The 144179-nt window shown below is 47.0% G+C and overlaps 1 protein-coding gene across 1 annotated transcript; it reads right to left on the bottom strand.

Moving 5' to 3' along the window:
* Positions 1 to 50069: 50069 nt before the first annotated feature.
* LOC139266680 (equilibrative nucleobase transporter 1-like) lies at positions 50070 to 111342 on the bottom strand. The gene is made up of 12 exons (XM_070884270.1): positions 111153 to 111342; positions 102483 to 102615; positions 96774 to 96820; positions 91031 to 91107; positions 84928 to 85020; positions 84176 to 84315; positions 73431 to 73654; positions 71835 to 71996; positions 69404 to 69553; positions 56069 to 56261; positions 50958 to 51081; positions 50070 to 50240 (listed from the first exon to the last, which is right to left on the bottom strand). The coding sequence occupies exons 1-12, from the start codon at positions 111340 to 111342 to the stop codon at positions 50070 to 50072; spliced, it is 1704 nt and encodes a 567-aa protein (XP_070740371.1).
* Positions 111343 to 144179: the final 32837 nt, after the last annotated feature.

Here is a 144179-nt window from a genome sequence, read left to right as displayed (position 1 = left end):
TAAGGGATGTGTGCAATAAAGGTACAGCTGTAATCATAGGTGACTTTAATCTACATATTGATTGGGCTAACCTAACTGGGAGCAATACGGTGGAGGAGGATTTCCTGGAGTGTATTCGGGATGGTTTTCTAGACCAATATGTCGAGGAATCAACCAGAGAGCTGGCCATCCTAGACTGGGTGATGTGTAATGAGAAGCGACTAATTAGCAATATTGTTGTACGAGGCCCCTTGGGGAAGAGTGACCATAATATGGTAGAATTCTTTATTAAGATGGAGAGTGACAAGTTATTTCAGAAACCAGGGTCCTGAACTTAAGGAAAGATAACTTTGATGGTATGAGATGCGAATTGGCTAGATTAGACTGGCTAATGATACTTAAAGGGTTGACGGTAGATAGGCAATGGCAAACCTTTAAAGATCGTCGACAATTGTACATCCCTGTCTGGAGTAAAAATAAAATGGGGAAGGTGGCTCAACCGTGGCTAACCAGGCAAATTAAGGATCGTGTTAAATCCAAGAAAGAGGCATACAAATTAGCCAGAAAAAGTAGCAAGCCGGAGGACTGGGAGAAATTTAGAATACAGCAGAGGAGGACAAAGGGTTTAATGAAGAGGGGGAAAATAGAGTACAAGAGGAAGCTTGCTGGAAACATAAAAAATGACTGCAAAAGCTTCTATACATATGAGAAGAGAAAAAGATTAGTGAAGACAAACATTGGTCCCTTGCAGTCGGATTCGGGTGAATTTATAATGGGGAACAAAGAAATGTCAGACCAATTGAACAAATACTTTGGTTCTGTCTTCACAAAGGAAGTACAAATAACCTTCCCGATTTACTAGGGGACCGAGGGTCTAGTGAGAAGGAGGAACTGAAGGATATCCTTATTAGGCGGGAAATTGTGTTAGGGAAATTGACGGGATTAAAGGCCGATAAATCCCCAGGGCCTGAGAGTCTACATCCCAGAGTACTTAAGGAAGTGGCCCGAGAAATAGTGGATGCATTGGTGATAATTTACCAACTGTCTATCGACTCTGGATCAGTTCCTATGGACTGGAGGATTGCTAATGTAACACCACTTTTTAAAAAAGGAGGGAGAGAAAAAACAGGTAATTATAGACCAGTTAGCCTGACATCACTAGTGGGGAAAATGTTGGAATCAATCATTAAGGATGAAATAGCAACACATTTGGAAATCAGTGATAGGATTGGTCCAAGTCAGCATGGATTTAAGAAGGGGAAATCATACTTGACAAATCTTCTGGAATTTTTTGAGGATGTAACTAGTATAGTGGACAGGGGAGAACCTGTGGATGTGGTGTATTTGGATTTCAAAAGGCTTTTGACAAGGTCCACACAAGACATTGGTATGCAAAATCAAAGTACATGGTATTGGGGGTAATGTACTGACGTGGATAGAGAACTGGTTGGCAGACAGGAAGCAGAGAGTCGGGATTAACGGGTCCTTTTCAGAATGGCAGGCAGTGACCAGTGGAGTGCCACAGGGCTCAGTGCTGGGACCCCAGCTCTTTACAATATATATTAATGAATTGGATGAAGGAATTGAGTGCAATATCTCCAAGTTTGCAGATGACGCTAAACTGGGTGGCGGTATGAGCGGAGAGGAGGACACTAAGAGGGTGACTTGGACAGGTTAGGCGAGTGGGCCAATACATGGCAGATGCAGAATAATGTGGATAAATTGAGGTTATTCACTTTTGGTGGCAAAAACACAAAGGCAGAATATTATCTGAATGCTGGCAGATTAGGAAAAGGGGAGGTGCAACGAGACCTGGGTGTCATGGTACATCAGTCATTGAAGATTGGCATGCAGGTACAGGAGGCGGTGAAGAAGGCAAATGGTATGTTGGTCTTCATAGCAAGGGGCTTTGAGTATAGGAGCAGGGAGGTCTTACTGCAGTTGTACAGGGTCTTAGTGAGGCCTCACCTGGAATATTGTGTTCAGCTAACCCTAACCCTAACCCTAACCCTAACCCTATAATAAGCCAAGCCAAAGATTGATGGCTCTCTGCTTCTCTTTTCCTAAGCACGCGGCAAAAGCAGGACCTTCCTCCACAGACCAAGAAGCAGGCCGTGTGGTTGGCCACAGGGAAGTGACATATACCTTTTTATAAATCATTATTGTTACATTGTATCTGTTGTAACTAAGTCGATCGGTCGGAGAGCTGACACTGCTGATAAGACGTCCATGTGTGTGTTTAAGAAACTATTCCGAATTGTTTTCAAAGAATCAGTCTTGCTGTCAATTTAATGCCAGAGATTTAGAAATCTTACATCCCTCCCGTCCATCAGTTTTCCCCTCCTTCCCACTCAGACCCTTGCCTCACGATCATTGTCCCCTCTATTACCCACTCCCCTCCTCACGATCATTGTCCCCACTCCTGCCCAACCCCTCCCTCACGATTATTGTCCCCTCTCCTGCCCAACCCCTCCCTCACGATAATTGTCCCCTCTCCTACCCACTCCCTCCCTCACGATCATTGCCCCCTCTCCTACCCACTCCCTCCCTCACGATCATTGTCCCCTCTCCTGCCCACTCCCTCCCTCACGATCATTGTCCCCACTCCTGCCCAACCCCTCCCTCACGATTATTGTCCCCTCTCCTACCCACTCCCTCCCTCATGATCATTGTCCCCACTCACTGGAGATTGGGCCGTGTAGGACTCATTTTTTAAATGGAGGCATCTGTGAAAAGAAGGGCAATAAGTTTACAGACCTCAAACCGTCCCACACACCCCCACCCCCACTATACCCTCCCACACACCCCCCGCCCCCACTATACCCTCCCACACACCCCCCACCCCCACCATACCCTCCCACACACTCCCCACCCCCACTATACCCTCCCACACACCCCCCACCCCCACTATACCCTCCCACACACCCCCCACCCCCCACTATACCCTCCCACACACCCCCCACCCCCACTATACCCTCCCACACACCCCCCACACCCACTATACCCTCCCACACACCCCCCACACCCACTATACCCTCCCACACACTCCCCACCCCCACTATACCCTCCCACACACCCCCACCCCCACTATTCCCTCCCACACACCCCCCACTCCCACTATACCCTCCCACACACCCCCCACTCCCACTATACCCTCGCACACACCCCCCACCCCCACTATACACTCCCACACACACCCCACCCCCACTATACCCTCCCACACACACACCACCCCCACTATACCGTCCCAGCAATGTCAGCAATGCCATGTATGTAATCTTTATGGAACAACACTGCAATACTGTATATACGTAAGAAATGCACACCTTGACCACAGGGAGTGAACTTGTGGGAGACACTCCTCACCTAGTCATCCAGGTATATAAAGGGAGGTCCCACGCACGGTCATCACTTCTTGGTCCTGTGAATAAAGGTTCAGGTCATGGAGTGACCTTTTCCATAGAATGTGCCTCGTGTGGATTTGTGGTATTGTGTAAGGACTTTACAAGCAACACATCATTGGTGAAGACATCGGATAGGATGGGTGAGAACCTTGATTCATTTCTGAGAGATAAGTTCAGGGAGTCTCCCATTTTACAGGGATTGAGGAGTTGCAGTTCATTCCCAAGATTTAATCTGCACTCCCATAGTTTCCAAGGCAACGGCTCCCTCTAGTGTTGAACTGTTGAATATAAAAATCAATCCAACAACCAGCTATTAACCACAGCTTGTATTAATTATACTCAGAAACCAGAAACCCCAATATACAGCAAGTCTATTCGTTTGTTAACCATGAATCAGCTAAGAGCACATGCCTGAGAAGTTTGATGGTGCGGTTCACCCAACCAATAACAACAGTAATAATAATAATCAAATATTGTTAAAAATTGCATGTTGTCATTGGGGCCTGCAAGCCCTGGCGATATAACATCCTCAAACATTTCCACATGACAGGATTGATGCTAAATGTCATTGTCAACGGATCATCTCACACATATAGAATGCTGAATTATTTGGCCAAAACAACACAGTAAATCGGAGGATGTGTCGCTACACTGTTTCCGTGCTGGGGCCACACCATACCTTGAGCACTGGGCCCTGTTCTGGTCACCAAGACAACAAGGGAGATTTTCAGTACCATGATGCACTGCACGAGACTGATCCCTGGGTAAAGGGACTGAATTATGAGCAAAGACGGCAGAAACATGGGCTTTCTAGCTGGAAAAGGAAGCGTTTTGAGATCCTTAAGATAGTAAATGGTATAGAAAAGATAAATCTGGGTCGGGTCGGGTAAGTGGGAGAAATGGGGTCTCTGGGTCAAAGTGGCAAAGGGAAAATTAACTTTGATTTCAGGAAATTTGTCACCGAGTGCTCAACACTTGGAGTAGATTCCAGATAGTGTGGTTGGGGTAAAAATCATAAGGAGTGGTGAGGGAGGGCATTTGTATCTCAGTTTGAAAAATAAACAAGGAGGCATGTCTGAAAATGCAGTGTCAGTTTCCACATGTACGCTGATGACACCCAGCTCTACCTCACTACCACTTCTGTCGACCCCTCCACGGTCTCTAAATTGTCAGACTGCTTCTCCGACATCCAGTTCTGGATGAGCAGACAATTTCTCCAATTGATTATTAGGAAGACCGAAGTCATTATTTTCAGTCCCTGCCACAAACTCCGTTCCCGAGCCACTGACTCCATCCCTCTCCCCAACTTCTGTCTGAGGCTGAAGCAGACTGTTCACCGAGGTGTCATGTTTGACCCTGAAATGAGCTCTTGACCACGTATCTGCAACATAACTAAGAGCGCCCATTTCCATCTCTGTAACATCGCCCGTCTCAGCCCTTTCCTCAGTTCATCTGCTGCTGAATCTCTCTTCCATGCCTTTGTTATCTCTAGTCTTGACTATTGCAATGCACTCCTGGCTGGCCTCCCACATTCTACCCTATGTAAACTTGAGGTCATCCACAACTCGGCAGCCTGTGTCCTAACTCGCACCAAGTCCCGCTCACCCATCACCCCTGTGCTCGCTGACCTACATTGGTTCCTGTTTAAGAACACCTCAATTTCAAAATTCTCATCCTTGTTTACAATTCCCTCCATGGCCTCGCCTCTCCCTATCTCTGTAATCTCCTTCAGCCTCACAACTCCCGAAGACATCTGCGCACCTCAAATTCTGCCCCCTTGAGCATCCCTGGTTATAACTGCTCACTGTCGGTGGCCGTGCCTTCAGCTGTTTGGGCCCTAAGCTCTGGAACTCCCTCCCTAAACCTCTCCACCTCTCGCCGTCTCTTTCCTCCTTCAAGCTCCTTAAAACCTACCTGTTTGACCAAACATGGTTATCTGCCGTAATTTCTTCTTATCTGGCTCGGTGTCAATTTTGTTGTGTTTTATAACACCCATGTGAAGCGCCTTGTGATGTTTTACTGCGTGATATGTTGCCTGGATAGAAATACAAGTTGTTGTTGTTGTTGTTGCACTGAATGACTCTCAGCACCTTCAGGTGGGTCTACAGTTTGAGCAGCGAGTTCAGATCTATTGATACGGCTTTCTGAAGATATTTTCAAATCCTTTAGGCAGGAACATTAAACGCTGAAGAAAAACAGCAGCTAATTGATCCTGGAATTGTTTCTTCCTTCCAATATTGTGATGGATTTAGAAACCATGAACTCTCTGAGTGTTGGCTCCAGGGAGGTCTGAACACCCGGGGCAGCCATTGTTTAATGATTCCAGCTCTCACACTGTAAGGCTGATAAATTCCCCAGTAATACAGTAATAACATTGGGGAAGTGTCAGGAGTGGCTTGTTCTGTATGTTACAATTCAGCCTCACTCCCAAAACTCTTTCCTTGTTCTCAGTGTAAAAGGCAGCCTCCATTAGCAGGCCCACACCTCGGGATCATTTTGACTTGGGCGAGATTATAAAATGGGCGATACCAGATCAGCCGCCCGTTATAGATCTCTCCAATAGAAATGAAAATCCGCTATCGCCCGTTTTATACTATCCGGCAAAGTCAAAATTACTCTCCTCATTTAAATATGGGTCTTTGTAAATTGAGCTTCCGCCCAGGACAGGTTTCACCCCGTGGTGTAATCTGCAGTCTGTGCTGAGTTATCGGATCTCAGACAGGTCAAACGGACGGCCGATTCACCATCGCACGTTTTGTGCTACTGCCCAAGATGGATTTACACCCCTGGTGTAACCTGCAGTCTGTGCTGAGTTCTCCAATCTCAGCCAGGTGGCAGTAGGGGCACAACAGGTAGTCTCACCTCCCTTGTCTGGGAAGGGATAAAAATCAGCATTGTTCCTGCTGATAAATGTATGTATGTGGGTGTTGGGGGAGGACAGGAGTGGTTCAGCTGTGATACTCTCTGTGGTCAAAACACATGGTGAATTTCATGGGGTCATTACCATATTAGGGGTGGGTAACCCCCCCCGGCCAGTGGTGGTGTTACAGGGGCACCCACCCTGATGACCAGGTGGAATATGAGAACAGCTCCATGCTGGTCTATGAGGCATGTAACAGCCTGGTGTGGCTGAAGACCTTGGTCCGTCCATACCTTTCTGAATGTTGGTCGCTCAATGGTGGGCTCAGAATCAAATGACTTAATCAGTGGAGCCCAAAGGATGCCTAGAAAATCAACAATCCAGCTTTCCGCAGTATAAGTAAATACAACTATCTGATGGGGATTTCGGGCTGCCTGGTAAAAACTAAACTCATTTTTGAGGCGGAGGTGGAGGACGCACCCGAGCCCCCTCCACTGGAATTTGCGTTCCCGCATCCAATATCCTAGGGGGAGTGTTTGCTAGTGCTGTTGGGGAGGAGTTAAACTAATATGGCAGGGGGTTGGGAACATATGCAGGGAGACAGAGGGAAATAAAAAGGAGGCAGAAGCAAAATATAGAAAGGAGAACAGTAAAAGTGGAGCGCAGAGAAACCCAAGGCAAAAAACAAAAAGGGCCACATTACAGCAAAATTCTAAAGGGGCAAAGTGTGTTAAAGGCTCTGTGCCACAATGCAAGGAGTATTCGAAATAAGGTGGATGAATTAACTGCGCAGATAGCAGATAACGGAAACGATGTGATTGGCATCATGGAGACATGGCTCCAGGGTGACCAAGGCTGGAAACTCAACATCCAGGGGTATTCAGCATTTAGGAAGGATAGACAGAAAGAAAAAGGAGGCGGAGTGGCATTGCTGGTTAAAGGTGAAATCAATACAATTGTAAGGAAGGTCATTAGCCTGGATGTTGTGGAATCAGTATGGGTGGAGCTGCAGAATTCCAAAGGCAGAAAACGCTAGCGGGTGTTGTGTATAGACCACCAAATAGTAGTAGTGAGGTTGGGGACAGCATCAAACAAGAAATAAGGGATGTGTGCAATAAAGGTGCAGCAGTAATCATGGACGACTTTAATCTACACATTGATTGGGCTAACCTAACTGGTAGCAATGTGGTGGAGAAGGATTTCCTGGAGTGTATTAGGGATGGTTTTCTAGACCAATATGTCGAGGAACCAACCAGGGAGCTGGCCATCCTAGACTGGGTATTGTGTAATGAGAAGTGACGAATTAGCAATCTTGTTGTGCGAGACCCTTTGGGGAAAAGTGACCATAATATGGTAGAATTCCTTATTAAGATGGAGAATGACAAAGTTAATTCGGAAACTAGGGTCCTGAACTTAAGGAAAGGTAACTTTGACGGTATGAGGCGTGAATAGGCTAGAATAGTCTGGCAAACAATACTAAAAGGATTGACGGTGGATAAGCATTGGCAAACATTTAAAGATCACACGGATGAACTTCAGCAAATGTACATCCCTGTCTGGAGTAAAAATAAAACGGGAAAAGTGGCTCAACCATGGCTAACAAAGGAAATTAAGGATAGTGTTAAAGCCAAGGAAGAGGCATATAAATTGGCTAGAAAAAGCAACAAACCTGAGGACTGGGAGAAATTTAGAATTCAACAGAGGAGGACTAAGGGTTTAATTAAGAGGGGGAAAATAGAGTACGAGAGGAAGCTTGCAGGGAATATAAAAACTTCTCTAAATATGTGAAGAGAAAAAGATTAGTAAAGACAAATGTAGGTTCCTTGCAGTTGGATTCAGGTGAAATTATAATGGGGAACAAAGAAATGGCAGACCAATTTAACCAATACTTCGGTTCTGTCTTCACGAAGGAAGATACAAATAACCTTCCAAAGCTACTAGGGGACGGTGGGTCAAGTGAGAAGGAGGAACTGAAGGATATCCTTATTAGGCGGGAAATTGTGTTCGGGAAATTGATGAGATTGAAGGCCGATAAATCCCCGGGGCCTGATAGTCTGCTTCCCAGAGTGTTCAAGGAAGTGGCCCGAGAAATAATGGATGCTTTGGTGATCATTTTCCAAGTATCTATCGATTCTGGATCAGTTCCCATGGACTGGAGGGTAGCTAATGTAACACCACTTTTTAAAAAAGGAGGGAGAGAGAAAACGGGTAATTATAGACCGGTTAGCTTGACATCAGTAGTGGGGTAAATGTTGGAATCGATCATGAAGGACGAAATAGCAGCGCATTTGGAAAGCGGTGACAGGAACGGATCAAGTCAGCGTTGATTTATGAAAGGGAAATCATGCTTGACGAATCTTCTGGAATTTTTTGAGGATGTAACGAGCAGAGTGGACAAGGGAGAACCAGTGGATGTGGTATATTTTGACTTTCAGAAGGCTTTTGACAAGGTCCCGCACAAGAGATTGTTGTGCAAAATCAAAGCACATGGTATTGGGGGTAATATACTGACGTGGATAGGGAGCTGATTGGCAGCCAGGAAGCAGAGTGTCGGGATAAACGGGTCCTTTTCAGAATGGCAGGCGGTGACTAGTGGAGTGCCGCAGGGCTCAGTGCTGGGACCCCAGCTCTTTACAATATACATTAACGATTTGGATGAAGGAATAGAGTGTAGTATCTCCAAGTTTGCAGATGACACTAAACTGGGTGGCGGTGTGAGCTGTGAAGGGGACGCTAAGAGGCTGCAAGGTGACTTGGACAGGTTAGGTGAGTGGGCAAATGCAGTATAATGTGGATAAATGTGAGGTTATCCATTTTGGGGACAAAAACATGAAGGCAGAATATTATCTGAATGGCGGCAGACTAGGAAAAGGGGAGGTGCAACGAGACCTGGGTGTCATGGTCCATCAGTCACTGAAAGTGGGCACGCAGGTCCACAGGCGGTAAAGAAGGCAAATGGTATGTTGGCCTTCATAGCTAGGGGATTTGAATATAGAAGCAGGGAGGTCTTACTGCAGTTGTACAGGGCCTTAGTGAGGCCTCACCTGGAATATTGTGTTCAGTTTTGGTCTCCTTGTCTGAGGAAGGACATTCTTGCTATTGAGGGAGTGCAGCGAAGGTTCACCAGACTGATTCCAGGGATGGCTGGGCTGTCATATGATGAGAGACTGGATCAACTGGGCCTTTATTCACTGGAGATTAGAAGGATGAGAGGGGATCTCATCGAAACATATAAGATTCTGATGGGACTGGACAGGTTAAATGTGGGAAGAATGTTCCTGATGTTGGGGAAGTCCAGAACCAGGGAACATAGTCTTAGGATAAGGGGTAGCCATTTAGGACTGAGATGAGGAGAAACTTCTTCACTCAGAGAGTTGGTAACCTGTGGAATTACCTACTGCAGAGAGTTGTTGATGCCAGTTCACTGGATATATTCAAGAGGGAGTTAGATATGGCTCTTACGGTTAGGGGGATCAAGGGGTGTGGAATCAAGGGGTGTGGAGAGAAAGCAGGAAAGGAGTACTGATGGAATGATCTTTTTGAATGGTGGTGCAGGCTCGAAGGGCCGAATGGCCTACTCCTGCACCTATTTTTCTCTGTTTCTATGTTTCTATGCTTCCATGGGGCAGAGACAGGTTTTGCCCCAACTTATTGATCTCTTCGTCTAATGTCATGTCCACCAGAGCCTGGTCATGTGACCCTGTAATGCCTAGAGTGGGAGGGGCTTGGGCTGCTTTGGAACATGGGTCCTGGCTCCTTTGTGATGTCACCTGGAGACAGGTTTACGCCCCTTGCTACACCGCATCAGTGGGAGTCACTGCGGGAGGAGCTGGACTTGGCAGCTGACACTGCGAGTGAGTTGAGTCCATATAAATAGGGGAAAGGAAAGAACAATTTAATATTAAGGTAAACTGAACCAAATGTCAATAATTACCAATATATTCATGTTAAATATCATTATCGCCATAAAAATAGGCCCACTGTATTCCAATTACAGATTCTAGAATTAATATTAATGTTTATTAATGTTTTAGTGTTAATGTTTCTTCTGCATGAAAACTGGGCATCTAGCGAAGGCATGCCGACTGAAGAGTAAACCAACTTTCAAAGCTTTAAGTTGAAATCCCCAGAGAGTACATAGCATGGAAGAAAAGCAACAGGATGAAGAGATACACATCATCAGGAGCACAAGGGTATCTAACAGCGATTCCAAAATTATCATCATCCAAGTAGATGTTGCAGGAACCAGGATACCCATGGAAATCGACACTGGTGCATCCATGAGCGTAGTACTGGAATTGCAATATCTCAACAAATTGCTTGATTTCCCATTGGAGAAATCCAAGATAGAGCTACTCTGGAGAGAACATTCCTGTGGTAGGTTGTATCTCCGTACCGGTGAAGTACAAGAATCAATTTCAGGGTTTGCCTCTCTTAGTACTGGCAGGAGACAAGCCTGCCTTAGTAGAAAGAAATTGGTTGGGATCACTGAAGCTGAATTGGAGTGAGATTTCTCGTGTTTAAGGGAGATTTGCGTCGAAGGATGGTGTCATCAAGAAGTATCCGAAGGTGTTCTGCGAAACAGGCAGCCCGATCCAAGGCTTCAAGGCGAGTGTCTTCAGGGTACAGAAGGACACATGTACTCTCAGAGCCAGTGAGCGTAATTTTGTGCAAATCGAAAGGGACATTTTGGCACTAATTTTTGAGGTCAAAATGTTCCATAAATAATTGTATGGTCATAAATTTACCATTGTTATGGATCATAAGCCAATGACAGCAATCCTCCATCCAAAGTCCCCAGTTCCAACATTAGCAGCAACCTGAATGCAGAGATTGGCTTTGATCTTGTCAGCATATACATATGATATTGAGTACAGACGATCAGCTGATCACAGTAATGCTGATGCTATGTCTAGATTGCCTTCCCAATCACAAGTTACACCTGATACATTGATGAACTGACAGTCACAGCAGAAGAGATTGGTAGAACAACCAAACGTGACCCAGTTATGTCAAAGGTGTATGATTACATCACAAATGGCTGGCCAAACCAGGTATCAGATAAAGATATTAACCCATACTTCCTTTGCAGGAATGAATTGTCTGTGGATAAAGATTGTATCATGTGGGGTGCAAGAGTGGTTATACCAAAAAACTTTAGGTCCAGATTATTAGGAGATCTTCATGACCAGCACCTGGGAATGTGCTTAGAAACATAGAAACATAGAAAATAGATGCAGGAGCAGGCCATTCAGCCCTTCGAGCCTGCACCGCCATTCAATGAGTTCATGGCTGAACATGAAACTTCAGTACCCCCTTCCTGCTTTCTCGCCATACCCCTTGATCCCCCGAGTAGTAAGGACTTCATCTAACTCCCTTTTGAATATATTTAGTGAATTGGCCCCAACCACTTTTTGTGGCAGAGAATTCCACAGGTTCACCACTCTCTGGGTGAAGAAGTCTCTCCTCATCTCGGTCCTAAATGGCTTACCCCTTATCCTTAGACTGTGACCTCTGGTTCTGGACTTCCCCAATATTGGGAACATTCTTCCTGCATCTAACCTGTCTAAACCCATCAGAATTTTAAACGTTTCTATGAGGTCCCCTCTCATTCTTCTGAACTCCAGTGAATACAAGCCCAGTTGATCCATTCTTTCTTGATAGGTCAGTCCCACCATCCCGGGAATCAGTCTGGTGAATCTTCGCTGCACTCCCTCAATAGCATGAATGTCCTTCCTCAAGTTAGGAGACCAAAATTGTACACAATACTCCAGGTGTGGCCTCACCAAGGCCCTGTACAACTGTAGCAACATCTCCCTGCCCCTGTACTCAAATCCCCTCGCTATGAAGGCCAACATGCCATTTGCTTTCTTAACCGCCTGCTGTACCTGCATGCGAACCTTCAATGACTGATGTACCATGACACCCAGGTCTCGTTGCACCTTCCCTTTTCCTAATCTGTCACCATTCAGATAATAGTCTGTCTCTCTGTTTTTACCACCAAAGTGGATAACCACACATTTATCCACATTATACTTCATCTGCCATTCATTTGCCCACTCACCTAACCTATCCAAGTCACTCTGCAGCCTCACAGCATCCTCCTCGCAGCTCACACTGCCACCAAACTTAGTGTCATCCGCAAATTTGGAGATACTACATTTAATCCCCTCGTCTAAATCATTAATGTACAATGTAAACAGCTGGGGCCCCAGCACAGAACCTTGCGGTACCCCACTAGTCACTGCCTGCCATTCTGAAAAGTACCCATTTACTCCTACTCTTTGCTTCCTGTCTGACAACCAGTTCTCAATCCACGTCCGCACACTACCCCCAATCCCATGTACTTTAACTTTGCACATTAATCTCTTGTGTGGGACCTTGTCGAAAGCCTTCTGAAAGTCCAAATATACCACATCAACTGGTTCTCCCTTGTCCACTTTACTGGAAACATCCTCAAAAAATTCCAGAAGATTTGTCAAGCATGATTTCCCCTTCACAAATCCATGCTGACTTGGACCTATCATGTCACCATTTTCCAAATGCGCTGCTATGACATCCTTAATAATTGATTCCATCATTTTACCCACTACTGAGGCCAGGCTGACCGGTCTATAGTTCCCTGTTTTCTCTCTCCCTCCTATTTTAAAAAGTGGGGTTACATTGGCTACCCTCCACTCAATAGGAACTGATCCAGAGTCAATGGAATGTTGGAAAATGACTGTCAATGCATCCGCTATTTCCAAGGCCACCTCCTTAAGTACTCTGGGATGCAGTCCATCAGGCCCTGGGGATTTCTCGGCCTTCAATCCCATCAATTTCCCCAACACAATTTCCCGACTAATAAAGATTTCCCTCAGTTCCTCCTCCCTACTAGACCCTCTGACCCCTTTTATATCCGGAAGGTTGTTTGTGTCCTCCTTAGTGAATACTGAACCAAAGTACTTGTTCAATTGGTCTGCCATTTCTTTGTTCCCCGTTATGACTTCACCTGATTCTGACTGCAGGGGACCTACGTTTGTCTTTACTAACCTTTTTCTCTTTACATACCTATAGAAACTTTTGCAATCCGCCTTAATGTTCCCTGCAAGCTTCTTCTCGTACTCCATTTTCCCTGCCCTAATCAAACCCTTTGTCCTCCTCTGCTGAGTTCTAAATTTCTCCCAGTCCCCGGTTTCGCTGCTATTTCTGGCCAATTTGTATGCCACTTCCTTGGCTTTAATACTATCCCTGATTTCCCTAGATAGCCACGGTTGAGCCACCTTCCCTTTTTTATTTTTACGCCAGACAGGAATGTACAATTGTTGTAATTCATCCATGCGGTCTCTAAATGTCTGCCATTGCCCATCCACAGTCACCCCCTTAAGTATCATTCGCCAATCTATCCTAGCCAATTCACACCTCATACCTTCAAAGTTACCCTTCTTTAAATACTGGACCATGGTCTCTGAATTAACTGTATCATTCTCCATCCTAATGCAGAATTCCACCATATTATGGTCACTCTTCCCCAAGGGGCCTCGCACAATGAGATTGCTAATTAGTCCTCACTCATTACACAACACCCAGTCTAAGATGGCCTCCCCCCTAGTTGGTTCCTCGACATATTGGTCTAGAAAACCATCTCTTATGTACTCCAGGAAATCCTCCTCCACCGTATTGCTTCCAGTTTGGCTAGCCCAATCTATGTTAAAGTCACCCATTATAACTGCTGCACCTTTATTGCATGCACCCCTAATTTCCTGTTTGATGCCCTCCCCAACATCACTACTACTGTTTGGAGGTCTGTACATAACTCCCACTAACGTTTTTTGCCCTTTGGTGTTCTGCAGCTCTACCCATATAGATTCCACATCATCCAAGCTAATGTCTTTCCTAACTATTGCATTAATCTCCTCTTTAACCAGCAATGCTACCCCACCTCCTTTTCCTTTTATTCTATCCTTCCTGAATGCTTGACCAAGAGTTTTGCATGCAGTAACTTATGGTGGCCAGGACTAGATAATGATATAGAGTAAATCGTTAGTCAGTGTACAATATGTCAATCGGTAAGCAAGCAATCACCATCAACACCATTACAGCATTGGAAATGGCCTCCAAGGTGTGGCAAAGGTGACATATCAATTTTGCTGAGCTAGAAGGACAGCAATTGTTCATTGTGATTGATAGCCATTCGAAGTGGGTTAAGGCGTTTCCAATATGGAAAATATCAACAAGTAAAACAATAGACATTTTCCGAAGATTGTTTTCTTCATTTGGCCTCCCAGAAGATTTTGGCTCTGACAATTGTTAAGAAGAATTTAACAGTTCACAAGCAAAAATGCTGCGAAACATAGCAAATCGAGGGCTGCAAAGAGATTTAGAGAGGCTGCAAAGAGATTTAGATAGGTTAAGCGAATGGGCTAAGGTTTGGCAGATGGAATACAATGTCGGAAAATGTGAGGTCATCCACCTTGGGAAAAAAACCAGTAAAAGGGAATATTATTTGAATGGAGAGAAATTACAACATGTTACAGTGCAGAGAGACCTGGGGGTCCTTGTGCATAAATCCCAAAAAGTTAGTTTGCAGGTGCAGCAGGTAATCAGGAAGGCGAATGGAATGTTGGCCTTCATTGCGAGAGGGATGGAGTACAAAAGCAGGGAGGTCCTGCTGCAACTGTACAGGGTATTGGTGAGGCCGCACCTGGAGTACTGCGTGCAGTTTTGATCACCTTACTTAAGGAAGGATATACTAGCTTTGGAGGGGGTACAGAGACGATTTACTCAGCTGATTCCGGAGATGAGGGGGTTATCTGATGATGATAGATTGAGTGGACTGGGTCTTTACTCGTTGGAGTTCAGAAGGATGAGGGGTGATCTTATAGAAACATTTAAAATAATGAAAGGGATAGACAAGATAGAGGCAGAGAGGTTGTTTCCACTGTTCGGGAGACTAGAACTAGGGGGCACAGCCTCAAAATACGGGGGAGCCAATTTAAAACCGAGTTGAGAAGGAATTTCTTCTCCCAGAGGGTTGTGAATCTGCGGAATTCTCTGCCCAAGGAAGCAGTTGAGGCTACCTCATTAAATGTATTCAAATCACAGATAGATAGATTTTTAACCAATAAGGGAATTAAGGGTTATGGGGAGCGGGCGGGTAAATGGAGCTGAGTCCACGGCCAGATCAGCCATGATCTTGTTGAATGGCGGAGCAGACCTGAGGGGCTAGATGGCCTACTCCTGTTCCTAATTCTTATGTTCTTATGTTCTTATGTTCCACACGAAAAGTGAGTTCTTAGGTGACTGAACAGTCCACTGCAGGAATTACAATCTCTGTCAAAGGTGGGACTGACAGTCGTTGAAGGAAAAGGTGGGTGGGGATTATGGTTTGCGCAAACTCCTTCCGCTGTCTGCACTTGCTTTCTGCATGCTCTTGACGACAAGACTCGAGGTGCTCAGCGCCCTCTCAGATGCTCTTCCTCCACTTCAGGCGGTCTTTGGCAGGGACTCGCAGGTGTCGGTGAGGATGTTGCATTTTATCAAGGAGGCTTTGAGGGTGTCCTTGAAATGTTTCCTCTGCCCACTCGGGGCTCATTTGTCATGTAGGAATTCTGAGTAGAGCGCTTGCTTTGGGAGTCTTGTGTCAGGCATGTTCGAAGTATATAACAGAGATGTCAGAGTGTTTGAAGATCAGGCCCTCAAATCTGGAACCAAGCTCATGGTCTACAGGGCTGTAGTGATACCCGCCTTCCTGTATGGCTCAGAGACGTGGACCATATATAGTAGAGGTCATGTTTAGAATAACTCCACGAGGCTGGGTTGTAAACTTAAACCATTGTGACCTTGGTCTGGTTACTATAACTCCAAATTGAAGCAGCAACATGGTGACCTGCCTTTTATACCTGCTTGCACCAGGGTACACACAGGTGACCCATAGGTCTCCCATGGGTATGTCTTCTGGTGGCAAATCTTAAACACAGGTGAGGTGCACATACATAACATCACTTCCCCCCAAAGACTTGAGTGCAAGCTATTTATAGGTTGAGTTGATCTGGCGGCCTGCATTCCCTGGTCAATCGTCTGAGTTGACATCCTGGCATGGGTGAGTTGGTCGGGTCATCGCTGCACGGCAGCTGGGCTGGTCTGGTTGGACTGTCGGGCAAGGTGGGTTCATTCTTGTGGTTGACAGTGAGGTCACTTGCTGGTTGGGTGTGTGTTGGTGGATCAGAGATGGTGGGGTCTTCCTCAACCTGTTCTTGGTAGTCTGTGAATCGCAGTTTGGTCTGATCCAGGTGCTTTCTGCACGTTTGCCCATTCAACAATTTCACAACAAACACTCGATTCCCCTCCTTGGCTAAGACAGTGCCAGCAATCCACTTGGGACCATGACCGTAATTTAGAACAAACACCGGGTCATTGACACCAATGTCACACGAGGCCGCCGCGCGATCATTGCACACGTTATGCCAGTGCTGCCGGGTTTCTACGTGATCATTGAGGTCCAGGTGGACTAAGAAGAGCCTGGTTTTGAGTGCTCTCTTCATTAACAATTCTGCAGGGGGAACCCCGATGAGCGACTGGGGCGTGTCCGGTAGCTAAGCAGGAACCTGGATAACCGGGTCTGCAAGGAACCATCCGTTACGCATCTCAAGCATTGATCACTCACCGGGGTTCCGCTTGAAGCTTCTTCCCTAGAAAAGGGCCAGCGAAGTCTACGTGGACCCCGGACCATGGTTTGGAGGGCCATGACCACAGACTCAGTGGGGCCTCCCTGGGTGTGTTGCTCAGCTGTGAGTAAGTATCACATTGGTGTACAGATGACTCTAATTCGGAGTCGATGCCAGGCCACCAGACGTGCGTCCTGGCAATAGCCTTCATCATGACTATGCCTGGGTGGGTACTGTGTAGATCGCCTATAAATGTTTCCTTGCACTTTTTGGGCAAAATCATGCAATTCCCCCATAGGAGGCAATCTGACTGGACTGACAGTTCATCTTTGCGTCGGTGAAAAAGCTTAATTTGCTCTTGCATTTTCCCGGGAACGCCCAACCAGCTCCCATTGAGGATGCATCTTTTTACTAGTGATTTCAGGGGGTCTTGGCTGGTCCAGGACCTGATCTGGCGAGCCGTGATAGTCGACCCCTCACTCTCAAAGGCATCCATTACTAGAAGCAAGTCTGTGGGTTGTGCCATTTCCATCCCGGTGGTGGGCAATGGCAACCGACTGAGGGCATCAGCGCAGTTCTCTGTGCCTTGTCTGTGGCGGATTACATCATCATATGCAGACAACGTTAGCACTCATCTTTGGATGTGGGATGAAGCATTGGTGTTGACACCTTTGCTTTCTCAGACCAGTGATGTGAGCGGTTTGTGGTCGGTTTCTAGCTCGAACCGGAGACCAAATAGATATTGATGCATTTTCTTAACCCCATACGTACAAGCCAGCCCTTCTTTCTCAACCATACTATAGGCTCTTTCAGCCTTGGACAAACTTCTGGACACGTATGCAACTGCTTGCAGTTTTCCTGACACATTTGCTTTCTGTAACACACACCCGACCCCGTACGACGACGCATCACATGCTCGTACCAAACCGTTACATGGGTCATACAGAGCAAGTAATTTGTTGGAGCATAGCAAGTTTCTGGTCTTGTTTAAGGCTGTTTCTTGAGATTTACCCTAAACCTAATCATCACCCTCAATAAATCTCACAAGAATACCAACGGCAGCCATTTCCATGTGAAAGTATGTGATTTGTAACTCGTCGCCAGTTGCTATGTTTAGAATAACTCCACAAGGATGTGTTATAAACTTAAACCATTGTGACCTTGGTCTGTTTACTATAATTCCAAAGTGAGGCAGCAACATGGTGGCCTACCTTTTAAACCTGCTTGCACCAAGGTGCACACAGGTGACCCATAGGTCTCCCACGGGTTTGCCCTCTGGTGGGAAGTCTTACACACAGGTGAGGTTCACATACATAACAGTAGACACCTCAAATCACTGGAGAATTACCACCATTGATGTCTCCACAAGATCCTGCAAATCCCCTGGGAGAACAGATGCAACAACGTTAGTGTCCTCAATCAGGCCCACATCCCCAGCATTGAAGCACTGACCACACTCGACCAGCTCCGTTGGGTGGGCCACTTTGTTCCTCATACAACTACTGGTAGAGCACCAGCAGAGTTGTTTCTCAAACGACAGCCATGAACCAGGTTCTCATTGTTAAAACCAAACTTAGCACAGTCAGTTGTGGGATACGTTCCTCCCCCCCACAACAGTAAAAATTGGACTACTATAAAAACTCAGAAATGCATTCCGGCCTGCAAAAAGAGCTGGGCAGGAAAGGGACACAAGCTGCTATTCAAACATTGCAGCCAAACCATCAGACATCATGAGAGACAATGATACAGGATATCTGCCATCAATCTTAACCCACACAGACAATGACATCAAAAGAGACATCCACACCTTCAATGGTTTTCTGTCTGAAAAGATACAGGGACAGTCGCACATTCCTCAACTGTGGAGACCAAGGAAGGTTACGCAGCAGGAGAGCTGACCATGCCCCTGTCTGGGCCAGGGAGAGACAATCAACACAGACAATGCCATTCAAACATTCGATGGTCCTGGCCATTGCAGTGAAACTATGATTCATCGAGAGATTGGACATCATCAAAGCACCAGAAGAGGGATATACAACCTTCAATGGTTTTCTGTCTGAAAAGATACTGGGACATTCAAACATTCCTCAACCATCAATACCAAGGAAGGCTTTGCATTGTGTTGCACAGCAGGAGAGCTAATATCACAGGAGGGAACAGGAAATCTGTTTGGAGATCACAAGCTTGTTTTTGGAATAAAGAAGACCCATTTTCGAAGGCAAGAGAGCATTACAGGAACAGCATCGAAACAGCAACAGAAGCCAGCGCTGTGTCTTTGGGACATAAGCTGTAATGAAGAAAATGGCCCACAGTCAACCTCAGAAGATAGCCGAGGAATTGTTGATTGTATGTTTGTTCCAGCCAAATCATAGAAGGGTTTTGTGATTGGGTCTGGGTAACTTTATGTGCAACAGTCAAATCGCGGACGGGTTTAACTGTCATATTGTGCCGAGGCAAATGAGTCTTTCGTAGGGGTTTGTATTCTGGGGTTTATTAATCCAATATAAATTGTATGATTTATACAGGGGAGGTAATTGCGTGTATGGTCAACAAAACAAACAAATCTTGGTTGAGCCAAAACCCTGTGCCATGTGTATTTTGTTCTTTTCGATCCTGACCTCAAAGAACTGTGTGTAACGGGGGTTAGGTATTTAGAAACCTTTACCAATAGAAGAGAAACAATTAAGACAGAAGGAGAATCATGATAGAGGTAGAGTAAGCGAGAGAAGTGTGAAATTAAATCAGAAGGTGAGAGTGAAGAACCATCACCATAAATGCTTAAAGTGGTTACCAGGAAGAGTGGTGAAGATATGTGGTCCTTGGACAATTTTGGTCAAGATGTTTGATCATGGACAGTGTTAGGTTTGTTCACATTGATCATATTTCACCTACAGATGTGGAAGGAGTTGAAATTTGGAATGATTCAGAATCACGTCCAAGAGAAAGTGAGAATTTAAGTGTGAGTCCGAGTCAGGCAGACAAATAGTCTGAAGTTGTAGAGAATTCAAATGTAAATCAAGGTCATCCCTTGGAGGAAAACTTTCCTCAGGCTCAGCCTAGAATGAGTCTAAGTTCCACACCATGTTTGGAAAGTTCTGTTCGAAAACGAAGGTATCCTCTTCGAAACAGAAAACCAGTCGTTACGTTTGATTTGTAAAAATGGCAAAATAAGTCCATGGGCTAGACTTTCCTCTTCATTTTCGACAGTTTTCTCGGTGGTACATCTCTTTTTCAGCGGAAAATCACACGGTGAAAGTTTCCTCTTCATTTTTGAACCCGTTCCGCCGACATTTTCTAAATACCGCTGGGGAGCAGACGGCCCACGTGTATCTGTGTGCACCGCCGAGAAAACTGCCACGGTCCAAGTTTTACCTCAACGGTGTCCCACATCAACTCGAAAAAACCACCCACAAAAAGCTGCCGGAAACAGGACGGTCAGTAACTACCCTGAAAAGAAAGGTAAGTTAAAGATTTTTTGATAATTATTTTAAAATTCTTTCACGATGATTACGTTAAAAAGGGCCTTGAGAATGTTTTCTAATTTTTTATTTTTTGTTTCATTGAGAAACTATTTTTTGAGCTTTCCCTCCCCTCCCTAGGGCCAACCGTAGTTTGAATACTTACCGTCTATTCTGGTAAGAACTGCCCATTTTGCCAAGTTTCAATTTAACCACCGAGAAACCCTCGAGAATCTACGTGTAAGATCCATTTTCTCGCCGGCCGGTATTTTTTCCCTTTTTTATGGAATTTTTCGCCAGCGGTATTTGAAGAATCTTTTTGGACGGCAATCCGGCGGTGGGGGGCTTTAGGGAAAGTCTAGCCCCATATCTTTTGTTATGTATAACCATGCAAGTGATGTATGATGATTGTTTGTTATAATTACTTCTTCATTGAGGAGTGAGAAGTGTAATATAGTTCCATATAGTGGACTACTGCTCCACCCAGTGGACAAATGTGGTAATGCAGCTATTGTTGTTATTGCAATAAAGATGCAGGTCACCTGACAAGTTCCTGAGTTAACAGCCATCTTGTGAAGTCTTGTGTGTTTGCGAGGTCCTAAAGAATATATCACATATGCTGCATTTAGCACGTGCTGGATGTGAGTTGGCTGTGCTTGGTGAACCAATTTAGAGAGAGCTTCACTCTGTACCTAACTCGTGCTTAACCATTTCGGCCCATCGTATCTGTGCCGGTTGACAAAGAGCTATCCAGCCTAATCCCACTTTCCAGCTCTTGGCCCGTAGTCCTGTAGGTTACGGCACTTCAAGTGCACATCCAAGCAGTTTTTAAATGTGGTGAGGGTTTCTGCCTCTATCACCCTTTCAGGCAGTGAGTTCCAGACCCTCACCATCCTTTGTGTGAAGAAATGTTCCCTCAAATCCCCTCTAAACCTGCTACCAATTACTTTAAATCTATGCCCCCTGGTTGTTGACCTCTCTGCTAAGGGAAATAGGTCCTTCCTATCCATTCTCTCTAGGCCCCTCATAATTTTATACACCTCAATTTAAATCTCCCCTCAGCCTCCTCTGTTCCAAAGAAAATAAACTCAGCTGATCCAATCTTTCCTCATAGATAAAATTCTCCAGTCCAGGCAATATCGTAAATCTCCTCTGTACCCTCTCTGGTGCAATCACATCTTTCCTGTAATGTGGTGACCAGAACTGCACGCAGTACTCTAGCTGTGCCCTAACTATTGTTTTATACTGTTCAAGCATAACCTCCCTGCTCTTATATTCTATGCCTCGACTAATAAAGGCAAGTATTCCGTATGCCTTTTTAACCACCTTATCTACCTAGCCTTCTACCATTAGGGATCTGTGAACTGTACCCCAAGGACCCTCTGTTCCTCTACACTTTTTAGTGTCCTACCATTTAATGTGTACTCTCTTGGCTTGTTAGCCCTCACCAAATGCATTACCTCATACTTCTCCAGATTGAATTCCATTTGCCACTGTTCTACCCACCTGACCAGTTCGTTGATAACTTCCTGCAGTCTACAGCTTTCTTCTTCATTATCAACCACAAAGCCAAATTTATCTCCATCTGCAAACTTCTTAATCATACCCACTACATTCAAGTACAGAGGGAGCTGTACACCATTATTGCCCACGATGCACCTTCCAATTCATCATCATCATAGGCAGTCCCTCGGAATCGAGGAAGACTAGCTTCCACTCATACCATGAGTTCTTTGGTGGCTGTACAGTCCAATACGAGAACCCCAGTCTCTGTCACAGGTGGGACAAATAGTCATTGAGGGAAAGGGTGGACAGGGAGCCTGGTTTGCCGCACGCTCCTTCCGCTGCTTGCGCTTGATTTCTGCGACGATACTCGAGGAGCTCAGTGCCCTCCCGAATGCACTTCCTCCACTTAGGGCGGTCTATGGCCAGGGACTCCCAGGTGTCAGTGGGGATGTTGCACTTCATCAGGGAGGCTTTGAGGATGTCCTTGTAAAGTTTCCTCAGCCCACCTTTGGCTTGTTTGCTTTGGACGAGTTCCGAGTAGCGCGGTTGCTTTGGGAGTCTCGTGTCTGGCATGCAAACTTCGTGGCCTGCCCAGCGGAGCTGATCAAGTGTGGTCAGTGCTTCAATGTTGGGGATGTTGGACTGGAAGAGGAGCTCGGATGATGTGGAATCTATATGGGTGGAGCTACAGAATACCAAGGGGCAGATTGGCCAGAAATAGCAGCGAACCCGGGGACTGGGAGAAATTTAGAACTCAGCAGAGGAGGACGACGGGTTTGATTAGGGCAGGGAAAATAGAGTACGAGAGGAAGCTTGCAGGGAACATTAAAATGGACTGCGAAAGCTTCTATAGATATGTAAAGAGAAAAAGGTTAGTAAAGACAAACGTAGGTCCCCTGCAGTCAGAATCAGGGGAAGTCATAACTGGGAACAAAGAAATGGCAGACCAATTGAACAAGTACTTTGGTTCGGTATTCACTAAAGAGGACACAAACAACCTTCTGGATATAAAAGGGGTCAGAGGGTCCAATAAGAAGGAGGAACTGAAGGAAATCCTTATTAGTCGGGAAATTGTGTTGGGAAATTGATGGGACTGAAGGCCGATGAATCCCCAGGGCCTGATGGATCCCAGAGTATTAAGGAGGTGACCTTAGAAATAGCGGATGCATTGTCAGTCATTTTACAACATTCCATAGACTCTGGATCAGTTCCTATCAAGTGGAGGGTAGCCAATGTAACCCCACTGTTTAAAAAAGGAGGGAGAGAGAAACCAGGGAACTATAGACCGGTCAGCCTGACATCGGTAGTGGGTAAAATGATGGAATCAATTATTAAGGATGTCATAGCAGCACATTTGGAAAGAGGTGACATGATAGGTCCAAGTCAGCATGGATTTGTGAAAGGAAAATCATACTTGATAAATCTTCTGGAATTTTTTGAGGATGTTTCCAGTAGAGTGGACAAGGGAGAACCCGTTGATGTGGTGTATTTGGACTTCCAGAAGGCTTTTGACAAGGTCCCACACAAGAGATTAATGTGCAAAGTTAAAGCACATGGGATGGGGGGGTAGTGTGCTGACATGGATTGAGAACTGGTTGGCAGACAGGAAGCAAAGAATAGGAGTAAATGTGTACTTTTCAGAATGGCAGGCAGTGACTAGTGGGGTACTGCAAGGTTCTGTGCTGGGGCCCCAGCTGTTTACATTGTACATTAATGATTTAGACGAGGGGATTAAATGTAGTATCTCCAAATTTGCGGATGACACTAAGTTGGGTGGCAGTGTGAGCTGCGAGAAGGATGCTATGAGGCTGCAGAGTGACTTGGATCGGTTAGGTGAGTGGGCAAATGCATGGCAGATGAAGTATAATGTGGATAAATGTGAGGTTATCCACTTTGGTGGTAAAAACAAAGAGACAGTCTATTATCTGAATGGTGACAGATTAGGAAAAGGGGAGATGCAACGAGACCTGGGTGTCATGGTACATCAGTCATTGAAGGTTGGCATGCAGGTACAGCAGGCGGTTAAGAAAGCAAATGGCATGTTGGCCTTCATAGTGAGGAGATTTGAGTACAGGGGCAGGGAAGTGTTACTACAGTTACACAGGGCCTTGGTGAGGCCACAACTGGAGTATTGTGTACAGTTCTCGTCACCTAACTTGAGAAAGGACATTCTTGCTGTTGAGGGAGTGCATCAAAGGTTCACCAGACTGATTCCCGGGATGACGGGACTGACATATCAAGAAAGGCTAAATCAACTGGGCTTGTATTCACTGGAGTTCAGATGAATGGGAGGGGATCTCATAGAAATGTTTAAAATTCTGACGGGTTTAGACAGGGTAGATGCAGGAAGAATGTTCCCAATGTTGGGGAAGTCCAGAACCAGGGGTCACAGCCTAAGAATAAGGGGTAAGACAGTTAGGACTGAGATGAGGAGAAACTTCTTCACCCAGAGAGTGGGGGTGAACCTGTGGAATTCTCTACCACAGAAAGTTGTTGAGGCCAATTCACTAAATATATTCAAGAAGGAATTAAATGTAGTCGTTACTACTAGGGGGATCAAGGGGTATGGCGAGAAAGCAGGAATGGGGTACTGAAGTTGCATGTTCAGCCATGAACTCATTGAATGGCGGTGCAGGCTCGAAGGGCCGCAAGGCCTACTCCTGCACCCATTTTCTATGTTTCTAACGTTTGTGCATCTGTCCTCCCAGACCTTCCAATTAATGTTGTGATGTTCCAACTCTTTGATATCCCTGAAGATCCTTTCATTTATTGCCTCTGGCACCTTTCATTTTCAGAAAATAAAGTTGTTTCAGAGCACATAGGATGTTGTAATATCCTTGCCTTATCGCATATCCCATTCCCACGAACTGCCTCTCTGTCAGAGCAGGAGGAAGACACACTGGCTGATATAACGAGAGCAGAGACTTTCTGGTGAATAAAGCAAGAGGTAGACATGGGAACCATAGAAACATAGAAACATAGAAAATAGGTGCAGGAGCAGGCCATTCAGCCCTTCTAGCCTGCACCGCCATTCAATGAGTTCATGGCTGAACATGAAACTTCAGTACCCCCTTCCTGCTTTCTCGCCATAACCCTTGATCCCCCGAGTAGTAAGGACTTCATCTAACTCCCTTTTGAATATATTTAGTGAATTGGCCTCAACTACTTTCTGTGGTAGAGAATTCCACAGGTTCACCCCCACTCTCTGGGTGAAGAAGTTTCTCCTCATCTCAGTCTTAAATGGCTTATCCCTTATCCTTAGACTGTGACCCCTGGTTCTGGACTTCCCCAACATTGGGAACATTCTTCCTGCATCTAACCTGTCTCAACCCGTCAGAATTTTAAACGTTTCCATGAGGTCCCCTCTCATTCTTCTGAACTCCAGTGAATACAAGCCCAGTTGATCCAGTCTTTCTTGATAGGTCAGTCCCGCCATCCCGGGAATCAGTCTGGTGAATCTTCGCTGCACTCCCTCAATAGCAAGAATGTCCTTCCTCAAGTTAGGAGACCAAAACTGTACACAATACTCCAGGTGTGGCCTCACCAAGGCCCTGTACAACTGTAGCAACACCTCCCTGCCCCTGTATTCAAATCCCCTCGCTATGAAGGCCAACATGCCATTTGATTTCTTAACCGCCTGCTGTACCTGCATGCTAACTTTCAATGACTGGTGTACCATGACACCCAGGTCTCGTTGCACCTTCCCTTTTCCTAATCTGTCACCATTCAGATAATAGTCTGTCTCTCTGTTTTTACCACCAAAGTGGATAACCTCACATTTATCCACATTATACTTCATCTGCCATGCATTTGCTCACTCACCTAACCTGTCCAAGTCACTCTGCCGCCTAATAGCATCCTCCTCGCTGCTCACACTGCCACCCAACTTAGTGTCATCCGCAAATTTGGAGATACTGCATTTAATCCCCTCGTCTAAATCATTAATGTACAATGTAAACAGCTGGGGCCCCAGCACAGAACCTTGCGGCACCCCACTAGTCACTGCCTGCCATTCTGAAAAGTACCCGTTTACTCCTACTCTTTGCTTCCTGTCTGACAACCAGTTCTCAATCCACAGCAGCACACTACCCCCAATCCCATGTGCTTTAACTTTGCACATTAATCTCTTGTGTGGGACCTTGTCAAAAGCCTTCTGAAAGTCCAAATATACCACATCAACTGGTTCTCCTTTGTCCACTTTACTGGAAACATCCTCAAAAAATTCCAGAAGATTTGTCAAGCATGATTTCCCTTTCACAAATCCATGCTGACTTGGACCTATCATGTCACCATTTTCCAGATGCACTGCTATGACATCCTTAATAATTGATTCCATCATTTTACCCACTACTGAGGTCAGGCTGACCGGTCTATAGTTCCCTGTTTTCTCTCTCCCTCCTTTTTTAAAAAGTGGGGTTACATTGGCTACCCTCCACTCCATAGGAACTGATCCAGAGTCAATGGAATGTTGGAAAATGACTGTCAATGCATCTGCTATTTCCAAGGCCACCTCCTTAAGTACTCTGGGATGCAGTCCAGCAGGCCCTGGGGATTTATCGGCCTTCAATCCCATCAATTTCCCCAACACAATTTCCCGACTAATAAAGATTTCCCTCAGTTCCCCCTCCTTACTAGACTCTCTGACCCCTTTTATATCCGGAAGGTTGTTTGTATCCTCCTTAGTGAATAACGAACCAAAGTACTTGTTCAATTTGTCTGCCATTTCTTTGTTCCCCGTTATGACTTCCCCTGATTCTGACTGCAGGGGACCTACGTTTGTCTTCACCAACCTTTTTCTCTTTACATACCTATAGAAACTTTTGCAATCCGCCTTAATGTTCCCTGCAAGCTTCTTCTCGTACTCCATTTTCCCTGCCCTAATCAAACCCTTTGTCCTCCTCTGCTGAGTTCTAAATTTCTCCCAGTCCCCAGGTTTGCTGCTATTTCTGGCCAATTTGTATGCCACTTCCTTGGCTTTAATACTATCCCTGATTTCCCTAGATAGCCACGGTTGAGCCACCTTCCCTTTTTTATTTTTACGCCAGACAGGAATGTACAATTGTTGTAATTCAACCATGCGGTCTCTAAATGTCTGCCATTGCCCATCCACAGTCAACCCCCTAAGTATCATTCGCCAATCTACCCTAGTCAATTCACGCCTCATACCTTCAAAGTTACCCTTCTTTAAGTTCTGGACCATGGTCTCTGAATTTACTGTTTCATTCTCCATCCTAATGCAGAATTCCAACATATTATGGTCACTCTTCCCCAAGGGGCCTCGCACAATGAGATTGCTAATTAATCCTCTCTCATTACACAACACCCAGTCTAAGATGGCCTCCCCCCTAGTTGGTTCCTCAACATATTGGTCTAGAAAACCATCCCTTATGCACTCCAGGAAATCCTCCTCCACCGTATTGCTTCCAGTTTGGCTAGCCCAATCTATGTGCATATTAAAGTCACCCATTATAACTGCTACACCTTTATTGCATGCACCCCTAATTTCCTGTTTGATGCCCTCCCCAACATCCCTATTACTGTTTGGAGGTCTGTACACAAATCCTACTAACGATTTTTGCTCTTTGGTGTTCTGCAGCTCTACCCATATAGATTCCACATCATCCAAGCTAATGTCTTTCCTAACTGTTGCATTAATCTCCTCTTTAACCAGCAATGCTACCCCACCTCCTTTTCCTTTTATTCTATCCTTCCTGAATGTTGAATACCCCTGAATGTTGAGTTCCCAGCCCTGATCATCCTGGAGCCACGTCTCCGTAATCCCAATCACATCATATTTGTTAACATCTATTTGCACAATTAATTCATCCACCTTATTGCGGATACTCCTTGCATTAAGACACAAAGCCTTCAGGCTTGTTTTTTTTAACACCCTTTGTTCTTTTAGAATTTTGCTGTACAGTGGCCCTTTTTGTTCTTTGCCTTGGGTTTCTCTGCCCTCCACTTTTCCTCATCTCCTTTCTTTCTTTTGCTTTTGCCTCCTTTTTGTTTCCCTCTGTCTCCCTGCATTGGTTCCCATCCCCCTGCCATATTAGTTGAAATCCTCCCCAACAGCACTAGCAAACACTCCCCCTAGGACATTGGTTCCAGTCCTGCCCAGGTGCAGACCGTCCGGTTTGTACTGGTCCCACCTCCCCCAGAACCGGTCCCAATGCCCCAGGAATTTGAATCCCTCCCTGCTGCACCACTGCTCAAGCCACGTATTCATCTGAGCTATCCTGTGATTCCTACTCTGACTATCACGTGGCACTGGTAGCAATCCTGAGATTACTACTTTTGAGGTCCTACTTTTTAATTTAGCTCCTAGCTCCTTAAATTCATTTCGTAGGACCTCATCCCTTTTTTTACCAATGTTGTTGGTACCAATATGCACCACGACAACTGGATTTTCTCCCTCCCATTTCAGAATGTCCTGCACCATTGAATAGTGGGATGTCACATTTGTAGCATGGGAGTAATAATTTATAAGTGATAATTTTGGGAGTCAGTGCTCTCTGCCTGGAGTCTCACTATGTGGGAGCAGGTTTGGAGATGGGACTGAATGTCCAACCTGCATTCATGCCCAGTGAGACTACACACCAGGAGCAGAGCCTGGTCATGTGACCCTGTAGTACCTAGAGTGGGAGGGCTTGGGTTCCTTTGTGATATCACCTGGAGACAGGTTTCCGCCCCTGGTTACACAGCATCAGTGGGAGTCACTGTAGGAGGAGCTTTACTTGGCAGCTGACACTGCGAGTGAGTTTCGTCCATACAAATAGGGGAAAGGAAACAACAATTTAGTATTAAGGTAAGGTCAATTAAATGTTATTCATTAGCAATATATTCACGTTAAATATAATCATAGTCACTAAAATAGTCTGACTGTATTCCAATTACAGATTCTATAATTAATATTAATTTTTATATTAAAATGTTCATGGAGTGAGCAGTTCTCAGGAAGGTGAAGAGAGAGGATTCAAATCATCATCACACTAACTGGGACTGGAGAAATGTCGCTGGATTCACAGAGCAGATCTGGTGGGACCAAGACCCTCAATGTCAAAGATGGGATGAAACAAGAAGCCTCAACAATGATTGTAAAGGTGAGGAACTTTACTGAGGATCCCATCAGTCCAGGATATTGCTGAGGTGAAAGTCTAACCATCTACTGGGAGCTTCTTCGATAGATGCCATAAAGCTCGGCCTTTGATGTGACAACTTGACCCGAGCTTAACCTGTGTGTGAAGCCAGCCAATACCTCACCTGGGAATACTTGTCACTTGTATGTAGAGGGTGTTTTATTTTGTATTCTTACAATGCAGTACCTGAGCTGGTGGGCCCGAAATTCACCGTCCCCAAAGGGGAGTTTGGGCAGTCGATCGAGAAAATCGATGGGCCGCTGCAGTCGGGTAATTTTCCCTCCCCGAGCCATATTCAGCTCGGGGAGGATTTCAGCGGTGTTCACCTCCGCCGGGAAGGGCACGGTGAAGCCGCTGTAAAGGGAAGTTTCCAGCGGAGAGGGAAGCAGCGTGCAGGCTGCTGAAAAGCCACCAGGACAGCGAACTTCACCGAGGAAACGGTCGGACTTTTCCCGGCAGTGCCCCCGCGAGGTTTTCGATGCGGTGCTCGAACGCGACATCGCTGGGGCCCTTTGGAAGGTAAATAGTTTTATTACTTACTATTGATTTTATTTCATTTTTCAGCATGCATCCGCAGTATTTATCTTTTGAAAACGTTTTTATTATTATTATTGTTTTTATTTCATTTTCCATGGTCTGCAGTATTTGTCTCTTGATATAGTTTTATTAATTGTTTTGGTTCCATTAAACCTGCTGAGTGCTGCTCAGAGGTTTTCACATAGCTCTGTACTTTTGTATAACTTTCAGGTCTGACTCTTTAGTGGGCTGCAGAGAGCTGCTTGGCAGGGTTCACCCTGAGGATGGGAGGAGTGTTGGGAGGGCGACACCTGGTACACCTGCTCAGAAGTAGGGTGGCACGCAGGAGAAGGCATCGCCGTCAGCACCATGCAGACAGGCAGCGGGCAAGGGAGGGAGCAGCCATTGATTCGTTCATTCTGTGCCACACCAGTGTGCCCGCTGTCTTCACCGGCCTGAATCAGGATTGTGGTTGGCTGCTTGGTGACAAGAGATATCCCCTGTGGCTGCTTACTCCTCTGCGGAACCCCAGGACAGTGCCAGAGCCTGCTTACAATGACGCTCATTGTGCCACCAGGTGTATCGTCGAGCAGTGCAGAGGCATCCTTAAGCAGAGATTCCGGATCCTCTGGTGGCACCGTGCAGTACTCTCAACGAGTCTCCATAATCGTCATGGTCTGCCGCATGCTGCACAAAATGGCCATCATGAGGGGACAGTCGCTGAAGGTCGAGCCAGCAGTACCACCTGAGGAGGAGGAGGATCCCATCACCCCAGAGCTAGGAGGTGTCGACCCATCGCCACCCTGGAAGGGCCGGGTGCAGACTGGCCAGCACCCTCCTAGGAGGGTGCGTCCTCACATATATGGAGGTGCCTGACACCTCCCCTGCAATCTCCCTCCATGCATTATGTACTGGTGGTCTGCCAGGTCTCCCCACATCAGGAAACAGTATTCTTCTTCTGTCCTCCACACCATCCATCAGTGTCTCCAGCTTCATATTAGTGAACCTGTTGGCTCTGTTACAACTCTTGCACCTCTTCCAACCTCCTTCCAACCTCCTTCCCCCCTCAGGGGCTTTGCTGCAAACCCCAGCCTTTAAAAAGACCAGGGAGCAGCTGGCATTAGAAACCCTTACCTGCATGCTGAATTTCTCAGTGGTGATAACACTCAGATTAAGACAGCCACACCGCTGAAAAATCCACTTTGGAAGGGTTCATTGGCATTGGAACCATTTGTTCACTTTTGGTGCTGAATATGGGGTGGCCCAGCCACGGAAAAATGTTGGTGCTCATGGCCACAAAAAGGTGGGGGGAGCACCAGCTTTCCAGTGGTACTGAATTTCAGGCCTGGTGTGCTTTAATACACAGTATCAGAGGAGCTGTATGCTGCATTTAATACAGGCTTGATCTGAGTTGGTATATTGTGTGAACCAATTTGGACAGAGATTCATTCAGCATCTAACCCGTGTTGTACATGCCCTGGGTGTGTTTGATGGGACACTGTAGAGGGAGCGTTACTCTATCGAACCCGTGCTGTACCTGCCCTGGGAGTGTTTGATGGGGCAGTGTACAGGGAGCGTTACTCTATCAAACCCGTGCTGTACCTGCCCTGGGCGTGTTTGATGGGACAGGGGAAATGGAGCTTTACAATGTATCTAACCCGTGCTGTAAATGCGCTGGGACGATTTGATTGGACAGGGTAGATGTAACTTTATCCTGTGTCTAACCCATGCTGTATCTGGCCTGGGAGTGTTTGATGGGATAGTACAGAGGGAGCTTTACTCCATTATTGCCCAGGATGCACCTTCCAATTAATGCTCCGATGATTCCACTCCTTGACACCCCTGAAGATTCCTCCACATATTGCCTCTAATGCCTTTCCTGTTTCAGTGATAGACTTCTTTCAGAGCATAAAGGATGTTGTAATAACCTTGCCTCATCCCAAACACAATTTCCACAAATTGTCTCTCTCTGCCATTGCAGGAGAGAGACAAAATTTAAAGAAAGTGGAGACATTGGTGCATAAGCAAGAGGTAGACATGGCGGACATTGAATAATAGGATGTCACATTTGGAGGATGCAAGGCATAATTTAGAAGTGGTAATTTGGGGAATCTCAGTATATGGCAGCAGGTTTGGAGATGGGACTGAATGTACAACCTGCGTTCATGCTCAGTGAGACTGCACACCAGGAGCAGAGCCTGGTCATGTGACCCTGGAGTACCTTGAGTGGGAGGGGGTTGGGCTCCTTTGTGATGTCACCTGGAGACAGGTTTCCGCCCCTGGTTACACAGCATCAGTGGGAGTCACTGTGGGAGGAGCTGCACTTGGCAGCTGACACTGTGAGTGAGTTTAGTCCATATAAATAGGGGAAAGGAAAGAACAATTTAATATTAAGGTAAGTTCAACCAAATGTCATTAATTACCAATATATTCACGTTAAAAATAATCATAGTCACTAAAATAGTCCGACTGTATTCCAATTACAGATTCTAGAATGAATATTAATTTTATATTAAAATGTTCTTGGAGTGAATAGTATCTGAGGAATGTGGAGAGAGAGGATTCGAATCATCATCACACGAACTGGGACTGGAGAAATGTCACTGGATTCACAGAGCAGATCTGCTGGGACCAAGACCCTCAATGTCAATGATGGGATAAAACATGAAGCCTCAACAATGATTGTAAAGGTGAGGAACTTTACTGAGGATCCCATCAGTCCAGGATATTGCCAAGGTGAGAGTCTAACCATCTACTGGGAGCTTCTTCGATCGATGCCATAAGGGTCCGCCTTTGATGCAGCAAATCCAACAGAGCTTAACTCATATGTAAAGCTGGCCCATACCTGGGACTGCATGACATTTACATGTAGCTGGATTTTTATTCTCTATTGATCCCATGCTGTACCTGAGCTGGTGTGCTTCATTGGATAGTGTCAAGGGAGCTGTACGCTGAATTTAATAATTGCTGTGTATCTCAGTTGGCTGTGTTTGATGAACCAATTTAGGGAGAGCTTAACTCGTGCTGTACCTGGCCTGGGATTGTTAGATGGTCATGTGCAGTGGAAGGCTATACTCTGTATCTAACACACGCTATACCAGGTCTGGGAGTGTTTGATTGGACAGTGTAGAGGGAGCTTTACTCTGTTTCTAACCCATGCTCTACTTGGCCTGGGAGTGTTTGATAGGACAGTGTACAGGGAGCTTTACTCTGTACTTAACCTGGGCTCTCTCTGTCCTGGGAGTGTTTGATAGGACAGTTAGAGGGAGCTTTACTCTGTATCTAACCTGTGCTGTACCTGTCCTGTGAGTGTTTGATGGGACAGTTTAGAGGGAGTTTTACTCTGCATTTAACTGAGACTGGCTGATACCTTCATTGACTATTTCTGTCATATACCCAGTACTGGCCTGAACTCAGATACATTCCGTATACACACAGAGATCAGCATGAGAGCAGTAAAGATCCCAGTCACAGGAGCTGACCCTGGGATGGTGCGACACTACCTCTGCAGGTAAATCAGCAACCTCTAGAGAGGAACCCCTGTCCGCGCCCAGCCTAATTTATAATTTTCTTGTGGGTACAGTTGGAATATTGCAGGTGTGTGACATCAAGCCGAAGGAAATTACCATCTTTGACCTCTTCAATTATTTTATTTCAGCTCTTCTTTGAAGACCAGGACTGTCCTTCAGATGTCACACATTACCTGACAGTACATTCCCAGTACTGGACAAGTGACAGGAGAGTGACACCAAAGAGGTAGGACTTGTACAGTGACACTCAGCAACATCCACCTTACCCAGACCTGGTGCTGGGCTGTAGCAGATCGAGAAATGCTGGAGATCCCCTGTGGAGGGAGGCAATGGCAGTTCTGGTGCAAAAGACTTTCAGTCACTCGACGCAAGAGATGGTGACGGAAAGAATCAGGAAATGTAAAGCTTTGAGCAACTGGATTCTGAGTAAATGAGGTTCACCAGAACATGGTGGAATATTCATTCCAGATACATGTGTCAGAAATATTTGTTGTCCACAATTCATCCTGAATGCTGCAGCTCAAGAGGAGTAACAGTCAATTCCAGACTAACACATATGAGGCCTGTTACACAGAAACATGGAAACATAGAAACATAGAAAATAGGTGCAGGAGCAGGCCATTCTGCCCTTCGAGCCTGCACCACCACTCAATAAGATCATGGCTGATCATTCACCTCAGTATCCCTTTCCTGCTTTCTCTCCATACCCCTTGATCCCTTCAGCCATAAGGGCAATATCCAACTCCCTCCTGAATATATGTCAAGAACTGGCATCAAAAACTCTCTGTGGAAGAGAATTCCACAGGTTAATAACTCCCTGAGTGAAGATGTTTCTCCTCATCTCGGTCCTAAATGGATTACCCCTTATCCTTAGACTGTGTCCCCTGGTTCTGGACTCCCCCAACATCGGGAACATTCTTCCTGCATCTAACCTTTCCAGTACCGTCAGAATTTTATATGTTTCTATGAGATCCCCTCTCATTCTTCTAAACTTCAATGAATACAGGCCCAGTCGATCCAGTCTCTCCTCATATGTCAGTCCTGCCATTCCGGGAATCAGTCTGGTGAACCTTCGCTGCACTCCCTCAATAGCAAGAACAACCTTCCTCAGATTAGGAGACCAAAACTGAACACAATATTCCAGGTGTGGCCTCACCAAGACTGCAGCAAGACCTCCCTACTCTGATACTCAAATCCTCCAGCTATGAAGGCCAACATGCCATTTGCCTTCTTCACCGCCTGCTGCACCTGCATGCCAACCTTCAATGACTGATGTCCCATGACACCCAGGTCTTGTTGCACCTCCCCTTTTCCTAATCTGATGCCATTCAGATAATATTCTGCCTTCATGTTTTTGCCACCAAAGTGGATAATCTCACATTTATCCACATCTGCCATGCATTTGCCCACTCAACTAACCTGTCCAAGTCACCCTGCAGCCTCTTAGCATCCTCCTCACTGCTCACATCATCACCCAGCTTAGTGTCTTCTGCAAACTTGGAGATATTATATCCAATTCCTTCATCTAAATCATTGATGTATAATGTAAATAGCTGGTGTTCCAGCACTGAGCCCTGCGGCATCGCACTAGTCACTGCCTGCCATTCTGAAAAGGACCCGTTCATCCAGACTCTCTGCTTCCTGTCTGCCAGCTAGTTCTCTATCCATGTCAATACATTACCCCCAATACCATGTGCTTTAATTTTGCACACTAATCTTTTGTATGGGATCTTGTCAAATGCCTTTTGAAAGTCCAAATACACCACATCCACTGGTTCTCCCTTGTCCACTCTACCAGTTACATCCTCAAAAAATTCTAGAAGATTGGTCAAGCATGATTTCCCTTTCATAAATCCATGCTGACTAGGACCGATCCTGTCACTGTTTTCCAAATGCGCTGCTATTTCATCTTTAATAATTGATTCCAACATTTTCCCCACTACTGATGTCAGGCTAACCGATCTATAATTTCCTGTTTTCTCTCCCTCCTTTTTTGAAAAGTGGTGTCACATTTGCTACCCTCCAGTCCATAGGAACTGATCCAGAGTTGATAGACTGTTGGAAAATGATCAGCAATGCATCCACTATTTCTAGGGCCAATTCCTTAAGAACATTGGGATGCAATCTATTAGGCCCTGGGGATTTATCGGCCTTCAGTCCCATCAATTTCGCGTACACAATTTCCTGACTAATAAGGATTTCCTTTCGTTCTTCCTTCTCGCTAGACGCTCAGTTTTTCCGGAACATTATTTTTGTCTTCCTTCGTGAAGACAGAACCAAAGTATTTGTTCAATTGGTCTGCCATTTTTTTGTTCCCCATTGTAAATTCCCTTGATTCTGACTGCAAGGAACCTACGTTTGTCTTCACTAATCTTTTTCTCTTCATATATCTATAGAAGCTTTTGCAGTCAGTTTTTATGTTCCCGGCAAGCTTTCTCTCATATTCTATTTTCCCCCTCTGCTGAATTCTATATTTCTCCCAGTCCTCAGGTTTGCTGCTTGTTCTGGCCAATTTATATGCCTCTTCCTTGGATTTAGCACTATCCTTAATTTCCCTTGTTCGCCACGGTTGAGCCACCTTCCCCATTTTATTTTTACTCCAGACAGGGATGTACAATTGTTGAAGTTCATCAATGTGATCTTTAAATGTTTGCCTATCCACCGGCAACTCTTTAAGTATCATTCGCCAGTCTATTTGAGCCCGAGCCAATTCACGTCTCATACTGTCGAAGTACCCTTTCTTTATGTTCAGGACTCTAGTCTCTGATTTAACTGTTTCACTCTCCATCTTAATAAAGAATTCGACCATATTATGGTCACTCTTCTCCAAGGGGCCTCGTACAACAAGATTGCTAATTAGGGCTTTCTCGTTAGATATCACCCAGTCTAGGATGGCCAGCCCTCTAGTTGGTTCCTCGAAATATTCGTCTAGAAAACCATCCATAATACACTCCAGGAAATCCTCCGCCACCGTACTACTATCAGTTTGGTCATCCCAATCTATATGTAGATTAAAGTTGCCCATGATAACTGCTGTACCTTTATTGCATGCATCCCTAATTTGTGGTTGATATTGTCCCCCACCTCACTACTACTGTTTGGTGGTCTGTACACAACTCCCACTCATGTTTTCTGCCCTTTGGTATTCCGCAGCACTACCCATACAGATTCCACATCATCCAAGCTAATGTCCTTCCTTACTATTGCGTTAATTTCCTCTTTAACCAGCAACACTACCCCATCTCCTTTTCTTTTTTGTCTATCCTTCCTGAATGTTGAATACCGCTGGATATTGAGTTCCCAGCCTTGGTCACCCTGGAGCCATGTCTCCGTAATCCAATTATATCATATTCGTTACTAGCTGCCTGTGCAGTTAATTCATCCACCTTATTACGAATACTCCTCGCATTGAGGCACAGAGCCTTCAGGCTTGTCTTTTTCACACACTTTGTCCCTTTAGACTTTTGCTGTAACATGGCCCTTTTTGATTTTTGCCTTGGGTTTCGCTGCCCTCCACTTTTACTTTTCTTCATTCTATCTTTTGCTTCTGCCCCATTTTACTTCCCTCTGTCTACCTGCATAGGTTCCCATTCCCCTGCCATATTAACTTAACCCCTCCCCAACAGCACTAGCAAGCACTCCCCCGAGGACATTGGTTCCGGTCCTGCCCAGGTGCAGACCGTCCGGTTTGTACTGGTCCCATCTCCTCCAGAACCGGTTCCAGTGTCCCAGGAATTTGAATCCCTCCCTCCTGCACCACTCCTCAAGCCACGAATTGATCTGAGCTATCCTGCAATTCCTACTCTGACTAGCACGTGGCACTGGTAGCAATCCTGAGATTACTACCTTTGAGGTCCTGCTTTTAAATTTAACTCCTAGCTTCCTAAATTCAGATTTTCGGACCTCATCCTGTTTTTTTACCTATATCATTGTTACCTATATGCACCACGACAACTGGCTGTTCACCTTCCCCTTCTAAAATGTCCTGCAGCCGCTCCGAGAAATCCTTGACCCTTGCACCAGGGAGGCAACATACCATCCTGGAGTCTCAATTGCGGCCACAGAAACATCTATCTATTCCCCTTACGATAGAATCCCCTACCACTTTAGCTGTCCCACTCATCTTCCTGCCCTCCTGTGTGCAGAGCCACCCATGGTGCCATGAACTTGGCTACTGCTGCCTTCCCCGGATGAGTCATTCCCCGCAACAGTACCCAAAACAGTGTATCTGTTTTGGAGGGAGATGAACGCAGGGGACCCCTGCACTACCTTCCTTCCATTGCTCTGCCTGATGGTCACCCATTCCCTATCTGCCTGAGTAACCTTTGCCTGTAGTGTGACCAACTCACTAAACGTGCTATTCACGACAACCTCAGCATTGCGGATGCCCCAGAGTGAATCCATGCACTGCTCCAGTGCCGCAATGTGGTCTGTCAGGACCTGCAGCAGGATACACTTCCTGCACATGTAGTCATCAGGGACACTGGAAGCGTCCCTGGCTTCCCACATAGCACAGGAGGAGCATGACATGGGTCTGGGCTCTCCTGCCATGATTTAACCCTGAGATTAACTTAATTTGGCAACAATGTCAAAGGTTACCTACTGATAAGGAAATAAAGAGAAGAAAAAAAAGATTATATACTCACCAATCCACCAGCCAATCACTTACCAGCCTGGCTGTGACGTCACCCTTCGATTTCTTTCTACTTCTTTGTTTACCTTCTGCCCCTGCGTCTGCACCAGCTGGCCTCCTCAAACTCCCACTGCTCCCGAACTCCCAGGTATTGGAAACCAAACAGGACAAAGATAAATAGCACTGACGTATTGATCAATGGTAAGATCTGAATTATAGACAGATTAAATTTGACCCTGCAGGAAGGAAGGAAAAACAGAAGGAAGGAAAGTGCTAATTTGTGATAACGAGGACATTGCCTTCCAACAACCACAACAATCTTCCTTTGTGCTAGATATGACACCATCCAGTAGAGAGGTTTCCCCCTGAGCCCCATTGACTTCAGTTTTACTCGAGCCCCTTGATGCCGCACAAATGTGACTTGATATTGAGGGCAGCCTCTCTCATCGCACTTCTGGAATTCAGCTCGTTTGACCATGTTTGAACCACGGCTGTAATGAGGTCAGGAGCAGAGTTCCTGGCGGAAACCAAAGTGAGCATCAGTGAGCAGGTTAATTGTACGTAAGTGCTGCTTGATGATAGCATTGTCGATGACAGCCCCCATCACTTCACTGCGGATTGAGGAATGGCTGATGGGGCGGTAACTGACTGTTGGATTAGCTTGGCTAGAGGTGCGGCTAGTTCTGGAGCAAAGACCTTCAACTGTAAAGCCAAGATGTTGTCATAGCCCATAGCCTTTGCTGTATCCGCTGCGCTCTGCCGTTTCTTGATATCACGTTGAGTGAATCGAATTGGCTGAAGACTGGCATCTGTGATGATGGTGGGACCTCAGGAGGAAGCCAAGATTGGTCATGCACACGGCATTTCTGGCTGTAGATGATTGCGAAGGCTTCAGCCTTGTCTTTTGCACTCACATGCTGTGCCACAGTTGAGAATAGGGATGTTCATGGAGCCTCGTCCTCCCATTAGTTGTTTTATTGTCCTTCATCATTCATGACTGAATGTGGCAGGACTGCAGAGCTTTGATCTGATCCATTGAGTGTGGGATTGCTTAGCTCTGTCTGTAGCCTACTGCCTCCGCTGGTTAGCATGCCTAGAGTCCTGTGCTGTGGCTTCACCAAGTTGGTATCTGATTTTCAGGTACAGCTAGTGCAGCTCCTGGCATGCTCTTCAACACTCCTCATTGAACCAGGATTGGTTTGATGGTAATGGTAGCGTGAAGGATATGCCAGCCCATGAGGTTATAGATTGTGGTGAAATACAATTCTGTTGCTTCTGATGTCAGCAGCAGAATTGTATTCCACCACAATCCATAACCTCATTGGCTGGCATATCCTTCAGTCTCATGGATACCCAGTTCTGTGCTGCTGAAGTGTTCTTAATCTATCCCTTTTAGCACAATGATAGTGCCAACAATACGATGAATGAGTGTTCTCTCTGTGAAGATGGGACTTCTTCTCCACACGGATTGTGCAGTGGTCACTGCTACCAATACTGTCATGCACAGATGCATCTGCGACGGAAGAAGTGAGGCCGAGATCAAGTAGGATTTTTCCTTGTGTTTGTTCTCTCACCACCCATCGTGAGCCCAGTCTGGCAGCGATGTCCTTCAGGACTCAGCCAGCTCTGTCAACGTTGGTACTACTGAGCCAGTCTTGGTGATGAATATTGAAGATGCCACCCAGAGTACATTCCGTGCCCTAGCAGCCACTGTGAGCTGTAGGATTTGGCCAGTGCCAACATCACTGTGTGTATGGGCCGGAAGGATTTTTGGACTTTTAAAATGGATCTGTACCCTTTTAAAATGGAGATGCACATGGGCTGTGTTTCAAAATTGAGTTTGAACATTTGGACTTTAAAAAGGACTGATAGCAGGAGCTTTCATTTTGAACTTTGTGTGATTTGTGGAAAGACACCTTTTGTCCGGGATGTCTGGATGGACAATGAGGTTTGCAGGCCAATTGTAACACCTCTGGACTCTTTCAGTGAAGGAGCAGTCAAGAACTCAACAAACAGTTTGCACTTCGAGAACTGCTCATCTACAGAAATGGCCTACCATTGTTTTCATCAAGTTGACCAATCCAGGACAGAGACGTCACCAGGAAGACCAACTAGCATCTCTGCGACCATGGTAACCAGGAACTGCCCAGTCAGTTTTGTGTATTATACGGCGTATAAAGATACTGAACTTTGGGGGATTCAGTGCTTACTTTTCTCCACCATCTGGAACGGTGTTCCCCACGTGGCTACGCGTCCGTCAACTCTCCAGGAACGCCCAAAGTGAGTGCTTCGCTGTAACATCTGAATGTAACACTCTAGGCCTCATCGCACGCCTCTATTTGCACGGTTTTGTCTTTAGAGTCGAACGGACCCGGGACCGCATGAATCAACGACAAGGGCTGGTAATTATATCCAGCATACACCTCTGGAAATCCCCAAGACCACCAGTGTGTTTGGCTGCTGAGGAACTGCAGGTGTCCAAGATGCAGGCTCACATGTGTGTGTGTGAGGAGGCTTCCAAGTGTGGGTTCTGACCAAACCAGGAGAGGGGTTTAGTTAGAAGGCTTTCTATTATCTAGACTTAGATTCTAGGAAGGGGGTTGGTTTGGCGTAACTGACAGGCTGGGTATTTGGTCTGAGGTTTTAAGCTAGTGTCCACAGTCACCTACTCTTTAAGCCATAAGCGAGAGGAGTAGGGGTTGTCGTTTTGTGAGTGTAATAAAAGGAATCGATCTTTGACCAACCTGAACCATTGCGTTTTGCCAGAGTCAATTATAATCTATCCATAGTAACTCCTTGTGTCCGAACTTGGGGGTTGTGGGGCTTGTGGTTCGCGGTATAATTCGGAAGACCAACCGGGTGGCATCCGCTCACGGCCGGGTTACACAGTAATCCCGCTGGGGATGCTGCGTATCGGACATAGGAGAAGACCTATCTGACCTTGGTCTCTCTCTGTGTGGGATTACCCGCTAATCAACGGGCTAGGCAGGAACTATTGGCAAAAGCTCCTGCCGTCCAAAGGGAAACAACTCAAACCGGGGAGTTTTAAAGCATGGGTCGACTCAAGGGAGAGTCATAGAGACACGGAGCACACAAAACACCCTGCAGCATTACAAGAAGGACGTGGTTGCACTGGAGAGGGTACAGAGGAGATTTATGAGGATGTTGCCGGGAGTGGAGAACCTTAGCTATGAGGACAGTTTGGATAGGCTGGGTTTGTTTTCCTTGGAACAGAGGAGGCTGAGGGGCGACCACATTGAGGTGTATAAAATTATGAGGGGCCTGGATATAGTAGATAGAAAGGGCCTGTTTCTTTTAGCGGGGCTGTCAACAGCCAGGGGACATTAAATTTAAAGTAATTGGTAGAAGGATTAGAGGGAACTGAGTGGAAATTTCTTCACACAGACGATTTTGGTCGTCTGGAGCTCACTGCTTGAAAGGGTGGTAGAGGCAGAAACCCTCACCACATTGAAAAATACTTGGATGTGCACTTGAAGTGCCGTAACCTGCAGGTGGGCCGAAATGTGCTGTAAACTTCTAGAATCTATGAATCTTTGAGAACCGCCCCCTTTATTATTGGCCTTGCTATGCACTGGCGAAAAAGGTTCTGCTCCCTCTATACCTTTTGCACCAATTCTATCCCAGGTAATATTAGGGTAGTTGAAATTCCCCACTATTACTGCCCCATTGTTTTTGCACTTCTTGTTTGGGGGTCTATAGTACACTTCCAGCAATGTCACTGCCCCTTTTTTGTTCTTCAATTCGATCCATATTGTCTCATTTGATGATCCTTCGTGCATATCATCCCTCATCACAACTGTAATTGTTTCTTTAATCAATATTTTAACCCCCTAGTCTGAATACCCTGTAATCAGGAATGTTGAGCTGCCATTCCTGCCCTTCTTTGAGCCGTTTCTCAGTAATAGCTATAATATAATACTCCCACGTGTCTATCTGTGTCCTCAGCTCATCTGCTTGTTCCCTCGACTCCTTGCATTGAAGTATATACCATTTAGCATGGCCAAACTCCCTTGTTGTCTATTTTCGAGCCTTCATTTTCTCTGACTTCCAAACTCGTTTACTAATTTTCTACCTTCCATTTCCAGCTTTTCTTCTTTTCCTTCTGAATCTACTCTCAGGTTCCCACCCCGATCTGGGAACAATTCACTGCACAAATGTAGTCGAGGGGACTGCCCTCTCTGGTGGATGTAGTGTCCCTGCACCTTAATACAAACTCACACGAGGCATAGATATCTCAGACACCGTCACTCTGTGACCTTCACCTTTATTGCCAGGACCAAGGAGTGCTGACCCTGGGTGGGATGTCCCCTTTTATACCTGGAAACCCAGGTGAGGAGTGTCTCCCGCAAGTTCATCCCCCTGTGGTCAGGGTGTGCATTTCTAGGGTACAGGTACCGTGTACATGAGTTACAGTTACATGACTATGTCATTGCAAGATGGTTAAATACATGCCATCACCTCCCCCCTTCAGTCTTTTTGTTACAGAGGTTAAGTCTGTCAGGTGGTCATCGCTCTCTCGTGGAGCGACACAGTTGTGGCTCTGGTGGCTGAGCCTTGGCACGCGTCTCTGTCACGTGAGGTGATTCCGGCCTGTCCGGGCTGGTCGCAGGGACTGTGCATGCTGAGGGCTGTCTTTGTTGCTCATTGCTAGCAGTGGTGTGGGTGCCATCTCATGCTCTTCTTCAGGTTCCTCCGTGTCTATGCTGAACCTTTTCTTTACTTGCTCCAAGTGTTTGCGGCATATCTGCCTATTGTTTAGTCGGACCACCATGACTCTATTTCCTTCTTTGCCCAATTACGGTGCCCTCAAGTCACTTGGGTCCCAAAGCATGGTTAAGAACAAATACTGGGTCATCTATTTCTATACACCTCCCCCTTGAGTTTCGATTATGGCGCTAGGTTTGGGACTGGTGCTTGCCCTCAACAATGTCTGCCAGGGCTGGGTGAATGAGGGACAGCGCGTCTTTAGCATGCGTTTCATGAGGAGTTCCGCTGGCGGGACTCCCATGAGCGAGTGCGTGTGGGACCTGTAGGCCAGCAGGAGGCGCAATAGGCGGTACTGAAGGGAGGGTCCTTGAATGCGTAGCATGCCTGTTTTATGACTTGGACCGCTCGTTCCGCTTGACCATTGGAAGCCGGCTTGAACGGCGCTGTCCGGACGTGTTTGATACCATTGCCCGACATAAACTCCTGGAATTCATGGCTGGTGAAACACGGGCCATTGTTACTGACCAGGATGTTCAGCAAGCCATGGGTCGCGAAAACCGTAAGCAGACTCTCCACAGTGATGGATGTCATGCACTAGTTCAATATGATGCCCTCGATCCACTTCGAGTATGCATCGACAACGATCAGGAACATTTTCCCCATGAACGGGCCCGCATAGTCTACGTGAATACGTGACCATGGTCTGGTGCGCCAGGGCCACGGGCATGTCGTGCACCTGCGAACCCAATGTTCCAGGTCTGAGTCAATCCCTGGCCACCATACATGTGACCGGGCAATGGCCTTCATTAACACGATGCCAGGGTGCTCACTGTGGAGTTCCCTGATGAACGCTTCCCTTCCTTTCTGGGGCATGACTACCTGGCTGCCCCATTGCAGGCAGTCGGCTTGGATGGAGAGCTCATCCATCCGTTTCTGAAATGGTTTGACTTCCTCGGGGCACGCCCTGTGTGCGGGCGCCCAATCCCCAGTCAGGACACATTTCTTTATCATGGATAGGAGGGGGTCCCTGTTAGTCCAGAGTTTGATCTGGCAGGCTGTGATGGGGGTGCCCGCAGTGTCAAAAGCCTCAACGGCCATGAGCATCTCGGTGCTCTGCTCCAACGCCCCCTCGGTGGTGGCCAGTGGGAGCCTGCTGAGCGCGTCAGTGCAATTTTCGGTGCCTGGCCGGTGCTGTATGGTGTCGGCATACGCAGCCAGCGTGAGGGCCCAGCACTGTATGCGAGCTGACGCATTGGCGTTGACAGCCTTGCTGTCGGACAATAAGGATGTTAACGGCTTGTGGTCTGTCTCTAGCTCGAACTTTCTACCAAAAAGGAACTGGTGCATCTTTTTCACACCGTAAACACACGCGAGTGTTTCCTTCTCGACCATGCCGTATCTACGCTCTGCCTGGGAGAGCTACCTGGAGGCGTAAGCCACCGGTTGGAGTCGACTGTCATCGTTACCCTGCTGCAACACACACCCAACCCTGTAGGTTGATGCATCGCATGTTAAGACCAGTTTTTTACAGAGGTCATACAAAGTCAACAGTTTGTTGGAACACAGCAGGTTCCTCGCCTTATTGAAAGCCCATTCTTGACAGTCCCCCGCAAAACCATTCACAACCTTTACGCAGGAGCATGTGTAATGGCTCCAACAATGTGCTTAAGTTCGGCAGAAAGTTCCCGAAATGGTTCAAAAGTCCCATGAATGTTTGCAACTCCTTCGTGTTGCCGGGCCTGGGTGCCCAGTGGATCGCCTCCGTTTTTGATTCAGTGGGCCGGATCCTGTCTGAGCCAACCCTCCTGCCCTAAAACTCGACCTCTGGGGCCAAAAACACACACTTGACCTTTTTCAGCCGCAAGCCTACCCGATCCAATCGGCGTAGCACCTCCTCCAGGCTGTGGAGATGTTCTTCGGTGTCTCTACCCATTGTGAGAATGTCGTCTCGGAATACGATTGTTCCAGGAATGGATTTGAGCAAACTTTCCATGTTTCTCTGAAAGATAGCTGCTGCCGAACGAATGCCAAACAGACACCTATTGTAGACAAATAATCCCTTGTGTGTCGTGATGGTGGTCAGAAGCTTGGATTCTTTAGCCAGTTCCTGAGTCATGTAGGCCGAAGTGAGGTCCAACTTCGTGAACAGCTTGCCACCTGCCAGTGTGGCAAAAAGGTCCTTCACTCTCGGAAGCGGGTATTGGTCTTGCAGCAATACTCGGTTAATGGTGGCTTTGTAGTCGCCACAAATCCTGACCGAGCCATCTGCTTTGAGGATGGGAAGGATGGAACTTGCCTAGTTTCTGAATTCAACGGCTGAAATTAGCCCTCTCTGAGCAGCCTGTCCTGTTCACATTCAAATTTTTCACGCATCGCTCTGGCTTTGTGGTGCACTGGTCTGGCGTCCGGAGTGATGCGTATCACTACTTTAGTGCCCTTGAACGTTCCGACACCGGGTTGAAACAGTGACCCGAATTTTTGCAGGACCTGTGAGCATGAACTTCGCTCCACGGATGAAATGGCGAGCACATCCCCCCATTTCCAATTCATCTCGGCTCGTCAACTCCTCCCCACAAGCGCGGGGCCATTTCCCGGAACGATCCAGAGTGGCAGCCGGTTCTGTGATCCATTATGTGTTACCACCAAATTTGCACTGCCCAGCACTGGGATGATCTCTTTGGTGTACGTTCATAGCTGCATCTTAATGCGTTCCAGTTTGGGCCTGCTAGCTCTGTGTGGCCATAGACTCTCAATTTATTGGGCGCTCATGAATGACTGGCTTGCTCCTGTATCCAGCTCCATGTGCACCAGGATGCCATTCAGTAAGACATTCATCGTCATGGGTGGCGTTTTGGTGTATGAGCTGTGGACATCAGCCACCTGAACCCGCTGAACTTCAGCATCTATGGCTTTACCCGAGGCCTCATCCTGCATTGCAGACCCCTCGTCGGGTTCCTCTGTCTCAGAGATTAGCCTCACTACTGCCTTTTTGTACATCCTGGCCAAGTGTCCACTGACATTACAAATCCTACAGATATATTGCTGGAACCTGCAGCTTTTCACAGTGTGTCTACCCCTGCACCTCCAGCATGAGCTGAGATTGAGATTGCTGTTAACAAAAGGACTATTACCAGGCATTCCTCTCTGATTGCCCATTTGGCTGTTTCTCAGCACTCTGATGGTGGGTGTTAATGGTCCCATCGTGGGACGCATTATTCCTCGAGATGGCGTGTATTGCCGATCCCCTTTCCATTGTCCTTGTTGCGAGCCCACCCTAGAGCCTGTTGCTGCCTGGGCGGTTTCAAAATGCCCTTGCCTGCCTGTGGGGTCCCGAGCCGCATTCACCATGTTAACTCCCTGGTCCGTCGCCACTATTTGGACCAGGGCTGCGCGCGTAAATTAGCTTGGTCTCCTCTTCCCCTGCCATAAAGGTATGAGCTATCAGCACCGCCCCTTCTAAAGTCAAGTCCTTAGTCTTTATGAGCTTCCTGAAAATGTCGGCATGATTAATGCCCTTGATGAAAAAGTCCCTTAACATCTCCCACCTGCAGGTATCGGAGAACTTACAGAGACTGGCCAAGCGCCACAGTTCCGCCACGAAGTCCGAGATGTTTTGACCCTCCTGACGCCGGTGAGAGTAGAACCGGTGTCGGGCCATGTGTACACTACTCGCTGGCTTGAGATGCACACTGATCAGCTGGCTGAGCTCTTCAAAGGACTTGTCCGCCGGCTTTTGGGGTGCGAGCAGGTCTTCCATCAACGCATAGGTCTGTGGTCCGCAGCTGGTCAGTAGATGCGCCCTCCGCTTGTCAGCCGCTGTCTCTTCCAGCCAGTCCTTTGTGACAAAGCTCTGCTGGAGTCTTTCCATGAAGTCGTCCCAGTCCTCATCCACACAGTAACATTCCTCTGTGCCACCGGTGGCCATCCACGTGGTTCGGTGAATCCCGTTTTACATCACCAAATGTAGTGTCCTTGCACCTTAATACAAACTCACACGAGGCATAGATATATCAGACACAGTCACTCTGTGACCTTCACCTTTATTGCCAGGACCAAGAAGTGCTGACCCTGGGTGGGACCTCCCCTTTTATTCCTGGAAACCCAGGTGAGGAGTGTCTCCCGTAAGTTCACCCCCTGTGGTCAGGGTGTGCATTTCTAGGGTACAGGTACAGTGTACATGAGTTACAGTTACATGACTATATCATTGCAAGATGGTTAAATACATGACAGTGGACGTAAAAGATCCCGTGGAAGAGTGGAGTTCTCCCTGGTGTCCTGGGCCCAATATTTATTCCTCAATCAACATCATAAAAACACACAGATTATCTGGTCAGTGATCATATTACTGTTTGTGGGAGCTTGCTGTGCACAATTTGGCTGCAGTTTTTCCCTACATTACAATTGTTGGATAATTCCTTCCTTATCCTTCAAACACATTTGCACAGGTAGCGACAGTAATATGATTGATAATTCACTTCACTTATTACCAACCAACACTGCTCTTAAACACTCAAACCAACCAAACATTAATCTTAAGCACACTAGCCATTATTTTGACTTGTTGTGAGTTGCTTGTCCTCTACAGGGAGCCGTACACTCTGCACATTGCGTTCAGGTATTCTTCATAAAGAACACTGTTGCTTCTGTGGGCCCCACGCTGCCATCCTTAAAAAGGAAATGCATTTCACAGATAACTGGTGTGACACTTCTTCCTTCAGCAGTGCCCTTTCTGGCATCTTTAAAAGGGAAATGTACTCCTGCAAAACACTGTGGTGTCATTGCAGGCACCACTTCCGGCACCCTTAAAAGGGAAATTCTTTAATGGGAACAGTACAAAACCTCTAACAATTGTGGAGACCTTGATCATGCAGCGTAAAAGATATAATGAAGCTGGCAAGTAAGTAAGGAGGCGAAGGGAAGGAGAGAGGGGGAGGGGAGAATGAGAGGGGGATGGTGGAGAAAAGATAGGTGGGGAAAAGGAGAGCAGAGGGAGAGAGGGAAAGGGAGAAGGAGAGGGGAAAGGGTAGAAGGATAGAAGGGGAGAAGGAGAGAGAGGAAAGAACAAGCAGAGCAGAAGGAGAGAGGGGGAAGGAGAATTAGAGAGGATATTGAAGGAGAGTGAGGAGGGAGGAGAGAGGGAAGGGGAGAGAGGCAAAGGAAGGAGAGAGGAGGGCAGAAGTAGAAGAGGGGAAGGAGAGGGGAACAGAGAAGTAGAGAGATGAGGGAAGATGGAGGGGAGAAGAAAAGAAGAGGGGGAAGGGGAGTAGGAGAGAGAGAGAGAGAGGAGATAAGAACATAAGAAATAAGAGCAGGAATAGGCCATACAGCCCCTCGAGCATGCTCCACCATTCAATAAAATCATGGCTGATCTCATGGACTCAGGTCCACTTTCCTGAGCGCTCCCCATAATCTCTTATTCCCTTATCGGTTAAGAACTGTCTATCTTTGTCTTAAATTTATTCAATGACCCAGCTTCCACAGCTCTCTGAGGCAGCGAATTCCATAGATTTACAACCCTCTGAGAGAAGAAATTCCTCCTCATCTCAGTTTTAAATGGGCGGTCCCTTATTCTAAGATTATGCCCCCTAGCTCTAGTCTCCTTTAACAGTGGAAACATCCTCTTTGCATCCACCTTGTCAAGCCCCCTCATAATCTTATACATTTCGATAAGATCACCTCTCATTCTTCTGAATTCCAATGAGTAGAAGCCCAAACTACTCAACCTTTACTCATAAGTCATCCTCATCCCCAGAATCAATCGAGTGAACCTTCTCTGAACTGCCTCCAAAGCAAGTATATCCTTTCTTAAATATAGAAACCAAAACTGCACGCAGTATTCCAGGTGTGACCTCACCAATACCCTGTATAACTGTAGCAAGACTTCCCTGCTTTTATACTCCATCTCCTTTGCAATAAAAGCCAAGATTCCATTGGCCTTCCTGATCACTTGCTGTACCGGCATACCAACCTTATGTGTTTCATGCACAAGTACCTCCAGGTCCTGCTGTACTGCAGCACTTTGCAATTTTTCTCCATTCAAATAATAACTTGCTCTTCGTTTTTTTTCTGCCAAAGTGCATAACCTCACACTTTCCAACATTATACTCCATCTGACAAATTTTTGCCCACTCACTTAGCCTGTCTATGTCCTTTTGCAGGTTTTTTGTATCCTCCTCACACATTGCTTTTCCTCTCATCTTTGTCTCATCAGCAAACTTGGCTACGTTACACTCAGTCCCTTGGAAGGAGAGAGAGAGAGAGAGAGAGAGAGGGAAGGAATGGGAAAGAAAAAGAGGAGGGATGAAGGGGAGAGGGGAGGGAATGAGAGCAGGAGAGAGGGAAGGGGAAAAGGGGAGAGGAGGGGAGAAGGAGAGAGGAGGGGAGAAGGAGAGAGGAGGGGAGAAGGAGAGAGGAGAGGGGAGGGGAGAAGGAGAGAGGGAAGGGGAGAAGGAGAGGGGAGGGGAGAAGGAGGAAGGAGAGAGGAGGGGAGAAGGAGAGAGGAGAGAGGAGAGAGGGAAGGAGAGAGGAGGGGAGAAGGAGAGGGGAGGGGAGAAGGAGAGGGGAGGGAAGAAGGAGAGAGGGGAGGGGAGAAGGAGAGAGGAGGGGAGAAGGAGAAAGGAGGGGAGAAGGAGAGAGGGGAGGGGAGGAGGAGAGGGGAGGGGAGAAGGAGAGAGGAGGGGAGAAGGAGAGAGGAGGGGAGAAGGAGAGAGGAGGGAGGGGAGGGGAGAAGGAGAGAGGAGGGGAGAAGGAGACAGGCGGGGAGAAGGAGAGAGGGGAGGGGAGAAGGAGAGAGGGGAGGGGAGAAGGAGAGAGGGGAGGGGAGGAGGGGAGAAGAGGATTATTTGCATTGGATAATCTCTGATAAAAACAAAATATTTGCTTATACAGAATTAACATTGTCCATAATCTGTCTCTGACCCGGTCTTCTGAAGAAAAGATCTCATTCTCCGGGATCCCGGGAAACAGCACTGTTTCCAATTGATCTTTTTTGTAAATGATTTGTTTGGGAATTGCTTGAAACCAAACTTCACCCCTGCTCACCCTCACCCCTCTCAACCTACACCCTCCCAACCCACACCTCAAAACCTCAACATCCCCCAACCCCACCCCAGATCCTACACCCCCAAACCACACTCCAACACCCCCAAACCATACTCCAACATCCCCACCCCCCATCCTAAACCCCCCCAAACCACACTCCAACACCCCCCAAACCACACTCCAACACCCCCACCCCCCATCCTACACCCCAACACCTCCCAACCTCAACTCCCCCATCTTACACCCTCAAAACCCATACCCCAACACCCCCCAACTCCCCCATCCTAACCCCCCCAAACCCACACCCCAACATCCCACACACCAACATCCCACACATCTCCACCCCCCACCCTACACCCCCCAAACCCACAACTCAACACCCCACACACCCCCCGCCCCCAACCTACACCACCTCAAACCCACACCTCAACACCCCACATCCTCCTAACACTGACCACCCCCAACCTGCACCCTTCCAAACCCACTCCAACTCCTCACACCCTCCCAACTTGACCCCCCCATTCCCCAACCTACACCCCCGCAAACTCACACCCCAAACCCCACATCCCCTCCAACACCAACCCCCACTTGACACCATCCCCGACACCTCCCACCCCAAGCAGATGTCCAGCTCAGATATCGTTTCCCGACACAGGTTGATCGTCCGTCTCTCCCAAGCCTGGCACTTTGACTCGGTAGTGCTTCACTGTGCCTCTCTGCTGGGTTTCCCGTCGGCAGTGCAGGTAAACATTGATGGGATGGACATATGTCAAGGTTACCAGGACGATTAATCCGATGTTCAACTGCGTCAAGAGGGACAAAAAAAGGCAAACAGAGAGTTTGTGTTCAGGCAACAACAATCTCAAACCCTTATCATAGAATCATAGAATAGTACAGCACAGAAGGTGGCCATTCGGCCCATCGAGTCTGTGCCAGCTCTTTCGAAGAGCAATCCAGTTAGTCCCACTCCCAGCTCTTACCCCATATCCCTGCAATTTTTTCTCATTTTAAGTATTTATCCAATTCCCTTTTGAAAGTTACTTTTGAATCTGTATCCACCACCCTACCAGGCAGTGCATTCCAAATCCTAACCACTTGTGGAAAAAAATGTTTGCTCAGACGCCTCTGGTTCTTTTAGCAATCTGTCCCTCCGGTCCCTTCAGCCACTGGAAACAGTTCCTCTTTATTTACTCTATGTAAACCCTTCAGGTTTTTCAACACTTCTTCAAATCTCCTCTTAGCCTTCTCTGCTCTCAGGAGAAAAACCCCAGCTTTTCCAGATTCTCCAAAATCTCTTCTGCATTCCCCAAGGCCTTCAGGTCTTTCCTAACGTGTGGTGCCCAGAATTGGACGCAGTACTTCAGCTGGGGCCGAACTAGTGTTTTATAAAGGTTTAGCATAACTTCCTGACTTTTGTACTCTATGCCTGTATTTATAAAGACTACTGTCTCTCTCTATCTCACTGTACCCGTGACTGTCTGGCACAGATCACAGGGAGACCCGGACCTCCCAATACTCACATACAAGGGGTCACCGTGCAAGGGTCCCTTGACCAGAATGAAGCAAGGGTACTGGAGCAGATTTACAATTCCCGCAAGAGCCAGTAGCAGTCCATAGACCTTCCCAAAGTGGCGGGGAGGGAACCTGCAGGGAACAAGCAGAGAGAGAGAGGAGGAGGTTCAGAGAATTACATCGGGTCGACAGCACAGAAATAGACCATTTGACCGAACTGGTCCATGCCGGCGTTTATACTCCATTCGAGTCTCCTCCCATCCCTCTTCATCTCACCCCGTCAACATATCCCTCTATTCCTTTCTCCTTCATGTGTTTATCTAGCTTCCCCTTAAATGCATCTCTGCTATTTGGTAGCGAGTTCCACACAGCTTGCTTGTGTGTAAATTGGTTGCCGCGTTTCCTACATTGCACCAGTGACTGCACTCCATAGAAACATAGAAACATAGAAATTAGGTGCAGGAGCAGGCCATTCGGCCCTTCGAGCCTGCTCCGCCATTCAATAAGATCATGGCTGATCATTCAACCTCAGTTTCCTTTTCCTGCTTTCTCTCCAGATCCCTTGATCCCTTTGGCTGTAAGGGCCATATCTAACTCCCTTTTGAATATATCTAATGAACTGGCCTCAACAACTTTCTGTGGTAGATAATTGCACAGGTTAACCACTCTCTGAGGGTCCCAGATTTACCTGTGTGTGTGTGTGTGTGGGGAGTCTGAATGGACTCCTGGTCTCAGGGTTCCAGATTTACCTGTGTGTGTATGTGTGGGGAGTCTGAATGAACTCCTGGTCTCAGGGTCCCAGATTTACCTGTGTGTGTGTGTGTGTGTGTGTGTGTGTGTGTGTGTGGGGGGAGTCTGAATGGACTCCTGGTCTCAGAATACCAGATCTAACAATGAGTATGGGAGTCTGAATGAACTCCTGGGCCCTGAAATTTGGCACCTTAGCGCCGGCAGTTAAGGCCGGTTTGGGTAAGTGGGAAAAAATGGCGGCCGCCTCGCTTCCATCCACTTCCGGCGCGACCCACACTGGTCGCCATCTTGGTGCGAGCGATAACACGGGCGGGACGAGCGTGTGTAGGCCGTGTGCAGAGTCGGCAGATCGTGACGTCAGTCAGCGTGCAATGCTGATTTGATGCATGACCTGCCATTTTTGACATCGCCATCTCAAACAACGACTTCTCCGAAACACGCACAGCTGGACATGTGATCAGCTGCACGCTGGACCCCACCAGCGCTATTTAAAGGGAAACATTCAACTTGCATTTGTATAGCGCCTTTCACGACCACTGGACGTCTCAAAGCGCTTTACAGACAATGAAGTACTTTTGAAGTGTAGTCACTGTGGTCAGTTGATTATTTCTCTTGTACTGGCTCTTGCAGTGTTCATATCAATACTGGCTTGTTGGAAAACATTTATAACATTGTTAAAGTATGCAGGGAGTGCTGCTGGACATGGGAAGGCATTGGTTGGAACTGGAAGGCCTCTGAATACACCACTTGCTGCCAGTCAAGGGGGCTCTACCTGTAGTCCCCCTCACACTGCAGCATAACAGGGAGATGGAGCAGTGGCAGCAAAGACAAGCTGCCCACAGTGGGAGGTGGAGGAGGGGGAGAAGGGCTGTCAGCAGAGGCCTTACCCACCAAGGGTCTTCAGGTAAACACTTCTCATCCCTACACCTAAACCAGGAGCAGTGTGTTGGGAGGCTCCATGTCACCAAGGATGTAGTCACAGATTTCTGCCACCTCCTACACCCAGACCTGCAGCCTGAGATCGGGGCGACGACATTGCTGCCAGTGGCCCTCAAGGTGACTTGGCCCTGAATTTTGCCCCAACTGATTCTTCTGGGCTGGAACAGATGTCAGCGCTAACATCTCACAGTTTGCTATCCATTGCTACATCTACTAGGTCACAGAGGCTCTGAACTCCAGTAGAAGGACTTCACTGTCTTCTCATATAGAAATATAGAAACATAGAAAATAGGTGCAGGAGTAGGTCATTCGGCCCTTCGAGCCTGCACCACTATTCAATAAGATCATGGCTGATCATGCAACTTCAATTCCCCATTCCTGCTTTCTCTCCATACCCATTCATCCCTTTAGCCGTAACAGCCACATCTAACTCCATTTTGAATATATCGAACGAACTGGACACAACAACTTCCTGTGGTAGAGAATTCCACAGGTTCACAACTCTCTGAGTGAAGAAGTTTCTCCTCATCTCAGTCCTAAATGGCTCATCCCTTATCCTTAGACTGTGACCCCTGGTTCTGGACTTCCCCAACATTGGGAACATTCTTCCTGCATCTAACCTGTCCAATCCCATCAGAATTTTATATATTTCGATGAGATCCTCTCTCATTCTTCTACATTCCAGTGAATATAAGCCTAGTCGATCCAGTCTATCTTTATAGGTCAGTCCTGCCATCCCGGGAATCAATCTGGTGAACCTTTGCTGCACTCCCTCAATAGCAAGAATGTCCTTCCTCAGATTAGGGGACCAAAACTGCACACAATACTCAAGGTGTGGTCTCACCAAGGCCCTGTACAATTGCAGTAAGACCTCCCTGCTCCTATACTAAAATCCTCTCGTTATGAAGGTCAGCATGCCATTTGCCTTCTTTACTGCCTGCTGTACCTGTATTGCCTACTTTCAATGACTGATGTATCATGACACCCAGGTCTCGTTGCACCGCCCCTTTTATTAATCTGTCACCATTCCGATAATAATCTGCCTTCCTGTTTTTGCAACCAAAGTGGATAACCTCACACTTATCTACATTATACTGCATCTGCCATGCATTTGCCCATTCACCTAACCTGTCCAAGTCCCCCTGCAGGCTCCTAGCATCCTCCTCGTACCTCACACTGCCACCCAGCTTAGTGTCATCTGCAAACTTGGAGATATTACATTCAATTCCTTTGTCTAAATCATGAATGTATATTGTAAATAGCTGGAGTCCCAGCACTGAATCCTGTGACACCCCAGTAGACACTGCCTGCCATTCTGAAAAGGACCCGTTTATTCCCACTCTTTGCTTCCTGTCTGCCAACCAGTTCTCTATCCACGTCAATACGTTGACCCCAATATCATGTGCCTTAATTTTGTACACTAATCTCTTGTGTGGGACCTTGTCAAAATCTTTTTGAAAGTCCAAATACACCACATCAACTGCGTGAGGCATGTCAATGCTGAGATGTCCCATCACTGCAAAGGCTACCACTCTCTCAATGTACAGTTGGTGTGCGACCATGCCAAACACATCGAGATGGTGAATGCCCGCTATCCTGGCAGCACTGATGATGTCTTCATCCAGTGCCAGTCCGCTGTACCAGGAATCTTCCAGCCACCATGTCGAACCCGAGGATGGCTGTTAGGCAACAAGGGCTATCCGCTCGAACCCCGGTTGATGAATCCCTTCCTCAATCCCACTACTCGTGGCCAGCAATCATATAATGACAGCCATGCTGCCACGAGGAACTTAATCGAGCAGACCTTTGGGGAGCTCAAGCAATGGTTCCGCTTCCTTGACTGCTCCAGTACTCATCGGAGCGGGTGTCCCAACTCGTGGTGGTCTGCTGCATCCTCCAAAACTTGGCCATCATGAGGGCACAGCCCTTTCCACCACGGGTTCTGTGACAACCTCAGGAGGAAGAGGAAGATAAAAAGGGAAATGGGAGGAGTCAGCCTGCAAATCTCTCTTCTGGCTGGGCTGACCGTGAGCACATAATCAGATTCCATTTCCCTGGATTGAAACCCCAGATCCCCGTTGAGCAACACTTCCCCACCTTACCATCCCTCTGTCACGGAACATCACAGCGTCCTCTTGGGCTAAATACCAAAATGAAAATCACCAGAAAAAAAATTCCTGTCATATTTTATGATTAATTCCAATTTACATTAAATGTCAACTAATGACCCTTGTGCATTCCCTTAGTTTCTGTATTTCGTCCTTTGCCTGTCCTAGTGCTCCTACACAGTGCTGCCCCAGTGGCTGCAGCATGGCTGCTGGAAGGATGCTGACTTTCCATGGGGGACACGGCAGATTGCCTTGGAGGATGGCGCTAACAATTAGTGCCTCGGCACTTTTCCCCATGCAGATCGTGACATCAATGAGTGTGCAACGCTCGCTGAGCGCCCGATCTGCAAACTTCAGTAGCACCCCCCGCCTTACCGCCTCGCACCGACAGCGACAGCGAGCGGAGGCGTAAACCAGTCAGCTGGTGGCTGGCGGGGCGCTACTTAAAGGGATGTGCTTCCGTTCTAAAGGTCAGTTATGCGGCAAGTGAGCGCGTGATGTATCTGCAGACAGATAAATGCTGCTTAGTCCCCAGAGTGTTGTGGGCCATCAAAGGACTTTGTACTTCAGCATATCGCCATTCTGTTGGCATTGGACAGGTTAGATGCAGGAAGAATGTTCCTGATGTTGGCGAAGTCCAGAACCAGGGGTCACAGTCTAAGGATAAGGGGTAAGTCATTTCGAACCAAGATGAGGAGAAACTTCTTCACTCAGTGAATTGTGAACCTGTGGAATTCTCTACCACAGAAAGTTGTTGAGGCCAGTTCATAAATATATTGAAAAGGAAGTTAGATGTGGCACTTACGTCTAAAGGGATCAAGGGGTATGGAGAGAAAGCAGGAATGAAGTCGCATGATCAGCCATGATCATATTGAATGATGGTGTAGGCTCGAAGGGCCGAATGGCCTATTCCTGCGCCAATTTTCTATGTTTCTATGCTTCTGCACTCCCTGATTCATTGAGGGCTGGTGTGCAGACTCTAGTCGCCCTCTCTTCTAATGGCTGGAAGGTGCCTTCACCAATGCTCACTCCCAATTACACCACACCTCATTTTCGTTATCGCTTGAAGCCTAACGCCACTCACCTATGAAATTAGCGCCTGATTTAGCGCTCCCCTGCATTCTTTCAGTGCAGAGACTCAATTTCGCGGATGTGGAGATTGATTAGCGCCTGGCGCTAAACTTACAACTTTTCTAAAGTTGACGCTCCAGCCGGGGCGCTAATGAATTTCTAGCTCCCTGTCTCACAATCCCAGATGTAACGGTACGCACTTTGGCCCCCGAATGGGGTCTCCCTTCCCTGGATATCATGGGCTGACTTACGTGATGGCGGTGAATGCAGTGTGACTTCCGTACAGGAATGAACTGTTGACCACCTGCAGGATGAAGGTCAGATACTGGACCTTCAGCACAGGGATAGCGGCACTGATAGAGAACAGGATGCTTTGCGTGACTGTGATAGTGAGCGAGAGCACCGCTGACTTCATGTCAGCCAATCTCTGCGAGACGGTGGAATCTGAGGGGGGACGAGAAAGAGAAAATAAAACACTTAATCTGGGCTCAGCACATCCCCGAATCCCCCTCATACCCCAACCATCCCAGAGAGAGGGAGGGGCTCCCTCATATCACCCGCTGTACCCCAACTGTCTCAGAGAGAGGGGCTCCCCCATACCACCCGCTGTACCCCAACTGACCCAGAGAGAGGGGCTCCCCCCAAATACCCTGTACCCCAACTGTCCCAGATAGAGCGACTCCCCAATATCATCCACTGTACGTTAACTGTCCCAGAGAGAGGGGCTCCCCCAAATCCCCAGTACCCAAACTGTCCCAGAGAGAGAGAAGCCCCCGCAAATCTCCTGTACCCCAACAGTCCCAGAGAGAGAGACTCCTCCAAATCACCCATACCCAAATTGTCCCAGACAGAGGCTCCTCCCAAATTCCCCATACCCCAACTGTCTCAAAGAGAGAGGCTCCCCGCAAATCCCCCGTACCCCAACTGTCACAGAGAGAGAGAGGCTCCTCCAAATCCGCCATACCCCAACTGTCCCAGAGAGAGGCTCCCCCCAAATCCCCCGTATCCCAACTGTCACAGAGAGAGAGAGGCTCCTCCAAATCCGCCATACCCCAACTGTCCCAGAGAGAGGCTCCCACCAAATCCCCCGTACCCCAACTGTCCCAGAGATAGAGACAGGCTCCCCCAAATCCCCCGTACCCCAACTGTCCCAGAGAGAGGGGCTCCCCCAAATCCCCTGTATCCAAATTATCCCAGAGATAGAGAGGCTCCCTCAAATCCCCTGTACCACAACTGTCCCAGAGAGAGAGGCTCCCCCCAAATACCCCGTACCCCAACTGTCCCAGATAGAGCGACTCCCCAATATCATCCACTGTACGTTAACTATCCCAGAGAGAGGGGCTCCCCCAAATCCCCAGTATCTAAACTGTCCCAGAGAGAGAGAAGCCCCCGCAAATCTCCTGTACTCCAACAGTCCCAGAGAGAGAGACTCCTCCAAATCCCCCATACCCAAATTGTCCCAGACAGAGGCTCCTCCCAAATTCCCCATACCCCAACTGTCAAAGAGAGAGGCTCCCCCCAAATCCCCCGTACCCCAACTGTCCCAGAGATAGAGACAGGCTCCCCCAAATCCCCCATATCCCAACTGTCCCAGCGAGAGAGGGGCTCCCCCAAATCCCCCATAGCCCAACCATCCGCGAGATAGTTCGGCAGAGGGATGGGAACCTGAGAACAAATTCAATAGCGAAGGATGTAAAGCTGAAATTTGAAAGCAAGAATGCAGAAAGCGAATCTGTAAGACAGAGGAAACACGGGTTAGTAAGTAGCAATCAAGCAGGTCTTTCCATGTTAGCTGGTCTAAACTTTAATGCAAGGAGTATAGCGAATAGGGCAGATAAGCTGAGAGCACAGGTAGACACTTGTGAGTATGACATTATAGCCATTACAGAGACATGGCTGAAGGAGGGGCAGGTTTGGCAGCTCAATATTCCTGGTTACAGGATTTTTAGAGAGGTCAGAGAGGGGGGTAAAATAGGGGTGGGGTCACAGTATTGATTAAAGAAACTATTCCAGCTGTGAGGAGGGATGATGTGTTCGAGGGATCATCAAATGAGGCCATATGGGTTGAACTGAAAAATATAAACGGGGCAATCACACTGGGCATGTATTTTAGACTACCAAACAGTGGGAGGGAGATCGAAGAGCAAATATGTAGGCAGATTTCTGTAAAGTCTAAAAACCACAGGGCAGAAATAATAGGATATTTCAACTATCCAAAATTGATTGGGACAAATATAGTGTGATGTGTATAGAGGGTGTGGAATTACTAAAATGCATTCAAAAGAACTTTTTTAGTCAGTATGTAACAAGCCCAACACGGGAGGAGGCGGTTCTGGATTTAGTTTTGGGGAATGAAGCTGGGCAGGTGGAAGGGGTATTAATGGGAGAGCACTTGGGTGCCAGTAGCCATAATTCAGTCAGATTCATGGTAGTTATGGATAATGACAAGGATAGACCAGGAATAAAAGTCCACATTTGAGGAAAAGCTAACTTTGCTAAGTTGATAGATGAATTGGCCACAGTGGCCTGGAAACAGCTACTTGAAGGTAAATCCATGTCAGAAAAGTGGGAGGCATTCAAGGAGGAGATCCGGAAAGCTCAGGCCAAACATGTGCCATTAAAGAAAAAGGGTGGGTGTAACAATTCTAGAGCCCTCAGGATGTCTAGGGACTTACAGGGGAGGATAAGGAAAAAAAGGGAAGATTAAATACTATAGAATCTCAGGAGGAATGTAGAAAGTTCAGAGGTAAATTGAAAAATGATATTATGAATTCTAAGAGAGAGCATGAAAAATTCTTGGCAAGTAAAATCAAGGAAAAGCCAAAGATGTTCTATAAATATATTGAGCAAGAGGATAACTAAAGAAAGGGTCGGGCCTATTAGAGACAATGGGCCCAAATTTCCCCAGCTGCCTAGAGCGGCGTAATTAGCCATGGTACGCCGACTTTGTGGGACAAAAAACACGGCGAAAATTTACATTTTAATTTGGCCGCTCCTTCATCGTTCTGGTCCAGTGGCGTGGCGCTGCAGAGCCTGCGGCGGGGGGGGGGGGCGGAGCTTCTACCGTGCATACTCAGCGCAGCCGGCATGGGGGCGGGGCTTGGGCCAGCATCTCTTCACGTGCCAACAGGGAGACGCATGTCCGTTTCAGCGTGCGCGCATGCGCAATGGAGCAGGAAGCTGGGCAATCGGCCAATTAAAGGGACAGCGTGCTCAGTGCCTCAGCATCATTGGCAATGGACCATATATAAAGGTAAGGTGTGAATAGTGATTTTTGGGTGGCTGAGGGAGTGGAAAGGACTGCTGCATAGGTGGAAGAAAGGTGAGAACTGTGATTTTTCAAGTGTAAGTCCAATACACCAATGACGTAAGAGTGTGCAACAAGAACAAAGAATTTCCTCCATGAGGAAGTGGAGAAACTAGTCACTGTCATTGAGGACAAATGGCTGGAGCTGGATATCAGTAAGAGTGGTCTCACAAAAGTTCCACCCAAAGAAATGAGAAGACGATGGAACCTAGTTGCAGAAGAATACTCCGCAGGAGTGAATACCGCAAGATCTGAAAGCCAGTGCAAAAAGAAATGGCAGGACGTTGGTCAAGTAGTGAGTGTAAGTAATATCTTCACCTTTAAATGTAATTGCAATTGTAAACGTGACCATCTGTATATGTCCCACCATCAAAAGTGCACCATGTGTGAAATGTTGTATTTTCATCTTTGCAGAAGAAATTGGCCCACAACAAAAGGAAAAGACTTAGAACAGGAGGAGGACCGTCAAATCTGCACCAACTATCACCCCTGGAACAAAGGGTAGCTGCCCTGCTGAGTCGCACCTGCAGAAAAAGAATCAGCTGTGCACAAGCTGGACCCACACGCGAGGGTGAGGGTGAGTCATTAAAATCATTGTCACCCTTCAAATCAACCTGCTGACCGGCCTGATACGCATAAGACTATTCATGCCACCCATCCTGCCCCCTCCTGTGTTGCTCAGCATTTGACTGTTCTGTTGTATTTTACAGAAGAAGAAGACAATCCTGAACATCCTGAGGATCCACCAGAAGATCCAGATGTGTGCTCTCCAGACCAAGGCAGGTGGGGGGAGGAGCGGTCCATGGAAATGTGTTCACTGGAGAATGCTGATCGTGATATGGATCAGTCCATAGTACAGGGCAGCACACTGCCAGAAACCTCCATGAGCTCCACGGCGACATTCCATGGTTTCACACCTTCCGAGGTTGCGGGTCCCAGTGGCGGTGGTGAAATGCATGTTGGAACACCCAGTGCTCCACCGTCCCAGCCTGCGCCTCACACTGGAGTGGTGTCACTAGGCAGACCCATGGCGAGGGGAAGGAGAAGCCGACCAGTCTCTCCTGAGATCTAGCCTTCATCAGAAGTTAATCAGGTTATGTCATTGGGTAAGTAGACCAATGTTCTTACAAGATCACTCGTGGCGACCGTCAGTGGGGTGTGTGATGAGGTAGCGATACTGTCAGGAGAAATATCAGCACTGAGACGGAAACTGAGGGCAGGCATTTCAGAGGGTGTGCAAACGATGGCAGATGTCATGAGGGAACTAGCTGCTACAATAAGGGCACAAAGGCCAGATACTCAAATGCCACTCCCATTTCAATTCACGCACCAGCCACCGGTGAGACACAAGTCGGGCCTCCAATCCCCCCCACCACCATCACCGACCCTATGAGGAAGTGCACTTTCCCCGAGATGTGGGTGAGGGATGGATGCCACCTTTCTTTGCTGTTATTGCTATTGTTGCTGTTGTTGTTGAAGTGCATTGTAAACTTTCCAATAAAATATATTTTGCATTAAGACTGAATCATGTTCCATTATCACCACACAACATTTAGGAACAACTGTAAAAGAAAAACAAACCCTCACCTCTACAGTCTGCCTGCTGCCCCTCGCCCCAGCTGAAGGGCTAGCCGAAGCGTTCTGCAGTCAGTAAGGCAGGACTGCTCTATTTTCAGTAACTGATTTGTCTTTCCTTTATTTTTGATGATGTTGTGAAGAGGTTGTGCTGAAGATATCATGATGTTGTGCTGATGCTGTGAAGGTATTTGGTGCTTTAGAATCCTCTAACTCACCTGTCCCCACCCCCCCCCCACCCCCTCACCCCCATCTCGAGCTACCTGTGCTGATTTCTTATATGGACGTAAGGTTTTCTGTGCCTACAAAAGTGGCCACATACACTGGCCTAAGTTAGTTTGGAGTAACTCTTAGCTGGCCAAATTTGCTTCTATGGCCAAAAGAGGTGGAAGTGGCTGATAACGCCCCCTTTTGGAGAAAAAAAACTAAACTAATAAAAAACCTAACTAACTGACTTACACTGGAGCAGGTTAAATGGGGAAATTTGCGATTTTTATGTTACTTCAAAAAAAACTACTTGCACCAAAAAAAGCGGGGCATCTCCTGGGGAAATTTGAGCCTCATGAAGGTAATCTGTGTGTGGAGGTGAAAGATGTTGGTATGGTTCTTAATAAATACTTTGTGTCTGTTTTCACAAAGGAAAGGGGCAATGCCGATACTGCTATCGAGGAGGAGTGTGAAATTCTGGCTGAATTAAACATTGTGAGAGAGAAGGTATTAAGGGGTTTAGCAGCTTTGAAAGTGGATAAATCCCCAGGCCTGGATGAAACGCATCCCAGGCTGTTGAGCGAAGCAAAAGAGGAAATAGCAGAGTCCTTGACCATCATTTTCCAATCCTCTTTGGATTCAGGCATGGTGCCGGAGGACTGCTAATATGGTACCCTTGTTTAAGAAGGGAGAAAGGGATAGGCCGGATAATTACAGGCCTGTTAGCCTAACCTCAGTGGTGGGAAAATTATTGGAAAGAATCCTGAAGGACAGATTAAATCTACATTTAGAAAGGCAAGGATTACTCAGGGACAGTCAGCATGGATTTGTTAAGGGAAGATCGTGTTTGACTAATCTGTTTGAATTTTTTGAGGAGGTAACCAGGAAGGTCGATGAGGGTAGTGCGTATGACATAGTGTATAAGGACTTTAGTAAAGCTTTTGATAAGGTTCCACACGGCAGACTGGTCACAAAGGTAAAATCACATGGGATCCAGGGCAAAGTGGCAAGTTGGATCCAAAATTGGCTTAAAGGTTGGAAGCAAATGGTTGATGGATCTTTTTGTGATTGGAAGGATGTTTCCAGTGGAGTTCCGCAGGGCTCAGTACTGGGTCTCTTGCTTTTTGTGGTACACATTAATGATCTAGATTTGAATATACGATTAAGAAGTTTGCAGATGACAAAAAAATTGGCTGTGTGGTTGATACTAAAGAGGAAAGTCATGGGCTGCAGGAGGATATCAATCTATTGGTCGGATGAGCAGAACAGTGGAAAATGGAATTTAATTTAGAAAAGTGTGAGATAATGCACTTGGGGAGGGCTAATAATGAAAGGGCATACACATTAATCGGAAGGCCATTTAGAAATGTAAATGAACATAGGCACTTAGAGTGCTTGTCCACAGATCCCTGAAAGTAGCAGGCCAGGTGGATAAGGTCGTTAAAAAGGCATACGGAATGCTTGTCTTTCGCTGCCGAGGCATAGAATACAGGAGCAGGGAGGTTATGCTTAAATTGTATAATACCCTGGTTAGGCTACAGCTGGAGTACTGTGTGCAGTTCTGGTCGCTGTATTATAGGAAGGACCTGATTGTAACGGGAGATGGTGCAGAAGAGATTTACAAGGATGCTGCGTGAAATGGAGAAACTTAGCTATGAGGACAGATTGGATAGGTTGGGTTTCTTCTCATTGGAACAGAGGAGGCTGAGAGAAGACCTCATTGAGGTGTATGACACTTTGAGGGGCCTGGATATAGTGGATAGCAAGGGCCTCTTTCCCTTGGTGGAAGTGTTAATTACAAGGAGCATAGGTTTAAGGTGGTTGGTGAAAGGTTGAGAGGGGATTTGAGGGGAAGCTTCTTCACGGAGTGGACTGTGGAGGTCTGGAACTCACTACCTGGAAAGATTGTAGAGGCAGAAACCCTCACCCGATTTAAAAGGTGTTTGGATGGGCACTTGAGGTGGAGGTTATGGACCTAGATCTGGTAAGTGGGATTAGACTGGATAACCTCTGTTGGCTGGCGCAGATACGATGGTAAGTACTTCAGGGAATTGAATACGGCCAGAATGATCTCCTGGACTAGTTTCGATCACGTGGATGGGTCGGAGAGGAATTTTCCCAGATTTTCTTTCCCCAATTGGCCTGGGTTTTTAATCTGTTTTTTTACCTCTCCCAGGAGATCGCATGCCTCCAGGTGGGGTGGAGTGAAAAATGTTATGACGCATGGAATATTGCAGTTTTGTGGGGCGGGCTGGTTGGGCCGGATGCTATTTACCTTTCGCCATTGATTATTGTTCATAGGTTTATATATAACCTTCAGGACTGCTGACCGAGGGCCGTGTGGCTCTTTGTCGGCCGGCGCGGACACGGTGAGCCGAGATGGCTTCCTTCTGCGCTGCAAATTACTATGTTTCTATGTTTCTACATCATTGAATGATGAGATTAATAATGAATTAAGTACATTTAAAATTAAAAAAGAGGCTATATTTGTGATATATTCAGAGAGCACAGCACACACAGCTCCTAACATGGAGGCAGCTCTCTCGGAAGTCCCCGGAAACTGCCGAGTTCTGTTTAATGATTAACTATGCACTTGCAGTACACAATACGTCCACATCCACAGTGTGGAGCTACAAACATTACAAGCTTACAGATATTATACTTCTCCCTCCTAAATGAAGAAGCCATCACAACAACCATCATACATAATTTTCATGTTTATACATAACACAGGATATAAACTTATTTTTTTTCCATATTTACAAATTTAACTTCACCACTTGTTTTCTGTTTCGAAGAGGATACCTTCACTTTCAAACAAAACATTCCAAACATGGTGTCGAATCTAAACTCATTCGAGGCTCATCCTGAGGAACATTTTCCCCCACAGAATGTCCTTGATTTTCATTTGAACTCACTCTAACTTCAGGCTCTTTGTTTTCCTGACTCGGACTCAGATTTTCATTCTGATTCTCTTCTGGATTTGTTTCCAGTACATTGAATTTAGGATTTGCTACTGGTGTATCAAAACTGTCTGATGAGTCAGAAATAATTGAATCATTCCCACCTTCAACTCCTTCCATGTCTGTAGGTAAATATGATCAATATGAACAAACCAAACCTGTCCATTATCAAACATCTTTATCAAATATGTGCGAGGACCACATATCTTCACCACTCTTCCTGGTAACCTCTTTAACCATTTATGGTGATGGTTCTTCACTCTCCCCTTCTGCCTTAATTTCACAATTCTCTCTTTTACTCTACCTTTATCATGATTCTCTTTCTGTCTTAATTGTGTCTCTTCTACGGACTGTGCCAAATTTGGCTTTAACAACGAGAATCTGGTTCGTGGCTGTCATTTGAGAAACAACTCTGCTGGTGTTCTACCAGTAGTTGTATGAGGAGTATTTCGATATGTAATCAAACCATTAGCCAATTTATGATCCAATGTTGTTTCCTTGGATTAGGATCTAACATTTGTTTTATGAGGGCACGTGTTATAATTTGTACATTGCGTGCTGTTGCACCATTCAAAGCAGGATGGTATGGTGGAACCTTGGTATGTTTCACACCATTTTTGTTCGTGAATTGTGCAAATTCTTCTGAACAAAATTGTGGTCCATTATCCGAAACAATTTCTTCAGGGAGGCCAAATGCAGAAAATAATTTTCGCAAAATATACTAGGTTTTACTTGTTGTTATTTTCCACATTGGAAACACCTCAACCCACTTCGAATGGCTATAATTCACAATGAACAATTGTCCTTCTAACTCAGCAAAATCAATATGTAGCGTTTGCCACACCCTGGGAGGCCATTTCCATGGCTGTAATGGTACTGGTGGTGGTTGCTTGCTTACCGATTGACATGTTGTACACTGCCTCACGATGTACTCTATACCTTTATCAAGACCTGGCCACCATAAATAACTGCGTGCAAAAATCTTGGTCAAGCACATTCCGAGGTGCTGGTCATGGAGGTCTCCTAATAATTTGGAACTGAATTTATTTGGTATAACCACTCTTGCACCCCACATGATACAATCTTTATCGACTGATAATTCATTCCTACGAATGAAGAATGGATGTGTATCTTTGGCTGTTACCTGGTTTGGCCATCCATTTGCAATATACTCATACACCTTTGACATCACTGGGTCACGTTTGGTTGCTCTACCAATCTCTTCAGCTGTGACTGGCAGTTCATCAATGTATGAAAAATAAAACACTTCTTCCCTATCGGGTGTAACTTGTGATGGGGAAGACAATCTAGACATTGCATCAGCATTACTGTGATCAACTGATCGTCTGTATTCAATATCATATGTATATGCTGACAAAGTCAAAGCCCATCTCTGCATTCGGGCTGCAGCTAAGGTTGGAACTGGGGACTTTGGATGGAGGATTGCTGTTAGGGATTATGGTCCGTAACGATGGTAAGCTTACGACCATTCAAGTATTTGTGAAACTTCTTGACCCCAAAAATTAATGCCAAAGCTTCACCTTCAATTTGCGCATAATTACTCTCATTGGCACTGAGAGTGCGTGAAGCAAAAGCAATTGGTCTCTCCTCCCCACTACTTAATACATGAGAGATTATTGCCCCAAATCCATACGGAGAGGCATCACATGCTAGCTTAATCTCCTCAGATATGTCATAGTGAACTAACATGGTGCTCTCTACCAATTTGCTTTTACACTTCTTGAATGCTGTATTGCATTCTTTTGGCCACTTCCAATGGGCCTGTTTTTTCAAAAGTAGCCAAATTTGGTATGAACTTCCCATAATAGTTCCAAAGACACAAGAATGAACGAAGTTCAGTGACATTCCTGAGAGTGTATTCATTTCTAATTGCATCCAATTTTTCCATGGTTGGATGTAAACCATCTTTGTCTACTCTGTACCCTAAGTACTCCACTGAGTTTTTAAATAACTCACACTTACGAGCAGACACTCGTACTCTGTGCTTCTCTAGCCATTTGAGGACTTCATTCAATATGTTATTATGAATTTGCCTATTTGGTGCTGAAATTAGTATGTCATCCAAATAACATACTAGCCCTTCAATACCTTGAAAAATCTGGTTCATCACACCTTGGAATATGGCAGGGCCGGAAGACACTCCAAACCGTAGCCTATTGAATTGATATAGGCCTAGATGAGTATTTATAGTCAAACATGAATTGGACTCCTCATCTAGTTCAAGCTGTAAGTAGGCATTCGTAAGATCCAGTTTTGAGAAGATTTAACCACCTGTCAGTGTTGTGAACAAATCTTCTATATTCGGCAATGTATTGGGGACATTACCCTCTAGAACCTGGTTTATGGTTTCTTTATAATCACCACACAATCTTACCTTGCCATCGGACTTAGGTACAACAACAATGGGTGTAGCCGAATTACATCGATCTATCTTACAAATAATGTTCTCAGTCTCTAGTTTTTTGATTTCTTGCTCAACTTTCTCCTTGAGTGCTTATGTTATGGAACGTGGCTTGTAGTAAACCGATCTAGCGTCCTTCTGTACCCTGACACGCGACTTGAAACTTTGGATCGGACTGCTCATTTCGCAGAACACCTTCGGATACTGCTTGATAACCTCTTCCGTTGATGAAAATCTCGCTTCCACACAGAAAATCTTCCCCCAATCCAGCTTCAGTGAGCTCAACCAATTTCTTCCTCGTAAGGCAGACTTGTCTCCTTTCACTACTATTAGAGGCAAGTTCTGAAATTGATCTTTATATTTCACCGGTATGGTGATACGACCTACCACAGGAATTTTCTCTCCCGAGTAACCTTGCAGCTCTATCTTGGATTTCTCCAGTTGGAAATCACGCAATTTGTCGCGGTACAGTGACTCCGGTACAACACTCACGGATGCACCCGTGTCAATTTCCATTGGTATCTTGAATCCCGCAACAGCTATGTGGATTTTGATGCTTTCTGAATCGCTGTCCATTAACCTCGTGCTCCTGATGACGTATAACTCGAACATCTCCTCATCCTGTTGCTGTTCTTCCATGCTGTGTAGTCTCTTTGGATTTCTACTCATAGCTTTGAACGCTGGACTCATAGCTTTAAAAGCTGGTTTACCCTTCAGTCGGCGTGCCTTCGCAAGATGCCCAGTCTTCCTGCAGAAGAAACACTCTGCCTTCACGTATGGGCAACTTTGAGCAATGTGTTATCCCAAGCACCTATCGCATGACTTCGACGCTCTGGTAGAATTTCCAGTTTCTGAGACTTTCGGCCATGCCCGTCTTTTACTTTGAACCTGCAGGTGATTTACCTCAGTTGACTGACAACCGTAATCATTATTTAATTCTCAGGAATATTGTTCGGCCATGCTCTCAAAAGTCAAGTCATCTGTTGTCAATAACTTCCTTCTGATCGCATCATTTTTCACCCCACAAACAAAACGATCCCATAATGCTCGGTTTTGAAAGTGTCCAAAATTACAGTGCATCGATAGCTTTTTTAATGCTATGATGTAATCACCGATACTTTCATCAGTCTTTTGACTCCGAATCCCAAAACGATAGCTTTCAGCAATTTCTAACGGTTTGGGGTTATAGTGCTGCTCCAGCTTCGTTAAAATCTCTTTAAGCATTGTGTCTTTTGGCTCGTTAAGCACAAGCAGATTTACAAGGGTTTCGTATAATGCTGGACCTGCCTTGGATAAGAAGATCGCCCTCTTACGTTCCAACACAGCCTGGTTCTGGACTGCATTGTCTGGAACTTCGATTATGTTATTTGCAGTGAGATACATTTCTAGCTGATCCACGTACGCTTTAAAATGTTTCCAGTCGTGTCTATACTCACACAAAGATCCCAATACACCTGCCATTTTAATCTTTAGCTGTTCACACCATGTGCTGTATTTTACCTCGGATTTTGTAGCTTTTTTCCAAAGACAGAAACTTCCAAAGTCTCTCTGTCGGCTGGCTGAATCCTTCATTAAGGAAAATTAAGCATTAAATCATCCGAAAAATCCCATCTCAGTTGCCAAATGTGATATATTCACAGAGCACAACACACACAGCTCCTAACATGGAGGCAGCTCTCTCGGAAGACCCCGGAAACTGCTTAATGATTAACTATGCACTTGCAGTACACAATACGTCCACATCCACAGTGTGGAGCTACAAACATTACAAGCTTACAGACATTACAATATTAAAAAATAAAAAGTAAAAAAACATATCCAAGACAGTTTTAAAGCTAATCGGCGTTTTACAATTAAAAAAAACTAAAGAATCTTTAACTCACCTTTCTTTGCAGAGTACTCACCGACCGGGCTGAAAAAGCAGCTTTCTGTGGTCAGTTCCCTCAGCGATCTGGATGGGCTTCCATTGAGGCCAAACTTAGGCCCGGGCACTTCGCTCGGCGGTGCACACAGGTTTTGATCCCAGCGGTCATGTCGCGATCTGGGCGGTCCCATTCAAAAGGTAAGTGGCAAACTTTCGCCGGGCGGTTTCTCTCATAAAAAACGCCCCAAAAAATACGGCGAAAGTCTCCCCCTTAAAATTTCTATAGAGAGGATCCCCAAATCTCCCGTACCCCTACTATCCCAGAGAGAGAGGCTCCCCCAAATCCCCCGTACCCCAACTGTCCCAGAGATAGAGAGGCTCCCCCCAAATCCCCCGTACCCCAACTGTCCCAGAGATAGAGAGGCTCCCCCCAAATCCCCCGTACCCCAACTGTCCCAGAGATAGAGACTCCCCCAAATCCCCCGTACCCCAATCATCCTAGAGATAGAGAGGCTCCCTCCAAATCCCCCATACCCCAACCATCCCAGAGAGAGAGAGAGGCTCCCCCAAATCCCCCTACCCCAACTGTCCCAGAGAGAGAGGCTCCCCCAAATCCCCCGTACCCCAACTGTCCCAGAGGTAGAGAGGCTGCCCCCAAATCGCCCGTACCCCAACTGTCCCAGAGATAGAGAGACTCCCCCACATCCCCCGTACCTAAACTGTCCCAGAGAGCGAGAGACTCCCCCAAATCCCCCGTACCCCAACTGTTCCAGTAATAGAGAGGCTCTCCCAAATCGCCCGTACCCAAACTGTCCCAGAGAGCGAGAGACTCCCCCAAATCCCCATACCCCAACTGTCGGAAAGACAGAGTCACAGGAGCCCTTCATCTCCAATTGTCTGGGGCTGAATTTGATCCCTGGCCCCAGAGATCAGAGGTTTGTGTACCTGGGACAGGTGTGTGTTCACAGCTGGATTACCTGAGACTGGGATCGACTGTGTGTTCACAGCTGGATTACCTGAGACTGGGATCGACTGTGTGTTCACAGCTGGATTACCTGAGTGGGATCGACCGTGTGTTCACAGCTGGATTACCTGAGACTGGGATCGACTGTGTGTTCACAGCTGGATTACCTGAGACTGGGATCGACTGTGTGTTCACAGCTGGATTACCTGAGACTGGGATCGACTGTGTGTTCACAGCTGGATTACCTGAGACTGGGATCGACTGTGTGTTCACAGCTGGATTACCTGAGACTGGGATCGACTGTGTGTTCACAGCTGAGACATTATCAGAAGGTTGGGCTCTGCCTTTGTGCCGGTCCATGATTAGTCCATTCCAGGGGGCGCAGAAAATACCACACAATCGTGTGAAGGCAAACGCGTTTGTAAACCTGCTGACTGAAGAGAGAGAGAGAGAGGGACAGAGAGAGAGAGACATAGAGAAAGAGATAGAGATAGAGAGAGAGAGGCACATGGAAAAAGAGAGAGAAAGAGACAGAGAGAGAGAGAGAAATACAGAGAACAGAATCAGAAAGAGAGAGATAGTGTGACAGAGACAAGGACAGAGAGTGAAACATAGAGACAGAGAAAGAGAGAGAGCGATAGGCAGAGAGTGGCAGAGACAGAAAAAGATATAGCGAGAGACAGAGTTACAGAGACTAAGGCAGAGAGAGAAACATAGAGAGAACAGAGACAGAACGAGACAGAGAGTGTAACAGAGACAAGGACAGAGAGAGAGGCAGAGAGAGACAGAGAGAGATACAGAGGGAGACAGAGACAGACAGAGAGACACAGAGAGACAGAGACAAAGACGGAGACCAGAGACAGACAAAGACATAGAGAGAGACAGAGAGAGAGAGAGGCAGGGAGTCAGTGAGAGAGAGGCAGGGAGAGAGTGAGAGAGGTAAAGAGGGAGAAACAGACAGAGGCAGATAGTTAGAATCAAACAACATTTTGCTGCTTTTTGGCTCAATATTTTGTGATTTTTTTCCTGAGGTGTAGTTTGGGATGAGTCCCACACATGAGGGAGTGGGATTTAGAATGGTGAAGCCCAATCCTGCTCTCCCACAGATAGACACACAACTTGGGATGTGAGTTTTAGTGTTGATTGGGATACAAGTCTCGGTGCAGATTGGGATATAAGGTGCGGATTGGGATTCGAGTCTCAATGCGGAGTGGACTACGAGGTGTGGATTGGGATACAAGTCACGGTATGCATTGGGATTTGAGTCTCAGTGTGCATTGGGATTCGAGTCTCGATGCGGATTGGGATACGAGTTGTGGATTGGAATACAAGGTGTGGATTGGGATACGAGGTGCGGATTGGAATACAAGGTGTGGATTGGGATATGACATGCAGATTGGGAGACGAGAGGAAAATCGACAGACAAGGAGACACCCAATGACATCACAGAGGTTGGAGCCCACGTGATGACATCAAAGAGGTTGGCGCCCACGCGATGACATCACAGAGGTTGGCGCCCACACGATGACATCACAGGGGTTGGTGCCCATGCGATGACATCACAGGGGTTTTTGCCCACGCGATGACAGTTGGCGCCCACGTGATGACATCATGGGTTGGAGCCCACGCGATGACATCACAGAGGTTGACGCCCATGCAATGACATCACAGGGATTGGCGCACACACGATGACATCACAGGGGTTGTGTAGGCCTCTCCAGCTCTGTGTGTGTGGGGCTCAGTACCACACAGGCTGTGAGATTAGCTAACTGAGCACAGGTCGGGGATGGAGCCTGGGCCTTTACTGCTCTGTGCCTTAGAGAGGGAGAGAGAGAAGAGAGAGCGAGAGACAGGTGACCCTGCTCCTCACACCCCATCTGCTCCCTGGACACCTCACCTCACTGAGATGTGATCGGGCTGGGAGTGAACAAAGGCTCATTCACCAACTTCTCTCCCCTTTCCCTCTCTCTCTCCAGACTCGTTCTCCCCACCTCTCCCCAATCTCCACTCCCTCATTCTCTCTTCCCCCATTTAACTCTCCCTCCGCTCTCCCTCTTCCCCTCCCTCGCCACTCACCCTCTGTCTCTCCTTCGTCCCTTTCTTTCTCTCCTCTCTCCTTTCCCTCTCCCTTCCTCTCTCTCCCCCTCTCTTTGCTCTCTCATCCATCTCCTCTCTCCCTCCTTCTCTCTCCCTCCCTTCCATCTCCCGCTCGACCTCCAGATTTCTCTCCTCCTCCATCTCTCTCTCTCTCTCTCTCTGCCCTCCCTCCATCTCTCCTCTCTCTTCCCTACCTCTCTCTCCCCTCTCTCTCTCCCATTCCCTTACTCCCTCTCTCTGTCCCTCCCCCTCTCCCCTCTCTCCACCCTCCCTGTCTCCACCTCTCTCTCTCTCTCTCCCACTCTGCCCCTCCCTCACTCTTCCCGCTCTCTCTCTCTCTCTCTCCTCCTCTGTCTCCCCTCTCTTTCTATCCTCCTCTCCCCTCTCTCCCTGTCTCTCCCCGCACTCTCCCCCATGACTATCCCCCTCACCTCGCCCCCCTCTCTCCCTCTATCACTCTTCATCTTGTTCCCCTTCTTTACTCTCCCCCCCCTCACTCCCCCTCACTCTCTCTCTCCCCCTCTCTCTCTCTCCCCCTTTCCCCCTCACCATCTCTCTCCCTCTCCCCTTCTACCCCTCTCCCCTCCCTATAATCAGCGAGTGACCTCTGCCCCTTACCTTGTCTGGAGTCACCGCTGGCGAGCAGGCTGAGCATGGGGTTCAGGGTGCCGATGAACAGGTTGAGTCGGAGCTGCATGATGGAGAGCCAAAGCATGTGAGTGAGGAAGAGCTTGGAGAAGATGCAGCTCCTGAAGGAGGGAATCTCCTCCTCATTCCCTTCTGCCTCCGAGTTTGTAGTGGGAGGGGAGGAGAAACAAAGAGTTAAACGGAGCAAGAATTAGCCAAGGAAAAATGTATCGCAGTCTTCAGACATTTCCAGAACAATTTCGACCAGGGCGGCCGACTGGAAATCCTCGCCCTTTCCCACCCTAACTTACAGCACAGAAGGAGGCCAATCGGCCCATCCTACCTGTGCTGGCACTTTGAAACATTCCATTCAATTAGTTCCACTTCCCCTCTGCTCTGTCCCCATAGCCCTGCAAATGGAGTTCCCCTTCAAGTATTTATCTCATTCCCCTTTTGAACATTATTATTGAATCTACTTCCACCGTCCTTTCACGCAATGCATTCCGGATCACAACGACTCGCAGTGTAAAAATAAATTATCCTCATCTTCCCTCTGGTTCTTTTGCCGATTATCTTAAACCTGTGCCCTCTGGTTACCCATCTCCTGCCTGTGGAAACAGTTTCTCTCTATTTACTCGATCAAAACCCTTCAGGACTTTGAATATCTCCATCAAATCTCCCCTTAACCTTCTCTGCTGTAAGGAGAACAACCCCAGCTTTTCCAGTCTCCACATAACTGAAGTCCCTCATCCCAGGAACTCTTCTGGTAAATCTCCCCTTAACCTTCTCTCAGGCCTTGTCATCCTTCCTAAAGTGTGGGGCCCAGGATTGGCCACAATACTCCAGCTGAGCCCTAACCAGTGGTTCATGAAGGTTTAGCAATAACTTCCTTGCTTTTGAACTCTCTGGCCAAGAAATTCCTCACGGGCTGAAATGGATCTGAATTCCAGGGTCTGCGTGTAACGGGGGGCCGGTCCGATACCGCCATTGTGCACCTCCAGCAGAGATGGATTTCTCGGCCTATGCCTCCACAAATAAAACATAGGAGCCTGCATGGAAAAGAGGGGGAGAGAGAAGGGGAAATGGAGAGACAAGGGGAAAGGGAAAAATGGGAAGGGGAAGGGGAAAGGGTGATCGGGGAAAAGGAAAGAGGGAAGGGGAGAATGGGAAGGGGTGAGGGGAAAAGGAAAGGGTGTAATCAAAAAGGGGAAGGGAGAAATGCAGAAGGGGAAAAGGGAGTGGGAAAGAGGGAAAATGTGTGAGGGGAAAGAAAGAGCGGAAGGGGAAAGGGAGAGGAAAGGAGAGGGTAAAGTGGGAAGGTGTAAGGGAGAAGGGTGAAGAGGGGAGAGGAATGGGGGAGAGAGGGAGAGGAGTGGGTGAGGGAGGAGCTGGAGTGGGGGAGAGGGGGACAGGAAGGTTGGAAGGGAGAGTGAGAAGAGAGGGGGAGAGAGGGGGAGGGAGGGGATTGGGAGAGGGAAGAGATAATGTGACAGGGAGGGAAGATGGAGAGAGAAGGGGAATGGGGAAGGTGAGGAGGAGGGGTAGAGGGATAGGGGAGGTGGGCGCGGAGGGGGAAGATGTTCTCACCTCTTGGTCCAAGCAACCGGGGATTCACACCATCAATTATCTCCATCTCTTCATGACTCTCGCCCCTGTCTCCCTCTGTTACTTTCCTTCTCTTCCCCGTGTCTCCTTCTATCTCTTCCCTTGTCTCGCTCCTATCTCCATCCATCCCTCCGTAAGGCTTCCTCTGGCTCTCAGTCCCTTCCTCGCAGGAGAAGGTTTTCAATTCAAACTTCGCACAAATCATCCTGTCCGAACAAAGCAAGAAATTCCTTGTTAAATACAGCTTCTAATTCTTTCAATTAACACCCACCCCGGGGTATCTGTTATTCTAAATATAAATCATCTGAACCCATTGATTAGATTCCAGCCTGCAACACTCTGGAGTATCTGTTGTGCGATATATAAACACCCGCAATTAGATTCCAGCCTTTAACTTACTCCTGGTTATCTGTTATTTTATTTATAAACTTTTCAAACCCCTCGATTAGATTCCAGCTTGTAATTCACTCCCAGAATTTCTGTTATTCTACATATAAATGATCATCGATTAGATTCTAGCCTGTTAAACTCCGGGGTATCTGTTATGCTCTATATAAACAACCCCAAATTCCTCAATTAGATTCCAGTTTGTAATTCACATCCTTACCACCACCATTGATGCTCTCGTCCCTGTTGAAACAATGGAGTAGCTATTTGTACTAAGTCTCCCTTCTGCACATGTGTCTCCCAACGCAAGAGTTAGGAAAATATCACCGACTCCGCCCCTCCCCCAGCGCAATTCCTACTCCACGATGGTATGTTGCCTCCCTGGTGCAAGGGTCAAGGATGTCTCGGAGCGGGTGCAGGACATTTTGAAGAGGGAGTGTGAACATACAGTTGTCATGGTGCATATAGGTACCAATGATATAGGTAAAAACAGGATGAGGTCCTACAAGACGAATTTAGGGAGCTAGGAGCTAAATTAAAAAGTAGGACCTCAAAAGTAGTAATTTCAGGATTGCTACCAGTGCCACGTGCTAGTCAGAGTAGGAATTGCAGGATAGTTCCGGTGAATACGTAGCTTGAGGAGTGGTGCAGAAGGGAGGGATTCAAATTCCTGGTACATTGGAACTGGTTCTGGGGGAGGTGGGACCAGTACAAACTGGACGGTCTGCACCGAGGCAGGACTGGAACCAATGTCCGAGGGGGAGTGTTTGCTAGTGCTGTTGTGGAGGGGTTAAACTGATATTGCAGGTGAATGGGAACCTATATAGGGAGACAGAGGGAAGTAGAATGGGGGCAGAAGCAAAAGATAGAAAGAAGAAAAGTAAAAGTGGAGCACAGAGAAACCCAAGGCAAAAAGCAAAAAGGACCACATTACAGCAAAATCCTAAAGGGGCAAAGGGTGTTAAAAAGACAAGCCTGAAGGGTCTGTGCCTCAATGCGAGGATTATTCGGAATAAGGTGGATGAATTAAATGCGCAGATTGCAGTTAACGGAGATGATGTAATTGGCATCACGGAGACATGGCTCCAGGTGACCAAGGCTGGGAACTCAACATCCAGGGGTATTCAACATTTAGGAAGGATAGACAGAAAGGAAAAGTAGGTGGGGTGACGTTGCTGGTTAAAGAGGAAATTAATGCAATAGTAAGGAAGGACATTAGCTTGGATGATATGGAATCTGTATGGGTGGAGCTATGGAATACCAAAGGGCAGAAACCGCTAGTGGGAGTTGTGTACAGATAACCAAATAGTAGTAATGATGATGCGGACAGCATCAAACAAGAAATTAGGGATGTGTGCAATAAAGATACAGCAGTTATCATGGGCGACTTTAATCTACATATTGACTGGACTAACCAAACTGGTAGCAATACGTTGGAGGAGGATTTCCTGGAGTGTATTAGGGATGGTTTTCTGGACCAATATATCAAGGAACCAACTAGAGGGCCAGCCATCCGAGGCTGGGTGATGTGTAATGAGAAAGGACTAATTAATTGTTGTGTGAGGCCCCTTGAGGAAGAGTGACCATAATATGGTAGAATTCTTTATTAAGATGGAGAGTGACACAGTTAATTCAGAGACAAGGGTCCTGAACTTGGGGAAAGATAACTTCAATGGTATGAGATGTGAATTGGCTAGAATAGACTGGCCAGTGATACTTAAAAGGTTGACGGTGGACAGGCAATGGCAAACATTTAAAGATCACATGGATGAACTGCAACAATTGTACATCCCTGTCTGGAGTAAAAATAAAACGGGGAAGGTAGCTCAACCGTGGCTAACAAGGGAAATTCAGGATAGTGTTAAATCCAAGGAAGAGGAATATAAATTGTCCAGAAAAAACAGCATACCTGAGGACTGGGAGAATTTTGGAATACAGCAGAGGAGGACAAAGGGTTTAATTAGGAAGGGAAAATAGAGTATGAGGGGAAGCTTGCTGGGAACATAAAAACTTACTGCAAAAGCTTCTATAGACATGTGAAGAGAAAAAAATTAATGAAAACAAACATAGGTCCCTTGTAGCCAGGTTCAGGTGAATTTTTATTGGCGAACAAAGAAATGTCAGACCAGTTAAACAAATACTTTGGTTCTGTTTTCATGAAGGAAGACACAACTAACCTTCCGGAAATACTAGAGGACCGAGGGTCTCGTGAGGAGGAGGAACTGAAGGATATCCTTATAAAGCGGGAAATTGTGTAAGGGAAATTGATGGGATTCAAGGCTCATAAATCCCCGGGGCCAGATAGTCTGCATCCATGAGTATTTAAGGAAGTGGCCATAGAAATAGTGGATGCATTGGTGATCATTTTCCAACTGTCTATCGACTCTGGATCAGTACCTTTGGACTTGAGGGTAACTATTGTAACGTCTTTGTTTAAAAACGGAGGGAGAGAGAAAACGGGTAATTATAGACCAGTTAGCCTGACATCAGTAGTGGGGAAAATGTTGGAACGAATTATTAAAGATAAAATAGCAGCACATTTGGAAAGCAGTGACAGGATCGGTCCAAGTCAGCATGGATTTATGAAAGGGAAAACATGCTTGACAAATCTTCTGGAATTTTTTGAGGTTGCAACTCGCAGAGTGGACAAAGGGGAACCAGTGGATGTGGTGTATTTGGACTTTCAAAAGGCTTTTGACAAGGTCTCACACGAGAGATTGGTGTGCAAAATCAAAGCTCATGGTATTGGGGGTAATGTACTGACGTGGATAGAGAACTGGTTGGCAGACAGGAAGCAGAGAGTCGGAATGGCAGGCAGTGACTAGTGGAGTGCCGCAGGGCTCAGTGCTGGGATACCAGCTCTTTACAACATACATTAATGATTTAGATGAATGAATTGAGTGTAGTATCTCCAAGTTTGCAGATGACACTAAACTGGGTGGCGGTGTGAGCTGTGAGGAGAATGCTAAAAGGCTGCAGGGTGATTGGACAGGTTAGGGGAGTGGGCAAAGGCATGGCAGAAGCAGTACAATGTGGATAAATGTGATCTTATCCAATTTGCAGGCAAAAACACGAAGGCAGAATATTATCTGAATGGCGGCAAATTAGGAAAGGCGGAGGTGCAACGAGGCCTTGGTGTCATGGTTCATCAGTCATTGAAAGTTGGCATGCAGGTACAGCAGGCCGTGAAGAAGGCAAATGGTATGTTGGCCTTTAGAGCTTGGGAATTTGAGTATAGGAGCAGGGAGGTCTTACTGCATTTGTACAGGACCTTGGTGAGGTCTCACCTGGAATATTGTTTTCAGTTTTGGTCTCCTAATCTGTGGAAGGACGTTCTTGCTATTGAGGGAGTGCAGCAAATATTCACCAGACTGATTCCCAGGATGGCGGAACTGACACATGAGGAGAGATTGCATCAACTGGGTGTTTATACACTGGAGTTTAGAAGGAAGAGAGGGGATCTCATAGAAACTTATAAGATTCTGATGGGACTGGACAGGTTAGATGCGGGAAGAATGTTCCCGATGATGGGGAAGTCCAGAACCAGGGTACACAGTCTTAGGATAAGGGGTAGGCCATTTAGAACTGAGATGAGGAGAAACTTCTTCACTCAGACAGTTGTTAACCTGTGGAATTCCCTACCGCAGAGAGTTGTTGATACCAGTTCATTGGATATATTCAAAAGGGAGTTAAATATGACCCTTTCGGCTAAAGCGATCAAGAGGTATGGAGAGAAAGCAGGAAAGGGATACTAAGGGAATGATCAGCCATGATCTTATTAAATGGCGGTGCAGGCTCGAAGGGCCGACTGACCTACTCCTGCACCTATTTTCTCTGTTTCTAAGTCTCTTAGCCTTTTCTGCGCATGTGTCCAACACCACGTTACAGCCGAACGCATCCGCCGAGCCTCCGAACCCCCTGCTCACTGAGCCCTGGTTCTTCCAAGCCCCTGGTGCCTGCAAGCTCGGTGCGAGTGTTACAAGGGATATCGTTCGGTGGTTGAAATCAATAAGTCACGACACTGTCACTATTGACTTCACACCCAATAAATCTCTTAACAATCTGCTGACAATGCCCCACCTATGGGGGCAGTGGGGGGGGGGGGGCGTTGGACAATGTGGGGGTATGGTCTTGCGCTGGGGTAAGCAACTTCGGCTGGAACTTGGCAGTGGGAGGTATCACATGTGCTGGGGCAAGAGTCTTCAGCTGGCGGAGGGATGCACTTGCGCTGGGTCAGGGCTTCAGCTGTGGGAGGAAGCACATGTGCTGGGGTAAGGGTCTTCAGTTGGCAGAGGCAGAACTTACGCTGGGGCAAGGGACTTCGGTTGGAACTTGGAGACTTTTGGGGAGATCAATCCTCAGTGGCTTCTGAACTCAAAATGGATCGAATTACAAATTGGAAAGTCACTCAGAACTTGGGCTAGATGGTTCCAATTACACATTCCAAAGGAACTTCAGGCTGTGGCTTATCCTCCAAGGGGACCAATCAGCAATAGATCATGTGAAAATGGAGAGCCAATTAGAGAAACGGCTGATTTTCAGTTAGGACAAATAGACACAGCAATAAAACAATTATTCTCATCCTGGCCATTCCCCGTGGTACAGACTTGATCTTCGCTCCCTTAAGTCCAAGGGACGTAGACTTGAACAGACGTGGCGGACAACTGGTTTAACCATTCACCGCCAGATCTGGCTGGACCAGATAAAGCATAATCGTGTCCTGCTCTCATCTGCCAAAATTGCTCACTATTCCAGAATCTTCTGAAATGTAAAGCTAAACCCCGGCTTCTATTCTCCACTGCTAACCGTCTTTTTAAACCCTTCTCCTCAGTCTCCACCTCCACCTCTGACAATAAGTGTGAGGAGCTCATGGACTTCTTTGCCTCTAAGTTCGAGACCGTCCGTTCAGCCGCCTCTGCCTTTCCTTCCCCTAGCCCAGTGGGCCAAACTTCCTCTAAGGATCCCTCCTGCCCTCACATCTTTCTCCAGTTTCTCTCCAATCTCTCCTCATGACCACTCTGAGCTCATCCTGTCCATGAGACCCACTTCCTGCTCCCTTGACCCTATTCCCACCAAACTGCTGACCACCCAACTTCCTTTTCTGTCTCCCATGTTAGCTGACATTGTTAACGGTTCTCTCTGCTCAGGTACTGTCCCCCTCTCCCTCAAATCTGCCGTCACCACCCCTCTCCTCAAAAAAACAACCCTTGACCCCACTGTGCTTCCAAGCTACCACCCCATAGCCAACCTCCCTTTCCTCGCCAAAGTTCTTGAACATGTTGTCGCCTCCCAACTCCGTGCCCATCTTTCCCTCAATTCCATGTTTAAATCCCTCCAATCCAGTATCCACGACTACCACAGTACCGAAACGTCTCTCATCAAAGTCACAAATTACATCCCTGCTCCTCCTTCCTGACTTGTCTTCAGCCTTTGACACATTTGACCAATCTATCCTTCTCTAACGCCTCTCCATCGTCGTCCAGCTGGGTGGGCCTGCACTTGCTTGGTTCCATTCTTATCTATCTAATTGTAGCCAAAGAATCACCTGCAATGGCTTCTCTTCCCGCCCCCGCATCATTACCTCTGGTGTCCTCTAAGGATCTATCCTTGGCCCCCTCCTATTTCTCATCTACATGTTACCCTTTGGCGACATCATCTGAAAACACAGCCACAGTTTCACATGTACACTGATGAAACCCAGCTCTACCTCACTAACCTTCCCTCGACCCCTCCACAGTCTCTAAATTGTCAGACTGCTTGTCCAACATCCAGTTCTGGATGAGCAGAAATTATCTCCAATTAAATATTGGGAAGACCAAAGCCATTGTTTTTAGTACCTGCCACAAACTCCGTTCCCTAGCCATTAACTCCATTCCTCTCCCCTTCCTCTGTCTGAGGCTGAATCACACTGTTTACAACCTTGGTGTCATATTTGACCCTGAAATGAGCTTTCGACCACATATCCACTGTATAACTAAAATTAACAATTTCCACCTCCGTAACATCGCCTGTCTCCGGCTTTGCCGCAGCTCATCCATGCCTTTGTTACCTCTAGGCTTGATTATTCCAACGCACTCCTGGCTGGTCTCCTACATTCTATCCTACGTATACTAGAGGTGATCCAAATCTCGGCTGCCAGTGTTCTAACTCGCACCAAGTCCCGCTCACCCATCACCGCTGTGCTCGCTGACCAACATTGGCTCCCAGTTAAGCAATGCCTTGATTTTAAAATTCTCATCCTTGTTTCAAATCCTTCCATGGCACTCGCCCCTCCCTATCTCTTTAATCTCCTTCAGCCCCACAACCCCCCGAGATATCTGCGCTCCACTAATTCTGTTCTCTTTGAGCATCCCTGATTATAATCGCTCAGCCATGCCTTCTGTTGTCTAGATCCTAAGCTCTGGAACTCCCTGCCTAAACCTCTCCGCTTCTCTACCTCTCTTTACTCCTTCAAGTTTCTCCTTAAAACCTACCTTGTTGCCTGCCCTAATTTCAATAAGTTCATGGCTGATCTGATCATGGGCTCAGCTCCACTTCGCTGCCTGCTCCACATAACCCTTTACTCCCTTATTACTCAAAAATCTGTCTATCTCCGCCTGAAATAAATTCAATGACCCAGCCTCCACAGCTCTCTGGGGCAGAGAATTCCATAGATTTACAATCCTCTGAGAGTAGAAATGCCTCCACATCTCAGTTTTAAATGGGCGGCCCCTTATTCTGAGACTATGTCCCCTAGTTTTAGTTTCTCCTATGAGTGGAAATATCCTCTCTGCATCCACCTTGTCGAGCCCCCTCACTACCTTATATGTTTCGATAAGATCACCTCTTATTCTTCTGAACTCCAACATGTATAGGCCCGACCCCTATCTTAATAAGTCAACCCCCTCATTTCCGGAATCAAGCTAGTGAACCTTCTCTGAACAGCCTCCAATGCAAGTATATCCTTCCTTAAATAAGGAGACCAAAACTATACGCAATACTTCAAGTGTGGCCTCACCAATATCCTGTACAGTTATCGCAGGACTTCTCTGCTTTTATACTTCATCCCCCTTGCAATAAAGGCCAACATTCCATATGCCTTCCTGATTACCATTGCGAGCTGCTCCAAGGATTTTGAAATGTGCACCTAGGTGACGTCATCAAACCCTGGTTGCCGTTTTGGAGCATTGGCAGGAACTTCGGCAGAGCCCAGGTACAGAGGAGTGGGAAGGTCGGGGCAGATGAGCGGCGAGTGTTTGTGGTGAGATGCGGTGAATGTTTATGGCGGAGGAGCAGCGAGAGATTATGGCAGAGGTGCGACAGATGAGGGTATGGGGCCCAGAAGAGCCAAGGCAATATGTGTGCGCTCGGTCCGTGCAGCGGAGCAGGTCTCCAGTCGTCTTGGTTACTCTTTGCAACTGGACCAAGACCTAGCTCTGTCAAACCCGTGTGGTGGCTGGTGTGCAACGGTCACCACATATTAAAAAAATTCATGCACAGGCATCTTCCACCCCCTCAATTGGAGTTCAGGACTGGAACATCGGGTCCTTCATCGAAACACCTGTGGACTCATGGAAGCAAGTCATTCTCGTTCGAGGGACTGCCTATGATGATGGTGACTTGGTGTACCTGAATACTAACTTTTTGTGTTTCATGCACAAGGACCCCAGGTCCATCTGAACTGCAGCACTTTATAATTTTTCTCCAATTAAATTATAATTGGCTTTTCTATTTTTTCTGCCAAAATGGATAACCTCACATTTTCCCACGTTATATTACATCTGCCAAATTTTTGCTCACTCACTTAGCCTGTCTGTATTCCTTTGCAGATTTTTTGTGTACTCCTCACCATTTGCTTTCCCACCCATCTTTGTATAATCAGCAAATTGGCTACATTACATTTGGTCCATTCATCCAAGTCACTAATATAGATTGTAAATAGTTGAGGACCCAGCACTGATCCCTGCGGCACCCCATTAGTCATTGTTTACCAATCAGAAAATTACCCATTTATCCTGACTCTCTGCTTTCTGTTAGTTAGCCAATCCTCCATCCATGCTAATATATTACCCCCAACCCCGTGAACTTTTGTCTTGTGCAGTAACCTTTTATGTGGCACCTTATCGAATGCCTTCTGGAAATCCAAATGCATCACATCCAGTGGTTCCTCCTTATCCACCCTGCTCGTTACATCCTCACAAAGAATTCCAGCATGATTTATCTTTAATAAAACCATGCTGACTCTGCTTGATTGAATCATGCTTCTCCAAATGTCCTGCTACTGCTTCCTTAATAATGGATTCTAGCATTTTCCCAATGACAGATGTTAGACTAACTCTTCTATAGTTTCCTGCTTTTTGTCTGCCTCCTTTTTTAAATAGGGGCGTTACATTCGCATTTTTACAATCCGCTGGGACCGCCCCAGAAGGCAGGGAATTTTGGTAGATTACAACCAATGCATCCATTATCTCTGCAGCCACTTCTTTTAATACCCTAGGATGTAAGCCATCAGGTCCAGGGGACTTGTCAGCCTTTAGTCCCATTATTTTACCGAGTACTACTTCATTAGTGATTGTGATTGTATTAAGTTCCTCCATCCCTATAGCCCCTTAATTATCCACGATTGGGATGTTTTTAATGTCTTCTACCATGAAGACTGATGCAAAATATTTGTTAAATGTCTCTGGCATTTTCCTGTTCTCCATTATTAATTCCCCAGTCTCACCTCTAGGGGACCAACATTTACTTTAGCCACTCTTCCTTTTTATGTACCTGTAGAAACTCTTACTGTCTGTTTTTATATTTTGTGCGAGTTAATTTTCATAATCTATCATCCCTCGCTTTATCAATGTTTTAGTCGTTCTTTGCTGGCTTTTAAAAGTGGACTGACATATGAGGAGAGACTGGATCAACTGGGCCTTTATTCACTGGAGTTTAGAAAGATGAGAGGGGATCTCATAGAAATGTATAAGATTCTGACGGGACTGGACAGGTTAGATGCGGGAAGAATGTTCTCGGTGTTGGCGAAATCCAGAACAAGGGGACATAGTCTTAGGATAAGGGGTAGGCCATTTAGGACTGAGATGAGGAGGAACTTCTTCACTCAGTGAGTTGTTAACCTGTGGAATTTCCTGCCGCAGAGAGTTGTTGATGCGGCTAAAGAGATCAAGGGGTATGGAGAGAAAGCAGGAAAGGGGTACTAAAGTTGCATGATCAGACATGATCGTATTGAATGGCAGTGCAGGCTCGAAGGGCCGAATGGCCAACTCCTGCACCTATTTTCTATGTTTCTATGTTTCCAATCTTCTGGCCTCCCACTAGTCTTGGCCACATTGTATGCCCTTGTTTTCAATTTGATGCCACTGCTCATCAACCGTCCTACACTTTAATCTATGTTCCCAGTCCACTTGAGCCAACTCTGCCCTCATACCTTTGTAGTCTCCTTGATTTAAGATCAAAACCCTAGTTTGAGAACTAACTTTCTCACCCTCCAACTGAATTTGAAATTCAACCATGTTATGGTCACTCATTCCTAAAGGATCATTTATTAATCCTGTCTTGTTACACAGTACCAGATCGAAGATAGCCTGCTCCTTGGTTGGTTCTGCAATGTACTGTTGAGGGAAACTATCCTGGATACACTCTATGAACTCTTCCTCAAGGCTACCCTCGACAATTTGCCTTGTCCAATCAATATGAACGTTAAAATTGTCCATGATTATTGCCGTTCCTTTATTACAAGCCTCCATTATTTCTTAATTTATACTCTATCCAACAGTGTAGCTACTGTTAGGGAGCCTATAGACTACACCCACCAGCGACTTTTTCCCCTTATTATTCTTTATCTCCTCCCAAACAGATTTAGCATCTTGATCATCTGAAGCAATATCGTTTCTCACTAACACACTGTTCTCATCTTTTATTAACAGTGCTACCCCACCTCCTTTTCCTTTCTGTCTGTCCTTCTGAATTGTCAAATATCCCTGAATATTCAGTTCCCAGTCCTGGTCACCTTACAACTGTAATATAGTTACAGCAATTTTCTGTATTATATTTCTGGATTCGGGACGTCGGATTGTCTCCGAAATCCAGAAATACCCGAAACTCGGCCCAGGGGTGTCTGGATTTGGAGCGTCGGATTTTCTTCTCCGAAATCCGGAAAAACCCGAAAACCAGAATGGCCTCGGCGACGAGGTTTCCGGATTCGGGACGTTGTACCTGTATTCTATATATAAACCACACCGAGCACCTTGATTAGATCCCAGCCTATAACTCACTCCCAGGTATTTGTTATTCTGTATAACCCCCCAAACCCCTGGATTAGATTCCATGCTGTAACTCACTCTGCCTGCCCTCCTTACCCGTAGCTGTACTCCTCAGGCAGTGGATAGGGAATGTGTGTGCGGGGGAGCAGGAGGCAGGTACGCACGATGTGCAAGCAGCTCAGGCAGCTGATGAACAGGAACATGGGCCTCAGGGAGAAGCCAGCCTCGTACAACACCTACAGGGAGAAAGGGTGGGACACAATAAAACAAGAGGTGACCATTAACAGCAGATCTCGCCTGACACCACTCCGCACTCTCCCCTTTATCTCAACCCCCTCACCCCCCTTTATCTCTCCCCCCACATCCCCCTTTATCTCTCACCCCTCATTCCCCCTTTATCTCTCCCCTATCCCACCCCACACCCTCCATGATCTCACTCCACACATCCCCTTTCCCTCTCCCACACCCCTCACTCCGCACCCTCCCCTCTCTCTCTCCTACACCACTAACCCAGCACCCTTTCCGATCTCACACTGCCCCCTTCCCTCTCTTTCTCCGTGTGTCCCCTCTCTCTCTCTCTCTCTCCACCTCTCTCTCCCTCTTTGCCCCCTTTCTTTCTCTTCTTCTCTCTCTCTCTGCAGCCAGAACTCTCTCCTCTGCCTCTCCCCTCTCCCCCAGACAGAGGGAGTGAAGGGCTCCTCTCTCTGATGGATAACACTGGGTGGGGTCAGTAGGTCAGGCCCTGACCTTTCACCCTCTGGTCCTCTGAGCTGGATGTTAAGCCAGGCAGTGAGTACAGTTTGAATCCATCTGTTTTTATAAGCTAGTTTGCGACCTGCACCTCTCACCTTGACCAGCAGAAACACGCCAGATGAGGTACTGAAGGCTCCGTTGTACAGTGTGATAACTGTGGATCGTTTGTTCCCAAATAAGTTTCCAACCTGGGGATCAGACACAACAAAAACAGTCACTGGAGCTCTATGTGCCCTTGAAGCCGCTCCCAAACAGATCCATCGTTAGCTGGGCCACACACAGCAGCAAGGGCCCAGGCTCCATGCCCGGCCTGTGCTGAGTTAGCTGATCATAGTCGGTGTGGTACAGAGCCCCACACACACACACACACAGCAGGAAAAGGCCCAGGCTGCATCCTGTGATCTTTATGTGTCATACCCTATTATGCCAGCAGATGGCACCACACAGCCTCCATTCAGATTGGAATGTGAGTTTTATTTATACAAAAGATGCCGAGGTCTAGAAATTGGATATGGCCTGAAAACGGGCGGTGTCATGGGCCAGTGCAATTTGGCTGCAGCAATTCAAAGTGGTGCAGGTAGCAGGCAAAATTTGTGCTGCCTGCTCATTTACATGATTGGAGAGCTGATCTCAGCAGTAAACGCACTGCTGGTTGGCTTAGTGCTCAACAAGTGGGTCAATATCGGGCGCAGTCTCATGGCCAGTAATGTTTGGCCTGGTCTCTCTCCATTACTTAAAGGGGAGGTGCGTTGATGCAGCAGCACCTCATTGTAAGTGCAGCTGGAGACATGGCTCAGCAACAACATGGAGAATGAGCCCGAGGGTCTCGCGGCATTGGTAGTGGCACAGGAGAGAAGGTGGGTTCCTGTTCCCGCAGGGTGGCAGGAAGCCATTAAAACCCACTGGCAAGAGGTAGCTGCGTACGTCACGGCCAACAGTGCCATGCCGCGGAACTGGATCCAGTGCCGAAAAAAGTTTAATGACCTCACATGGCCGGTCAAGGGGAGTGAAGGCTTCAGCAAATGTCATATCCCACCATCTGCACCACAAGCCTCACAGTGCTCAATACACCACACCCCATCACTCACCTACCAACAATCTCGACCGTTCACCACTCATACCTCACATTCAGAGCTTCACTTCACACTCACAACCGTACCATGGCTGCAAAACTCACATCCACATATCACACCTTGCAGGCACTGACAGCTATTCAACTATGGCAGGCACATCAAACACACTGCACCACACTCACTCACTCACACTCCACCCAAACACACTGCACCACACTCACTCACTCACACTCCACCCAAACACATTGCACCACACTCACTCACTCACACTCCACCTAAACACACTGCACCACACTCACTCACTCACACTCCACCTAAACACACTGCACCACACTCACTCACTCACACACTCCACCCAAACACACTGCACCACACTCACTCACTCACACTCCACCCAAACACACTGCACCACACTCACTCACTCACACTCCACCTAAACACACTGCACCACACTCACTCACTCACACACTCCACCTAAACACACTGCACCACACTCACTCACTCACACTCCACCTAAACACACTGCACCACACTCACTCACTCACACACTCCACCTAAACACACTGCACCACACTCACTCACTCACACTCCACCCAAACACACTGCACCACACTCACTCACTCACACACTCCATCCAAACACACTGCACCACACTGACTCACTCACACACTCCACCCAAACACACTGCACCACACTCACTCACTCACACACTCCACTGAAACACACTGCACCACACTCACTCACTCACACACTCCATCCAAACACACTGCACCACACTCACTCACTCACACTCCACCCAAACACATTGCACCACACTCACTCACTCAAACTCCACCTAAACACACTGCACCACACTCACTCACTCACACACTCCACCTAAACACACTGCACCACACTGACTCACTCACACACTCCATCCAAACACACTGCACCACACTCACTCACTCACACACTCCATCCAAACACACTGCACCACACTGACTCACTCACACACTCCACCCAAACACATTGCACCACACTCACTCACTCACACACTCCACTGAAACACACTGCACCACACTCACTCACTCACACACTCCACCCAAACACACTGCACCACACTCACTCACTCACACACTCCATCCAAACACACTGCACCACACTGACTCACTCACTCACTCCACCCAAACACACTGCACCACACTCACTCACTCACTCACACACTCCACCCAAACACACTGCACCACAGGTAAGAATCGGAGGAAACATCGACAGCATCAGCGTAAACATTTTGGACTTAAGTTTTGGACATTGCTTTTCCATATTTTCTGTTACTGCAGAAGAGCAGATAGAGGATTGGGATAAGTCCAGACATGTTCCACAGGAATCCACATCAGGTGGGCGGGGATGGGTCAATGGCTGAAATCGTAGGAAGGTGACTGATGCAGGACCCTTTGTCATGTAATGGGAACCTATCAGTGAGAGATCAGGTAAACTGGTCATGCTCAAGCCATCGAAATGACTGAGAGCCCCGGAGCGCGGGAACCATACGTCAAAGTAAGCCATTTGGCCACCCAGACGATGGAGCCTTTATCCCCAGGAAGAGCCCAGTAACAAAGGCACAGGCCGAAGAGCTGATTCATTGCTGTTGGTTGGACTGCCTCAGGCAAAGGACTGGTTTTTGGTGCGAGAATTCAGAAGTATTTTTCGGGTATAAGAGACAGCAGTTTGCAGCCATCTCTCTCTCTCTCTCCTAAGAAACATAGAAAATAGAAACATAGAAAATAGGTGCAGGAGCAGGCCATTCAGCCCTTCTAGCCTACACCGCCATTCAATGAGTTCATGGCTGAACATGAAACTTCAGTACCCCCTTCCTGCTTTCTCGCCATACCCCTTGATCCCCCGAGTAGTAAGGACTTCATCTAACTCCCTTTTGAATATATTTAGTGAATTGGCCTCAACTACTTTCTGTGGTAGAGAATTCCACAGGTTCACCAATCTCTGGGTGAAGAAGTTTCTCCTCATCTCGGTTCTAAATGGCTTACCCCTTATCCTTAGACTGTGAGCCCTGGTTCTGGACTTCCCCAACTTTGGGAACATTCTTGCTGCATCCAACCTGTCCAAACCCGTCAGAATTTTAAATGTTTCTATGAGGTCCCCTCTCACTCTTCTGAGCTCCAGTGAATACAAGCCCAGTTGATCCAGTCTTTCTTGATAGGTCAGTCCCACCATCCCGGTAAACAGTCTGGTGAATCTTCGCTGCACTCCCTCAATAGCAAGAATGTCCTTCCTCAAGTTAGGAGACCAAAACTGCACACAATACTCCAGGTGTGGCCTCACCAAGGCCCTGTACAACTGGAGCAACACCTCCCTGCCCCTGTACTCAAATCCCCTCGCGATGAAGGCCAACATGCCATTTGCTTTCTTAACCGCCTGCTGTACCTGCATGCCAATGTACCATGACACCCAGGTCTCGTTGCTTTCCTTTTTCTAATCTGTCACCATTCAGATAATAGTCTGTCTCTCTGTTTTTACCACCAAAGTGGATAACCTCACATTTATCCACATTATACATCATCTGCCATGCATTTGCCGACTCACCTAACCTATCCAAGTCACTCTGCAGCCTCATAGCATCCTCCTCGCAGCTCACACTGCCACCCAACTTAGTGTCATTCGCAAATTTGGAGATACTACATTTAATCCCTTCGTCTAAATCATTAATGTACAATGTAAACAGCTGGGGTCCCAGCACAGAACCTTGCGGTACCCCACTAGTCACTGCCTGCCATTCTGAAAAGTACCCATTTACTCCGACTCTTTGCTTCCTGTCTGACAACCAGTTCTCAATTCACGTCAGCACACTACCCCCAATCCCATGTGCTTAAATGTTGCACATTAATCTCCTGTGTGGGACCTTGTCGAAAGCCTTCTGAAAGTCCAAATATACCACATCAACTGGTTCTCCTTTGTCCACTTTACTGGAAACATCCTCAAAAAATTCCAGAAGATTTGTCAAGCATGATCTCCCTTTCACAAATCCATGCTGACTTGGACCTATCATGTCACCATTTTCCAAATGCGCTGCTATGACATCCTTAATAATTGATTCCATCATTTTACTCACTACTGAGGTCAGGCTGACCGGTCTATAATTCCTTGCTTTCTCTCTCCCTCCTTTTTTATAAAGTGGGGTTACATTGGCTACCCTCCACTCGATAGAAACTGATCCAGAGTCAATGGAATGTTGGAAAATGACTGTCAATGCATCCGCTATTTCCAAGGCCACCTCCTTAAGTACTCTGGGATGCAGTCCATCAGGCCCTGGGGATTTATCGGCCTTCAATCTCATCAATTTCCCCAACACAATTTCCCGACTAATAAAGATTTCCCTCAGTTTCTCCTCCTTACTAGACCATCTGACCCTTTTTATATCCGGAAGGTTGTTTGTGTCCTCCTCAGTGAATACTGAACTAAAGTACTTGTTCAATTGGTCTGCCATTTCTTTGTTCCCCGATATGACTTCCCCTGATTCTGACTGCAGGGGACCTACGTTTGTTTTTACTAACCTTTTTCTCTTTACATACCTATAGAAACTTTTGCAATCCGCCTTAATGTTCCCTGCAAGCTTCTTCTCGTACTCCATTTTCCCTGCCCTAATCAAACCCTTTGTCCTCCTCTGCTGAGTTCTAAATTTCTCCCAGTCCCCAGGTTCGCTGCTATTTCTCGACAATTTGTATGCCACTTCCTTGGCTTTAATACTATCCCTAATTTCCCTAGATAGCCACGGTTGAGCCACCTTCCCTTTTTTATTTTTACGCCAGACAGGAATGTACAATTGTTGTAATTCATCCATGCAGTCTCTAAATGTCTGCCATTGCCCATCCACAGTCAACCCCTTAAGTATCATTCGCCAATCTATCTTAGCCAATTCACGCCTCATACCTTTAAAGTTACCCATCTTTAAGTTCTGGACCATGGTCTCTGAATTAACTGTTTCATTCTCCATCCTAATGCAGAATTCCACCATATTATGGTCACTCTTCCCCAAGGGGCCTCACACAATGAGATTGCTAATTAATCCTCTCTCATTACACAACACCCACTCTAAGATGGCCTCCCCGCTAGTTGGTTCCTCGACATATTGGTCTAGAAAACCATCCCTTATGCACTCCAGGAAATCCTCCTCCACCGTATTGCTTGCAGTTTGGCTAGCCCAATCTGTGTGCATATTAAAGTCACCCATTATAACTGCTGCACCTTTATTGCATGCACTCCTAATTTCCTGTTTGATGCCCTCCCCAACATCACTACTACTGTTTGGAGGTCTGTACACAACTCCCACTAACGTTTTTTGCCCTTTAGTGTTCTGCAGCTCTACCCATATAGATTCCACATCATCCAAGCTAATGTCTTTCCTAACTATTGCATTAATCTCCTCTTTAACCAGCAATGCTACCCCACCTCCTTTTCCTTTTATTCTATCCTTCCTGAATGTTGAATACCCCTGGATGTTGAGTTCCCAGCCCTGGTCATCCTGGAGCCACGTCTCCGTAATCCCAATCACATCATATTTGTTAACATCTATTTGCACAGTTAATTCATCCACTTTATTGCGGATACTCCTTGCATTAAGACACAAAGCCTTCAGGCTTGCTTTCTTAACACCCTTTGTCCCTCAGTACTGCCCCTCTGACAGTGCAGCACTCCCTCAGTACTGCCCCTCTGACAGTGCAGCACTCTCTCAGTACTGCCCCTCTGACAGTGCAGCACTCCCTCAGTACTGCCCCTCTGACAGTGCAGCACTCTCTCAGTACTGCCTCTTTGACAGTGCAGCACACCCTCAGTACTGCCCCTCTAACAGTGCAGCACTCTCTCAGTACTGCCCCACTGGCAGTGCAGCACTCCCTCAGTACTGCTCCTCTGACAGTGCAGCACTCTCTCAGTACTGCCCCTCTGACAGTGCAGCACTCCCTCAGTACTGCCCCTCTGACAGTGCAGCACTCCCTCAGTACTGCCCCTCTGACAGTGCAGCACTCTATCAGTACTGCCCCTCTGGCAGTGCAGCACTCCCTCAGTACTGCCCCTCTCACAGTGCAGCACTTTCTCAGTACACCATGCTCTATCACACACAATTCTACATTACCTGAATGTTTGTTATGAAAAAACACCTTCCTCCCACTGCCATCAGACAGAGCGCAGGGAACAACAGTGCTGCTGAAGCTGCAACAGAGGGGGAGAGGGAGTGTGAGAAAGAGAGAAAGAACTTTCATTTATACAGTGCCTTTCACCACCTTAGGACGTCCCAAAAACTTCACAGCCAATTAATTACTTTATCTTAACATTATTGTAATGTAGGAAATCCAGCAGTCAATTTGTGCCCAGCAAGCTCCCACAAACAGCAACCTGATAAATGACCAGATCTGCTGGTTGTTTTAGTGTGATGTTGGTTGATGGATAAATATTGGGCGCCCTTCTTCTACTCAATGGAAAAAGAGGGAGGGGTTCCGTTAGCAGCTCTTGGGGCCACTGGCCAGCGACAGATCCCTCGCCTCGTATCAGAAGGGCATCAGTGCCGAGGCCCGTATCTACTATGTTGCTCTGTTCTCTGCGGATCCGTCCTATCGAGGTTGCTCGCATTGTTTTGTGCGAGGACCTGCCGAAGGTCAGCCCGAAGGGTGGTGAGCAGCTCGATGCCCCACTAAGCCTGGGGGAGCTGGCCGGTGCCCTCAGCCCATTCTCGAGGGGCAAGTCCCCAGGGCTGGACGGTCAGACCGTGGAGTTCTGGGATGTTCTTGGGTGAGCGGTGGTGGGCAACTACCTGTGAGTCCTGGGGAAAGTCTGGAGGTCGGGGTGATATTCCTCTCTCAGTGCAGGGCAGTCATCATACCGCTGCCCAAGAGTGAAAATTTGCCGCGACTGAAGATCTGGTGCCTGGTCTCCCTCCTCAGCACGAACGACAAGTCTTTGCTTGCCTTGGCACCATGCTGTCCCAAATGATCCACCCCGACCAGTTCTACACAGATCAGGGCCGGACCATCCACAACAGCATCCATCTGGTTCGGGACCTGGTCCACCATTCCCAGAGGACTGGTCTGTCGGTGGCATTCCTTTCCCTGGATCAGGAGAAGGTTTTCAACAGGATGGATCACGAGTGCCTCTTCAGGATACATTCAGCTCATGCGCACATTCAGATTCAGGACACATTTTTTTAAACTCGAACTGACTTGCGTGGAGTGTCTGATTAAATTCAGCGGGTCTTTGACAGCGTCCCTTGGCTTCGGGATATGGGACCGTCAGGAATGCCCCTTGTCTGGCCAGTTCCATGCTTTCTGTCTGGAGACTTTCCTGCATCTTTTGCGGAAGATGTTTATGGGACTGTCTCTCCAAGGGCCGGGCGTCGAGGTCGTGCTCTCGGCTTACGTCGCTGACGTGCTCCTCATGGTCACGGATGCCGTTGTCTTGCGGAGGTTGCGCGAGTGCCAGCGGGTCTAATCTGCCGCGTCCTCTGTGAGGATCAACTGGGAGAAATGTTCCGCACTCCTGGTCAGTCAGTGGTGGGAGGAGCTCAGAAATTATACCTGGAGTACAACTCATCTCCTCAACCTGGGAGTTTACCTTAGCCCTGCTGAGGAAGCCTGGCTGGCAAACTGGCAAGTGCTGGAGGCTAAAGTCACTGCTCACCGAGGGCGCTGGACAGGACTGCTCCAAGTGCTGTCCTACAGGGGTAGGGCGCTGGTCATAAACCAACTGATGGCCGCTATGTTGTGGTACTGGTTGGTCACTTTGATACATCCCCCGCCCCTCCCCCGAATCTGTTGCTGTCATGTATTCAACCAGCATTGTAACCATTGTATAAACTGACCTAAGTTGTACACCGTGAGAACACTGACCACTAGATGGGAGACATTCCTAACCTGGACCTTCAGGTATAAAAGGGGAAGCTCCACCCACCTTCAGCACTTGAGTGCTAAGGAATAAAGGACAGGTCACAGACTGACCTTCTCTCAAGCATGGGCCTCGTGTGCATTTATACTGTGTAGTAAGGACGTATCAATGGCGACAAGAAACTGGGATTTAAACCACGCGAGCATGGCCACTAGCAGAACAGACGAGAGATACTGTGTTAAGGAATGGTTGGGACAGAGATTCAACATTGTTAAAGCAGCACACAGTTCTCCAGGCAGACAAGGGCAGTCAGGCATGCCCCAACATGTAGTCGAACCCAGAGGGGGAGTTCGACAGAGACAATGGCAAGCTGAACAGCGATTCACGCCAATGCGGCCAGTAATGGGGCCATCAACACCTGTTAATGGTGCACTCAAGGACAATAACAGGGGCAGTCAGGGACGATCGACTGGCAAGGGACCTTTTGTTTCAAACCGCAACTCATGCTGGAGGCGTGGAGGCATACATTCAGCCGGATTTTGCAGAGATGAGTAAAATACCTGCAGAAATTGCAGAAATGGACACTGGGGGAAATCGCTGGAAGCGGAAGTTCAGCGAGTTCATGTGGAGCATGTATACAGTTCTTACACCAGGACGCCACCGATAATGATGAAAGTGCTCCTCAATGGCATCCCAATATCAATGGAGTTAGACACGGGTGCCAACCAGTCCCTGATGGGTATCAAACAGTTCGAAAAGTTGTGGGCATCCAAGGCCAGGAGGCCAAAATTATCGCCGATTGACGCACAGCTACGGACTTACACAAAGCAGATCATTCCGGTGCTGGGCAGCGCCACGGTAGTCGTGACCCACAAAGACTCGGAGAACAGGTTGCCACTCTGGATTGTCCCAGGGGACGGTCCCGCACCACTGGGGAGGAGTTGGCTTGCTGTCATGAACTGGAAATGGGCGATGTCAATGCAATTTCCTCTGTGGAGCGAGTATCATGCTCACAGGTCATGGACAAATTTGACTCATTATTTCAACCCGGCATTGGCACTTTCATGGGGGCCAAGGTAGTGATTCACATAAACCCGGACGCCAGGCCAGTACACCACAAGGCCAGAGCGGTGCCGTACGTGATGCGGGAAAAGATAGAAGGCGAATTGGACCGCCTGCTGAGGGAAGGCATCATCTCACCAGTCGAATTCAGTGACTGGGCGAGCCCAATTGTGCCGGTGCTCAAGGCAGATGGGTCAGTCAGGATATGTGGCGATTACAAGGCCACCATCAATCGGGTGTCACTCCAAGACCAGTACCCGCTACCGAGAGCGGAGGACCTCTTTGCGATGCTATCCGGGGCAAACTTTTTTCAAAATTGGACCTGACCTCAGCTTACATGACCCAGGAGCTGGCGAGTGAGTCGAAGAAGCTGACCACCATCACGACACACAAGAGGTTGTTTGAGTACAACAAATGTCCGTTCAGGATTCGCTCGGCCGTCGCGATCTTCCAACGAAATATGGAAAGCCTCCTCAAGTCGATTCCAGGGACGGTGGTTTTTCAGGACAACATACTCATTACGGGTTACGATACGGAAGAACACCATTTCACAGGCGCAAGAATGAACTCTCGATTCAGGCCGATTGCCTACTGTGGGGAAACCGCGTAGTCATGCCCCAGATGGGTAGAGAGGTGTTCATCAGAGAACTCCACCCGGGCATTGTCACAATGAAGGCAATTGCCAGGTCACACGTTTGGTGGCCAGAGATAGATGCAGATCTGGAACTTTGTGTTCGCAGGTGCAACACGTGTGCCCAGCTGGGCCATGCGCCCAGGGAAGCCCCCCTTAGCCCTTGGCCATGGCCCGCCAAGCCTTGGTCACGCATCCATGTGGACTACGCAGGTCCTTTCATGGGGAAAATGTTTTTGGTTGTAGCAGACGCCTACTCCAAATGGATTGAGTGTGACATTTTAAATTCAAGCACATCCTCTGCCACGGTAGAAAGTCTACGGGCAATGTTTGCCACCCACGGTCTACCGGACATCTTGGTCAGTGACAATGGCCCGTGCTTCACAAGCACTGAATTCCAGGACTTCATGGTAGGCAATGGAATTAACCATGTTAGAACGGCACCGTTCAAGCCGGCCTCAAATGGCCAGGCAGAACGAGCAGTGCAGATAATCAAACAGGGGATGCTCAGATTCCAAGGGGGTTCCCTACAAACCCACTTATCACGCCTCCTGTTGGCCTATAGAACCCGACCACACTCGCCCCCAGGGGTTCCACCCGCAGAGCTACTAATGAAAAGGATGCTCAAAAACCGATTATCCCTTATACACACCACCATGAAATAAATTGTCGAGAGCAGGCGTTGGTCACAATATCACTACCATGACAAGAATGTGAGGGCGCGATGTATTGATGTAAATGATCCTGATTTTGTCCTCAACTACGCTGCAGGGCCCAAATGGCTCGCAGGCACTGTGGTTGCCAAAGAGGGAAATAGGATTCTGGTAGTTAAACTTACCAATGGACAAATCTGCCGCAAACCTGTGATCCCAATCAGACTTTGGGGGGTGGGGGAGGTGATGTCATGTATTCAACCAGCATTGTAACCCATGTATAAACTGACCTAAGTTGTACACCGTGAGAACACTGACCACGAGGTGGGAGACACTCCTAACCTGGACTTTCAGGTATAAAAGGGGAAGCTCCACCCACCTTTATCACTTGAGTGCTAAGGAATAAAGGACAGGTCACAGACTGACCTTCTCTCAAGCATGGGCCTCGTGTGTAGTAAGGACGTATCAGTCGCCAAGATTCAGAAGATGCTTGTTGACTTCAGGATCAAAGGGAAGCATTGGGTCTGTGCCATGTTATCAGTCTCCTACTTAGAGAGGGCGGTCAGGCGCTGGTGTGGGTGTGTACCCAGGCTGCGACCTTCCGTCTTCAGACCCTGTAGAGATATCTGTACATCAGGGATCTTCCCAGATGGTGTGCGCTGGCGACGTATTTCTTCCGCTAGCTGCATGGCCTCAATTATAGCACTCAGCTATTGCCAATAAATCTGGGGTGTGGCTGGACCTCCTTGCAGGAGCTGCCTGTCTTTTACCATGTAATGATCAGGATCTGCAAAGCTGTCACCTCCAGCCGGAGTTCTCCCCCGTCAGGAGTGATGGCTATACTCCGGGAGCTGCTGCTCAGGAATCCGTGCCTCCACGTCCGCGTGTCACGTGGCTGGCAGAGGGAAAGACACTGGCTGGCAAGGTGACCAGAGTCAGGGGCCTATTGGATAAAGGAGGAGCGGGCTGGATGTTCCATGAAGAGTTGGCACAGCGCATGTCGTGGCATGGTATCTGGTCCATGGCCAAAGCCATCGAGACGCTAAAAGAGGCACTTAGCCCTGACCCCACGAGGTGTGTCGAGGAGGCTCAAGTGTGTGGACCGATCCCGTCCATGTTTTCTCATCGGCACCAGGGCTCGAATCCTCCCTTGGGATCCGGCGCCTCACAGCTTGAACCGTCTCTTGGAGATCTCTGCCGTGCTTTTCCACTCTGCACGGAGGGGTTTCCTGTACGGGCTGCTCTTGCACACTCTCCACTTTGTCTTCCTCGTCTGCTGTCCGGACACGCCTTGGCGGGCCATCTTGCCCTCGGGAAGAGGCGGGGCTCCCCAGTGGAGGTCACTCCACGTGGGACTCCTCCCCTTTTCTATTGGGGAGATGGAACCAGCCATCAAACACTGAAATCAACATGGAAAAATTGTCAGTAACTAAGGACTGGTGCTCTATCCTTCACTCTATCCAACTTTTATAATGCTGATAGAGTTAGATGAGGAAGGATGGGAGGAGGCTGGAGTGGAGCACAAAAGCCGGCATGGACTGATTGGGCTGAATGGCCTGTTTCTGTGCTGTATATTCTACGTAATTCTATGTAGGTATTGAAGGACCATGTGTGGGACCTCACTGGGTTCTGACAGGGGGAGGGGCTAGACTTACCAGCAGTGGAGAAGGCGATGATCAGAGTCGCGGTGGTGTGGAGGAATCTGTGGAGATAAAAATCAGAGCTTAGTTTAAACTCCTTTGTCCCCACATTCACCTCCCCTTCCCCTGAAAGGAATGAGCTCCCAGTTATCCAACGTCTCTCACCACCTCAGGACGATCCAAAGCGCTTCACAGCCAATGAAGTACTTGATAAACAGACCCAGAGTACAAAAGCAAGAAGTTATTGCTAAATCCTTCATAAACCACTGGTTAGGCCTCAGCTGGAGCCTTGTGTTCAATTCTGGGCACCGCACTTTAGGAAGGATGTCAAGGCACTAGAGGGCGCAGGGGGGATTTACCAGAATGGTACCAGGGATGAGAGACTTCTGTTATTTGGAGAGACTGGAGAAGCTGGGGTTGTTCTCCTTAGAGCAGAGAAGGTTAAAAGGATAATTGATAGAGATGTTCAAAATGATGACCGGTTTTGATCGAATAAATAAGGAGGAACTGTTTCCAATGGAAGGAGGGTCAGGAACCAGAGGACACAGATTTAAGGTCATTGGTGATAGAACCAGAGGCAACATGAGGGAAAAAATTAAGCAACGAGTTGTTATGATCTGGAATGCACTGCCTGAGGACGGTGGAAGCAGATACAACAACTTTCAAAAGGGAATTGGATCAATACTTGAAGGACTATGGGGAAAGAGCAGGGAATGGGTCAAATCGGACAGCTCTTTCAAAGCACAGGCAGCATGGGCCAAATGACCTCCTTCTGTGCTGTATCAGTCTATGATTCTATAAGTGCTTTTTAAAGTGCAGCCACTATTGTAATGTAGGAAACACAGCAGCCGATTTGTGCACAGCAAGCTCCCACAAAGAGCAATGTGATAATTGTTATGTATTGAATAAAGAGTCTGACCAGATACTGTGAGCTCAAAGTAAGGTGTGACCGCAGTCCTTTATTACAGATCTCCAGAATGCCTCTACAGCCTGTGAGGCCTCCTTATGTACAGGTGCTCCCAAGGGATTGTGGGATCCCTTGGGACTCCAGGGGATGAGCCCTCCGGTGGTTAAACAAGGTATTAACGGGTTTACATATGTACAAATAATGATCAGCTTTTTTTAGTGATGTTGATCAATCTTGGCCCCAGGACACTGTCCCTCCCACTGAAAATGCTCTCCCTTATCCCATTGTCTCCTGTGCCCTCTCTAAACCTATCGTCATTGTCCCAGTGCCAGTACTGAGGGAGCACCGCACTGTGGGAGGGGCCATACTGAATGAGTGCTGCACTGTGGGAGGGGCTGTACTGAGGGAGCACTGCACTGTGGGAGGGGCCGTATGAGGGAGCACTGCACTGTGGGAGACAGACTATTATCTGAATAGTGACAGATTAGGCAAAGCGGAGGTGCAATGAGACCTGGGTGTCATGGTACATCAGTCATTGAAGGTTGGCATGCAGGTACAGCAGGTGGTTAAGAAAGCAAATGGCATGTTGGCCTTCATAGCGAGGGGATTTGAGTACAGGGGCAGGGAGGTGTTACTACAGTTGTACAGGGCCTTGGTGAGGCCACACCTGGAGTATTGTATACAGTTTTGGTCTCCTAACTTGAGGAAGGGCATTCTTGCTATTGAGGGAGTGCAGCGAAGGTTCACCAGACTGATTCCCGGGATGGCGGGACTGACATATCAAGAACGACTGGATCAACTGGGCTTGTATTCACTGGAGTTCAGAAGAATGAGAGGGGACCTCATAGAAACGTTTAAAATTCTGATGGGTTTCGACAGGTTAGATGCAGGAAGAATGTTCCCAATGTTGGGGAAGACCGAAACCAGGGGTCACAGTCTCAGGATAAGGGGTAAGCCATTTAGGACCGAGATGAGGAGAAACTTCTTCACCCATAGAGTGGTGAACCTGTGGAATTCTCTACCACAGAAAGTTGTTGAGGCCAATTCACTAAATATATTCAAAAAGGAGTTCGATGTCGTCCTTACTATTCGGGGGATCAAGGGGTATGGCGAGAAAGCAGGAATGGGGTACTGAAGTTGCCTTTTCAGCCATGAACTCATTGAATGGCGGTGCAGGCTCGAAGGGCCGAAGGGCCTACTCCTGCATCTATTTTCTATGTTTCTATGTTTCTGAGAGGGGCAGTACTGAGGGAGTGCTGCATTGTGGGAGAGGCAGTACTGAGGGAGTGCTGCACTGTGGGAGAGGCAGTACTGAGGGAGTGCTGCACTGTGGGAGGGGCAGTACTGAAAGAGTGCTGCACTGTGGGAGGGGCAGTACTGAGGGAGTGCTGCACTGTGGGAGGGGCAGTACTGAGGGAGTGCTGCACTGTCGGAGGGGCAGTACTGAGGGAGTGCTACACTGTGGAATGGGCAGTACTGAGGGAGTGCTGCACTGTGGGAGAGGCAGTACTGCGGGAGTGCTGCACTGTGGGAGAGGCAGTACTGAAAGAGTGCTGCACTGTGGGAGAGGCAGTACTGAGGGAGTGCTGCACTGCGGGAGGGGCAGTACTGAGGGAGTGCTGCACTGTGGGAGAGGCAGTACTGAGGGAGTGCTGCAATGTGGGAGAGGCAGTACTGAAAGAGTGCTGCACTGTGGGAGAGGCAGTACTGAGTGAGTGCTGCACTGTGGGAGAGGCAGTACTGAAAGAGTGCTGCACTGTGGGAGAGGCAGTACTGAGGGAGTGCTGCAATGTGGGAGACGCAGTACTGAGGGAGTGCTGCACTGTGGGAGGGGCAGTACTGAGGGAGTGCTGCACTGTGGGAGAGGCAGTACTGAAAGAGTGCTGCACTGTGGGAGAGGCAGTACTGAGTGAGTGCTGCACTGTGGGAGAGGCAGTACTGAGGGAGTGCTGCACTGTGGGAGGGGCGGTACTGAGGGAGTACTGCACTGTGGGAGGGGCAGTACTGAGGGAGTACTGCACTGTGGGAGGGGCAGTACTGAAGGAGTACTGCACTGTGGGAGGGGCAGTACTGAGGGAGTGCTGCACTGTGGGAGGGGCAATACTGAGGGAGTGCTGCAGTGTGGGAGAGGCAGTACTGAGGGAGTGCTGCACTGTGTAAGGGGCAGTACTGAGGGAGTGCTGCATGGTGGGAGGGACAGTACTGAGGATTCGCTGCACTGTGGGAGGGGCAGTACTGAGGGTTCGCTGCACTGTGGGAGGGGCAGTACTGAGGGTTCGCTGCACTGTGTGAGGGGCAGTACTGAGGGTTCGCTGCACTGTGGGAGGGGCAGTACTGAAGGAGTACTGCACTGTGGGAGGGACAGTACTGAGGGAGTGCTGCACTGTGGGAGGGGCAGTACTGAGGGTTCGCTGCACTGTGGGAGGGGCAGTACTGAGGGTTCGCTGCACTGTGGGAGGGGCAGTACTGAGGGAGTGCTGCACTGAGGGAGGGGCAGTACTGAGGGAGTGCTGTACTGAGGGAGTGCTGCACTGAGGGAGTGCTGCACAGTAGGAGGGGCAGTACTGAGGGAGTGCTGCACTGAGGGAGTGCTGCACAGTAGGAGGGGCAGTACTGAAGGAGTGCTGTACTGTGGGAGGGGCAGTACTGAGGGAGCGCTGCACTATGGGAGCGGCAGTACTGAGGAAGAGCTGCACTGTTAGAGATGCCCTCTTTCAAATAAAAAGCTAAACCAATGTCCCTTCCGCCCTCCGAAGTGGACATAGCTGGTACTGGAAGAACAGGGCAATTCTCCCCGGAATCCTGTGGCCAATATTTATCCCTCACGCACATCACTAAAAATACAGTTGGTGTCTGGTCATATTGCATTTCTCTCTGTGGGAGCTTGCTGTGCATAAATTGACTGCCACGTTTCCTACATTAGAACAGTGACTACACTTCAAAAGAACTTCATTAGTTTTAAAGTGTTTTGGGACATCCTGAGGTGGTGAAAGTATATAGTTCAGTCATAAATTGCTCCAATAAATGCACACAGTGTTTTTTGGATTTATTCGGGGAACTATTCTCAGAGTTTACACTGACAACAAATCAAAACAGCAATCAAACTGTATCTCGATTTGGTCTCTCTTCAATCTTCTCTGCTCGAAAGAGAACAACCCCAGTTTCTTCAATCTCTCCACATGACTGAAGTTCCTCATTCCCGGTAAACCTCCTCTGAACCTCTGATATCTTCTTTGTGACATCACAAACACACGGACTACAAGAACATGATGCTTTTATAATATACATCAGCAGTTGTATTTACACAGTAGTCCACTAGGGGGAGCTACATTATACTTCTCCCCCCTTAATGAGTAATTAATCATAACAAAATAATCATCATACATAACTTGCATGGTTATACACATCAAAGATATTCGGGCCAAAATTTACCCACGCCCGAAACATGGTGTACACAGCACGTTTCTATGTTTTTTACCGCCATGGTGAGTGAGGTCGCCTCTTGAACAAAATTCTGCTCTTTGTTTTTTTCACTTGGATCTGGAAGTTGCACTTAATGGGGGCGGATATGCGGCGGTGACAAGACTAGAGGGGGGAAGTTGCGGGGGGGGGAGCTGTGGAGTGGTCCCGGCGATGAGGTCAGCACAATGCCGCATCACCACGGCTCTCCCCTTCACTTAAAGGTGAGAGCCTGCGCGATCTTTAAACTTCGGTCGACTGGGTCTCTAGGTTGGGTTTCTGCAGGACCAGCGGCCTGGCACTGAAGAGGGGGTGCCAGGCTGTCTGTTGGTGGCCCGGCCGAACCTGGAGGAATAATTGTCGGGCCGACATGGCAGTCGTCCGACAAAATAAAAAACATGGCGGCAGCAGCAGTAGGATCTCCCCTTTAAGGGGAGCTGTGCCACCATTACAGAAGGCCTCAGCCTCACTGGACCACCACAAAAAAGCTTGCTTTGGTACCACCGGGCGGGCCGTAAGTTTTCACGGCAGAATTTCGCCGTTGATGGGGGCGGGGCGGGGAGTAGATCGACGGTACACACTGTGATGATGTACTTAGCACGGATCGGCAACAGCGGAGCAGTGGGGGGGAGCGGGTCACCACCGGGATAGCACAGAAGCGGAATTGTGATAATGGCAGCCATTACACGAAAAGTCAGCGGCCATTGCACTCCCCAGTGTGGCCGCCACTTTCCGGTGTTAAAAGGCCAAAAGGAAAGGAGCAATTTCAGCCCCATGGACTTAGTTTACCATATTTACAAATCAAACTTAACCAGGGGTTTCTGTTTCGATGAGGATACCTTCGCTCTCCAAACTTGGTGTTGCAGTTAGACTCATTCTAGGCTGAGCCTGAGGAGAGTTTTTCTTCAAGAGATGCCCTTGATCTACATTTGAACTCTGTACAACTTCAGACTGTCTGCCTGCCTGACTCAGACTTAAATTCTGACTTTCTCTTGGACTTGTTTCCAGTACATCAGATGTAGGATTTGCTATTGGTACTCTACTTATAACAAGACTATCTGACTCATCAGAAATAATCGAATCATTTCAACTTTCAGCTCCTTCAATATGAACAAACCTAACATTTCCATCATCAAATATGTGCGAGGACCATATATCTTTAATATTCCTGGTAACCACTTTAACCATTTATGGTGATGGTTCTTCACTCTAACCTTCTGATTCAATATTACACATCACTCTCTTACTCTACCTCTATCATGATTCTCTTTCTGTCTTAATTGTTTCTCTTCTACTGACTGTGTCAAGTCATATCAACCTCTAACAACCCAAAAGCCCAGAAGAGGGCAAGTACTTACATGGCCAGGACATGGGTTACCATGGTACCAAAGTGGTCAAACAGTAAACCACTGGGGAAGGCCACAAAGTTGATGGTGCAGGAGGCGAGGGTGAAGATGAGGGTGAAGCGCTCATCCTGCCAATCACAGTCCACTGAGAGAGAGAAAGAAAGGACGAGAAAGTGAGTGAGACAGACAGAGAAAGAGCATCGATTTCTACAGCGCCTTTCACCAACTCAAGCCGTCCCAACTGAAGTCCTTTTGAAGTGTAGTTACTGTTGCAATGTAGAAAACATGGCAGCCAATTTTCACACAGCAAGTCCACACAAACAGCAACGTGATTAATGACCAGATCATCTGTTTTTTTGTGATATTGGTTGTGGGATAAATATTGTCCCTATCCCTTGGGCAGAACTGCCCCTGCTCTTCTTCCAATAGTGGCTGTGGGAACTTTTCTTCAAATAAGAGGGCAGACTGGGGCCTTGGTTTAATGTCTCATATGAAAGACGGACCCTCCAACAGTCTGGTGTTCCCTCAGTAATGACTTTCCGACAGTGTGGCCTTCCCTCAGAACTGCCCCTCCAACAGTGTGGCTGTCCTGCAGTATTGTCCCTCTGACAGTGTCGCACTCCCTCAGTACTGCCCCTCTGACAGTGTGGCACTCCCTCAGTAATGCCCCTCCGACAATGTGGCACTCCCACAGTACTGGCCCTCCAACAGTGCGGTGCTCCCTCAATACTGCCCCTCCTATTGACCCTATGCCAATTTGCTTGTGGCTCAGGAAATAATGCAGTGATTACTACCTTTGTGGTTTTGCTTTTCAATTTAGTCCCTAGATGTTCAAACTCTCTCAGCAGAACCTCTTTCTTAATCCTACCTATGTCATTGGTACCTACATGTACCACGGCAACTGGATGCTCCCCCTCCCACTCCAAGTTCTCCTCCGGCCTGGCGGAGGAGATGTCCTTTACCCTGGCACCAGGTAGGCAACATCGCCTTCGGGATGCACACTCTCGGCTGCAGAGAACCCGATCTATCTCCCTAACTATACTGTCCCCTTCTCCAACCACCTGCCTCTTTACTCCCCGCACTTGAATGGCTTTCTGCACCACGGTACCTTGGTCAATCTGCTTGTCCACCCCGCAGTCTGCACACTTATCCACAAGTGTTGCAAGAACCTAAAATCTATTGGACAAGTGCAGGGACTGAGGCTCCTGCAATACTACCTCCTGGATCCCCTTACCTGCTTCACTCGCAGTCACATGCTCCAGTCCCTGACCATGTGTCAATTCTAAAGTATTTAATCTAGAGGGTGTGGCTGCCTCCTGGAGCAACAGGTCCAAGTAACTTTCTCCCTCTCTCATGTCTCGCAATGTCTGCAGCTCGGACTCCAGCTCCTCAACCCGGAGCCGCAGACACTTACCGTAGATGTAGTCGCCCTCGACCAAAACTTCTAGAACCTCACACATATTGCAGCAGCAACAAATCTTCTGTTTTCCCATTATTTTATTTAATTAATTAGTTTAGCGTTAATCAAGTATTTACCCTATATAGTTTATCAAATTAGTTAAACAAGTAAAGGTCAGTTTTTAGTATTTAGTTATATGCTATATATTAATTTAAAAGAAAAACTTAGCCCACAATCACAACCAATCACTTACCTGCATTACCTGTGATGTCACACACAGGGTTCTCCTCACCCGGAGCCATGCGATCTCCTGGGAGAGGCATTAACCAGAAAAAAACCCAGGCCAATTGCGGAAAAATCTGGGAAAATTCCTCTCCGATCCAACCAGGTGATCAAAACTAGTCCAGGAGATTACACTGGCTGTATGCTGATGGTATGTTGCCTCCCGAGTGCAAGGGTCAAGGATGTCTCAGAATGGCTGCAGGGCATTTTCGAGAGGGAGGGTGAACAGCCAGTTGTCGTACTGCATATAGGTACCAAAGATATGGGTAAAAAACTGGATGAGGGCCTACAAGCTGATTTTAAGGAGCTAGTTTAAAAAGTGGGACCTCAAAGGTAGTAATTTCAGGATTGCTACCAGTGCCACATGCTAGTCAGAGTAGGAATTGCAGGATAGCTGAGATAAATTGCAGGATAGCTCAGGAATGGTGCAGAAGGGAAGGATTTAAATTCCTGGGACATTGGAACCGGTTCTGCGGGTGGTGAGACCTGTACAAACTGGACGGTCTGCACCTGGGCAGAACCGGAACCATTGTCCTAGGGGGAGTGTTTTCTAGTGCTGTTGGGGAGGGGTTAAACTAATATGGCAGGGGGATGGGAAACTAGGCAGGGAGACAGAGGGAAATAGAATGGGGGCAGAAGCAAAAGATAGAAAGAAGAAAAGTAAAAGAAAAAGTGGAGGGCAGAGAAACCTAAGGCAAAAATCAAAAAGGGCCACATTGCAGCAAAATTTTAAAGGGGCAAAGTGTGTTAAAAGGACAAGCCTGAAGGCTCTGTGCCTCAATGCGAGACGTATTTGTAATAAGGTGGAGGAATTAACTGCGCAGGCAGTAAAGTGTGTTAAAAATGAATATGATATAATTGGTATCATGGAGACATGGCTCCAGGGTGACCAAGGCTGGGAGCTCAACATCCAGGGGTATTCAACATTCAGGAACGATATACAGAAAGGAAAAGGAGGTGGGGTAGCATTGCTGGTTAAAGAGGAAATTAACGCAATAGTAAGGAAGAGCATTAGCTTGGATGATGTGGAATCTGTATGGGTGGAGCTGACCAAACTGGTGGCAATACGGTGAGGAGGATTTCCTGGAGTGTATTAGGGATGGTTTTCTAGACCAATATGTCGACGAACCAACTGGAGGGCTGGCCATCCTAGATGGGTGATGTGTAATGAGAAAGGACTAATTAGTAATCTTCTTGTGCGAGGCCCCTTGGGGAAGAGTGACCATAATATGGCAGAATTATTTATTAAGATGGAGAGTGACACAGTTAATTCAGAGACTAGGGTTCTGAACTTAAGGAAAGGTAACTTCGATGGTATGAGACGTGAATTGGCTAGAATAGACTGGCGAATTATATTTAAAGGATTGACGGTGGATAGGCAATGTCAAACATTTAAAGATCACATGGATGAACTTCAACAATTGAACATCGTTGTCTGGAGTAAAATTAAAATGGGGAAGCTGGCTCAACCATGGCTAACAAGGGAAATGAAGGATCGTGTTAAATCCAAGAAAGAGGCATATAAATTGGCTATATAAAGCAGCAAACCTGAGGACCACAAGGAATTTAAAATTCAGCAGAGGAGGACAAAGGCTTTAATCAGGAGGGGGAAAAGAGAGTATGAGAGGAACCTTGCTGGGAACATAAAAACTAATTGCAAAGCTTCTATAGATATATGAAGAGATTAAGATTAGTGAAGACAACCGTAGGTCCCTTGCAGTCAGAATCAGCTGAATTTATAATGGGGAACAAAGAAATGGCAGACCAGTTGAACAAATACTTTGCTTCTGTCTTCACGAAGGAAGACACAAATAACCTTTCGGAAATACTAGGGGACCGAGGGTCTAGTCAGAAGGAGGAACTGAAGAAAATCCTTATTAGGCTGGAAATTGTGTTTGCAAAATTGATGGGATTGAAGGCTGAAAAATCCCCAGGGCCTGGTAATCTGCATCCCAGAGTACTTAAGGAAGTAGTCCTAGAAATAGTGGATGCACTTGTAATCATTTTCCAACAGTCTATCGACTCTGGATCAGTTCCCATGGACTGGAGGGTAGCTAATGTAACACCACTTTTTAAAAAAGGAGGGAGAGAGAAAACGGGGAATTATACACCAGTTAGACTGACATCAGTAGTGGGGAAAATGATGGAATCAATTATTAAAGAAGAAATAGCAGCGCATTTGGAAAGCAGTGACACGATCGGTCCAAGTCAGCATGGATTTGTAAAAGGGAAATCATGCTAGACAAATCTTCTGGAATTTTTTGAGGATGTAACTAGTAGAGTGGACAAGGGAGAACCAATGGATGCGGTGTATTTGGACTTTCAAAGGCTTTTGACAAGGTCCCACACAAGAGATTGATGTGCAAAATTAAAGCAGATGGTATTGGGAGTAATGTACAGACGTGGATAGAGAACTGGTTGGCAGACAGGAAGCAGAGAGTCTGGATAAATGGGTCCTTTTCAGAATGGCAGGCAGTGACTAATAGGGTGCTGCAGGGCTCAGTGCTGTGACCCCAGCTATTTACAATATACATTAATTATTTCGATGAAGGAATTGAGTATAATATCTCCACGTTTGCAGATGACTCTAAGCTGGGTGGTGGTGAGAGCTGTGAGGAGGATGCTCAGAGGCTGCAGGTTGACTTGGACAGGTTAGGTGATTAGGCAAATGCATGGCAGATGCAGTATAATGTGGATAAATGTGAGGTTATCCACTTTGGTGGCAAAAACACGAAGGCAGAATATTATCTGAATGGCGGTAGATTAGGAAAAGGGGAGGTGCAACGAGACCTGGGTGTCATGGTATATCAGTCATAGAAAGTTGGCATGCAGGTACAGCAGGCGGTGAAGAAGGCAAATGGTATGTTGGCCTTCATAGCTAGGGGATTTGAGTATAGGAGAAGAAAGGTCTTACTGTAGTTATACAGGGCCTTGGTTAGACCTCACCTAGAATATTGTGTTCAGTTTTGGTCTCCTAACCCCGAGGAAGGACATTCTTGCTATTGAAGGAGTGCAGCAAAGGTTCACCAGACTAATTCCCAGGATGGCAGGACTGACATATGAAGGGAGACTGGATCGTCGGGGCCTGTATTCACTGGAGTTTAGAAGAATGAGAGGGGATCTCATAGAAACATTTAAAATTGACGGGACTGGACAGATTTGATGCACTAAGAATGTTCCCAATGTTGGGGAAGTCCAGAACCAGGGGACACAGTCTAATGATAAGGGGTAGGCCATTTAGGACTGAGATGAGGAGAAGCTTCTTCACTCGGAGAGTTGTTAACCTGTGGAATTCCTAACGCAGAGAGTTGTTGATGTCAGTTCATTGGATATATTCAAGAGGGAGTTAGATTTGGCTCTTACAGCTAAGGGGACCAAGGGATATGGAGAGAAAGCAGGAAAGGGGTACTGAGGTGAATGATCAGCCATGATCTCATTGAATGGTGGTGCAGGCTCGAAGGGCCGAATGGCCTCCTCCTGCACCTATTTTTCTATGTTTCTATGTCTGCTGTGGCTTTTATTCCCACCCTCGGGCCTCGGTCTGCTCCGGCTCAGGTACGTCGCCGCTCTGCGGAAAAAGTTAGGAAAAACAAGGCAAAGCAAAACCTCCCGCCCCCACTTCACCAGACTCTCCCACTTACCAAACCCTGTTTTCCCACTCTGAGCTGCTGCACTCCGAGCTAACAGCACGTGCCCTCGATTTTTAAATTGCTTGTGGCTCAGATGAGTCACCACTGGTCAGCTGCTCAAAAACCGGTTTTAACTAGTTTTAACTAACTGGCTATTTAGCAAACTACTGGAGAGCTAGCTAGCTAGTTTGTCTCTACCTCAGCCTGAAAGAATGCTAAATATTTAACTGTTAATCTTACTGAGAGGCGACTAGCAATTGCCACCAGCCTCCAAACCCTTGAGACTCTCCCACTCACCAAACTCGGTTTTCCCACTCTGAGCTGCTGCACAGATGCAAAGTATTCATTATATATCTTACCGACATCTTCTGCCTCTACACACAGATTTCATTGACGGTCTCTAAGAGGCCCCACTCTTTCTCTAGTTATTCTCTTGCTCTTAATATATCTATAAAACATCTTTGGCTTTTCCCTGATTTTACTGCCAACATTCTTTCATTCTCTCTCTCTGACTTCCTGATATCTTTTTTAATTCTTATACTCCGCTAGAGTTTCTGCAGTGTTGAGTTCTCCGTATCTGTCATAAGCTTCCCTTTTTTTTTATCTTACTCGATATGTCCCCCGACATCAGAGGGCTCTAGATTTGTTAGCCCCACCCTTTTATTAGTGGAACATACTTGCTCTGTACCCTCAGGATCTCCTCCTTGAATGACTCCCACTGCTCTGACACTGATTTCCCATCAAGTAGCCAGTTCCAGTCCATTTTGGCCCAATCCCATCTCAGCTCAGCAAAATTGGCTTTTCCCCAGTTGAGAACTTTTTTCACTGGTCCCCCTTTTTCCTTTTCCATAACTACCCTAAATCTTACTGAATTATGGTCACTAGCACCAAAATGCTCTCCCACTGATACCCCTTCCACCTGCCCCTCTTCATTCCCCAAAACTAACCCTTCCTTGTTGGGTTTGTTAAGTACTGGCAAAATAATTTTTCCTGAATGCATTTTAGGAATTCCACACCTTCTGTACCATTCACACTACCTTTTTCCAAGTTAATATGGGCATAGTTGAAATCCCCCACTATTACAGCTCGATAGATTTTGCACTTTGCAGCAATTTGCCCACATATTTGTTCTTCTATCTCACTCTGACTGCTTGGGGGTCTATAGTACACTCCCAATATTGTGATCGCCACTTTTTTATTCTTTAATTCAACCCATATGGCCTTGTTTGATGACTCCTCTAACATATCATCCCTTCTCACAGATGTGATTGTTTCTTTAATCAATACTGTGACACCCGCTCCTGTTTTACCCCCCTCTCTATCCCGTCTGAAAATCCTGTAACCAGGAAAGTTCAGCTGCCATACCTATCCTTCTGTCAGCCACGTCTCAGTAATAGCTATAATATCATACTGCCAAGTGTCAATCTGTGCTCTCAGCTCATCTGCCTTATTTCCTATACTCCTTACATTGAAGTATATCACATTTCATATTGCCAAACTACCCTTTTGTCTATTTTTCAGCCCTTGTTTCATCTATCTTCCAAATTCACTTTCTACTTCTACTACTCTGCTGCCCAATTCCAGCTTTACTTCTCTTCCCCACTGAATCTATTCTCCAGTTCCCATCCCCCTGCCAAGCTAATTTAAACCCTCCCCAATAAGAATAGCAAAACCTCCCACGAGGATATTGGTCGTGGGTATATTGAGGAGCAACCTGTCCGGCTTGGACAGGTCCCATCTCCCCCAGAAACAGTCCCAATGCCTCAGGAATCTAAAGCCCTCCCGCATGTACCATCTCTCCAGCCACGTATTCATCTTCTCTATCCCCCTATTTCTGTACTCACTAGCACGTGGCTCCGGGAGTAACACGGAGATTGCTACCTTTGAGATCTTGCTTTTTAATCTTTCTCCTAGCTCCCTAAACTCTGCCTGCAGGACCTCACCCCTTTTTCTACCTATGTCATTCTCTTTACTTATCTCTTCCTATTTACATACCTCTATAGAAATGGTTACAATCTGTTTTTATGTCTCTTCCTAATTTACTCCCATATTCTTTTTCTCTTTCCAGATCAATTTCTTGGTCCTTCTTTGCTGAATTCTAAAATCCTCCTAATCCTCAGGCTTATTAGTCTTTTTGGCACCATTATAAGCCTCTTCATTCGATCTAATACTAGTTTTAACATCTCTTGTTAGCCACGTTTGACCAGTTTTCCTGTGAGGTTTTTGTGTCTTAAAGGAATGTATATTTGTTGTAAATGATGTATTAGATCTTTAAATGCTAGCCATTGCTGGTCTACCATCATACCTGTTAATGTAGTTTCCCAATCTACCTTAGCCAAGTCACCCCTCATACCGACATAGTTTGCTCTGTCCCTCTCTCCCTGTCACTCTTTTTCACTGTCCCTCTCTCGATCTGTCATCCCTTTCTCTCTCTCAGTTTCTCTCTCTCTCTGTCTCTCTCTTTGTCCCTCTCCCTCGCTCTCTCTGTTCCTCTTTCTCTCTGTCCCTCTCTGTCACCCCTGTCTCTCTCTTTCCCTCTCTCTCTTTCTCTGTCTCTCTCTCTTTTTCTCTGTCTCTCTCTTTGTCCCTCTCCCTCACTCTCTCTCCCCCTCTCTCTCTGTTTCTCTCTCTCTCTGTCCCTCTCCCTCCATCACTCTCTTTCGCGCTCTCTCTCTGTCCCTCTCTCTCTGTCACTCCTTACTCTCTCTCTCTCTATCCCTCTCTCATTCTCTGTCCCTCTCTCTCTCTTTCTCTGTCTTTCTGTCTCTCTCTCTGTCCCGCTCGCTCTTTCTCTCTGTTCCTCTCGTTCTCTGTCCCTCTCTCTCTGTCACCACTTTCTCTCTCTCTCTGTCCCTCTCTCTCTCTCTCTCTTTCTCTCTCTCAGTGTCTCTCTCTCTCCCTCACTCTCTCTCTGTCCCTCTCTCTGTCACCCATTTCTCTCTCTCTCTCTCTCTCTGTTTCCCTCTCTCTCTCTCTCTGTGTCTCTCTCTCTCTCTCTGTCTCTCTGTTTGTCTCTCTCTGGCCCTCTCTCTCCCTCACTCTCTCTGTCCCTCTCTCAATCTCTGTCCCTCTCTCTCTCTCTTTCTCTGTATTTCTGTCTCTCTCTGTCCCTCTCGCTCACTCTCTCTCCTCCTCTCTCTCTGTCCCTCTCTCTCTGTCACCCCTTTCTCTCTCTCTCTGTCTCTCTCTCTCGTTCTCTGTCACTCTCTCTCTCTGTTGCCCTCTCTCTCTGTCCCTCTCTCTCTGTCCCTCTCTCTTTCTGTCCCTCTATCTCCCTCCCTTCGGACACTTACTGGTGCCATTCCAAACTCAGTCACTCTCTCTCCCTCTTTCTCTTCCCCCCCTCCCTTCTCTCATCCCGCAGATACTTACTGGTGCCATTCCTCGCGCCGGGGTCGCTGGAGTTGTGCAATGGGACACAGAGGTCGGAGAAATATTCCTCCTTCTTCAGTACGAAGATGAGGGAAGCCCAGCCGAAGATCACGCCCGTGAAGCTGATGCACTCGAAGAGCCCGGTGGCAAAGGTCAAATACCGCTTGGCCTTCTTGTTCAACGGTGCCATTGACCCCGAGTCTTGTAAAATGCCCTTTTATAACCTGGGAGGTTCCTGATCCAGTGCCTGAAAGAAAGAGCTCCCATTTCTACAGTGCCTTTCACCACCTCAGGACATCCCAATCGCTGTACAGTCAATGACCTACTTTTTGAAGTGTAGTCATTGTTGTAATGAAGGAAATGCCGCAGCCAATTTGCACACAGCAAGAACCCACAAACAGCAATGTGATCAATGACCAGATAATCTGTTCATATTGATGTTGGTTAAGGGATAAATATTGGGTCCCAGGACACGGGAGAAACCTCATTCCCTGATCTTCTTCCAATAATGGCCATAGGTTCTATTATGTCCTCCCAAAGGGATAGATGGAACTTTGGTTTAAAATCACGAAAGACAGCGTATCCTACAGTGCAGTGCTCCCTCAGTACTGACCCTCTGACAGTGCAGTGCTCCCTCAGTACTGACCCTCTGACAGTGCAGTGCTCCCTCAGTACTGACCCTACAACAGTGCAGTGCTCCCTCAGTACTGACCCTACAACAGTGCAGTGTCCCTCAGTACTGACCCTACAACAGTGCAGTGCTCCCTCAGTACTCACCCTCCGACAGTGCAGTGCTCCCTCAGTACTGACCCTCTGACAGTGCAGTGCTCCCTCAGTACTGACCCTCTGATAGTGCAGTGCTCCCTCAGTACTGACCCTACAACAGTGCAGTGCTCCCTCAGTACTGACCCTACAACAGTGCAGCATCCCTCAGTACTGACCCTACAACAGTGCAATGTTCCCTCAGTACTCACCCTCCGACAGTGCAGTGCTCCCTCAGAACTGACCCTCCGACAGTGCAGCGTCCCTCAGTACTGACCCTCTGACAGTGCAGTGCTCCCTCAGTACTGACCCTACAACAGTGCAGCGTCCCTCAGTACTGACACTCTGACAGTGCAGTGCTCCCTCAGTACTGACCCTACAACAGTGCAGCGTCCCTCAGTACTGACCCTCTGACAGTGCAGCGTCCTTCAGTACTCATCCTCCGACAGTGCAGTGCTCCCTCAGTACTGACCCTACAACAGTGCAGCGTCCCTCAGTACTGACCCTCTGACAGTGCAGTGCTCCCTCAGTACTGACCCTACAACAGTGCAGTGCACCCTCAGTACTGACCTACAACAGTGCAGTGCTCCCTCAGCACTGACCCTACAACAGTGCAGTGCTCCCTCAGTACTGACCCTACAACAGTGCAGTGCTCCCTCAGTACTGACCCTACAACAGTGCAGCGTCCCTCAGTACTGACCCTACAACAGTGCAGTGCTCCCTCAGTACTGACCCTACAACAGTGCAGTGCTCCCTCAGTACTGACCCTGCAACAATGCAGTGCTCCCTCAGTACTGAACCTACAACAGTGCAGTGCTCCCTCAGTACTGACCCTACAACAGTGCAGTGCTCCCTCAGTAATGACCCTCCGATAGTGCAGCGTTCCTTCAGTACTGACTCTACAACAGTGCAGCATCCCTCAGTACTGACCCTACAACAGTGCAGTGCTCCCTCAGTACTGACCCTACAACAATGCAGTGCTCCCTCAGTACTGACCCTACAACAGTGCAGTGCTCCCTCAGTACTGACCCTACAACAATGCAGTGTTCCCTCAGTACTGAACCTACAACAGTGCAGTGCTCCCTCAGTACTGACCCTACAACAGTGCAGTGCTCCCTCAGTAATGACCCTCCGATAGTGCAGCGTTCCCTCAGTACTGACCCTACAACAGTGCAGTGCTCCCTCAGTACCTACCCTCCGAAAGTGCAGCACTCCCTCAGTAATGACCCTCCGACAGGGAAGAGCTCCCTCAGTACTGACCCTCCGACACGGCAGCGCTCGATCAGTACTGACCTTCCGACAGGGCAATTCTCCTTCAGTACTGACCCTCCAAAGTGCAGCGTTCCCTCACTACTGAGCCTCCGACAGGACAGCGTTCACTCAGTACTGACTCTCCCAGTATTGTCTCACCTTCATGAGACGTCAGACGTTGGTTACACTCCGAAAGGAATGCGGAGAATCCTGTTCAGTGATTCTCAATTTTACCCAGGGAGGGGTGAGAATGAGGAACTCATGATTGAGGTGAGATACAAAAAGGGGAAGCTGGATAATCACAAGTGTGAGAAAGCAATTGAAGGATAAGTTGACAGGGTGAGATGAAGTGTGGTGGGAGAAGGCCCGTGTGGAGCATAAACACTGGCATGGACCTTTTGGGCCCAATGGCTATTTTCTGTGCTGTAAATATTTTGTTACACTTGCGGAAAACTCTTCCTCATTCATCTATAATTTGCTGACTACTTCCGTAAAATCTAAAATGCAAATTATACAGCCCTCAAAATCAAAACAAAAATAAATGTGGTGAGATAAGAAGAAATTATGGTAGATAATAATTGTTGTGTATTCAATAACTGTTAGACTGAGTGCTGTTTAACTCCAAGAGGTATGTCCTTGGCTCTGCTTTAGTAAGGCCCAAAATGAATAATATATAAAATGACTGGCCTTTTATACTTGGGCTGCACACATATGCGTGCAGCCCAATGGCCTCCAACAGTGACGCCATCTAGTGGCTAATGATCCTGAAAGTACATACATGACAATACCCACCTCTGAGATATTAACACAGTCTTTTATAAATTGAGATGGTCCGGTGTTTTACCCTCTCGGGTTGACCATCTCAGTTCAACTCCAGCCTTGGGTGAGTGTTCAGAGTCTGTTGTGACTGGTGGCTGGGTGGCTGACCTGATGGTAGTGGCAATGGCCATGTCAGGGATTGAAAGTCTATTTTCATTGAACATGTCAGTGATTGAAAGTCCTGATTCACTGATGACCACTGAGTGCTCTGATGACTGGGGGTAGGTTGGTTGGTCATTGATTGTCTCTTCCTCCGACTGTTCCAGTTCGTCTGTGTGCCGCAGCTTTGTCTGATCCATATGATTCCCGCATGTTTGGCAATTTTTGAGCTTGACAATAAATACTCTGTTGCCCTCCTTGGCCAGGACAGTACCAGCGATCCACTTGGGACCCTGACCATAATTCAGAACATATACAGGATCATTTACAGAAATATCGCGTGACACAGCAGTGCGATCGTGATACCTGTGCTGACTTTATCTTCTATATTCAACATAATCATTCAAGTCAGGGTGTACAAGAGATAGCTTGGTCTTAAGACCTCTCTTCACCATTAGTTCAGCCGGTGAGACCCCGGTAAGCGTGTGTGGTCTTGTCCTGTAACTAAGCAGTATGCATGATAGGTGGGTCTGCAGTGACCCTTGGGTTAATTGCTTCATACTCTGCTTTATGATTTGGACAGCACGTTCTGCTTGTCCATTGGATGCAGGTTTGAACGGTGCTGACTTTACATGTTTGATACCATTGAGTTTCATAAACTCTTGAAAATCCTGACTGGTGAAGCACGATCCGTTGTCGCTAACAACCATGTCAGGCAGACCATGTGTCGCAAGCATGACACTGACATTCTCAATGGCAGCTGTGGATGTACTGGATGGCATGATTATACACTCTATCCACTTCGAATATGCATCCACCACAATTAAAAACATCTTCTCCAGGAATGGACCTGCAAAGTCGATGTGGATCCTGGACCATGGTTTGGACGGTCACGACCACAGACTCAGCGGTGGTTCTGCTGGTGCTTTGCTGAGCTGCATGCAAGTGTTGCACTGATGCACACATGATTCCAGCTCAGAGTCAATTCCTAGCCACCATTCATGAGACCTGGCGATGGCTTTCATCATTACAATGCCGGGATGTGTGCTATGTAGCTCACGCACAAATTTCTCTCTCCCTTTCTTGGGCATAACAACACGACTGAATAGACAGTTCATCTTTACGACCAATGTAAGGTTTGGTCTCCTCGCACATTTGCTTGGGTATGGCAGACCAATCAACTTTGAGGATGCAACTCTTCACCACCGATAAAATCAGGTCATGGATGGTCCAGATCTTAGCTTGTTGAGCCGTGACAGGGAATCCTTCACTCTCAAAAGCATCCATAACTAACAATAGGTCCGCCAGTTGTGGTGTTTCCACCTCCGGTGTGGGCAACGGCAGATGGCTCAAAATATCGGCACAATTCTCGGTGCCAGGTCTATGGCGAATGACATAATCGTAAGCGGATAATGTCAGCGTCCACCTCTGGATGCACGATGGAGCATTGGTATTGATACCTTTGTTTTCAGAGAACAGTGAAATGAGCAGCTTGTGATCTGTCTCCAGTACAAGCCAAAGACCAAACAGGTACTGATGTATCTTTTTAACCCCATACACACAGGCTAGTGCTTCTTTCTCTACTATACTGTAGGCTCTTTCCACTTTAGACAAACTTTTTGAAGCATACACGACTGGTTGAAGTTTACCCAACTCATTAGCTTGTTGGAGTACGCAACCAATTCCATATGACGAAACATCGCAGGCCAATACTAAATGTTTACATGGGTCATAATGTACCAACAGCTTGTTAGAGCAAAGCAGATTAGTGGCTTTCTCAAAAGCTCTGTCTTGAGACACATCCCACAACCAGTTGTCGCCTTTTTTTAGCAGCATGTGCAGTGGTTCTAATACGGTGCTCAATTTAGGTAGGAAGTTATCGAAGTAGTTGAGTCGATCCAGGGAAGAATGCAGCTCCGTCACATTCTGCGGCCTGGGTGCATTCTTGATGGCTTTGGTTTTTGCGTCCGTGGGCCTGATGCCGTCAGCAGCAATTTTCCTCCCCAGGAATTCAACCTCTGGTGCCATGAAGACGCACTTCGAGCGTTTCAGTCTGAGTCCCACTTTGTCCAGACGATGTAGAACCTCTTCCAGGTTGTTCAGAAGCTCCTCGGAGTCACGACCTGTGATCAGGATGTCATCTTGGAACACGACGGTTCTGGGAACAGACTTCAGTAGACTCTCCATGTTCCTCTGAAATATGGCTGCAGCCGAGCGAATTCCACCTGTGATAAATAAACTGTCCTTTATGCGTGTTAATGCATGGAAGTCTCTTTGACTTCTCGACCAGCTCCTGTGTCAAGTAGGCCAACATCAAGTCCAGTTTGGTAAACGACTTCCCCCCCGGCTAGCATTGCAAACAAGTCATCAGCCTTCGGTAATGGGTACTGATCCTGTTTCGAAACCCTGTTGATCGTAGCCTTGTAGTCTCCACAGATTCTGACTGTGCCATCACTTTTCAGCACAGGAACAATGGAGCTGGCCTATTCATTAAATTCAACCAGTGATATGATCCCTTCATGCTGGAGTCTGTCCAGTTCGATTTCGACCTGCTCCCTCATCATATATGGAATTGCCGAGCTTTATGATGGATGGGTCTTGCATCCAAGTCCACGTGGATCTGTACCTTGGCTCCCGTGAAGTTGCCGATGCCTGGTTCGAACAGTGAGGGGAACTTTTTCAATATTTGGGCACATGTATCTTCCTCCGACGACAATGCCTTGACGTCATTCCAGTCACATCATATTTTTTCAAGCCAGTTCCTGCCGAACAGCATTGGGCCGTTGCTTGGGATAATCCACAGCAGTAACTCATGAACCGCACTGTCATACGACACTTTAAATGTGGCACTGCCAATCATCGTTATGAGTTCTTTGGTGTACGTGCGCAACTTGGTAGTGACTGGAATCAGCCTGGGCCTCACAGCCTTAATGTCCCACAGCTTGTTGAATGCCCTCTGGCTCATTATCGATCGACTCGCACTCATGTCCAGTTCCATCGATACCAGTACCCCATTAAATTTCATGTTGATCATTATTGGTTTGCTCTTCGTTAGAAATGAGTACAGTCCATACACTTCCTCCTCTGGTATCATGGATTGCATATCTGGATCCGCACTTCTGACCATCATCCTCCACATGGTGTGTTGCAGCACGCTTGCTCATCTGCAGACACTTGCCCCACTCTCAGACAACCTTTGCAACTATATTGCTTAAATCAGCACTGCTGGTGCCGGTGATTTCCCCCACAATGCCAACACGGAGAAATCAGATTCATTCCCGCTGGCGGACTTTGGGCAGCCACAGGTTTCACATACGCAGTCAGGTAGGCCCTGCCATGTGTCGTTCTGCCGAACGCCGAATCAATCATATTTACAGTACTTCCTGAGTTTCGATTTTTCACTGATATCTGCTTTAGACTTCTATCCGTCGTCATGCATGACTGAGCGAACATGATGGCCCTATTCAAGTCCAACGTCTCCACCGCCAGTAGCTAACGCAGGATCACCTCGTGGTTCATGCCGACTACAAAGAAGTCCCACAGCATGTCTGCCAACACAGCCCCGAACTTACACGGTCTCGCTAGATGTCACAGGTCAGCAACAAATTCTGCCGCATTCTGGCCCTCTGAGCGAACGTGTGTTTAAATCTGTATCTCGAGATGATGATGCCTTTGTCTGGCTTAAGGTGGTCCTGTACCAGTGTACACAATTCTTCATATGTCTTCTCTGTTGGACTCACAAACAGGAGTAGATTCTTTATCAGACCATAAATTGTTGAACCGCAAACCACGAGGAACACCACCTGGCGCCAATCTGCGTCGCCGACCTCCTCCATTTTGTTGGCCATGAAGAACTGGCTCAAACAGCTCACAAAGTCTGCTCAATCTTCTCCTTCCACAAATCACTCCAACAATCCAATTGTGCTCATTTTTGCATACAAAGGTTCTTGTTGCCTCATCGCCAAATGTTGTGTATGCAGTAACTGTTAGACTGAGTACTGTTTAACTCCAAGAGGTATAACCTTGGCTCTGCTTTATTAAGGCCCAAAGTGACTAATATACAACAGTGCCACCATCTAGTGCTACTGATCCCAAAGTACAGCCATGACAATAATCTATGCAGAAGAATGTAATATCAGTGATGTGCCAAGAAAGTCCATCTGAAAACGTTGCCAAGTCTCCTGCAACATTGTTGGAAAGAATTCCATGGGCTCGATTGTACTTTCTGAAAATGATTATTCGCCCATGGGAGGAAAATCATAAGAACATAAGAATTAGGAGCAGGAGTAGGCCATTCGGCCCCTCGAGCCTGCTCCGCCATTCAATAAGATCATGGCTGATCTTCTAGATCAACTCCACTTTCTTACACTATCCATATATCCCTTGATTCCTTAATATTCAAATATCTATCAATCTCCGTCTTGAATACACTCAACTACTGAGCCTCCATCGCCCTCAGGGGTAGAGAATTCCAAAGATTTACCACCGTCGGAGTGAAGAGATTTCTCCTCATCTCAGTCCGAAATGGCCAACCCCTTACTCTGAGACAGTGACCCCTGTTTCTAGACTCCCCAGCCAGGGGAAACATCCTCCCTGCATCTACCCTGTCAAGTCCTGCAATCATTTTTTATGTTTCAATGAGATCCCCTCTCATTCTTCTAATCTCTAGAGAATATACACCTAGTCTATTCAATCTCTCCCCACAGGACAATCCCCCCATCCCTGGAATCAGTCTGGTAAACCACTGTTACACTCCCTCTCTGGCAAGTATATACTTCCTTAGGTAAGGAGATCAAGGGGCAAAATTGTTCTCCGACTGAAAGGGTTCGCACTCACCAATCTTAAAGTAGAGCGAAATTCAGTTCTTTGATTTTTTTTCTGGTCGGGGCGATGTTTGGGGCAGCTGCGGGGCGGAAGTACACTTGGAGCAGAGCGGACATCACTCAAAGTCATCAGTGTTGTGTTGATGCGTCATAACATCCCTCCCCTCAGTTAAAGGGGAAGACCGCTGTGAGCTCTGTACTTAGTTTAATTTGGTCCACTGGGACACCAGGGAGGGTTTGGCCGGGCCAGCCGCCCGGTACCCAAGAGGGTTGCCGGGCTGTCTGCTGGAGGCGCGGCCAAACCCGTGGCCGCCATTGTCGGGCCGAACTTGTAATCGGCCGACAATTGAAATAAAATGGCGGCAGCGGCAGAGCGACCTCCCCTTTAAGGACGGACGCACTGCCCAGCCACACTCAGCTTCCTGCAGGAGAACGCTGTCGGGGGCATCGAGCAACGGCCGATCCGCTCCTGCGGGCAATTTCCCGCCGGGCAATTTCCCACGCGGGGTGGAAAAGGGTTGCCGCCGGTGGGTGGGGTTTGGAGCGGACCAACACCGCTGGTAAACAAATGGAGGGCAATTTCATAAATGTTGGTGAGTCCTCGCTCACGAGGCAATGAGTCCTGACTGTCCCCCTGCTGCCTCTTTAATGTGGTCACGTCTCTTAAAGAAAAAGGGGCAATTTCAGCCCCAAAACTGTACACAATGCTCCAGGTACCATCTCACCAGGGCCCTATATAATTGTAGTAAGATGTCTGGCCAACATACCATTTGCTTTCTTAATTGCTTCCTGTATCTGCAAGTGAACTTTCAGTGATCCGTGTCCAAGGACACCCAGCTCCCTCTGAACACCAATCTCTCACCAGTTAAAAAATACTCTACTTTTCTATTTTTCCAACCGAAGTGGATAATTTTGTGTTTTACCACAATCGTGACAAATGTACTGCCCTTCAACACTTGATTTCTTTCTCTCCTCTCTTTCTCTCTCCCTCGCTCCCTCCCTTTGTCTCTCCCTCACTTTCTTTTTCTCTCTCTCTCACTACCCATATCACTTTTGTTGAAATACAGAACATTTGATGGAGCTATAGAAAACATGAACGAGACGGTAAAAATAAAAGACAGCTCATTGATGCTGAAAGATACAGGGACCCGCAGATAAAAATATTTGTCATATTACCTTTGCAAAACTTCCTTAAAGTTCAAATAAATTCCCTTCCCAAAATAGTGATATTCCAAACTCCAACCACCCATATCAGTGCGTGATTCAGCACCGCCCGTTCATTGCTGCACTGACGCAGAGACAGTACTGAGGGAGTGCTGCACTGTCAGAGGGGCAGTACTGAGGGAGTGCTGCACTGTCAGAGGGGCAGTACTGAGGGAGTGCTGCACTGTCAGAGGGGCAGTACTGAGGGAGTGCTGCACTGTCAGAGCGACAGTACTGAGGGAGTGCTGCACTATCAGAGGGGCAGTACTGAGGGAGTGCTGCACTGTCGGAGGGGCAGTACTGAGGGAGTGCTGCACTGTCGGAGGGGCAATACTGAGGGAGTGCTGCACTGTCGGAGGGGCAATACTGAGGGAGCACTGCACTGTCGGAAGGGAAGTACTGAGGGAGCGCTGCACTGTTGGAGTGACAGTACTGAGGGAGCACTGCATTGTTGGAGGAGGCAGGACTGAGGGTGTGCTGCACTGTCAGAGGGGCAGTACTGAGGGAGTGCTGCACTGTCGGAGGGGCAGTACTGAGGGAGTGCTGCACTGTCGGAGGGGCAGTACTGAGGGAGTGCTGCACTGTCGGAGGGGCAGTACTGAGGGAGTGCTGCACTGTCGGAGGGGCCGTACTGAGGGAGTGCTGCACTGTCAGAGGGGCAGTACTGAGGGAGTGCTGCACTGTCGGAGGGGCAGTACTGAGGGAGTGCTGCACTGTCGGAGGGGCAATACTGAGGGAGCACTGCACTGTCGGAAGGGAAGTACTGAGGGAGCGCTGCACTGTTGGAGTGACAGTACTGAGGGAGCACTGCATTGTTGGAGGAGGCAGGACTGAGGGTGTGCTGCACTGTCGGAGGGGCAGTACTGAGGGAGTGCTGCACTGTCGGAGGGGCAGTACTGAGGGAGTGCTGCACTGTCGGAGGGGCCGTACTGAGGGAGTGCTGCACTGTCAGAGGGGCAGTACTGAGGGAGTGCTGCACTGTCGGAAGGGAAGTACTGAGGGAGCGCTGCACTGTTGGAGTGACAGTACTGAGGGAGCACTGCATTGTTGGAGGAGGCAGGACTGAGGGTATGCTGCACTGTCTCCCTCTCCCTCTCGCTTCTTCCTTCTCTCTCTCCCTTCCTCTCCCTTAAGACAAGATAGAGGCAGAGAGGTTGTTTCCACTGGTCGGGGAGACTAGAACTAGGGGGCACAGCCTCAAAATACGGGGGAGCCAATTTAAAACTGAGTTGAGAAGGTATTTCTTCTCCCAGAGGGTTTTGAATCTGTGGAATTCTCTGCCCAAGGAAGCAGTTGAGGCTAGCTCAGTGAATGTAATCAAATCACAGATAGAAAGATTTTTAACCAATAAGGGAATTAAGGGTTATGGGGAACGGGCGGGTAAGTGGAGCTGAGTCCACGGCCAGATCAGTCATGATCTTGTTGAATGGCGGAGCAGGCTCGAGGGGCTAGATGGCCTACTCCTGTTCCTAATTCTTACGTTCTTATGTTCTATATGTCCTCATGCGTGATTTCTCTCTCCCTCCCTCCCTCCTTTGATCGCTCCCACTCTCACTCTTGCACTTTTTCCTTACGTTCGTTCTCGCTCTCCCTCACCGCCTCCCGACACCGCCGCCCCCCGCCCCACCCCGGACACTCTCTGGTGCCATTATTCGCTTTGAGGTTGCTGGAGTTGTGCAGTGGGATACAGAGGTTGGAGAAATATTCATCCTTCTTCAGTATGAAGACAAGCCCAGCCAAAGATCACGCCCGTGAAGCTGATACACTCGAAGAGCACAGTGGTGGCAAAGATCAAATGCCGCTTAACCCTCTCATTCAGCGGTCTCATTCACCCTGAGTCCACAGTGATTCACGCCTGTGTGCTTTCCTTCTCCTTCCAATATTAGGCTTAAGCTAATCCATTCTCCTGTCGGAAACCAGCCACTCTATTAACACTGTCATCTCCACACCTTTAACTGGTGCTCACCCAGGGACACCAATGTTAGCGGGTCGAGGAGGAGGCGCGGTGAGTCTGGAGGCCTATAAAAGGCCCAACACTCGGAGAGCGGCAGCGTGGATGAGGATCCAGTTGGAGCAGGGAGAGAACTGCAAAAAATATTAGAAAGAAATCGAAGGGTGACGTAATAGCCAAGGGGGTAAGTGACTGGCTGGTGAGCAGTTTTTCTTCTTTTTCTTTTCTTTTATCAATAGGTAACCTTTATCATTGTTGCCAAATTATGTTAATTTAAGGGTTAAGTTATGGCAGGAGAGCCCAGACACATGTCATGCTCCTCCTGTGCTATATGGGAACTCAGGGACGCTTCCAGCGTCCATGACAACAACATGTGCAGGAAGTGTATCCAGTTGCAGCTCCTGACAGACAGTATTGGGGCACTGGAGCTGCGCATGGATTCACTCTGAAGCAGCCGCGATGCTGAGGATATCGTGAATAGCATGTTTAGTGAGTTGGTTACACCGTAGACAAAGGTTACAAAGACAGAGAGAGAATGGGTGACCACAGGAAGGGCAGTGGAAGGAAGGTAGTGAAGGGGTCCCCTGTGCTCATCAACCTGCAAAACAGATACACCATTTGTGTACTGTTGTAGAGCATAACTCATCAGGGGAGGGCAGCATCAGCCAAGTTCATGGCACCATGGGTGACTCTGCTGCACAGGAGGGCAGCAAATAGAGTGGGAGAGCTATAGTGGTAGGGGATTCTATTGTAAGGCGTATAGATAGGCGTTTCTGCGGCCACAATCGAGACTCCAGGATGGTATGTTGCCTCCCTGGTGCAAGTCAAGGATGTCTCAGAGCGGTTGCAGGACATTTTGGAGGGGGAGGGTGAACAGCCAGTTGTCATGGTGCATATAGGTACCGACGATATAGGTAAAAAAATGGGATGAGGTCCTGCAAGCTGAATTTAGGCAGCTAGGAATTAAATTAAAAAGCAGGACCTCAAAGGTAGTAATCTCTGGATTGCTACCAGTGCCACGTGCTAGTCAGATTAGGAATTGCAGGATAGCTAAGATGAATATGTGGCTTGAGCAGTGGTGCAGGAGGGTGGGATTCAAATTCCTGGGACATTGGAACCGGTTCTAGGGGAGATGGGACCAGTACAAACTGGACGGTCTGCACCTGGGCAGGACCGGAACATATGTCCTTGGGGGAGTGTTTACTAGTGCTGTTGGGGAGGGGTTAAACTAATATGGCAGGGGGGTGGGAACCTAGGCAGGGAGACAGAGGGAAATAAAATGGAGTCAGAAGCAAAAGATAGAAAGAAGAAAAGTAAAAGTGAAGGGCAGAATTACAGCAAAATTCTAAAGGGACAAAGTGTGTTAAAAAAAACAAGCCTGAAGGCTCTGTGCCTCAATGCGAGGAGTATTCTTAACAAGGTGGATGAATTACCTGCACAGGCAGCTATTAACGAATATCATATAATTGGCATCACGGAGACATGGCTCCAGGGTGACCAAGGCTGGGAACTCAACATCCAGGGGTATTCAACATTCAGGAAGGATAGACAGAAAGGAAAAGGAGATGGGGTAGCATTGCTGGTTAAAGAGGAAATTAGCGCAATAGTAAGAAAGGATATTAGCTTGGATGATATGGAATCTGTATGGGTAGAGCTGCAGAATACCAAAGGGCAGAAAACGCTAGTGGGAGTTGTGTACAGACTACCAAACAGTAGTAGGGAGGTTGGGGGCAACATCAAACAAGAAAGTAGTGATGCGTGCAATAAAGGTACAGTAGTTATCATGGGCGATTTTAATCTACATGTAGATTGGACTAACCAAACTGATAACAATACGGTGGAGGAGGATTTACTGGAGTGTATTAGGAATGATTTTCTCGACCAATATGTCGAGGAACTAACTAGCAAGGACTAATTAGCAATCTTGTTGTGCGAGATCCCTTGGGGAAGAGTGACTATAATATGGTAGAATTCTTTATTAAGATGGAGAGTGACACAGTTAATTCAGAGACTAGCGTCCAGAACTTCAGGAAAGGTAATGTTCATGGTATGAGACAGGAATTGGCGAGATTAGACTTAGGAATGATACTTAAAGGGTTGATGGTGGATAGGCAATGGCAGGCATTTAAATATCATATGGATGCATTTCAATAATTGTACATCTCTCTCTGGAGTAAAAATAAAACTGGGAAGGTGGCTCAACTGTGGATAACAAGGGAAATTAGGGATAGTGTGAAATGCAAGGAAGAGGCATATAAATTGGCAAGAAAAAGCAGCAAACCTGAGGACTGGGAGAAATTTAGAATCCAGCAGAGGAGGACAATTGTTTAATTAGGAGGGGAAAAATAGAGTATGAGAGGAAGCTTGCAGGGAACATAAAAACTGACTGCAAAACCTTCTATAGATATGTGAAGAGAAAGAGATTAGTGAAGATAAACATAGATCCCTTACAGTCAGAATCAGGTGAATTTATAATGGGGAACAGAAAAATGGCAGACCAATTGAACAAATACTTTGGCTCTGTCTTCACGAAGGAAGACACAATTAACCTTCTGGAAATACTAGGGGACAGAGGATCTAGCGAGAAGAACTGAAGGAAATCCTTATTAGTCAGGATATTGTCTTCGGGAAATTGATGGGATTGAACGCCGATAATTCGCCAGGGCCTGATAGTCTGCATCCCAGAGTACTTAAAGAAGGGGCCCTAGAAATAGTGGATGCATTGATGGTCATTTTCCGACAGGCTATCGAATCTGGATCAGTACCTATGGACTGCTGGGTAGCTAATGTAACACCTCTTTTTAAAAAAGGAGGGAGAGAGAAAACGGGGAATTATACACTGGTTAGCGTTACATCGGTACTGAGGAAAATGTTGGAATCAATTATTAAAGATGAAATAGCAGTGCATTTGGAAAGCAGTGATATGATCAGTCCAAGTCAGCATGGATTTATGAAAGGTAAATCATGCGTGACAAATCTTTTAGAATTTTTTGAGGATGTAACTAGTAGATTGGACAAGGGAGAACCAGTGGATGTGGTGTACTTGGAATTTCAAAAGGCTTTTAACAAGGTCCCACACAAGAGATTGTTGTGCAAAATTAAATCACATGGCATTGGGGGTAATGTACAGACGCGGATAGAGAACTGGTTGGCAGACAGGAAGCAGAGAGTCGGGATAAATGGTTACATTTCAGAATGGCAGGCAGTGACTAGTGGAGTGTTGCAGGGTTCAGTGCTGGGACCCCAGCTATTTACAATATGCATCAATGATTTGGATGAAGGAATTGAGTGTATTATCTTCAAGTTTGCAGATGACACTAAGCTGGATGGTGGTGTGAGCTGTGAGGGGGATGCTAAGGGGCTGCAAGGTGACTTGGTCAGGTTACGTGAGTGGGCAAATGTATGGCAGATGCAGTATAATGTGGATAAATGTGAGGTTATCCACTTTGTTGGCAAAAACGTGAAGGCAGAATATTATCTAAATGGCGGCAGATTAGGAAAAGGAGAGGTGCAACGAGACACGGGTGTCATGGTAAATCAGTCATTGAAAGTTGGCAAGCAGGTACAGCAGGCGGTGAAGAAGGCAAATGGCATGTTGGCCTTCATAGCTAGGGGATTTGTGTATAGGGGCAGGGAGGTGTTGCTACAGTTGTACAGGGCCTTGGTGAGGCCACACCTGGAGTACTGTGTACAGTGTTGGTCTCCTAACCTGAGGAAGGACATTCTTGCTATTGAGGGTGTGCAGCGAAGGTTCTTCAGACTGATTCCCGGGATGGCGGGACTGACCTATCAAAAAAGACTGGATCAACTGGGCTTGTATTCACTGGAGTTCAGAAGAATGAGAGGGGACCTCATAGAAACGTTTAAAATTCTGACGGGGTTAGACAGGTTAGATGCAGGAAGAATGTTCCCAATGTTGGGGAAGTCCAGAACCAGGGGACACAGTCTAAGAATAAGGGGAAAGCCATTTAGGACCGAGATGAGGAGGAATTTCTTCACCCAGAGAGTGGTGAACCTGTGGAATTCTCTACCACAGAAAGTTGTTGAGGCCAATTCACTAAATATATTCAAAAAGGAGTTCGATGAAGTCCTTACTACTAGGGGAATCAAGAGGTATGGTGAGAAAGCAGGAATGGGGTACTAAAGTTGCATGTTCAGCCAAGAACTCATTGAATGGCGGTGCAGGCTAGAAGGGCCGAATGGCCTACTCCTGCACCTATTTTCTATGTTTCTATGTTTCTATAATTAGAGAAAGAGTGGGGCCTATTAGAGACCATAAAGGAAATCTATGTGTAGAGGCAGAAGATGTGGGGATGGTTCTTAATGAATACTTTGCATCTGTTTTCACAAAGGAGAGGGGTGATGCAGACTTTCCAATGAGGGAGGAGGAGTGTGAAATATTAGATAAGATAAACATAGTGAGAGAGGAAGTATTGCAGGGCTTAGCAGCTTTGAAAGTGTATAAATCCCTAGGCCCAGATGAAATGTAGCCCAGGCTGTTGAGAAGCAAAAGAGGAAATAGCAGACGTTCTGACCATCATTTTCCAGTCCTCTTTGGCTACACGTGTGGAGCCAGAGGACTGGAGGACTTCTAATGTTGTACCTTTGTTTAAAAAGGGAGAAAGGGATAGACCGAGTAATTACAGGCCAGTCAGTGGTGGGAAATGTATTGGAAAATATCCTGAGGGACAGGATAAATCTTCATTTGGAAAGATATGGATTAATCAAGGATATTCAGCATAGATTTGTTAAGAGAAGGTCCTGTCTGACGAACTTGATTGAATTTTTCGAGGAGATAACAAGGAGGGTTGATGAGCGCAGTGCATATGATGTAGTGTATATGGATTGTAGCAAAGCTTTTGATAAGGTCCCACATGGCAGACTCGTCATGAAAGTAAAAGCCCATGGGATCCAGGGCAAAGTGGCAAGTTCAATCCAAAATTGGCTTAGAGGCAGGAAGCAAAGGGTAATGGTTGATGGGTGCTTTTTTGACTGGAAGGCTGTATCCAGTAGCATTCCACAGGGCTCAATGCTGGGTTCCTTGCTTTTTGTGATATATATCAACGACTTGGAATAGAATGTTGGGGGTATGATTAAGAAGTTGACAGATGACACTAAAATAAGCTGTGTGGTTGATAATGAAGAAGAAAGCTGCAGACTGCAGGAAGATAAGAATATACTGGTCAGGTGGGCAGAACAGTGGCTTTGGGTACTGTTGAGGGGTTGACTCATCAGGGGAGGGCAGCAGCAGCCAAGTTCATGGCACTGTGGCTGGCTCTGCTGCACAGGAGGGCAGGAAAAAGAGTGGGAGAGCGATAGTGATAGGGGATTCAATTGTAAGGGGAATAGATAGGTGATTCTGCGGCCGCAACCGAGACTCCAGGATGGTATGTTGCCTCCCTGGTGCAAGGGTCATGGATGTCTCGTAGCGGGTGCAGGACATTCTGAAAAGGAAGGGTGGACAGCCAGTTGTCGTGGTGCACATTGGTACCAACGATATAGGTAAAAAATGGGATGAGGTCCTACAAGATGAATTTAAGGAACTAGGAGCTAAATTAAAAAGTAGGACATCAAAAGTAGTAATCTCGGGATTGCTACCAGTGCCACGTGCTAGTCAGAGTAGGAATCGCAGGATAGCTTGAGCAGTAGTGCAGCAGGGAGGGATTCAAATTCTTGGGGCATTGGAACCGGTTCTGGGGGAGGTGGGACCAGTACAAACCGGATGGTCTGCACCTCGGCAGGACCGGCACCAATGTCCAAGCAGGAATGTTTGCTAGTGCTGTTGGGGAGGATTTAAACTGATATGGCAGGGGGATGGGAACCAATGCAGGGAGACAGAGGGAAACAAATTGGAGACAGAAGCAAAAGACAGAAAGGAGATGAGTAAAAGTGGAGGGCAGAGAAACCCAAGGCAAAAAACAAGAAGGGCCACTTTGCAGTAAAATTCTAAAGAGTCTAAGTGTGTTAAAAAGGCAAGCCTGAAGGCTCTGTGCCTCAATGCGAGGAGTATTCGGAATAAGTTGGACGAATTAACTGTGCAGATAGCAGTTAACGGATACGATGTGGTTGGCATCACGGAGACATGGCTCCAGGGTGACCAAGGCTGGGAACTAAACATCCAAGGGTACTCAACATTTAGGAAGGATAGACAGAAAGGAAAAGGAGGCGGGGTGGCATTGCTGGTTAAAGAGGAAATTAAGGCAATTGTAAGGAAAGACATTAGCTTGGATGATGTGGAATCGGTATGGGTGGAGCAACGGAATACCAAGGGGCAGAAAACGCTAGTGGGAGTTGTGTACAGACCTCCAAACAGTAGTAGTGATGTTGGGGAGGGCATCAAACAGGAAATTAGGGGTGCATGCAAAAAAGTGCAGCAGTTATCATGGTTGACTTTAACTCAGCAGAGGAGGACGAAGGGTTTGATTAGGGCAGGGAAAATAGAGTACGAGAGGAAGCTTGCAGGGAACATTAAAATGGACTGCAAAAGCTTCTATAGATATGTAAAGAGAAAAAGGTTAGTAAAGACAAATGTAGGTCCCCTGCAGTCAGAATCAGGGGATGTCATAACTGGGAACAAAGAAATGGCAGACCAATTGAACAAGTACTTTGGTTCGTTATTCACTAAAGAGGACATAAAAGGGGTCAAAGGGTCTAGTCAGAAGGAGGAACTGAGGGTTATCCTTATTAGTTGGGAAATTATGTTGGGGAAATTGATGGGACTGAAGACCCATAAATTCCCAGGGCCTGATGGTCTGCATCCCAGAGTACTTAAAGAGATGGCGTTGGAAATAGCGCTTTCATTGACAATCATTTTCCAACAATCCACAGACTCTGGATCAGTTCCTATCAAGTGGAGGGTAGCCAATGTAAGCCCACTTTTTGAAAAAGGAGGGAGAGAGAAACCAGGGAATTATAGACCGGTCAGCCTGACATCGGTAGTGGGTAAAACGATGGAATCAATTATTAAGGATGTCATAGCAGCTCATTTGGAAAGAGGTGACATGATAGGTGCAAGTCAGCATGGATTTGTGAAAGGGAAATCATGCTTGACAAATCTTCTGGAATTTTTTGAGGATGTTTCCAGTAGAGTGGACAAGGGAGAACCAGTTGATGTGGTGTATTTGGACTTTCAGAAGGCTTTCGACAAGGTCCCACACAAGAGATTAATGTGCAAAGTTAAAGCACATGGGATTGGGGTTAGTGTACTGACGTGGATTGAGAACTGGTTGGCAGACAGGAAGCAAAGAGTAGGAGTAAATGGGTACTTTTCAGAATGGCAGTCAGTGACTAGTGGGGTAACGCAAGGTTCTGTGCTGGGGCCCCAACTGTTTACATTGTACATTAATAATTTAGACGAGGGGATTAAATGTAGTATCTCCAATTTGTGGATGACTCTAAGTTGTGTGGCAGTGTGAGCTGCGAGGACGATGCTATGAGGCTGCAGAGTGACTTGGATAGGTTAGGTGAGTGGGAAAATGCATGGCAGATGAAGTATAATGTAGATAATGTGAGGTTATCAACTTTGGTGGTAAAAACAAAGAGCCAGACTATTATCTGAATTGTGACAGATTAGGAAAAGGGGAGGTGCAACGAGACCTGGGTGTCATGGTACATCTGTCATTGAAGGTTGGCATGCAGGTACAGCAGGCGCTTAAGAAAGCAAATGGCATGTTGGCCTTCATAGCAAGGGGATTTGTGTACAGGGGCAGGGAGGTGTTACTACAGTTGTACAGGGCCTTGGTGAGGCCACACCTGGAGTATTGGTCTCTTATCTTGAGGAAGGACGTTGTTGCTTTTGAGGGAGTGCATCGAAGGTTCACCAGACTGATTCCCGGGATGGCGGAACTAACATATCAAGAAAGACTGGATCAAGGTACCTGTGGTGTGTTATGATGACAGCATGAATATGGTTGTTAAGCTCATATTAATGTCAGAATGGTGTCCCCGGCTCATCACGGGATCTGGTCCGGTGAAAAAATTAAAAAACCGGGAAGGGAGCGGGCTGGTGAGAAAAAGCCAGGAAGGGAAGGGAAGGGGCTGGTGAGAAAAGGCCAGGACTGGATGCTAGAAATTTAAATAAAGACAGAATGCTGGAAATACTCAGCAGGTCAGGCAACATCTCGACCTGAAACACTAACTCTGTTTCTCTCTCCATCGATGCTGCCTGACCTGTTGAATATTTGGAGCATTTATTTTCTTATCCGAGGTATTCATTTACCATCCAAAGCCTTGCGAGCATCTAGTCGCACTCCCTTCACACTTTAACAACATTTGAAATGTATTGCACCAAACAGCAACTTCAATAAAATACAAAGAAACACTGCAATAACTGAAATCGCACTTACCTGAAAGCCATGTGTGTCCCTTTAAGAAGTGCTCACAGCAGCAGTGCAGTTCTTCAATACGTGGTTAATACAGGGTGTTGTGGCATGCCTCGAGTTCAAAATTACAGTCTTGCATCAATCAGGTGTTGCACTCCGATCTGCCCATTTGAATTTGAGAGATGAATGCCCGCCCCTGCAGATGGAGAATTAGTTAAACTATGTTTATGATCCTTGGTCGTATGACTTGTGAACTCATAAGCATTACAGGGAATTCATTCTTTAAGGTGGATAAGAGCAAAAAAGGATTGAATGATTGAATGTGATTCAGGTACCTGTGGTGTGTTATGATGACAGCGTGAATATGGTTGTTAAGCTCATAATAATGTCAGAATGGTGTCCCCAGTAATAAGAGATTTAAGGAAAACTTTTGTGCTTTAATGAAAAGAGTTTGGACATTTTAAATTAAAGAGACTGGTATGGATTTATCTTGATGGACATTTACATTCTACCACTGTTGAAATACACAATTTTTAAAAAAGTGGATAAAAAGCAGCTTTGGAGAATTGCAAAGTTACAATTTGAACAGTTAATACACGTTTTTAATTTGACTTGTTCTTGTTCACTCCTGCCCAGCTTCAGGGATATTCACAGCCATGGCAGCAAGAGGCTCACGAAACAATCACCGAGATATTACCAGCAACCAAATTGGTAATATTGAGCTACCACGACCAACGATTTCAAAACCAAAGTTAACTCGATGAAAACCCGAAGACTCGCAAGCTGTTTCCACTCGACAAGCTATCCCTGAGCTACCAACGGATAAAACATTATCGAAAAGAACTTTAAAACCTACTGCTGAAGGAAGAAAGTGGGTAATTAACTCCTTACTTCTATTTGCCACATTGGATTGCTGAATGTAAAGACAGGCTGTATTTGGTTTTTAAGTATCAGCTCGAAGCGACACCGTGATGCTCACTACTGCAAAAGTTCTTGTTGAACAAGTTCTTTCGAGGTGGGGAGTTCAAGGTGATCGATAGTGATAATGGAACGTGACTTGTGGGCTTGGTCATGAACGGAATAAATAGGCAGACAGGAGACATTATGTCAGAACAACAAAGACTACAAAGAACAATTGATCTCAAAGGCAATTACATGTTGTATGATTGGAGATTTTTAATTAATCAGATCATAAAGGGGTTCAATGATTGGTTCCCAAATTTTATATTCAGCCAACAAATGAAAATCTGGAAATCAACTGGGAATATGGTTTGTTGTAAGGGGCGAAGATTCCAATTGGTGTATGATGCCACTGCAAGATTCCAAAATTTGTGGAACCGCCCCCCAGTGTTTGGACTCATTGAAAAGGAAATTCGATTTGGGTCTATTAAGCAGAAAGTTTGGGATCCTAAAATGCTTATGGAAGAAATCTACGAGTTTTAACCAAGTTTGGGATTTTTAAGGTGAATGTTGGGTCTGTGAGAAAAGGGCTGCAAGAAAAGGGGTGGGTTCAACCTCTAAAAGGCCAGTTTGGATATTGGAGCTAATCAAGCTGTCTGGGGACATTTGAGTGAATTAAATTGTCTGGGGAACTGTTTTACCCTCAAAACCTGCCCCTAGAAGACATTTACATTTCAACAATCGACCCAAGGAAGTACATTTTCAAATCCAAGCACAAAACCCATCCAACACATCATAATGCTTATCACTTGTCCGGTCTGCATAGAAAGCTGGGACCCAGGCAGGAAGCTCAACACCAGAAACTAACTTTAACAATTGTGACTCGAAACCCACAGATAATTCCAGCAATTGACACATTTTCAATCCAGTTACCAGTAACGAGCCCACCAAAACTTAAACAAAGAACCAAGGTTGATTTGGCGCGCAGATAAGGAAGCCTCTATGGGTATAATTGAGGCCTGTTTTACAGTCAGGACTATACTTTGCTTCTACACCAGCTTTGTATGCTTCAGACCTGGCAGACTTCAAGATCAGCACATCAGCTTCATTAACCCGATTCCTCAGAACATCAAGCAAGACAGTATCGCCAGTGACCAGGACACCAAGCACGCCATGGCAGCAAGAGGCTCACGAAGCAATCACAGAGATATTACCAGCAACCAAATTGGTAATATTGAGCCACCGTGACCAACGATTTCAAAACCAAAGTTAACTCGATGAAAACCCGAAGACTCGCAAGCTGTTTCCACTCTACAAGCTATCCCTGAGCTACCAACGGGTAAAACATTACCTAAAAGAACTTTAAAACCTACTGCTGAAGGAAGAAAGTGGGTACTTACCCCATAGAGGTAATATGCGCCGTACCACCCAACTGAGGAACATGCAGCAAGAAGTCCCCTCCTACGTTCGGGGTACGGCTAGCAGAATCGACCAAATCCAACGAACCCTGAAACCGCGTCCCTTTACCAACTGTCAAGAAAGGATTGGTGAGCATTGTCCCTGAAGCCCCAGAGCCTAACTTAGTTAGATAGGGGAATTGGGAGGTGGGAGGTGTTGTACTGCTGTGTATTCTCTTGTGTTTTAGTAAAGGATTCCCCATTACAGTGATAAGTTTTCTCTCATTTAACGTGATAAGTTTTCTCAGTTTTAATAAAAGGTGTATTCATTCTTCTTGAATAAAAACCATACATTTCTTTGTCCAAAATGATTGTCTGCTGCACTTTATCACATCCTGATTAATAAATCCAAGCTCGAGAACCAGGGAGTGGGAGCGACTCGCAATCGCTGTGGGTCAGGAAGGCAAGCTGACAGACCCACCACCCCCCACAATGGCGAGCCAGGTAGGAGCATGGTCAAAAGGGTGCGATGCAGTAGACACTGTTTTTGAGGAAAGAAGCAAAATGGAAGAGACAATTTCCTCTTACATATTCAAGTAAGTCAGTATAACAAGGAAATGGGTTCTGAACCTATTGTGCGCTGAGCGTCCTCTGGACGCTGCAGCCAAATGGACTGAGAGTAAGGACCGTAAGCGCTCTGTGGAGAAAGCAATATGGTTAGTCTGCTTACACCGATAGATCCAGCAATTGGACAAGAAAGTCCGAGTTGAGAAGGAATTTCTTCTCCCAGAGGGTTGTGAATCTGTGGAATTCTCTGCCCAAAGAAGCAGTTGAGGCTAGCTCATTGAATGTATTCAAATCACAGATAGATAGATTTTTAACCAATAAGGGAATTAAGGGTTACGGGGAGAGGGCGGGTAAGTGGAGCTGAGTCCACGGCCAGATCAGCCATGATCTTATTGAATGGCGGAGCAGGCTCGACGGACTAGATGGCCTACTCCTGTTCCTAATTCTTATGTTCTTATGTTCTTATGTAAGTCGAGTCACTGGAGGCAGACCTCAGGGAGTCCGAGGAACACTCGAGTGCCAGAGCTATCATGGGGATGAGTCTGGGTCACAGAGGTGACATCGATCCCAGAGGGTACACTATGCAGTAGCTTCGTGTCATCTTAAACCTTACAGAAGTACACTTACCTACATGGTACCCGAAGGAAATGGAGCAGCTATACCAGGCCCCACTCAGAGAAATGTTGAAGAAATTTTACGAGTTAGATTTCGGCAACGTAGACAAAGCAGATCTATACACCCTATGCGCTGGGAACACTATGGGCATGGGGAGACAAAGGAGGGGAACCTGGAACAACATTTTTACTGCATATAATACAGGATCATCTGTGATAAATAGCATGAACAATATAGAACTGCAAACGCAAATAAATGATCGAAAAAAAACAACTACAGAAGGTCCTAAGGGAAGAGATAGTGGTAGGCTCAGAACTACATGAGCATCAGGTTATGACGGTCCATTTAAAGGAGATTATTGCTGAGCTGGAAAGACAGTAAATGCACTTATACGGGAGGATAGGAATGCCTCAGATCAGGCTACGAGGAATGAGGTGTGTGTGCTGTACGGGGCATGGTTATTGGGCAAGGGCCGTAACAAGCTGGAGGATTTAAAGCAAGATTTGGTCCCCTCCTGCAACAAGCAACTAGCAGCTCTCCACCCCCTTAATTCTCTAAACCCGTGTCAGCTCCATCTAGCTTCTGAAACCTACCCTGTCCCAGTGGATTGTAGGCGTTCCAATCACACTATCATGGGAATAGTAGTGAGGATGCCAGTCATGGGTGGGACAGCCCGACCCGCACCATTATACAGGGTGGAGAACATTGGGGTCATTCAAGGGAGTGCACATGTTTATTTCACAGCGGTCCCACTCTATGTCATAAAGTGGGAGCACGCTATGACAGGTACTGACATCTCCGGGTGCCGGAGCCGGGGTGCACACATAATACTGTGCCCCCAGCACTTGAATGCCTATTCCAAGCCACAGTGCGGGTTTAAAGCTGCTGGTGCACAGCCTATCAACTGTACCATGGAGGTAATGACACAAGACCAGGTCCCTCCACAGGTAGCATACATAGGGGGTGGGACATATTGTGTCACCACAAGTGCGCCTCACTACCAACATGGACAACACTTCTGGTGTCCGGTAAGTAACAGCAGTTTCTGCTTTAAACCTGAGGCAGAAGTTCAAGTGGCCCAGGAACGGATTGTCCCCATTCCTGAACCCTCCACTGTTCACCTCACTGTGAGTGAAAACATCACAAACCTGCAGGATTGTGTTACACATTTTGATTACGAAATCCCCCCTCTACCCAAACATCTTCCCGCCCTACTGAAAGCTGTAGAAGTATCACGGAAACATTTCTATACTCAAGAACAAAAAACAGTTGAGATAGGGGGCAAGATTTTGGAGATCACAGTTCCACCCTGGTGGGATATTTTCAGAATGTAGAGGGCCCTGCCGGAATTAGAATAGCTTCCCACATTTTAGTTATCTGCCAGCTCGCGATTACTCTTTATCTATGGTGTACTACCTGCAGGGTGAGAGGCAGAGGTCGCCGGTCCCGGCACCAGAGGGTGCTGGACGAGCCCAAGCTGAACTTGAGGATTGTATCATGGAGGGAAACACAAAATATGATAGGACACTGCAGAAAAATCACAATCACCCAGTGAGGTCCGGTTTAGATTCCACCTGCTGTAAAACACAGAGGTCAAGTGTTAAAAAGTTTGAACTTGGTGTGTTTTACTGTGTATTTTTATAAATTGGAGTCATGGAGGGGCGTTGGACCCCCTCTATGCTGTAATGTAACTTATGACTGAATTTACCTATAAACAGCAATACATTTCAGAGGGGAATATACGTTTGGGTTTAGCTAGGTATGTTACAGGGGAATGTTGGCTCTCAGGAATCAGGAATTTTGCTCACTCAGCATGACACTCGAGCATGTAGAGTGTCACAGGGGGGACTGTAAGTTTTCTCAAAATTCAAAGATTCCCCCATGCTTGAAGAAACCCTCAGGAAGGATCATTTTTGGACTCTTTTAAAATAAACTTTGGGATTTTAAAAGGTGCATGTTGGGTCTGTGAGGAAACGGCTGCAAGACCAGGGGTGTGTTCAAACTCTGTAATGCCAGTTTGGATATTGGAGCTAATCAAGCTGTCTGGGGATATTGGAGCTAATCAAATTGGCTGGGGAACTGTTTACCCTCAAACCTGCCCCCTAGAAGACATTAACATTTCAACAATCGACCCAAGGAAGTACAGTTTCAGTACAAGCACAGAACCCATCCAACTCATGCATAATGCTAATCACCTTTCCGGCCTGCATAGAAAGCTCGGACCCAGGCAGACAACTCGACACCAAAAACTAACTTTAACAATTGTGACTCGAAACCAAAAGATAATTTCAACAATTAACACATTTTTAATTGAGTTACCATTAACGGGTCCACCAAAATTAACGAGCCCGCCAAAACTTAAACAGAGAACCGGGCTTGATTTGGCGCACAGATTAGGAGGCCTCTCAAAGTATAATTGAGGTCCGGTTTTACGGTCAGTAGGTTACCACAGATCTTCACAGCCAAGGCAGAAGAAGTCAGTCTTCAGTGACCCCAGACATCATCGGACACATCACAGCAACAAGAGCCTCACGAAACTATCAACAAACCATTACCAACAACCAACTTGGTAATATTGAGCCACCGCAACCGACAGATTTCGACCAGAACCAACTCGGAAGAAAACCGGAGATTCAAAAGTTTTCCAATCTACAATCTGTTCCTGACCTACAAACAGGCAAAACTTTACCTAAAGTAACCCGAAACCCTACCTCTGCAAGAGAAAAGTGGGTACTTACCCCATAGATCCAAAATGTGCCCTACCGCATCGGCGGACACACCCCAACTGATGAAAACACAGCCAGATGTCCTCTACTAAGTTCGGGGTACAGCAAGCAGAACCAACAAAACCCAGTGAACCCCGAAACCGTGAAACAGCCCTAATTATCAAAGGAAGGATTAGTGAGCATTATCCCTGTTGCCCTAGAGTCTAATTTAGCTAGATATAAGGAGTGGGAGGTGGGAGGTGTTCTTCTGCTCTATCTCTTCTTGTGTGTGTATTAAAGTGTTCCCTATTTTGAGATTGTAAGATTTTGACAATACATTAAATATTGTATTTTTCTTTCTTGAATAAAATCAAAGTTTCTTGCACCAAAACCAGTTGTCTTCTGCACTTTGTCACATCCCTAAATAAATCCAAAGTCTAGAATCGAGGGAGTGGGAGCAATTTGAACCGCTCAGAAGATCAGAAGTGAACCTGACCCCCACACCACCCCCGACAAAATTGGTTCCAGCATTTCATAATTTCTTTGGGTGGAACCTTTATGTGACTTGTGCTGGTGTCCAGCTTCAGCCATCTGTTCTCAATCACAGTAACTAGTGTCTCTGCTTCTTCCTGCAAGAAATTCTTGGTCCTTGTACTGCGTTGCATCTTGTACTGCTCCAGCTGTGATTTTCCCAATGCTCTTATACAGCAGTCCTTCTCACACACACAACTGGCTCTTTAAAAATGGCCAATTGCCAAATCCGAGCTGTACTGAGCATGTGCGTCCATTGGAACGAACGTCAAAAATGTAACTTTTTTTTCTGTGCATGCGCAGAAGATGCAGCTTTGTTTTTTGGCACAGACGGCAGGCTCCACACCCCAAGGTAACTGGACACGCTGCATGGTGCCAAATTCCAATTATACATCGTGCAAACTTTGGCAAAATATTTCTGCCGCATTTCCGGCCGAGAAAAACAGGAGTAACTCTGGCAATATGCCAGAAAACGGTGCCTCAATGCGAGGGGTATTCGTAATAAGGTGGACGAATTAACTGTGCAGATATCAGTTAACGGATATGATGTAATTGGCATCACGGAGACATGGCTCCAGGGTGTCCAAGGCTGGGAACTCAACATCCAGGGGTATTCAACATTCAGGAAGGATAGACAGAAAGGAAAAGGAGATGGGATGGCGTTGCTGGTTAAAGAGGAAATTAATGCAATAGTAAGGAAGGACATTAGCTTGGCTGATGTGGAATCGGTATGGGTGGAGCTGCAGAATACCAAAGGGCAGAAAACGCTAGTGGGAGTTGTGTACAGACCACCAAAGTAGTAGTGAGGTTGGGGACAGCATCAAACAAGAAATTAGGGATGCGTGCAATAAAGGTACAGCAGTTATCATGGGCAACTTTAATATACATATTGATTGGGCTAAACAAACGGGTAGCAATACGATGGGGGAGGATTTCCTGCAGTGTATTAGGGATAGGTTCCGAGACCAATATGTCGAGAAACCAACTAGAGGGCTGGCCATCCTAGACTGGGTGATGTGTAATGAGAAAGGACTAATTAACAATCTTGTTGTGCGAGGCCCCTTGGGGAAGAGCAACCATAATATGGTAGAATTCTTTATTGAGATGAAGAGTGACACAGTTAATTCAGAGACTAGGGTCCTGAACTTAAGGAAAGATAACTTTGATGGTATGAGGCATGAATTGGCTAGACCAGTTAAACAAATACTTTGGTTCTGTCTTCAAGAAGGAAGACACAAATAATCTTCCGGAAATACTAGGGGACCGAGGGTCTAGTGAGAAGGAGGAACTGAAAGAAATCCTTATTAGGCAGGAAATTGTGTTCGGGAAATTGATGGGATTGAAGGCCGATAAATCCCTGGGGCCTGATAGTCTGCATCCCAGAGTACTTAAGGAAGTAGCCCTAGAAATAGTGGATGCATTGGTGATCATTTTCCAACAGTCTATCGACTCTGGATTGGTTCCATTGGACTGGAGGGTAGCTAATGTAACACCACTTTTTAAGAAAGGAGGGAGAGAGAAAACAAGTAATTATAGACCGGTTAGCCTGACATCAGTAGTGGGGAATAGGTTGGAATCAATTATTAAGATGAAATAGCAGCACATTTGGAAAGCAGTGATGGGATTGGTCCAAGTCAGCATGGATTTATGAAATGGAAATCATGCTTGACAAATCTTCTAGAATTTTTTGAGGATGTAACTGGTAGAGGGGACAAGGCAGTACCAGTGGATGTGGTGTATTTGGACTTTCAAAAGGCCTTTGACAAGGTCCCACACAAGAGATTGGTGTGCAAAATCAAATCGCATGATATTGGGGGTAATGTACTGACATGGAGAGAGAACTGGTTGGCAGACAGGAAGCAGAGATTCGGGATAAATGGGTCCTTTTCAGAACGGCAGGCAGTGACTAGTGGGGTGCTGCAGGGCTCAGTGCTGGGACCCCAACTATTTATAATATACATTAATGATTTGGATGAAGGAATTGAGTGTAATATCTCCAAGTTTGCAGATGACATTAAGCTGGGAGGTGGTGTGAGCTGTGAGTAGGACGCAAAAAGGCTGCAGGGTGATTTGGACATGTGAGATGAGTGGGCAACGCATGGCAGATGCAGTATAATGTGGATAAATGTGAGGTTATCCACTTTTGGTGGGAAAATCACGAAGGCAGAATATTATCTGAATGTTGGCAGATTAGGAAAAGGGGAGGTGCAACGAGACCTGGGTGTCATGGTACATCAATCATTGAAAGTTGGCATGCAGGTACAGCAGGCAGTAAAGAAGGCAAATGGTATGTTGGCCTTCATAGCTAACGTTTTGAATATAGGAGCAGGGAAGTCTTACTGCAGTTGTACAGGGCCTTGGTGAGGCCACACCTGGAATATTGTGTTCAGTTTTGGTCTCCTAATCTGAGGAAGGACATTCTTGCTATTGAGGGAGTGCAGCAAAGATTCACCAGACTGATTGCCAGGATGGCAGGACTGACATATGAGGAGAGACTGGATCGACTGGGCCTGTATTCACTGGAGTTTAGCAGGATGAGAGGGGATCTCATAGAAACATATAAAATTCTGACGGGACTGGACAGGATAGATGCAGGAAGAATGTTCCTGATGTTGGGGAAGTCCAGGACTAGGGGACACAGTCTAAGGATAAGGGGTAAGCCATTTAGGACTGAGATGAGGAGAAACTTCTTCACTCAGAGAGTTGTTAACCTGTGGAATTCCCTACCGCAGAGAGTTGTTGATGCCAGTTGACTGGATATATTCAAGAGGGAGTTAGATATGGCCTTTATGATTAAAGTGATCAAGAGGTATGGAGAGAAAGCAGGAAAGGGGTACTGAGGTGAATGATCAGCCATAGTAAAAGGGAGGGAGAGAGAAAGAAAGGGGGGAAGAGCAAAAGTGGGTAATTATATACCGGTGAGCCTGACAATAGTGGTGGGGAAAATGTTGGAATCAATTATTAAGGATGAAATAGCAGTGCATTTGGAAAGCAGTGACAGGATCTGTCCAAGTCAGCATGGATTTATGAAAGGGAAATCATGCTTGACAAATCTTCTCAAATTTTTTGAGGATGTAACTAGTAGAGTGGTCAAGGGAAAACCAGTGGATGTGGTGTATTTGGACTTTCAAAAGGCTTTTGACAAGGTCCCACACAAGAAAATGGTGTGCAAAATCAAAGCACATGGTAATGGGGGTAATATACTGATGTGGATAGAGAACTGGTTGGCAGACAGGAAGCAGAGAGTTAGGATAAACGGGTCCTTTTCAGAATAGCAGGCAGTGACTAGTGGAGAGCTGCAGGCTCAGTGCTGGGACCCCAGCTATTTACAATGTACATTATGACTTAGATGAAGGAATTGAGTATAATATCTCCAAGTTTGCAGATGACACTAAACTGGGTGGTGGTGTGAGCTGTGAGGAGGACGCTAAGAGGCTGTGGAGTGACTTATTCAAGAGGGAGTTAGATATGGCCCATACGGCTAAGGGGATCAAAGGGTATGGAGAGAAAGCAGGAAAGGGTACTGAGGGAATGATCAGCCATGATCATATTGAATGATGGTGCAGTCTCGAAGGGCCGAATGGCCTACTCCTGCACCTATTTTCTATGTTTCTATGTTTCTATAATCTTAGTGAATGGTGGTGCAGGCTCTAAGGGCCAAATGGCCTACTCCTGCAACTATTTTCTATGTTTCTATGTTTCTAAAACGTGTCTTGTAAAGATGACTCAAGCTGCTCAAGTTAATGAAATAGTTTCCTGAACTTTACCCAGGGTGGTTATAACACAGAAGGAGTCCATGTGTCCTGTGAAATCAGTGACAAAATCAAGAAAGATTTTCTGGTGTTGTATTCAAAAAATAATGTATAGGATTTGGTTAAATGTAAAAAACAAATAATTTATTAAACGTTTGTACAGTACAGCTGTACTTAACTTAACTTTTAACTTTAATAACTTTAATACCTTTTCAATGAAGAAACAACAAACCAACAAACAAGCCATCTCTCCTCCCCCTTAGCGCTGTGCACCACTCCTGCCCTTGTTGTTGCCTCTACCCTGTCCCATGCCCGTTTTTTCAGGCTTCCTCTCCCCCCCCGACACCCCACTCGCACCCCCCACCCCCACCATTCCCGACCCCGAGGTTTTTTCTGTTTACTTTCCGACAGCGTGATTGTTGTTGGTGGGCTCTGACAGGGACAGAGCTGGCTGACGTCATTGTGGAAGGGCCGGGTTCCTCTTCGCACTCTTCTTCAGCCTGTGGACCAACCCCTAACTTTGGTCTGGGAGTTAGAATGTTAGTGGTCGCAATGACAGTCTGGGTGTGCCCCCTTATTGCTGCTACTACCTCTGACATCCCCTCCCTCATCTGTCCCAACAGTGTTGCTACCTCTAATGACAGTCCCACAATTTCTCCCCTCACCCGACCCATTCCTCCAGCCAGTGTTGCTACTTCAAATGCTAGTCCCGCTAATTCTCCCCTCACCCGACCCATTCCTCCAGCCAGTGTTGCTACTTCAATTGCTAGTCCCGCTAATTCTCCCCTCACCCGACCCATTCCTCCAGCCAGTGTTGCTACTTCAAGTGCTAGTCCTGCTAATTCTACCCTCACCCCATCCATGATGTGCAGAAGCAATCTCGTTCGCTCTCCCCACTCATCCCCACAAGCTGTCCTATGGTCCCTGCATCCTCTATTTCAGGTTCAGCTCTCCCTCCCGCCCTCCTCTGCCGTCTCTCAGGTGTGGTTTGCTTCGACACACTGTGACCCGCAGCCTCAAACAGTATACTTTGAAATGTCGTGTCGGTTGATTCGCTCAGGAAAGAACTTGGAATCCTCGAGGGGTTCACCAGCTCCAGTTCCAGTGTAACCATCTCAGTATCGGGGTCTTCCTGCCGCCCTTCATTCTCCTGATGTATATAAGAACATAAGAAATAGGAGCAGGAGAAGGTCATATGGCCCATCGAGCCTGCTCCACCATTTAATACGATCATGGCTGATCCGATCATGGAATCAGGTCCATTTCCCTGCCTGCTCTCCATAACCCCTTATTCCCTTATTGTTTAAGAAACTGTCTATTTCTGTCTTAAATTTATTCAATGTCCCAGCTTCCACCGCTCTCTGAGGCAGTGAATTCCACAGATCCACAAACCTCTGAGAGAAGAAATTTTTCCTCATCTCAGTTTTAAATGGGCAACCCCTTATTCTAAGATTATGCCCTCTAGTTCTTGTCTCCCCTGTCAGTGGAAACATCCTCTCTGCATCCACCTTGTCAAGCTCCCTCATAATCTTATACTTTTCGATAAGATCACCTCTCATTCTCCTGAATTCCAATGAATAGAGGCCCAATCTACTCAACCTTTCCTCATAAGTCAACCTCCTCATCCCCGGGATGAACCTAGTGAACCTTCTCTGAAATGCCTCCACAGCAAGTATACCCTTTCTTAAATATGGAGACCAAAACTGCACGCAGTATTCCAGGTGTGGCCTCACCAATACCCTGTACAACTGCAGCAAGACTTCCCTGATTTTATACTCCATCCCCTTTGCAATAAAGGCCAAGATTCCATTGGCCTTCCTGATCACTTGCTGTACCGGCATACTATCGTTTTATGTTTCATGCACAAGTACCCTCAGGTCCCACTGTACTGCAGCACTTTGCAATCTTTCTCCATTTAAATAATAACTTGCTCTTTGATTTTTTCTTCTGCGAAAGTGCATGACCTCACACTTTCCAACATTATACTCAATCTGCCAACGTTTTGCCCACTCACTAGGATGAACGATATCTGGACTGACAGCTTCCTGATCATGCTCTTCTACTTCAGGTGCATCTTCTGTCTCTTCCTGATGCTCAACATCTGCAAAACATAACAGAGCAGATGTTTGGTTAGCAGCAGGGGAGGAAGCGGAAGTGTAGCCAGCCCAGTCAGTACTTAACATTTAGCCAACCCAGACTGTGCAATTTGCAGGGCTTACCCTCTCTTGGTAATCTGGACCCAGCTTCCACGTTGGTTGCTGATCGTCTCCTGTGGGGTTTAATCAGATCAGCGATCCTCTGTCGCACGGCTTTAGTTGCAGCATACTTGCCGGACCTCCTCCAGTTTTTGACCGTTCTCGGATGATCTGTGACACCATCTTCTGCAAAGATGAAAATAGAACATTTTAAGAGAGGGTCTTGCTGCACATACATACACACATTAGTCACATTTACAAATGTTATTGCAGTGCATAAATATAAATTTAAATCAATTTAAATAAAAATATTAATTATTGCCACTCCAAGGTTCAAGGACATGCCACTTCCTTTTGAGCTGTGCGCGGCTTCTCGGGGTAATGGGCAATGCATTAACTCGACTGCAACTTGGTTCAATCTGCAAATCCACCTCTGCCAGCAGTGGGTTCCCACTGGTGATCCAGACCAGGTAGACCCGTCTCATGCAGAAAGTGATTTTTTTCCCCAGCGCATGCACAGTGATTTTTCAGCGCACACCACAAGCTCCGCCCCCAGAATTGTCATAGGGTAGCATGGTGCTAAAAATAACGTCTGCTTTGTGGAAAGTGCGAGTTTTTACACAAACGGGGGGAAAAAAATGTACGGTGTCGTATGTGGGCGCCAGAAATTGTGAATGTGGAAAATCGAGGCCAAAGTGCCTATACAGCACTGCTTGTGGGCCAGGAGGAGCAGGAATGCTTCACCCCATCTCCACAAGCCCCCCCTCATCAGACCCAGCTCCAATACAAAGACCCTCGAGTTGGAGATCTGACCGCCCTGGATCGACCCACCAGGATTGGATCACCCGCTCCTCGGGGTCAGGGATCAGACCGCCCTGGATCAGATACTTCCCACTCCCCGGGGTCAGGGGTCAGACCGCCCCGGATCAGATACTTCCCACTCCCCGGGGATAGGGAGCGGACCGCCCCGGATCAGATACTTCCCACTCCCCGGGGTCAGGGAGCGGACCGCCCTGGATCGACCTCCGAGGATCGGATCACTTTAACATACCACATTCATTTACTTTCCAGTATACCTTCCTAGAACAGATTCATATACTTCCCTGAAACAGTGAAGTATTTCCCAGAGCATTTTC

Source organism: Pristiophorus japonicus, chromosome 7, assembly GCF_044704955.1.
Source record: "Pristiophorus japonicus isolate sPriJap1 chromosome 7, sPriJap1.hap1, whole genome shotgun sequence".
NCBI classification, from domain to species: domain Eukaryota; kingdom Metazoa; phylum Chordata; class Chondrichthyes; family Pristiophoridae; genus Pristiophorus; species Pristiophorus japonicus.
This window is presented reverse-complemented; position numbering and strand designations above follow the sequence as displayed.

Coding starts and splice junctions, on each gene's coding strand:
- LOC139266680 (XM_070884270.1), bottom strand. CDS start 111,342: ATGGCACCGTTGAACAAGAAGGCCAAGCGGTATTTGACCTTTGCCACC. Junction 69,554..71,834: donor CAGCGGTGACTCCAGACAAG/GTAAGGGGCAGA, acceptor CTCTCTCTTCAG/TCAGCAGGTTTACAAACGCG. Junction 50,241..50,957: donor TGCACGGTGACCCCTTGTAT/GTGAGTATTGGG, acceptor CTCTTGACGCAG/TTGAACATCGGATTAATCGT.